Below are 126,540 nucleotides of genomic sequence, written 5' to 3' on the forward strand. Positions count from 1 at the left end.
TGATGACGCATCCAAGTCCTTGGCAACAGCAGGGCTGAGGCAGTGAATATTTTGGTTCTTGTTGAAAGGGCTGCAGCCTCTGGGATGCCTTACCTGCAGGGAGCGAGGCTGCAGAGCCCACCTCTGTGTTGCCCCCGCTGAGGGACCTGAGGTTGCCCTTGAAGCCCTGAACTAGGGGACCCTCCCACCTCAGCCTTTCAGTTCAGAAATGCAGCTAATGCTTCCTCCTCCTCCAGAGCTAATTTAGGGAAGCTGAGCCTCAGAGCATGGCAACTGTTCACTGCTGCAAATTGCTCCCTTGCTGGGCACCCATCCCCGGTGCCGTCACCTCCTCAGCTCCCAATGCTGGGTGATGCACTGTCATCAGCCCACAGCCCTGTTGTTGGGCTCCAGCCCTTAAGCCAAGTGAGTGTTTGGGCAATAGAGAAGATGCTCATTGGCTGTTTCCCAGAGCTGTGGGTGTGGACAGCCCAGGGAACATGACAATCTGGTGTCCCTGGCTCCAGCTGATGTATCTCCATCTCCCGGGGCCCCTGAGCTGGGCAGTGCAATGACAGGAGGCAAAGCACCAGAATTGGCAGAGGGCGGGAGATGGGGATGAGCACAAAGCATCCAGGCTGTAGGGCAGTGCGGATTCCACAGAGTGACAAGGGCCTGGTCTGCCCTGCTTGTGCTGGGCACCTCACCCCCTGTTACAGCTACACTTGCGGTCCCGGCTGGGATCTGACCCTAATTCCCCCTCCCCAGCGCGAGTGCATCTCCGTCCACGTCGGCCAGGCCGGCGTCCAGATGGGCAACACCTGCTGGGAGCTGTACTGCCTGGAGCACGGCATCCAGCCCGATGGGCAGATGCCCAGCGACAAAACCATCGGTGGAGGGGACGACTCCTTCACCACCTTCTTCTGTGAGACCGGGGCTGGGAAGCACGTCCCACGGGCCATCTTTGTGGACCTGGAGCCCACTGTGATTGGTGAGTGCACCTCAGCTGCTGGTGGTCACTGTCTCTGGGAACAATCCACTGCATGACAATCCCTAGAATAGCTCCTGCCACCTTTCCACAGAGCCAGTTCGAAAACCTCTGACATTGTGCTAACCTTTCCTAGATGAGGTACGGGGAGGAGTCTACCGCCAGCTCTTCCACCCTGAACAGATGATCACCGGCAAGGAAGATGCTGCCAACAACTACGCCCGTGGGCACTACACCATTGGCAAAGAGATCATCGACCAAGTGCTGGACAGGATCCGGAAGCTGGTAGGTGACTGCAGAGGGGGAACATGTGCCCCTGAGCTGGGGTCCAGCATCCTGCTGGGGGTGGGAACATGGGGTGAGCCCTGCTGTGCCCTGGGGGGTCTTTGGCTGCCCAAGCGAGAGTTTGAAACTTCTCTCCAGCAAAGTCAGTGCTTGGAGGAATCTCACTTGGCTCTCTCTGCAGGCTGACCAGTGCACAGGACTCCAGGGATTCCTCGTGTTTCGTAGTTTCGGAGGAGGAACTGGCTCTGGATTCACCTCGCTCTTGATGGAGCGGCTCTCCGTTGACTACGGCAAGAAGTCCAAGCTGGAGTTCTCCATCTACCCTGCGCCACAGGTCTCCACTGCCGTGGTGGAGCCCTACAACTCCATCCTCACAACACACAGCACCTTGGAGCATTCAGACTGTGCTTTCATGGTGGACAATGAGGCCATCTATGACATCTGCCGCAGAAACCTGGATATTGAGCGCCCAACTTACACCAACTTGAACAGACTCATCAGCCAGGTTGTCTCGTCCATCACAGCATCACTGCGGTTCGATGGGGCCCTGAATGTGGACCTGACTGAGTTCCAAACCAACCTGGTGCCCTACCCTCGCATCCACTTCCCCCTGGCCACCTATGCTCCTGTGGTTTCGGCCGAGAGAGCTTATCATGAGCAGCTGTCAGTGGCTGAGATCACCAACTCCTGCTTTGAGCCAGCCAACCAGATGGTAAAGTGTGACCCTCGCCATGGCAAGTACATGGCCTGCTGCCTGCTGTACCGCGGGGACGTGGTGCCCAAGGACGTCAATGCCGCCATTGCCACCATCAAGACCAAGCGCAGCATCCAGTTTGTGGACTGGTGCCCCACGGGCTTCAAGGTGGGCATCAACTACCAGCCACCCACGGTGGTGCCAGGGGGGGACCTGGCCAAAGTGCAGCGCGCCGTCTGCATGCTGAGCAACACCACGGCCATCGCCGAGGCCTGGGCTCGCCTGGACCACAAGTTTGACCTGATGTACGCCAAGCGAGCCTTCGTGCACTGGTACGTGGGTGAGGGCATGGAGGAAGGGGAGTTCTCCGAGGCGCGGGAAGACATGGCGGCTCTGGAGAAGGATTACGAGGAGGTGGGCCTGGACTCCTACGAGGATGAAGAGGAAGGCGAGGAGTAGAGAAGCCTCTGCCAAAAAGCACTGTGCTCCTTCCCTGTGTTACCTGCAGAAACCCTTTGTAATAAACAGTTTCAGAGCCTCTATGTATCCCACCGAACCCCTAGCTGTATTGGTTTGTTGCCAGGTCAGGTGTGTGGTGAGTGTTTCAGCTCTGCTGTCAGTGCTGTTGTACTTCCAGCACATGTGGGCACAGGGTCCACTGTCCAGGAACACCTCTGCCCGCTCCCTGCCTGGCTTTGTGGGTGCTCTGCCATCCCCCTGGGGCCATCTGCCTGCCCCATCTCATGTTCTCCCTTTGCTGTGTGCTGAGCCCTCTTCCTGCCCTGCCCAGTGGTCAGGAGTCCAAACATCAGCTCCTGCCTCCTACTGCAAACAGGAGATTTCTGTTACCCATTATCCAGCACGCTGGGTCCAGAGATTAATTTTCCCTGCTTAGCACTAATGCTCCAGCTATATCGACCCACAGAGGCTGTCCTCCACTGCCCTCCTCCTCCCGGCATGCACCCAAGTTAGCTGGAGGGGAAAGTGTGAGCCAGCAGTGGGCTGCACTGATTCCTGGAGCATGGCCAGGCACTCATGCCACTGTGCAGGGCTCCTGGTGCTGCTCCCTATGACCAGAGCCATGGGCTCAGGCTGAGTGGTACCTGCTGCCGCACCAGGGCAGGAGCTGCTGCCCCTCACTCCAGGCATTGCTCTGATCCCACTGCAGAGACCCTTTCTCTTCATGTCTTTGCAAGGACCTGACTGCTGCCAGAAGCACATAGCAGTTGGAATTGCATCCTGTTCCTTTTTTTTTTCCTTAAAGATTATCCTGCATCTCTGATCTGGACCCCACTCCAGAGGGTCACAGCAGTGTCTCCAGGCATGCTCCTGGGCAGCAGATTCCCTGTCCCCACAGGCAAAGATAGCTGTGTAAGCCCATGTCCTGCCAGCAAGGACAGAGCCCTCTCCCTGCTGCACACGACATGCAAGGCTGGGGCACTGGATTCTGCTTCTCCCTCAGCCAACAGCTGGGCTGGTGGTCCACAGACCCTCAGCAGCAGGACCAGTCCTGGCACCGAAGATGAAGGCTGTGCTAGTTGGGGCTCAAATGAAGGGGCTTCTCTGAGTGTAGTCACGAGTCATTAACAGCAAATGGGCTGCAATGACCCTTTTTTTGGCAGCTGGGCCAGCAGCCCAGATTTGTCATGCTGATATTCAGTCTCATGGAAGTGTGCGGCAGTGCCCACCTGTCCCCACCAGGAGGGAAGAGCAGCCCTCAGCCAGAGGTTCCTAAAATGCTGATGGCAAAGAGGGGTTTAGAGGCGCCCTGGTCTCCAGAGCCTGACCTGTATCTCTAATGTGTTTCTTCTCCTTTCCCCTGCTCTAGAGGCCCAGGTAATCTCGGGGTGTCTGTCACCAGATCCCAGAGAGCCTGCAGTGCAGAAAAGCTGGTGGCAGAGCAGAGTAGGGGCTGCTGTACCCGCTCCAGCCCACGGCCTGGTGGCTCAGCACCGCATGTCCCTGCTGAGGGCTGGAGCCCAGACCCCCTGCATGCGGCCTGGCAGGTCGCCCCCCGCTTCCCTTCCGACAGAGGGAGACCAGCCCCAGCCCCTGTACCTTGGGGTCCCTCTGGAGCCGAGAACGAGCCTGAAGAGGCTCCTGCTACCCTCGAAGTGCGTACTCCCGCCCTGCATGCAAATATACCCAAATGAAGGGGGGCGAGGCGGCAACAAGCCCCTCCCACATATAAGAGGGCGCTGCGGAGGGGATTGCAGCAGCCGCTGGTCCGCGCCGAGCCGAGCCCCGCCGCACCGAGCCGCCGGGAGAGCCCGGACCCCCAGCCGCAGCATGGTGAGTGCGGGCCGGGCGGCGCGGCAGCGGGCACGGCGGCGGGGAGGGCGCCCGGCAACACCCCCTGGAGCACTGGGCACGGCGGAGCCGCCGCGACGCCCCCCCTCCTTCCCCGCCGTGACCTTGGGCAGCCCCACCGGCCCCTGTCCGCGGACAGCCGTGTCCCCACCCTGCTTCTGCCCGGCTGCCCCCGCCGCCACCAGTCCCGGGGCTACCTGAGACCCCGCTCTGCCGCGGCAAGGGGTGCGCTAAGGGTGGAGGGGGGGTGACCCCTCCGGTGGGGAACGTGGCCGCGGACGGACGGGGACAGCTGCTGGGGGTGGAGGCGCCAGCCGGGTACCGGGGGCCGGAGTTGGGTGCTCGGCGGGGCTCCCCCCGGGGCAGCGGGCGCCCTGCCGGGGCAGCGAGGAGCGGGTGTCGGGGTCCCGTCCTTCCCGTCCCGCGGGGGCTCGGTCTGGCAGAGGCGGAGCTGCTCGGGTCCGCTGTCCAAACCAGGTGATCGTCGCTGTCCTCGCCTGGGGCCGAGGCTATATTTAGCGGCTCGGGAGGGGGACGGGGCCGTGCCAGGAGGCGCAGCGCAGCGCCCCGCCCGCCGCAGCACCGACCGGGCTCTGCCGGGGACCCTGCCCCGGGCAGTGCTTCCCCCGGCGGGCTGAGGCTTCCCCGGCCCTCCCGGAGAAGGCAAGAGTCCTTGTGCCCTTCCAGCACTGGACCAGGACATGGTCCCCATCACGGATCGGCGCCCTGTGTGGTCAGGGAACACGGGAGCAAGGAGCCCCGGGATCCCCAGGCTGAGTTGTGGTGCCCTGCCTGGGGGAGCAGGGATGCTAAGGGCATAGGAGAGGAGGGAGGGATGTCAAAGATAAGGGACCAAGAATGCCAGGGGTAGCAGAGGAAGGATGCTGGGGGTAGCGGAGCAGGCTTGCACCTGCAGGATGGAAGCGCGGGAAGCACATCTCCAGTTCAAAGCCTGCTCCCCAGCACTTCTGCCCACACGGTTTTCACAGCACGGGGTTGCGACTGCATAGCTCTGGGAGTCTCTGTGCTGCCTCAGAGATTGCTAGGCTTCACCACCAGCCCTCCCCTGGCTGTCCCCCTCTGCCCCTGTATCCCCAAGGCCCCTTGCCCCAGGAGACTGAGTGCTTACCTGGCTCTAGAACAGCAGGTGGAAGCATCTCCCATGGCTGGCTGCACCTCATGGGTTAAGTACATGATGGCATCAGCTCAGCACCTCACTGGGCTGCTGTAGCACAGAGAAGGGGCTGAGGCTACCAGGGAGCCTGGCTGGGAGGCTGGGGCAGGGGACCTGGGCCAGGCTCTGCTCCCCATGCTGCTGGAGGACAGCCCTGGCCAGAGTCCGTGGGGCTGGTGGCCCTCAGCAAGGGCTGGGCACGAAGGACACCAGAGCTGGCTCCTGACCCAGCACATTGCCTGTGTGTGGTTGAGGGCAATGACAACCATGCAGGGCCCCTCAGGGACACACAAGAGGTCACCCAAAGAAACATGTGCTCCCTGGAGCCACTGGCTGGAGCAGGTCCTGTGCAGGTGGCTGTGTGGCACTGACAGCAGGCAGAGCCCTCCCTGGGGCGGGCAGGACAGAGCTGTGCTGGGATCTGACCCTGCCTCCCCCTCCCCAGCGCGAGTGCATCTCCGTCCACGTCGGCCAGGCCGGCGTCCAGATGGGCAACACCTGCTGGGAGCTGTACTGCCTGGAGCACGGCATCCAGCCCGATGGGCAGATGCCCAGCGACAAAACCATCGGTGGAGGGGACGACTCCTTCACCACCTTCTTCTGTGAGACCGGGGCTGGGAAGCATGTCCCACGGGCCATCTTTGTGGACCTGGAGCCCACTGTGATTGGTGAGTGCTGGAGTATACATGGCCTGGGGTGCACCACTAGAGCAAGTGGCTGGTGCCCATGCTCTGCTGGCAGTATCCTGCACTGGGTTCAACCTGAGGGCCCTCCTTCACCCAGGAGAAGCCATAAACCTAAGCACCAGCTTTTGTTCCTGAAGTGTCCTAGAGGCAAGGGTGCTGGTAGTCTGTTGCTACCACATGTGTGTGGAGAGAAACCAGCCCAACCGGCATGGCAGCTCCTGCCGTGCTGCTGCGTGCTGTGGGCATGCAGCTCTGGATGGGTGGGAGAACCTAAGCTTTTGCGCAGGGAGGTGGCAGCCACCACCAGAGAAACCTGATGCTGGTGGTGTCCCTGCTGATGTGTGGATCCTTGGCTGTACATGCCAGAGCCAGGAGGAGGGCGAGGGATGGGTGCGCCCACCCACTCAGCTGCTTTTTGGCTGGCTCAAACCTACAGTCTGCACCAGGCTCAGCCCTCCCCTGCTCTCTACTAGATGAAGTGCGGGCTGGTATCTACCGCCAGCTCTTCCACCCTGAGCAGCTGATCACCGGCAAGGAGGATGCTGCCAACAACTACGCCCGTGGGCACTACACCATTGGTAAAGAGATCATCGACCAAGTGCTGGACAGGATCCGGAAGCTGGTAGGTGACTGCAGAGGGGGGATGTGTCCCACTGAGCGGGGGTCCAGCATCCTGCTGGAGGTCAGAGGACACTGCAAGCCCTGCTGTGCCCTGGGAGGGCTCTGCAGCTGCTCATGGCAGGGACGGACCAGGTCCTGAAGGACACCTGAGCAGTCAGATGCTCATGAAAAAGTATATCTTGGAGCAATCTCATGTGTATCTCTCCGCAGGCTGACCAGTGCACAGGACTCCAGGGATTCCTTGTATTTCACAGCTTTGGAGGTGGCACTGGCTCTGGATTCACCTCGCTCTTGATGGAGAGGCTCTCCGTTGACTACGGCAAGAAGTCCAAGCTGGAGTTCTCCATCTACCCTGCGCCACAGGTCTCCACTGCCGTGGTGGAGCCCTACAACTCCATCCTCACAACACACACCACCCTGGAGCACTCAGACTGTGCCTTTATGGTGGACAATGAGGCCATCTATGACATCTGCCGCAGAAACCTGGACATCGAGCGCCCAACCTACACCAACTTGAACAGACTCATCAGCCAGATCGTCTCGTCCATCACAGCATCACTGCGGTTCGATGGGGCCCTGAATGTGGACCTGACTGAGTTCCAAACCAACCTGGTGCCCTACCCTCGCATCCACTTCCCCCTGGCCACCTATGCTCCTGTCATCTCCGCAGAGAAGGCTTATCATGAGCAACTATCGGTGGCCGAGATCACCAACTCCTGCTTTGAGCCGTCCAACCAGATGGTAAAGTGTGACCCTCGCCATGGCAAGTACATGGCCTGCTGCCTGCTGTACCGCGGGGACGTGGTGCCCAAGGATGTCAATGCCGCCATTGCCACCATCAAGACCAAGCGCAGCATCCAGTTTGTGGACTGGTGCCCCACGGGCTTCAAGGTGGGCATCAACTACCAGCCACCCACGGTGGTGCCAGGGGGGGACCTGGCCAAGGTACAGCGCGCCGTCTGCATGCTGAGCAACACCACGGCCATCGCCGAGGCCTGGGCTCGCCTGGACCACAAGTTTGACCTGATGTACGCCAAGCGAGCCTTCGTGCACTGGTACGTGGGTGAGGGCATGGAGGAAGGGGAGTTCTCCGAGGCGCGGGAAGACATGGCGGCTCTGGAGAAGGATTACGAGGAGGTGGGCCTGGACTCCTACGAGGATGAAGAGGAAGGCGAGGAGTAGAGAAGCCTCTGCCAAAAAGCACTGTGCTCCTTCCCTGTGTTACCTGCAGAAGCCCTTTGCAATAAACCATTTCAGAGCCTCTGTGTATCCCACTAACCCCCCAGCTGTATTGGTTTGTTGCCAAGTCAGGTGTGTGATGAGTGCTTCAGCTCTGGTGCTGGTGCTGCTCTGCTTCTTCCCAGTGCTCCAGCTCCAGCTCGCTCCCTGTGCAGGTAAGAGCCCCTGGGTCCACTCCCTGTGGCAGACATCCCACCCTGCTCGCTGCTCCAGCCAGGGGTGGGTACCGCTTCCTCATGTGCTATATGGCCCTGCTGTGCATCCTGGAGCCCAGGGGAGCACATTTAGCCTGAGCAGGAATAAATCCACAGCTGCTGGGACTTCTCCCCATATGCAGCCAGAGGGTAGGTGGGCTCATCTTTAAGGAGCATGGTTAAAGCAGTAAGAGCAGACTGGCATCCCTGTCCCCATGGCCACAGCTTGGGTCAAGGGGCATGCCCAGCTCTGCAGTGCAGTGGGTGCACCCTGCAAGGGCATCCAGTGCAGCACAAACCCCCGTGGTTGCTTTTCTGCTGTGATGTGGCGAGAGGATTAAAGGAGGGGAATGCTTCCCTGTGAAACTGCTTGTCTGCATCTCTTTTTCTTTACCATCGTCCCTGCAGGCAGCCCAGCTGCTGCTGGTCCCAGTGAGCCTCTCCAGCCAAGGGTGGCTGTGCTGTCACAAGGCTCTGCTTGCCCCACCAGAGCAGGGCTCCTGCCCCTGCCTCCCAAGCTCTGGCAGCTCCCCAGCCTTGGCACCCACGTCCCTCTCCTTGGGCAGCCAAATTCTGCCTGTACCCCTGCTGCTGCCTGCGCTGTGCTGAGCCCCTTCCCGCAGTACCCAGCCCCAGAAGCTCAGAGTAGCTGCACCTGCCTCCAGCTGCAGAACTGTGTTAACTCCCATTAGGAGTGCGCTGGGGCCAGGGATTAACTTTCCCTGCTTACCGCTAATGCTCTGGCCATGCCGCCTTGCCAGGGCTGTCCTCTGCTGCCCTTCCCTGCCAGCAACGCTTTCTGCTCGACCCAGACAGCATGCTCCATTGTCCTTGTGCCCCAGTGGGACCCCCTCCCTGAGACAGGGACACGTCCACACCTCCACAAGAACATCTTTTACTCCAAACACAAGGCAACGTTGGCGCTGAGAGCAGTGGCGGAGCAGGCAACAGCAACCCGCCTCGCTCTAGGACCACAGCTCTGCCCTGGGCAGGAGAAATCCTCCTGGGGTGCAGAGCTGCAGGGCTGTGGCTGCCATCACCTGGGGAGGGGTTCCACAGCATCCTCTCCTGCAACCCCTGGGGGAGGCAGCAGCCAGAGAGGGCCTCATGTTTAGCAGCAGGTCACACGTCCACAGTCCTGGGGCATGGACTAAGTCCAGGGTACAGAACACTCCAAATCCAACACACCTCTGGCACAGAGCAGCAGCTCTCCACTGAGCACAGCAAATCCCCCTGCAACGGCTCTGTGGGGGAGCAGGGACAATGGCAGCTGCTTTTCCCCCGGTTCGTCCTCAGGGCCCAGCACCACCATGGGGTGGGACAAGTTCAGATCTCTCAGATCTGTGTGGTGTCCTGCCCCACCGGTGCTGGCTGCAGCCCCTCCAGCTGGTGGAGGATGTCATCTATACTGGGTCGCTCCTGGGGGTTCAGTGTCATCATGGAGAGGAGCAGGCGCTGCAAGGCAGCCGAGTATCTGGAGCAAGGACAGTGAGGGGGGGGTCTGCATGATGCATAGCACAGGAGGCTGCTTGGGAACAAAGTAACCCTCCTCAGCCCCTCACCTGGTCGTGGGAGGCACAGTGATGGGGTTCTGCACTGCCAGAGCCACGCTGTCACCCTTCTGGAAGATGGCATCGTAGGGGCCCTCCCCAAACATCATGCAGTACAGCACACAGCCTAGGGACTGGAGCATGGTGGGGTCAGGGCAGCCCCATGGCAGCGGGACAGGGACCAGGGGGATGGATCCTTACCCAGATGTCTGTGCGCTCGTCTATGACGCACTGGCTCGGCACCGTGAAGAGCTCAGGGGCGCGGTAGGAGATGGTGCAGCGCTGGGCAGCCCAGTCCTGCAGAAAGCAGGGTGAGGGCAGGGATGAAGGGCTCGGGGCAGGGATGGTCTGGTGGGATGATGTCTCAGGGCACCCACCTGCACGGCCACGGCCTCTCGAGAGCTGTTGACTTCAATGCGAGCTTGGTTCATGGAGCCCAGGTCCATCAGCACAGGCTGGTCATCCTCATCCAGCAGCACGTTGGTGGGCTTGAGATCCCTGTGGGGATGGATGTCACTGAACACCCGCTGGGGCCCCTGCCAACCCCCCCAGCCAGGGCTGTCAGCCCCCCACCTGTGTGCATAGCCCTTGCTGTGGATGGCTTGCAGTCCACGGCAGATGCCATGGAGGATGAGGAGGATCCGCTGCTCTGGCATGAAGGTCCCTTTCTTTCGCAGTGCTTCCACCTCACTCCAGAGGGTTCCCCCCTGGCAAACACAAGCAGCCTGTTGTCACTGCCGATCCCAGCAGCAAGGGCGTGGGGGCAGCCAGGGGAGCCCCCCTCACCTTCACATAGGGCAGGAGGAGCCAGGCTTCATGCTTGGTCCCCTTCTCCACGATGCAGTGGGCCACAAGGCGCAGGATGTTGGGGTGGTCAAAGAGGCCATGCATCTCCACCTCATGCAGGGCGGCCTGGCGGTCCTCCTTGTCATGGCACAGGATGCGCTTCAGGGCGTAGAAGCGCCCATCCCGCAGCCCCTCCACCAGGTCCACGTAGCTGAAGCCCCTGTGAAGAGCCCAGCATGGCATGGGCAGCATGTCACACTGCTGCAGTGCCCACACCAGGGCCCTGTGCCCAGCCTCAACTGTGAGCAACCAGGGGCAGGAGGCAGAGGGCAGTGGGTGCCTGCACCACCCTCCACGAGAAGCCCCCAGTTACACACATTCCTCCCACTTTGGGGGCACCTGCCAGGCATGCAAAGCATCCCCCCTCTGCATGAACAACCCTCACGAACAATTCCCCGTGTCCAAACACTGCCTGTGCTCAAGCATCTCCCCACCATACCCGAGCATCCCACACACACACAAGCATAACCCCCCTATACCCGAGCATCTCCCTGTGCCTGAACACCCTCTACACCTCAGCATCACCCCATGCCTGAGCATGCCCCCATGCCCAAGCACCCACTATGCCCGAGCATCCCCCTGTCTGAGCATCACCTCCATGCCGGAGCAGTCCCCCCAAGTCCAAACACCCATGCAAAAGCACCCTGATGCCTGAGCATCACCCCGTTCCCGAACATTCCCTATAACTCAGCATCACACCCGCACATCCCCCCATGCCTTAGCATCACCTCCATGCCCCATGCCCGAGCACCCCCCATGCACAAGCACCCCTGTGCCCGAGCACTCCTTATGCTCAAGCATCCCCCGTGCCCGTGGACCCCCTGGCCCGACCCCTCCGTGCCCCGGCCCCGCCGCGGACCCCTCTGCCAGGCGGTGCAGCAGGAGATACCGCACGCCCCCCAGGCTGACGGTGCCGCGGGAGCAGACGCACAGCGCCTGCCCCATCGCCCGCCCGCGTCATCGCCCGCTGCCGCGCGTCCCCCGCCGCGTCACCCGCTGGGCGGGGCGCCGCAGCCTTTCCGGTGCCCGCGGCCGCCGCGGTGGGGCTCCGGTGTCCTGCCTCCGGAGGGGGCGGGCTGCGGGCGGAGGGGAACGGGGCGGGGCGTCGGGGCAGCGCCGGGCCCCGGGCTGGGCGCTTATTGTGGCCGGGGTGGAACGCGGTGTCCCCAGCTGTGAGTGCTGGCAGCAGCCCGCCGCCCCGCCGCCCCCCGGTGCGGGTCCCGGTGAGCCAAGCTCCTCGCCCGGGCGGGCAGGTCGGCGGTGTAGGGGACAGAGATGGCGAGGCCACCCCAGCAGGGGTCTTCCTCGAGGGCATCAGCCCCTCACCCTGCCCCGCGGCAGCTCCCCGGCGCCCGTGTCAACAGCTTTGTCACCGGGCTGCAGCTCTCGGTCCGGGGACGTTTTCCTTCAGGCAGCGGCAGTATCCGCGCTTCCCGGAGCTGTAACCGGGGTGTCCCGGCACCACCGCTCTGATCTAACAAGTGGGCTGAGCTCCCTCAAAGACGTTTTGTCTGGTCGTGACATTTTTATGAGGCTCCTTGTCCCTCCACGTGTGTCACCCACTGCCCTGAGGGGCACGGGGGATGTGCCCGCTGGCCGGAGCTGCCCACGTCCCGTGTTGCTTTGAGGGGGGGATGCGTGGCTGGGCCAGGCGCGGGGAGCCAGAGTCACCCACCCCCTTGTTCCATGCTCTTCCCCCCAGCTGTGCTGCTGTTCCAGCTTGCTGCTGTTCCAGCTTTCTGCACTTAGGACCTGGAGGAAGCACCCGGTGCTGCTGGAGAAGGATCATGTGATGGCGTTGTCCACGTCCTCCTTCGTCCCCCATCCTGGGCCCGCCGAGCGTCCAGCAAGGATGGGGCTGCCAGCTCTCGCCCTGCTGCTGGCGGTGGGGCTCCTGCACACACAGGTTAGCAAGCACGGGTGGAAAATTTAGGAGAAGCATGCAGGGCTGAGCTGCAAAGGATCTGGGGGGACAGCTCTGGGATCTGCCTTGCTTTCGTCCCCATGTCCCTGCTCTTCCTGCTATGGCTCCCTCCTGCTGCAACCCCTGCGTCCCACCACAGCATCCTGCTTGTGCTCCCAGCTCCTCCCTGCCCTCCCAGCACCCGTCCTCAGCAGCACCCGTCCCCCATAATGCCACCAGCTCAGCTGCAGGGTGTTTGATTAACTGGGGGAGTGCGAGGGCGGCATCAGGTGGTGCAAATGGCTCTTCTGCTTGTCCTTCCTGCTCTCCCAGGACAGCGTGGTACTGGCCTTGTTCCTGCACCAGGGATGGGGAAGGTACCCCCAGGAACCAGCCCCTGTCAGTCCCTGTCCCAGGGAGTGTGGGAGGGGGCAGCTGGGCTTGGGGAGGGTCTGCAGCCCCCCAGCACTGCCCCTCTCCTGCAGGCCTCACCCCCGGCAGGCTCCTTCCAGCTGGATTACGAGAACGACTGCTTCCGCAAGGACGGGGCCCCATTCCGCTACATCTCGGGCAGCATCCACTACGCCCGCGTCCCACGCCCTGCCTGGAGGGACCGGCTCCTCAAGATGTACATGAGCGGGCTCAGTGCTGTGCAGGTGTAAGTGACAGGGACAGCCCCGACGGTGCACAGCCCACAGCCACCACAGCCCCTTGGGGTCTCTGGAGTAGGGACAGAGGCAAGGGTGTTGTCTGATCACAGGGAGTGGGGACCAGCCCTTGTGCTGGGCTGACTGGGACCTCCCTGTCAGTCCCAGTTCAGCCCTAGTTGCCATCCCCAGCCTAGGCTGGAGGCCACTTCCCAGGAGCAGAGGGACCAGCCTGCGCTGGGGTGCCCTTAGCCTCCATGTGCTGATGTCCCTTCTTGCCCCAGCTACGTCCCCTGGAACTACCATGAGCCACTGCCGGGGGTTTATGACTTTGCTGGGGACCGGGATATGGAAGCTTTCCTGGACCTGACTGCTGAGCTAGGGCTTCTGGTGATCCTACGTCCAGGGCCCTACATCTGTGCAGAGTGGGAGATGGTGAGTCCCAGCCCCCAGACCTGGGATGGAGGGGCTGTGGGTAGCCTGGAAAGGGCATAGCAGGTTTGGCACTTCTGGCTGGCATGCCAACCCCAGCACCATGCCAGCCACAACAAGGTCACTGCCTTATGGGAACACAAGCCGCTTTGATGCCGAGCATCAGCATTTTGCTGGCTGGGTTTTGGCTGTGCCAACCCAGGCTGCTGAGCGGTTCCTCTGCCTCCCTCTCGGCTGTGGGGGTTTCTCCAGGGTGGCCTGCCCGCCTGGCTGCTGTGGAAACCAGACATCGTCCTGCGCTCCTCTGACCCCGGTGAGCCTCAGCACGGGGCTCTGGTGTCTGTATCCTTACAGCCTGGTGCCCGTCCCAGCACACTGGTCTCTCTCCATGCACCTGCCAGCCCTGCTGCATGGTCTCTCCCATCCTCTTCTCTGTCTTTTGGGAGCCCCATAGTTTATTCTCTGCTTCCCCATCGTGCTCAGCTATGCCCTGTCTGCCCCATCCTCCTCCCGGCAGCGCTGGCTGTGGGTGGGCTGAGGTGGGTGCCGCAGCCAGGCTCAGCTGCCCTCCCTTCTCCCCAGCCTACCTGGCAGCCGTGGACTCCTGGCTCCATGTCCTGCTACCCAAGATCAAACCACGCCTGTACCAGCATGGGGGAAACATCATCAGCGTGCAGGTAGGGTGCTGTGGGACCCAGCCCCCTGCCCTGCTCTGGGTTATCTATGGATGTACCCCAAAAAGCCACCTATACCCCCGACACCATGCCCTCATCTGGCACACCTCTTAGATAAATCCCTCCTGACCTCTAGACCTGGGTTTAAATCCAAGGGCTGGGACTCCGGAGTACCTGCCACCACCCTGTTTGTGGTTGAAGGACACTGGGAGAGCTGGGGATCATGGTGGGAGGACATTTTTGGGATGCACGTGGGGGCTGTAATGAGGTCTAATGATGCAGGGAGGGAAGGAGGAGCTGGATGCTCATCCCAGTGCATAGCAGGACCCAGGTGCAGCCCCTGCCCTGCTTGCAGGTGGAGAACGAATACGGGAGCTACTATGCCTGCGATTACGGGTACCTGTGGCACCTGCTGGGCTCATTCCGGGTGCTGCTGGGGAGCGAGGTGGTGCTCTTCACCACCGATGACTCACGTGTGGAGGAGCTGCGCTGTGGCACGCTGCCGGGGCTCTACGCCACTGTCGACTTTGGGCCAGGTACCACTGTGGGGGAGGAGGAAGAAAGGGGATGGAGGTCTCAGCTCCATCCTGTTCCAGCCTCCTCCCTCCACCTCTGCAGGCTTCAACGTGACAGAGGCATTTGGTGCCCAGCGCCAGGTTGAGCCGAAGGGGCCTCTGGTGAGCTTGACATGGGTGCTGTGGGGGAAATGGCTTGTCATGGCTTTGAGGGGGGCAAGGCAAAAAGGGGTGCTGGGGCCAGGCTGCAGGTGAGCAGAAGGGATGTGGCTGACAGAGGGTTGCCAGGAGCCCCAGCTCCAGGCAGGTGACAGCACTTTGCTCCCTCAGGTGAACTCTGAGTACTACACGGGCTGGCTGGACTACTGGGGGGAGGCACATGCCAGCACCAGCTCGGTGCGGGTGGCCCGGGGGCTGGAGGACATGCTGCAGCTGGGAGCCAACGTCAACATGCAAGTAGTCAGCTGGCAGGGGCACAGCCTGGGGGGACGGTGCCCTCCCATCTGCCAGCACTGGAGTGGGCATTGCTGCTCGCTTTCATCCCGCAGAGCTCGGGCAGGGGGAGGCAAGCAGGGCTGGGACTGTGGGTGCAGCACGGAGGGGCAGCGCCTGGTGAGCCCCGGCCGGGTCTGTGGGGGTGCTGACGGGGCTCTCTGGGGTGTCCCCTAGGTACATGTTCCATGGGGGGACGAACTTTGCCTACTGGAGCGGTGAGTAGGGACCTGCCTTGGAGAGGGGGGCACACTGCGGGGCTTGGAGCTTTCCTTGGCCATCCCCAAGGAGCCCACTTCAGGTTCCTCTTCTATCCCATGGGGCAGGTTGACACATACCCACGGGTCCCTGAAACCGAGCTTGTCCCCCCGCAGAACGCCTTTTGTCCCCAGGCAACTGGCTTCCAGTTCTGGGTCACATCCCTGCCATCACATTGTGGCCAGCCTGAGGCTGGGTTCTGTGCCCTGGGCTCTGCCAGAGCTCCTTCCTCCAGCTCCCGTTGCTTCCCCACCAGGTGCTGACTTCAAGAACCAGTACAAACCGGTGACCACCAGCTATGACTATGATGCCCCTCTCTCAGAGGCAGGAGACCCCACTGAGAAGCTGTTTGCCATCCGCACAGTCATCAGCAAGGTGCTGATCCTGGCAGGAGGAGGGGGACAGTACTGGGCACTGCTGCCTATGCCAGGGAAGATGGGGACACAGAGGGACCTGGCAGGGCAGGGGACATCTCCCTGCCTGCCCTCAGGGGCAGCTGATAGTTTGCTGTTCAGTTCCAGCCCCTGCCAGTGGGTCCGATGCCACCTGCCACCCCCAAGTATGCCTACGGCCAGGTGGCCCTGCGGAAGGTGAGTACCTGCCCCGGGGGCTGTGCTGCCCCTGCCCGGCACTGCCTGGCTGCCCCACGCCTGTCCCTCTCTTTGCAGTATGCCAACCTCCTGGATGTCTTGGATGTCCTGTGCCCCTCCGGGCCCATCCACAGCCAGTTCCCCCTCACCTTTGAGGCCATAAAGCAGGTTAGGGGCTGGGCGCAGTGAGGGACACTGGGGAGATGCTCCTAAGCTTGTCTGCCCTGCCCTGGTTCTGGGGCAGAGGAACAGAGTGTATCTCCAGCCGTTCCCTTTTCTGTGCTGCTTTGCTGTGTCCTGCAGGCCCATGGCTTTGTGCTGTACCGCACACAGCTGCCCCGGGACCTCCTGGACCCAGCCACGCTGAGCGCTCCTCCCCACAGCATCTGCGACCGTGGCTACCTGATGCTGCAGCAGGTGAGGCTGTGGGAGCACCCCCGTCCCTGCACAGTGCTTGGGAGGGCTGTGGGACCTGCTGGCAGCGGGGCTGTGCCATGCCATTGTGCTGGGAGCCACACTGAGCCCTTGTGGGGTAGCTCTCGGGCCTGAATTTGCCCCTTTTGGGGGCAGAGGGCAGCCCTGGCTGGCTCACGGGGGCAGGCAGCAGGATGCTATGCTGGCAGGCTGCCGGCAGTGTTTGGGGTGGTGCGATCTGGGGATGGGGCGGCAGCACTGACCCTGTGGCTGTAGGAGTACCAAGGGACGCTGGAGAGGGATGGACAGACAGTGCTGCGTGTGACAGGCAGGGCAGGGGACACCGTCGATGTGCTGCTGGAGAACATGGGCAGGATCAGCTTTGGGGCCAACATCAGTGACTTCAAGGTGAGGGGTGAGGGCCCTGGGGATGCGGAGGGGATGGACTGGCCACCACTGTGGCCAAACACCCTCTCTCCTGCCACTTGTGACAGACCCCAGCCATGGCAGGGCCACCCCTCGACCTGCTCCCTGGTTAATCTCCTGGCAAACCAGGACTGGGATAAGGCTGTGAGATGCGCACCCCTCTCTTCCCTTTACATTGCCATGGCAGTGCAGCCCATCAGAGGGGATCACATCCCATGTTCACTACTGTGACAGGGACGTGCCCTGGGGAAGCCAAGCATCCTTCTGCCTGTGGCCAGACGCTGCTGCCTCATTTTCCCTCTTGCTCCATCTCAGGGCTTGCTGGGAAACCTCTCCTTGGACTCCAACCCTCTCAGCAACTGGCTGATCTACCCCCTGGCCATAGACACTGCCATTGAGCAGGGCTGGCCCCACACTGCCCTGCCAAAATCAGGCAGCAGGACCAGAGCAGGGCCAGCCTTCTACACTGGGACCTTTGAGACCCCTGGCATCACCTGGGACACCTTTGTGAAGTTCCCGGGTTGGAGCAAGGTAAGGTGGTACATAACCAGGAGAGGGGATGAGGGTGGACAGGGGCACAGCTCAGACCCGTCTCCATCTTCCAGGGCCAGCTGTGGATAAATGGCTGCAATCTGGGCCGGTACTGGCCCCGCCGTGGGCCCCAGCAGACCCTCTTTGTGCCTGGCTCAGTGCTGCATGTTGGCTGCCCCAACAACATCACAGTGCTGGAGCTGGAGGGGGCACCCCCTGACCCCTTCCTGCTCTTCCTTGACCAACCCCTTTTTAACAGGACCCTCAGCCGTAGGATTGCGGCCACAGAATAAATGCAGGGCTGTGGGCACCAGCATTGCCTCTTGCTGGGGCTGCAGAGGGCTGGTGAAGCACAGGGGACAATGGAGGGGCTGCAGAGCCTTAGGAAAGGGGCACAGGCCCTGGCACGGACATCCAGGACTCGCACCCTCCTCTGGGGCCAGGCAGGGTATGGGCTAAAGAAAAAGAGGGTCAGAATCGAGCTTGTTTTGCATGTTAATCCTAAATAGTTCCAGTACTCATGCTGATACCTCCACACCTAGGGGACCAAGGCACCTCTTTATTGACAATGCAGGCAGAGGAGGTGGTTGCTGACATGGCATGGCTGAGACCCCAATGGCATCCAGGAGAGAGAGGAGAGGACAAAGCACAGCCCACAGGGTGCCACAGGCACAGCTGCAGGCAGCTCAGGGTTGCAGGGTCTGGATATGTCAAGATCGGTCCCACCACCACAGGCAGGAGCCTGAATGGCAGACATGGGAAAAGCCAGCAGCAAGACCCTCCAGCTGGAGCTGCACCATGGAGCAGTCCTGGCCCCTCACACTAGTACACAGGGACTTCCCAGTTGTAATGTCCCTGGAATCACCACTCACAGTGACATTCTTGCCCTGAGCCTTGTCAGAGTTGCCCCCAAAAGTGACAATTCCAGCTCAGTTGCTCTGACCAGTGCTGCTCCACAAGCTCTCTCTCACTGCACAGCCAGTGTTCAGCCGTGTCTCCACCACAGCGGTCCCTATCAGGTGGCAGCAGGCCCCAGCCTCACATGTGGCCAGCCCGGGTCCGGCGGTGGGTTTGCAGACAGGCCGTGGAGCAGAAGGAGAAGTCGAGGTAATGGAAAGGGATCCGGCCCAGCAGGGACTCTCCACAATGCCAGCAGCGGCTGCAGGAACGAGCAGAGGTGGCCCTGAGTGAAGGGGACACTTGCAAGAGTGTCAGAGGAGCATGGGGATTCGCTGCCTGGGCTGTGACATGGGACAGTGGCAGCATGAAGGAGCTGGAGCTCCCCTGGTCCTACAGGGCTCACCCAGCAGCCCAGCCAGGAGGTAATGCTGCAGGGGACAAGGCACTTTGAGGCAGGCGGTACAGGGGGGAATTTGGCACATTACAGAGCTGTAAAGCCCCTGCCCAGATTAGCACAGGCAAGGCTGGCTGCCCACAAACCTGTGGGGTGGTGTAGGGAAGGGACATGTGATGCAGGGTCAGAGGCAGAGGAGTGGCTGTGGGATTAGCATGCCACAGCTCTGGCTGCAAGTGGACCAAGTTGTCCTTTCTAAAATATTTCAGGGGGCCAGGGAAAGAGCGAGAGAAAGCTTTTAGACAGGCACTGCTGGGAATTGAATGGCCAGGAATAGATTTTGGCTGGAAATGAGAACTGGAGCAAGAAGGGCAGGGAACAGCTGTGCTGACATGGGAGTTGGTGGCACCATGCTGCCAGGGCTGTTACCTGATGTTGGCAAGGGTTGTGCCGGCGTCCTGCAGCTGCGCAGCCAGCCTCCGCTCGGCAGCCAGGGCCCGCTGGGGAGGAGAGACAGCTCAGTCCTCCCAACCCTGCGAGCTGCTGTGCCCAGAGCCCACCAAACCAGCACTGCCGCAGCCAGGCTGGATCTGCTTCCCTACACACGGCCTCACCTTCTCCCTGTCCGACAGGGCTGCGAAGCGCTGCTTCTCTTCCTGTTCCTGCTCCCAGCGCTGCCGCTCCTCCCGCTGCGCCTGCTCCCGCTGCTTCCGCTGGACTTTCTGTGCCCGCTTCTTCTCCAGCTTCTTGGCCTCCATCTCCTGCGTCAGGGGCCCTGGCACCTGGGGGCAGAGGGCAGTCAGCACCTCCTGCTGACCCAGGGGCAATGCCACGAGTGGGCAACTGGGCCTTTGTTCTGGGGTCCCCCAGCCCCAGCAGGTGAGGGCAGAGGGCAGACACCCACCTTGGCACGGCTGTAGTCGTACTTGTCTGGATAGTCCACCATGAACTTGCGGAAGGCGTTGCGGGTCGGTTTGTCAGCAGAGACACAGTAGGGGGTCCTATCCTGCCCGTCTCTGCGAAACAAGGAAGACCAGCTCATGCTGCCATCTTACCACCTGTCTACCACTGGGCTGTGAGCCCAGAGATGTGCAATGGGTACTGCAGGCCAGGGTATTGCACCCAAGGAGGGGAACATTGCTTATCCCTACACCAGAATCCCCCAAATCCTCCCTTTTTTGCATCTCAAATGCCCTGCAAAGGGTGGTCTCATCCCTATGTTCTGAACCACCAACGAATAAACCTGGGAGCACTTTGAGGCAGTGACTGCCTGCCACTGTGCCAGACCAGGTGAGAGAGCGGTGGTTCAGCTCTTGGGCCTCCCATAACCAACCCAGATGCCCCAGCTGGGAGAGACCAACCCCGGCTGTCCAGGACAACGCTGGCGGTAGTTGCTCGGCTCCCATATCAGGGCTGGCATCGTCAACCACTGGGCGCCTGGGCTGTACCTGAGGGCAGGATCCGCCCCTGCCTGCAGCAGCAGGCACACGGCCTCGGCCTTCCCTGCCCGCGCCGCCACGTGAAGCAGGGTACAGCCACGCTCATCCACGGGCTGGTTGAGCAGGGAGCGAGGAAGATCCAGGGGCTGCGCGTCCTCCCCATCCTTGCTGTCCCTGAGCAGGCCCCCGCTCTCTGACACACCCAGGAGGTGCCGCAGCATCCCCACATCCCCTGTTTTGCAGGCGGTGAACAGGGCATTGCAGAGCTGGGTCTGAGGGTCTCCTGTGAGGGGAGAGAACAGGAGGGGAATCTGATGGCTCCCTAGGCAGAGTGGTGCTCTAGCCTGACTAGGAAACACAGAGAGTGCAGTTAAAGCATCATCTGCTAGCTGGATTTGGGCACTGCAGGATCTCCAGCACCTTCAGGGTCTGTGACAATGTACCATGGCATTGCTGGGCACTGTTGGCAGCAGTCAAGCCCTCTCCCAAGATGAGGCCTGCTCCAACCCCCTCCCAACACGCCTGGCTTAGCCAGGTGCTGCCTGGTTCAGAGCTATGGCTCCAGACACACGGCTCTTCCGAAGGCATGTGGTTGCACTGGAGCCATCCCACATGCAGCTGCTCTGGGCACCTGTGTGACAACGTGCTCTTCACCCCACTGCAAAGCCACCAGCAAATGGGGCAGGCATCCACCAAGCCCAGCTCCCGACACCACTTACCTCCATCACCCCAGGGAAGGGGCTCAGCCCCAGCCTCCTCCTGCAGCTCCGTCACCAGCTCCAGGCTGGGCTGCCCGCACTGGGTGTCAGGGCATCCTGTCTCTTCAGCATGGGGCCCTGTGCAGGGAGAATGTGCTGAGGACAAGGGCCAGCCTGCACCCCAGCCATGGTAGTCACTTCTCCAATGCCTTCCTACAGTGCCCCCAGCCAGTTCTTCACCCTCACCTTTCCCCACCTTCTTGTCCCTCTTCTTCCTCCTTTTGCGGTTTCGCTTGGGCACCACTTCGAACTCCCGGAGGTCCAAGGTCCCCAGTGTCACTTCTACAGTCTCCAGTTCACCTGCAGGGCTTTCCTCTTCCTCTTCCTCCTCTGGGGCTGAGTGGGCTGATAAGGCAGGGGCTGAGGCCCCCCACACAGCATGAATCACTCGAGGCTCTCAGCCAAGCTCACCCTGCCCTTCTCCTGCCCAGCACGAGGCCACATTCTGCAGATCCCTGCTGTGGTGCCAGGCCCTGTCACAGGGCTGCAAACCTTGTTCTGTGCCACAACACCAGACTCCACTGCTTGCTCAGCCACGTCTCCCTCCATGGCTCAACTCACCACTTGCATCCTCTTGTGTGGAATCCATGTCTGCTTTCCACTGCCTCTTCTGCCAACCCTTCCGGGGGGACCCAGTGATGTCCTCCAGTTGTGTGTCTTTCCCTGGGCAGCAAGGGTGCTCCTGTCATTGCCTGGGGACAGGGAGCACCCCAGGTCTCCAGGGACTGAGGGTTGGAGAGCTAGCATCCCCACCCCATAGCACAGCATCCACTGATGCACAACAGACCACATCACCCCACCTGCTCTGATTCACAGGCACCAGGACAGGTCCGACTCACCATACACCTGCAGGCTGGCCAGTGTGGCGTGGACTCGCAGCACCTCTCGCAGGGTGGCCCTGCGGGTGCTGAGGGGGATGTGGCAGACACGAGGGTCACCCTGGGTGAGGGGTGGGTTCCTGCCACTGAAGAGCAGTGCACGGTTGTGGCGTGGGGCCCGGAGGAATATGCGCTGAGCTTCTTTCAGGTGCTGTGCCCAGGCTGCCAGCAGGTCCTGAACTTCCTGGGGAGGAAGGGGAGGCATTATGGGGTCCTGAGAACGCTGAGGGGCACAGGCAGCTCTGGAACAGGGACAGACCCAGGACAGAGCAGCCTCAACTGGGCCCTGAGCCCCTTCCAGAGCTCACTCCCCGCTATGCCTTCCCGCAGCGGTGTGGTGCCACCCCACAGAGCCAGCCACGGCACAACCCCCTGCTGAGAGCCCAGGACTGTGGCGCAGCCTCACCTTGAACAGCGCCGCCTCGTTGTAACGCCGCAGGGAGGCTCCGGCCGATCTGGGTGCTGAGCCTGGGGTTTGAGAATCCCGGAGGCCCTGGGCTGTGCCCCGCCGTGCTCGCACTGTGTAGCGGTGGAAGGTCTTGTGCTCCTGCACCTGGGGGCTGTGGAGAGGGACAAGCATGAGCAACAGGGCCCCGGACATGGAGAGGAGGTGAGATGGTGCTCCTGGGACCTCAGAGGGCTTGTGGCTGCCCCTGGGGCTCTAAAGATTAACATTTCTCTTGCAGAGCAACTGGGCTTAGCCAGCTCTCAAGCAAAGACTAGAAGGTGTGGGAGCCCAGGGGTGGTAAGTGCTGTGATGGAGGAGCGGGGAGAGGATGGCCACCTAAGGCCTAGCCTCACTTGACTGTGCCCAGAGGGGCAACCACAGTTCTGTGCCACTCACTCACCCGCGGAACACAGCTCCTGCGAAGTGCCCGCCACCCATCATCAGCACAACCCAGCATGTGCTCACACTGAGGCTCTGCAGTGACGCTGTAAGTTCCGCTGGCTCCTCGATGCCACCCTGAGACACAGACACACTTGCTAGCACTCATGGGATCATCTCATTACCTCCTGCTGTCCCCCAGGACAGAGATCAGTCCCTCTGCTGGCACCAGAAGCAGGTTTCTGGGACCACCCCAGAGACAAACACCAGGCCACCAGCAAGCCTGGGGCTCTCACCTGGCACCAGAGACCACCCTTCCCATCACAGGAGGTAAAGGACTGTTGGACAGATGTCTACACCTCAGTGCCACCCACTTTCTCTGCGGTCCCCCTCCCGAGAAGCTGGGCTGTGACTTGCCTTCCCAGTGCCCAGCACGCAGCGGTAGGCAGAGATGAGCTGGCCCTTCGCATTGCGGAGCAGCACCTTGTGGGAGCTGGGGGCTAGGGGGGTCTCGGGGCTGCAGCTGGCAGAGGGCAGCAACTCTGACTCACTGCTCGCATTGGAGCATTCTGAGTCAGACCCTGAGATGCTAGAAACTTCACCTGCAAGGGAAAGAAACTGATGCAGTGGAGCAGAGCAAATATTAACCAACATCCTCCCCAAAACTTTGCAGGTGACTCCAAGCGCTAGCCCAAGACCCCAGAACTGTCCTGTCCAATATCCTACATATCACACAGGGCCTGTGGGCTGGGGAGACAGGTGTCTGTGGCTCTGGATCCCAGGCATGCACAGGCAGGGGCTCGGGTAGAACACCCTCTTCTCCCCACAAGTCAGCAAGGCTCAGGAACAGTACTGGACCCGTAGAAAACTCCACAGGGGCAAAACAAAGGGACCCTGAGCTGGCAGAGGTAGCCAGGGGCTTCATTCCTGCACAGAACACTCACAGCAAGGCTGCTGACAGGTTCTGGGCTCTGCTGGAGGCAGCCCTGCTCCTCACCTGCGCGTGTCTTCTCCTCAAACACCTCTACTGGCAGCGTCCGGCGCCCCAGGAGTCGCTGCTTCAGGTTGAAGCGGTGCCAGTCGAGACGGTAGTGTTCAGTCTGTGAAGGAAAGAGGTGTGAGCCGGTAGGGTCTTGGTGGTGCATGGAAACCAACCCCCACCAAAGGGCCTCATGTGGCAGATGCCCAGGGCTAAACTGATTCTGGGACCCTGCAGTGATCCTGACTGGAAGATCACGGTACATTAAAGAGTCAGCCATGTAACAGCTAATCTGAAGAGGTGCAGGTCAGTGCTGCATGTACCATTTCCCTCCAGTAAAGGACGTTTTAAGCAATAATATGCAGGGTCTGAGTGACAGATCCCAACAGGACTTGGGCAGCAGAGCTCTGGGGAGCAGGAGCGCTGGGCTGTCTCGGCAGCAGGACCCCCGCAGCCACGCCAGCCACACTCCCACCTCCCGCTGGCCACCCGGCCCCGCTCACCTGCTCCTCCCGGCTGCCAAACACCTGCCCACAGGTAGAGCAGCACATCCGCTCTGGCACCTCAGGGACCCCGGGGGCCTTCTCTTTGTTGCTGGCAGACGCGGGTTTCTCTGGAAGAGGCAGCAAGGGCTGTGCACAGGCAGCTCCCCAGGCTGCACTGCAAGCAGCGGGGCCTCCTGCATCTCTCTTCAGCCACCCAAAGAGCCCCACGGCTGCATAAAGAGTTGTAGGGACCTCGGGGTGACACCGAGCAAAGCCCATTGACTCACCCGCCAGGCAGCACCCACAGCCACGCTGCGGGCCGGCCCGGGGGACACGCACTCGGCCACCCCCCAGCCCCACGCACCGCGGCTCCGTGCTGCCGGCTCGGGCGCATCCGCTGCGACTCCGGTGACGAGGGTCAGCCCGTGCAGGAGAACGGGGTCCTGGGCGGCCTCGAAAACCGACCTGCTCTCCGGGGCCGGCATCGCTCCTGCGCCCAGCGGAGGGGACCGCGCCTGAGACGGGCCCCCGCCGCTTCCCGAGGTCCCTCTCCCCGCCTGCCCCGGGTCCCCGCCCCACGGGCCCAGCCCTCTCCCGCCGCCCAAGCCCCCCGTGCGGCTGCTGCCCGCGGGCTCCCCCCGCCGGTAACGGGGGCGCGCGCCCCGGCACTCACGTGCGGCCGCTGCCGGCCCGGAAGCGCCACTCAGCTGCCGCGCCACACATCCTGCCCGCTACGGGCCGCCGCTGGGCTCAGTCCGGCCTCCCGCCCTCCCGCCTTCTCATTGGTCTCTCCCCGTCCCGCCCCGCGGCTGCCATTGGGCGCCTCTGCCGCCAGTCGCGGGGCGGGGGCCGAGCGGGCCGGGCCGGGCCGGGGCCGGTGGCGGCGGGGGCCCCGCTATGGCCCACTTCGAGACGCAGTACCAGCGCCTGGAGAGCTCTTCCACCGAGTCCCCTCCCGGCGGCGGCGACCTGCTCGTCCACGTCCCCGAGGGCGCCAAGTGTGAGCGGCGGCACCGGCATGGGCACCGGGGGTTGGGGCCTGGCCGCCGGCGGCTGGAGCCTGCGGGGGCCCGGGGAGCGGGGTGGGCCTTGGGCACCGGCGGTGTCCGGGCTGCGGGGGGCGGAGCCGGGCTGGTCCGGGCGGCTGGGGATGGGGGAGCAGCCAGGGACCGAGAGGAGCCGGGGGTGGGGGCGGTGGGGCCGGTTTGGGGCTCCGGGGGTCTCGGGGGTGGGGGCAAGGGGCGGGTCGTGCGCCACCCGCCGCCAGGCCGGGTGTGCCAGGGGCCCCTCACCCCGGGGTTCTCTTCCTTCAGCTCCCTGGCATCACATCGAGAACCTGGACCTCTTCTTCTCTCGCATATCCTTTTGCAGGACGGGGTGCAGGTGGGACGCCCCCACACCCCCGCCTCCTGGGCGCTCAGTGCTGGTGGAAACACCTGGTTCGGTGTAACTCGGAGCTGGGGCAGCATCTGCCCCTTCCCGGGGGGCACCACATGGCTCCGGAGGGGCTGGGGGTGGCAGAACCCCCTGTCTGTGGGGTGCTGTCACCCGACACTGAGGGCACACACGGGTTCTTTTAGGGATCCTTGGCAGTGATGACAGTACTAAGTTGCAGTTACAATTAAAGCTTTATTTTTTAAATATGGTTTTATTATTAGTGTTTGTGATCAAAGTAGCACAGGGTTTTCTGTAAGCAGAGTCAGCATAGTACACATTTGTAAGTAGCATGGTACAGAATTTTACAGCACCACTTAGCGTATGGTTTCTAATCATTCAGACCCTCTGCAGATTGGGTCATATCTTAAGACGTGGTTTGTTGTATCAGTATAACAATCATAATATAGACTTGAAAATCATATAAAAGAATACGAGTTGCTCATTCAGTCCTTGGAGAAAGGAGATGACAATGGAGGCATCCCTGGCTACTGAGGGGCCCCGGGTCTCACTGTCCAGCAGTGGTTCTGGTCCAAATTTCCCACTTAGGACTTGTAACTCCCTGATTTTATGGACAGTACGCTGTGTGCTGTTACACTTCCCTGTTCTGTGGTAGGGTCATCAACAACACCGGGGCTGGCCGGGTGCCTGGGACTTTCAAGGCCAGTAGGGAAGGGAGTGATCAGCCTGCTGCCCAGGAATCTTGAGGCTGGCAGGAAGGAGAAGAAGAAATCTGGTTGATTTGTCTACGTAGTTCACAGGGCCTTCAGGCTCTGATAACAAGGGGAAACTGAACTAATACGTGAGACACTTGGTCACGGAGAATGGCTGTTTGCCTTATAAAATGGCAGCAGTTATGCCAACCACAGTGCCAGGGGTTGGGAGTAGGGGGTACCAGTCACAGGTGCTGGGAGTATTAAGTGCATTTTTGCCTGTCTCTGTGCTATCCTGCCCTGCCCACCCTTGTGTGGCCTGAGGACAGGCTGAGCTTCTGCTCTGTGCTGGGACAGAACCCCCTCTGGGTGTTGGGTGGGGGAAGAAAGGATCTTGGATGGAGCCAAGTCCTCTTATCCCAGTTGTGCTTTACCTGGGCAGAGTGTGTTTCCCTGCAGTGGAGAACCACTTGCTGATAAGCCCGGGAGGGATGGGAGGGGGTTTCTTTTGGTGGTGGAGGGAGACTTGGCTGGGGAGCTGCAGATGCCAGCAGGACAGGAGCTGCTCCATCCTTTGCCAGAGGGAAGGAGTCTGCAGACCGTTCTCCTTGACTGTAGCTTTCACATCTATAACCTGCATCAGAAGAATGGCTTCACCTGCATGCTTATCGGAGAGATCTTTGAGCTCATGTAAGTGCAGGTTCTCCCTCCCTTGTGGCTGTGACAGCTGCTGGGGAACAGCCACAGGAATCCGCCGAGCTCCTGCAGCTGAGTGGGCGGGAGGGTTCCCTTTGTAGCTGTCCTGTCTCCCCCTCGTTAGTGTTTTCCATGTCCCGGACCTGCATGCCACTTCGAGGAACTGGTGCCCCTGAGCTTTCCTGCCACCGTGACTGCGGGAATGCATCTCCATGATGCGACCCTGCCCGCTTCACGTTTTGGGGGTCAGAAGGGCGATTCCTTCAAGCCTGCTACCTTTTTTTCACAGGCAGTTCATCTTTGTGGTGGCGTTCACCACCTTTCTTATCAGCTGTGTTGATTATGACATCCTTTTTGCCAACAAAGCTGTAAATCACAGCCAGCATCCCAGTGAGCCCATTAAGGTGACTCTGCCAGATGCCTTCCTGCCTCCAAATGTCTGCAGTGCAAGGTAGGGGCAGTGGAGGGCACGTTAACCACTGCTCTTGCTTTTTTGGGTGATCAGGGTGCCTGCCCAGGCCTGTCTCCTACTACTTGCCTCTTCTTGCTTGCAGAATCCAGGCAAACAGCTTCCTCATCTGTATCCTGGTGATAGCTGGGGTTTTCTGGATCCACCGACTTGTGAAATTTATCTACAATGTTTGCTGCTACTGGGAGATTCACTCTTTCTACATCAATGCTCTCAAAATCCCCATGGTAAGTAGCTGGGCCAAGGGCTTGCTGCGGGGCTGCTAAGGGATGCGGGTGGCATTTGCTGGGTGGTGAGGAGCAGCTCACCTTTACTCCTCTCCAAGAGACTTGGACTGAGCGCTCTTCCCTCTGCTCCACAACCACACAGGTCTCCTTTCAGCCTCTTCTCCCACAGCCAACTTATTTCGTGTTAACCTCTCCCTGCCTAGCCTGCCTCTCTCCCTGTTGGCACACGCCTCTGCCATCTGCCACCCAATATGTGTATTTTTCTGTGATGGCCTTTTCTATGATGCCTTACAACAGAGAAGGCATAAGCAAGGATATCCTTGTACCTCCCTGGGTTGTGGACAATGTCATCTTCCTTGTTTACTGGGAGGGAAGCTGGGGCATGGAGCTATTTGGTGAAGATCACACTGGTGATCGGTGTATCAAGGGTGGGCTTTGAGGCTTGCACATATATCCTAGTCCAGAGTTCTTGCTCTGATGGAAAACATCAAAAGGTGTGTGCGCATTCTTTGAGGAGAGACTGTGTCTTGAGAAAGGTGGGGTGAGCCAAGAGGCTTGGTTTGTCTCCAGCTTCCCTACAGGCTCCCTCTGGGACACTGCTGAAGTCCCCTCCCCTGTTTATGTCTCCCTGCTGACTCCGAATGGCAGCTCTGGGAGGACCCATGGAGCTGTGTTCCTGCCTCCAAGGCAGCTGGTGTGTGAGTGCCTGGGAAACTGTCACCTGTGCTAACCTCAGAGCAGAGGGAACCAGGAAAGGTGTGGGGTTTGCTCACTGCAGGGAGGTGCCTCGTGTTGCGCAGGGTCCCGCTGTTTGGGTGGGCTCAGCCCGGCCCCCATCCCTGGACACGTTCTGCCCCTAACTTTGCCGCTTGTCACCTTCCAGTCCACCCTGCCATACTACACCTGGCAGGAGGTGCAGGCCCGCATTGTGCAGATCCAGAAAGAGCATCAGATCTGCATCCACAAGAAAGAGCTGACGGAGCTGGACATCTACCACCGCATCCTCCGCTTCAAGAACTACATGGTGGCTATGGTGAACAAGTCGCTGCTGCCCATCCGCTTCCGCCTGCCCCTCCTGGGAGACACCGTCTTCTACACACGTGGACTCAAGTACAACTTTGAGCTCATCTTCTTCTGGGGGCCTGGCTCCCTCTTTGAGAATGAGTGGAGCCTGAAGGCCGAGTACAAGCGGGCTGGGAACCGCCTGGAGCTGGCTGAGAAGCTCAGCACTCGCATCCTTTGGATTGGCATTGCTAACTTCCTCCTCTGCCCCCTCATCCTCATCTGGCAGATCCTCTATGCCTTCTTCAGCTACACGGAGATCCTGAAGCGGGAGCCGGGCAGCCTGGGTGCCCGCTGCTGGTCTCTCTATGGCCGCTGTTACCTCCGTCACTTCAACGAGCTGGACCATGAACTGCACTCACGCCTCAGCAAGGGCTACAAGCCAGCTTCCAAGTACATGAACTGCTTTATCTCCCCCCTCCTCACCATCGTGGCCAAGAACGTGGCCTTTTTTGCTGGCTCCATCCTGGCTGTGCTCATCGCTCTCACCATCTATGATGAGGACGTGCTGGCAGTCGAGCACGTCCTGACCACAGTCACCCTGCTCGGGGTGGGCATCACGGTGTGCAGGTGAGGTGGGTCTGTGCTGCACCTCTGCTCCGCCAGCGTTGTGGGGAGCAGTGGGGCTGACAACCATCCATGCAAACGTGCTCTTTGGTTGCAAGTGGACGTGAATCTGCCCGAGCGAAGGGCATGTCTGGGGAGTCAGGGGCAGACAGGAGAGAGGGGTAGCAGTGATCTTGGGTGCAGTGGTTGTATGATATGAGGACTGTTGCTAGAGCTGTACAGCAACACCCAGGGCTGGACTGGCAAGATGATTTGGGTTGGGTATGAAGGCTACAGGCGGAGCTGTGATACGGGCCAGTCACCCCTGCCTCCCTGGATGAGATCTCCCAGGAACTGAGATGTGATGCTGTGATGTTTCCCTGTCCTGTCCTACAGGTCTTTCATTCCTGACCAGCACCTGGTGTTTTGCCCAGAGCAGCTGCTGCGAGTCATCCTGGCGCACATCCACTACATGCCTGACCACTGGCAGGGCAATGCCCACCGTTATGAGACCAGGGACGAGTTTGCCCAGCTCTTCCAGTACAAAGCGGTGAGTTTGGCTTGTAAGGGGCTGGGATGGGGACTCGCCCCCATCCCTGCAGGAGCGAGAAGCTGTGAGAAAGCCGAGGAACAAGGCTGCTCTCTCAGTGACACCCTGCCCCCAAAAATGGAGGGCTGGAGCTGAGGGCTGGCTTTAGGCTGGCGGGTTTCTTGATACCCTCAAGCTCGTGCTGAGCCCATCATCTCTGTGCTCAGGTCTTCATCCTGGAGGAGCTCCTGAGTCCCATCATAACCCCCCTGATCCTCATCGTCTGCCTGCGGCCCAAGTCCTTAGACATCGTTGACTTCTTCCGCAACTTCACCGTGGAGGTAGTGGGTGTGGGTGACACCTGCTCCTTTGCCCAGATGGATGTGCGCCAGCACGGCCATCCAGCGGTAGGTCCCCTGGGTGGCAGAAGAGCAGCCTGGGCTCCCCACCAGCGTGTCTGGTCCTTCAGATCCATGAGAGGACATAACTCACCACTCCTGGCAGCCCACAGCCCAGCCCAGCCACCTGCCTCTCTCTTGGGTGTCCGGGGCTGCCAGTGCAGGTCACCGGCCCCAGGAGGCTTTTGTGGCCCAGCCGTGATTATTAACCTGATATTTTGTGAACCAGGCTTTGTGATTTCTTTTATTTGATATCCTTGCCTGTCTTCACAACCAAGAGTTCTTTGTCCTCAGGAGAGAGGAACAGGGATATTTGGACATTTAGAAAGTATGACCACTGAGATCTGACCTAAAGAAGCTGGGCTGCTTGTGCCCAGGAGAGAAGCTGCCTCTGGGAGATGAGAAGCTTTTTCTATTATGTAAAATGTAGTGTGGAGGGAAAGGTGATCCATCTGTTCCCTGTGCCTGAGAATTTATGTTACGTGTCAGGAAAGACTCCCTACTGAGAAGGGCATGAACTAGGGAGGGGATGGATTCACTGTAGCAGGAAGCTTTTAAGAACAGTCATTTGTTGGCTGTAGTTGCTCCTCCTGCAAGCTTTCAGCTCTGTATTTTGTGACTAGTCCCTGTCTCTCTGATTCCCTTGCAGCGATGTATGTTCTGGGGTGGAAGTGGAAGATACTGTGCTTGCTGGTTCCTCCCCAGGCTGCGAGGGCTGCACTATCATGGGGCTTTTGGTGTAGTGCCTGCTGGAGCCGTGGCCTAGCTTGCGCTGGGTGTTATGTGCTTTGCCTGACTGACTGCAGGTTGCCAAGGCCTGGTGGGTGTGTAAAGCAGATCCTGTCCCTCATTACCTGTCTGTGCTCTGCAGTGGATGTCAGCGGGAAAGACGGAAGCCTCCATTTACCAGCAGGCCGAGGACGGCAAGACGGAGCTGTCCCTCATGCACTTTGCCATCACCAACCCCAAGTGGCAGCCGCCCCGCGAGAGCACGGCCTTTATCGGCTATCTGAAGGAGCGGGTGCACCGGGACAGCAGCATAGCGCTGGCTCAGCAGGCTGTGCTCCCTGAAAACGCCCTCTTCAGCTCCATCCAGTCCCTGCAGTCGGAGTCAGAGGTGCCCAGGCTAGGAGGGATGCGGGATGTTCTTGGGGTGCTTGCTGGGTGCTGGCAAACTGATAATCAGGCCCTCTGAGCAGTTTTGCCCTTGCCTGGGCTGTATCTGGGGATGCTTCTGGGTTTCTAGAGAAGGCAGCAGGCTGTCCTGGGGTCCTGTGAGGTGGGAGAGGGGCTGAGAGAGCTGAGGTGCCTCAGTTCTGTGTCACTGGTGGGGATCAGGTCTCCGAGTCTGCACAGGGCAGTGATTCTCTCCCTTTAACTCTGCAGCCTCACAGCCTGATTGCCAATGTGATAGCGGGCTCCTCGGCACTGGGCTTCCACATGGGCCGGGATGGACAGGCCTCCCGCCATCTCTCCGAAGTGGCCTCAGCCCTGCGTTCCTTCTCCCCACTCCAGTCTGCCCAGCAGCCTCCCAGTGGCTTCCAGGCGGCGGGAAGGGATGGAGAGGGAGCCCAGCCTCGTGGTGCCAGTGCCATGACAGCCTCCGGGTAAGCTGTAGGCTGGAGAGGGGTGGTCAGACACCTCGCAGATTCCTTTACCCTTTGCCCAATGGCCATCCTATTGTCCTAGGTGTATGGTGGCATTTGTCTCTGCAGCCTGGGACAGCAAAGGACATATTCACAAGCAGAGTTAGACCCAAGTGCTTAGGCTGGCTCCAAAGGACAGTGTTGGGGTCCTGGTATTCCCCTGTAGGTACCACAGTGGTGAGAAACCCTGGTAGGGAAGAGGCAGTGCCATAGAAGGGCTGATCTGGGGAGATTCTACAGAGAGCCTGTTCCTACCCGGCCAGGAGCGGGTCTCTGCACGCCTGACATTAGAGTAGAGAGGGGCTGGGTGGTGCAGGGGGGCACCCGGACAGCAAACGCCACTTGTGTGTCCCATGGCAGTGCTGATGCAAGGACCGTGAGCTCAGGGAGCAGCGCCTGGGAGGGTCAGCTGCAGAGCATGATCCTGTCGGAGTATGCCTCCACTGAGATGAGTCTCCATGCGCTCTACATGCACGAGGTGAGCAGTCTGGATCTGGGCCAGCCAGAGGGTTGTGGGGCCAGGGCAGGCAGGACTGGGGTGCCCTGTCTGGAGCGGCTGGGATACCAGTGTGAGAGCTGAAACCAGTGTGTGTACAGTGCTGGCAAGAGGGTGTGTTCGGGCATCCAGGCTCTCCCACACAGCTGACTCACTCATATTTTGGCCTGCAGTTGCACAAGCAGCATGCCCAGCTGGAGCCTGAGCGGCACACTTGGCACCGACGTGAGAGTGACGAGAGTGGGGAGAGTGCCCACGAGGAGCTGGACGCCCAGCGGGGTGCCCCCGTCCCCATCCCTCGCTCTGCCAGCTACCCCTTCTCCTCGCCGCGGCAGCCTGCCGAGGAGACGGCCACGCTGCAGACCGGCTTCCAGCGGCGATATGGTGGCATCACAGGTACGGGAGCCAGGGCAGAGGTCTGAGCTCCAGGTCAAAGCCCCATATCTGATGCCTTGTATGGACTGGCACAAGCAGCTTGCCTGCCCCTGAAGAGTGGCAGTCCCTCCGGTAGCTAATCTTCCTCCTTGCGTCTCCTGCAGACCCAGGCACAGTACACAGAGCCCCATCACACTTCTCCCGCCTCCCTCTGGGAGGCTGGGCTGAGGACGGGCAGTCAGCGAGACACCCAGAGCCTGTGCCAGAGGAGAGCTCAGAGGATGAGCTTCCACCACAGATCCACAAGGTAGGGGTGAGGCTGTGGCTGAGAGGGGAAGCGTGTACTTAGGATGGTCGTGACAGGTGCTCCATCCCCTCTCTGTTTTGCAGGTATAGCCTTGTAGACTGGGGATCTCATGGGGGTTGCAGACTGGGAGTTGCCTGGGCAGCAGCATGTGGCATCTCATCCTGAGTGGACAGGATAGTCCCAGGCTCTGTTTTGTTGCCATCAATTGCCGAAGAGACAAAACTGCCAGGCTGGCGGCTTTGCAGTGGCACCACGTGTCCAGCCGTGTGTCAAGTCAACACCACTCTGACTCTTGTGGGGTGAATGCGTGTGTGAGTACATACATGTGTCTGTGTTCACATCTGTGTCGTCCATGTCGGAGGATTGCTGCAGAGCCTGCAAAAGCTGACATGACAGCACTAGCAGTGAGGAGCTGCGGACTGGCTTGGAGATGGTGGTGGCAGCTGCTATTTGAAGGGATGTGAGATGGTGCCAGGTCCAGATGTCTGCCTGGAGCTGGGACCTGCCTCCAAAATGAAGGCAGGAGCTGTTGAGTGGGGTCTAGCTCAGCCTGTGGCACCCCACCTGTCCTGCCTGCAGCCCTGAGGAGGTGCCCAGGACCGTTTCGCCCTCCCGCAGAGGACCAATGTTGTGCCCCTCAGCCCAGAGCAGGACAGCAGAGGGGCAGTCAGTCACCCCTCTGCCCCAGCACCCTGCAGAGGGAGGGGCCCTGGCTGCTTTCCCAGGTAGGGGTGGGGTCTGGAGCTGGTGGGAGCAGCTCTGGCCAGGATCCAGGGATGCTGCAGCTCTTCCCTGATTCATGACAGTTGGCCTGTCCCCTGCACGCAAGGAAGGGTCAGTGGAGTGAACGTCCTGGGTCCCTGACGTGCCTCCCAGCTGGCAGCCTCTGTGCTGTACCTCTAGGCTGGGGCAGCATTCCCCTGCTGTGCAGCACTGGTGGGGTGCAGGCTGCTAGTGGGCCCTCCTGCAGTGCCAAAGGGACCCTCGGCTGGGGCAGCGCGGTGTCTCCCGGGAGTGCTTGCAGCCCCCTTGGAGCCCGCCCTGAAGATCTTGTGTTCTGTTTGTTGGTTCCCTTCCCCCAGGCATGATAAAGGTCTTTGCACCACAGAAGCAGGTGTGTCCTCCAGATGCGGTCATTTCTCTGGGATCGGGCCTTTCCTCTTGCCCAAGCAAATACTTCAGTGTGTCTTGCATCCAAGATGGGGGCTCCCAGCTCCTCCTTTTTTCCTGAAACCATCCTTTTGCTTGCAACATGACTTTGGCTGCTGTGGAGACCATGTACCAGGCAGCTAGCTCATGCCTGGTGGGGCAAGGAGGGGTGCCTTGAACCCAGAAGGGAGGGGCAAACCCCAGCCCAGCTTTGGGGTGGTGGTGTGGGATTGGGATGCCAGCTGTGCAGTGTGGCCTCAGACAGGACCTTCCCACCATCGTTCTGGTTTCCCTCTCTTCTTTTCCAGTGGCAGCTTGTGAGGATCTGCATCCTGGCTAACGCCTCCTAGGCTTTGCTTTCCCCTCCTTTCCCTTGCCTCTGGCAGGGGCTGCTTGCTTTTGCTGTGCCCCCCCGTGAGCACCACAGGCCTCCTCTGCTCTCCCTGGAGGCCAGGGCCACCTCTCTTCCCCTGCCAGCGTTGTCACCCTCTGCCCTTTGAGCCTGGGCTGCGTGTGTGCTGCCGAGCCAGCTGCTCCCAGTGCTGCAGGGGTGTGTCCACCCAGGTACACAGGGCAGGAGCAGGGCTGGGGTGCTCACGCTGGGGCAGACTCTTTGGCAGTGGTGGGCTCCCTGCTGCAACTGGGGAGGATGGGCTGGAGCTCTGACTGCTCTGGGGTCTGTAAAAGGCCAGAGCATGCTAAAGTAGAACGTGGGATGGGGATCAGCTCCTCAGTGGTGGGGTCAGGACTGAGCTGGGCAGGGGCTCCGCAGACCTGGGTGCTGCTGGGGTCCTCCCATGGAGGAGCAGCAGCAGCAACACTGCAGCAGCTCTGCCTTGGGGCTGTCGAGGCATGGTGAAAGGAAATGAAAAGGAAATCTCCCAGGAGCCCAAGCTTTCCTGTGGCTTCCCCTCAGCCCAGGTGGCAGCCCTGCACAGAGGTGAGCCTCCCCAGGGCTGCGGGACAACGTGCCTGGGCTTCCCAGCAGAGTTGCTGATCTGTAAGCTGGACAGCTGAAGGCTGGCTGTGCCCTGGGGCCGGGTGGAAAGTCTGGGCCTTACCCTGTGCTGGCAGGAGCAGGCAGGAGTCCTTGCCGTATGTTTTGCTTGTGTCGTCAGTGTCCCATGTGCATGGCCAGCCGCTCCTCCTCATCTCCCGGGGTGTGCGGATGTGGGGGTCCTGGGGGAGTGCAGTGTTGCACCCCCATGCCCTCACTGTACAGCTGTATAGCCGTCTAATAAAGATGGACTGAATCATCCCCGCCTGCTTCCGAGTCTCCCTTCGCCCTGCAGCATTGTGCAGCGCACCTGGACCAGGCCACAGCGCGGGGTACCGAGTAAGGTGGACGAGCTGGTGCCTGCGGTGGCTGCAGGGCTGCGAGGTGCCAGCCGGCTGCTGCGGCTGGGCTGGGAGCTCCCTGGAGCCCGGCCCCGCCCGGCCGGGGGCCGCGGGGGGGAGGCAGAGGCTATATTTATCCCCGGAGCGCAGCGGGCCGACCTGCCTGACCTCTGCGGCAGGCGAGGCCCTCGCCGGGCCGGGCGGGGGCTATCTGCGCACCGCAGGGCTGGGCTGGCGGCGGCGATAAGCGGGAGCGGGGCGCCTCGCCTCGGCTTCGGGGACCCCCGTTGGCTCCGGCCCAAGAGGTCATCCCGCACCACCGACACCACCCTGGCTGCATCTCTGCAGGGAGGCGGTTGTGGGGCAGGGTGCCGCGGGGAGCGGCGCAGGTCCGTGCAGCCTGGGGCTGGGCACCGAGGCCCCGGGGAGGGACGCACCGGGGGAATGCAGCACCGGGGGAACGCAGCCCCAGGGTGCGGGCGGAGGGGACGGGGCGGACGCGGCTGCAGCCCCGGCGCCGGGGAGGGCGCACAGGAGACGGCAGTGCCGGCGGCGGGGCGGGGAGCGGGGCGGAGCGGGGTGGAGCCGAGCGGAGCCGAGCGGCGCCGGGGCCCGGCTGGCGGCGGCGCGGGGTCTCGGAGCGGACTGGGGCCGGCGGGCCCAGGGCAGGTGAGCGGGCGGCGGGGCCCGGGCGGGGCGGCGGGGCCGGCACGGCGGCTGCGCGGGCAACGGGGCCGGGGCCGCCTGTCCTGAGGTCGAGCGGCGCCGGCAGCGCCCGGGCATTGCCCCGGCACGGCCCCGCCTCGCCCCTGGGTGTCCCTCGCCCTGCACCTGTGTTTCCCCGTGCGTGCCCCGACGCGTCGCGCCCGCATGTTCCCTGCGCGTCCCCTGCCTTTGCCCTTGCATTTCCCCTGCATTTCCCCTGCGTTGCCCGCTGTTTCCTGGTGCATCCTCCTGCATTACCTCTCCACACCGCGCTGCCGCTGGGTTGCCCCCATTGCTCCCCTCACTCCCGGTTCAAGACTGGTCCCAGCACGCTGCTGCCTTCCGGTCCCTGTGGCTGTCACTGCCCCCCATGTCCGAGTGCATCCCCAAGGGCCCAGCTGGCACGGAGGGGACCAGGGCAGTGTTACCCCCTCATCCAGGGCATTGCCAGGGCCCACGAGCAGATCTTGGCGTGATGCTCATGTCCATCCCCATGCAAAGCTGGCCCTGCTTGCATGCGTGGCTGTTCATGCAGCATGTCCTGTGTGTTTGTGTCCAGCCGTGGTTGCGCCTGTCCCAGTGAGTGTTTCCCTCTGCTTGGCTGTGCTGCCCCACTGTGAGTCCCTCGTTACCCAGCAGCCCATCCTGAGGCCTTGCTCCAGCCCCTCTTCTCTCTGCAGCCAGTGACCTGCCAGGATGGCGGTGCTTGGGGGCTACTGTGAGGGTAACAGCTCCATCGCCCAGGCCTGGGTACAGCAGGGCTTCCAGCCCTGCTTCTTCTTCACACTGGTACCAGCCATGCTGCTGAGCGTCTGCCTGCTGCTGGGCGCCCTGCAGTACGCCTGCTACGTCCGGTTCGGCCGCACCATGGAGCCCAAGTACATCCCCCGCTCCCACCTCTACCGCGGCCAGGTCCTGCTGTCCCTGCTTCTGGCCCTGCAGCCCTTTGGTGGGCTGCTGTGGCAAGCAGCAGGAACGGGACGGCTCTACGGGTACATGTTGCTGCACGCCTGCCTCTGGGCCCTCAGCTGGGGCTGTGCCGTTGCCCTTCTGCAGCTGGAGCATACACGGGTGCTGGCACACGACCGGACACGGGGCCATGGCACCGTCCTCCTTCTCTTCTGGGCGCTGGCCTTTGCCACTGAGAACCTGACCCTGGTGTGCTGGAGGAGCCCACTCTGGTGGTGGGGCCTGGAGGATACCAACCAGAAGGTGGGCTGGACGCCTGTGGGCAGGGAAGCGGGACAGGGTACTTCGCGAGGAGGGGGTCTGCAGCATTGTGGTGCTGGGTTGGGGTGTGCGTACCATGCCCTGCCATGCCCAGGGTGTGCACACTCACAGATTGCACCCACGCATCTGCTGCATGTCTGGGCCCCTAGCTCAGCTATTGCACATCTGTCCGTGCCCCTATCTAGCTCAGCTCCTGCTTCTGCCTGGCCTAGTCCCAGGTGCAGAGGCAGGAGGTGTCTGGCTGCTCTCCACTGCCCTTTACCCCCCTGCTCCCCCCAGGGTAGGGGCACCCCAAGCTGGAGAGCACAAAGCTGGATGCGTCAGGGAGGAAGGAAAGGGTCGGGGTGCTGCCTAGGGTGGTGTGCTCAGCCAGGGGGTCCTGCTGAACTGTGTGGGGTGTTCCCTTTCCCCTGGCTGCACTGCACCCCATTCCTCTTTGCCTCTCTCAGCTCATGCCCATCTCATGCCTGTCTGGGCTGTGCTGAGGGCTGGCTGTGGTGCTGACCCCCTGCCTTCTGTCCAGGTGCAGTTTGGTTTCTGGCTGCTGCGCTACATCTGCACACTCATGCTCTTCATCCTGGGCATGAAGGCCCCAGGGCTGCCACACAAGCCCTACATGCTGCTGGTCAATGAGGAGGAGCGGGATGTGGAGAACTGCCAGGTGAGTCCTGGGGCTAGAGCGGTTTGGAGACATGGCCAGGGAGGAGCTGGGGACAAAATGGAGGTACAGCCGCCCTGATATCAGCATCTTCAGGAAACTGGGGAGGAGTGAGGTTTAGGGCTGCTCAAGCTCCCTGTCCACTGTCAGCAGGATGCAGCTCTGCTGGGAGGATGGAGTGAGGACCCGGCTGTTTTTTTGGTGGGGTATTCCCTGGGGCTGTTGCCAGCTGGGCTGGGGTGCCAGGGCGGTGACCTCTCACTCTGCTCCCTGCCAGCCGCTCCTGCCCAATGCTGGCAGGACCAGCTCCACCTGGAAGGATTTCCGGAGGAAGCTGCGGCTGCTGGTGCCGTACATGTGGCCGAGGGGCAACCACCTGCTGCAGGGGCTGGTGCTGTTCTGCATGGCGCTCATGGGGCTGGAGCGGGCCATCAACGTCTTCGTCCCTATCTACTACAAGAACATCGGTGAGGTGCCTAGAGCTTGGTGTGTGAAGCTGCCCATGGCCTCGCCAAGTGTTGGGGGGTGGCAGGAGCAGGGGCCAGGGGGTTGGGGACCAGTGCTGGGTGCTGGGACTGTTTCCTATGGAGCACCCAGCAATGCTCCCTGCCCCTCTGCCCTGACCTTTGCCACCCTCTCCTCAGTGAACGAGTTGACAGAGGGTGTTCCGTGGCACACCCTGGCCTGGACTGTCTGCATCTACGTGGGGCTGAAGTTCCTACAGGGTGGAGGTGCTGGTAAGGACCACCGGGAAGGATGGGGAGAGACTGTGTGGGGCACATCATGCTGGGGCTGGCGTGCTCAGGGATGCCCTTATGCCTCATCACTACTGCTCTCTCTTGGGAACTGCAACCAGGGCTGGTGCCAGGTTTGAGACAATGCAGGGGGCCCATCCCAAATCCCTCTTTCCCAGCTGGGCTTTCTGAGCTGGCTGCATGCCCCAGTGGCACCAGTCCCTGCTGACCATCCTGTGGCACCCTGCAGGCTCCACCGGCTTCGTGAGCAACCTGCGCACGTTCCTGTGGGTGTGGGTGCAGCAGTTCACCAACCGGCAGGTGCAGGTGCAGCTCTTTGCCCACCTGCACGGGCTGTCCCTGCGCTGGCACCTGGGCCGTCGCACCGGAGAGGTCCTGCGCAGCGTGGACCGGGGCACCAGCAGCATCAACAGCCTGCTCAGGTCAGAGCGTGCCCGTGGCAGGTGGGGGGCAGCTGGGCAGCCCCACCAGGCCGGGCTGATGTGCCAGCCCCCTTCCTGCTCCCCAGCTACATCGTCTTCAGCATCATCCCCACCATTGCGGACATCATCATTGGCATCGTTTACTTCACCTCAGTTTTCAGCGCCTGGTTTGGCCTCATCATCTTTGTGTGTATGACCCTCTACCTGAGTGAGTGAGGGGTTGGGGTGCAGGGGTCCCATGCTGGGCTGTGGGGAAGTGGGCACCTGCCAACACAATCCTCTTCTGCCCGCAGCTCTGACCATCTTCATCACTGAGTGGAGGACCAAATACCGGCGCGACATGAACACGCGGGACAATGAGGCCAAGTCCCGGGCTGTGGACTCGCTCCTCAATTTCGAGACGGTACCGTAGGCGGTGGGTGGGATCACTGAGTACTGCCTGGTGCTGAGGGGGCTGATCTGGGTGCTGACTCTGGCTCTGCATCCTGCAGGTGAAGTACTACAACGCAGAGAGTTACGAGGTGAACCGCTTTAATGACGCCATCATCAAATACCAGGTACCGGGAGTTCGGCAGCAGTGGGAGGTCAGGGGGAAGGAGCTGAGCCCCACGGGCACCTGCGGGGAGAATGGAGCTCGCCGTGGATCTGGTGTGGAGGCTGCAGCGTCCCGGAGGACCCTGCCTCTTTCAGGTCTCGGAGTGGAAGGTCAGTGCCTCGCTGGGCCTCCTCAACCAGACTCAGAACCTGGTCATTGGCCTGGGGCTGCTGGTGGGGTCCCTCCTCTGCGCCTACTTCGTCACCGAAAACAAGCTGCAGGTACGGCTGGTGCCAGCCTGGGCAGCCCCTGCTCCAGGCAGAGCCATGGGGCTGGCTGTGACAGACACCTCTCCCCTGTCACCTCCAGGTGGGGGACTTTGTCCTCTTCGGCACCTACATCATCCAGCTCTACACGCCGCTCAACTGGTTTGGGACTTACTACAGGTAACACTGGGACTTGCGAGGGTGCGTGGAGTCCCCCTCCCCATGGGTGCCTGGGTTGGGATGTGCTCCCCCAAACACTTCCCTGTGATCTTCACTCTCAGGATGATCCAGAACTCCTTTGTGGACATGGAGAACATGTTCGAGCTCTTCAATGAGGAGCAAGAGGTAGGTGTTGCCTTCTGAGGCCCCATTCCCTGGCACGGCCCCATGGTCCTGCCCTGGGGACAGGCTGGCTCTGAGGCCATGTCTCCCCCCGGCAGGTGAAGGATGCTGTGAACGCTGGCGACCTGCGCTTGGTGGCCGGGCAGATCGAGTTTGAGAACGTGCACTTCAGCTATGTGGATGGGTATGGGGTGGAAGGTGCAGGCTTGCACCAATTGAGCTATGGGTCAGGCACAGGGATGTGGGGCGGTGGAGGTGGCCCTGAGCCCCTCTCCATCTCCCTCTCCCAGGAAAGAAATCCTGCAGGACGTCTCCTTCTCTGTGATGCCTGGGCAGACCCTGGCCCTGGTGAGAGTGGGACCTTGGGTGTGGGTTCACTGCTGGAAGGTGGGCTGGGGGAAGAGGGGCTTGGAAGTACAGGGGTGGGAAGGACAGACCCACGGCGGGGCTGGCCCTTCCCTGCCCAGCCCCTGGCAGCGAGGAGTCTGGTGTCTTTACCTTCGTGTGCAGGTGGGACCTTCGGGCTCGGGGAAGAGCACCATCATCCGCCTGCTCTTCCGCTTCTACGACGTGCGGGGTGGCTGTATCCGCATCGACGGGCAGGACATCTCCCAGGTGAGGGTGGGAGAGCTACCAGGACCAGGGTGGGACAGACACCGGCTCCTCTGGGCCTCACAGCATCACTGGCTGCGGGCATTGGCATCTCCCCGGGGCAGGGGTGAGCACACAGCCCCCGCAGTCCCTTCAGTGGCTGATGTACGTGCTGGGAGTGGGATGAGTGGGATGACTGTGGGACCCATGGGCTGAAATGCTGGAGGCTGCCCAGGGCTCCCTGGGGAGGGCTGCGGTCTCCGCACCACAGGATGGAGATGCAGCTGAGCCTGTGGTCCAGGGAGGACCCTGGAGCAGACAACCTATGGATGAGTAGTGTGTTGGGTTCATGGCTGAGGGGTAGGATTTGGTTTGGGGGGCATTTTAGGGGGGAGGTCTGGCTGAGCCCCCTCCCCTTGTCTCCCCAGGTGAAGCAGGCGTCGCTGCGCGCTCACATCGGGGTGGTGCCCCAGGACACGGTGCTCTTCAACGACACCATCGCCAACAACATCCGCTACGGACGGATCCCGGCTACCGACCAGGAGGTGCAGGAGGCAGCACGGGCTGCTGACATCCATGACCGCATCCTTTCCTTCCCTGATGGTGAGACCCCCACAGTACCCTCCTTGCCCTCCCTTGCTGTCCCAGGGTCCCCCATGACCTTGTAGCTGCCCTCACAGATGTCTTTGCGTGACATTCCCCATGGGGACAACTGCACGACCCTGCGCCTCACTTTGCCTCTCCCTGCTGTCTCTCCAGGGCTAAATCAGCCCCTGGGCAGGGATGAGCTGAGGCTGCGCCAGGTGGCTGCGTGGTCCCAGCAGCAGAGCCCTGGTCCCCATCCCTGTCTCGGAGGGCACCAGTGCAGCACGTTCCTGCCCTTGTTGCTGCAGGATACAACACCCAGGTGGGAGAGCGTGGGCTGAAGCTGAGCGGGGGGGAGAAGCAGCGCGTCGCCATCGCACGCACCATCCTGAAGGGTCCCCGCATCATCCTGCTAGATGAGGTAATGGTAGCAACCCCCAGCCCTGCTCTGCAGCAGCCCCTGCCCCAGCAGCTGCCCGTATCCCTTCCCCATGCCCTGCCTCTTCTGCAGGCCACATCTGCACTTGACACAGAGACCGAGAGGAACATCCAGGCCTCCCTGGCCAAGGTCTGCGCCCACCGCACCACCGTTGTTGTTGCACATAGGTAGGGACGAGGAAAAGGGCTGATCTGGGAAGTGCTGAGGGACTCACAGACTTGTCCTCCTGCTCAGGAGTGACAGCCCTGTGACTGCAGCTCCTTGCACTGTGTAACCTCCCCCAAGCCAGGATAACACCCTGCCTTTCCCTGCAGGCTCTCCACTGTGGTGGGTGCAGACCAGATCCTGGTGCTCAAGGATGGGCGCATTGCAGAGCGAGGCAGGTGAGCACAGGGGAGGGCTTGGTGCTGTCTGCCCATGGAACCCCTTCCCTGGCTCTGGGGCCATAATGAGACCGTGAACCCCTCTGCTCTCCCCGCAGGCATGAAGAGCTGCTGCAGAAGGGTGGTGTGTATGCCAGCATGTGGCTGCAGCAGCAGGCAGGGGACGAGGGTCATAGCAAGGAGCACCGCACCGAGAAGCCCCCCAGCAGCAAGAAGGGGCCATGAGCATGGCCAGGGATTCTGCTGTGACACTGACTGGGGGCCCAGGCCCCCCCTCCACCAGGGAGCCCTTTGGGGCTGCGGGCCAGGGCCCTGTGCACCCCAGGAGCTGCAGGGGCTGTGTTCGACACTCCACTATGTTTGTACCTGTTTGTTTTGCTGTTGTGTAGTTTCTTAAAACAGGTCCTTCCCAGCTCTGTGTGTGTGTGTGCTCTGGGCACGGTATGTGCCTGCAGGACCCCTGCCAGGGGGGCTGTGCTGCAGGCAGGGGCAGGCAGAGGTACCAGCAGCTTTGCCACAGGGTTGAACTCTCTGGGCTCAGGCAGGTGAGGAGCAGAGCAGGCTGTCAGCACCTGCCCCATCCCTGCACAAAGGGCTGAATATAGCAGGGGGCTGCACTCCCAACAGCAAAGGAAGGAAGATACAGCACAGCTGTGCCCCCTTCACCCCCATATACCCTCCCCTCACACCCCTAAGTGACCACTCCCCCAAAACACCCCTGCCCCGTGTGCTATGCTTTTATTTTGTCCCAAGCAGCACTCTGACAAGGCTCAGCATTCCCTCAGCCCAGACTGATCCCACATTCTGCCCAGGTAGGCACTGCCAGCAGAACCTCCCCCTGGCCATACACTGCTCCCCAGGCAGGAGCAGTTCTGGCAGAGAAGCTCAAGAGAGTAGGTAGGAAAGCAGCACTGCTCACATGGCTGCAGGCCCCCCCTGGAAGAGCTCAGCCAGTGTTCCTCCCCACCCCACTGTCAGCTCCTGCCTCCAACTAGCAGTAAGGAAGGGCTGGCTCCAGGCTCAGGGCTGCATTTGCAAGAAGGGGTTCCGTGCTGCTGCCCAGGAGGGGATCCCACACAGCACAACTGGGAGGAGGGAAGTGTTCCGGCTCCAGCAGCATTAAACCAGGGCCATTGGATAGTTTAAGGCAGCAGAGAGCAGCCAGGTGCAGTCCCCCCGTGCGAGCAACGCTGGCACAGTCAAGTTACTGTCGAGGTTACTTTGCAGTTAATGGCCCTTGTTAAATTAAACCAGAAAGGAAATGCAGCTCCATTCATTCTCAGAGGGGTCCTGGGCCCCAGCCAAGTGGAGTAAGGCCCAACATGCTGTTGTGCATGCAAACAGCAGGGGAGGCACCGAGAGCAGGGAAGCAGCTGCCTTCACGCTGCCAGGAGGTCATACATTCAGCCGAGCCATGCCCGTGCGAGAGACCATCCCAGCCACAGCCCTTCCCAAAGGGCAAAATCCAGCCCCTGCTACTGCAGCAGACAGCTGCATCCTGGCAGATGTCCCCATGTGGCACTTCCCCTCCAGGCCAGCTCTGCCCTCACCCCACAGTCCCAGGAGTGGTGGGACACAGCTGTGGCAGCTGTGGCTACATGCTCCTTGCTTTGGTCAGCCCATGCTCAGCCTCATCCCACAGAGTCTTCACCTCCCCAGGAGCATCGGCAATTTGCTGCACTAGTTTTATGCAGGTACTAGGGTGGAGGTGTCAGTGTGTGTCTGGTGGCTCGCTTACAGACCCCAGGGAGACCAGTTGTCCCTGGCGAGAGGCTCTTATCATCAGTGTCCAGGCCAGAACCCCGCAGAGTCCACATGGGAGGCCAGAGCTGCTCCTCAGGTCACAAATGGGATCCCGCATCCGCTGGCAGACTCTACCTCGCCCGCCTAGGACATGCTGCAGTTTGATGGCTTTGAACTGTGTGCCTGCAAGGGGAAAAACCACACAGTGAGCAAGAGAGGATGGGCAGCTTCCTCTGTCCTTCAAGGGGGCATATCCACTGCTCGAGTCCTCTGCACTGTGTGCTCAGCAGTCATGCCACCACTGCCCCAGGCCAGGCTGCCTTCCTGCTGAGAAAAGCGACCCTAGACAGAGCCCACAGGAAGGAGAACCCAGGGAAGACCCCACCATGACACAGGCAGGCAGGGATCAACCCCATGAGGGCACAGAGCCTAGAGCCAGCCTCACTCACCTGCCGCTGCGACTGCTGGTACTCGGCTTCACTCGCTGACAGCGCCTGGGCCAGGGCCAGATCCTCCTCCTCCTGTGTGCTGCTGGGGACAGCGGTGCAATATGTGCATTGGCCTCCCCAGGCTCAGGGTCCATCCCTCAGAGCCCTGCTCCTGTCACTGCCACCCTCTAGGACTACTATGGACAGGGAGCAACTGAGGATCACCCTGAACAGGGTGAACAGGGGCTAGGGAGGGACCAGAAGATCCAGCTCGGGCCAGCAGCCAGCACCCCGGACCAAGCACAATTTGTTAACTCCAGGCTGTAAGATGCTGCTTTTAGCAGTGCCAGGCAATGAACTGGAGGACATAGGCTCCCAGGTGTCCTCTGTGAACACTCCCACTCCACCCCTGTCATGCTCTAGCCATGCTCATTAGCTGACAAGTGATCCGACAATGGTTTGCCCTACTCTGTGCTGTCAGTTGCTGCCCCCTCCCAGCACCCCAGAGCGCTTCCCGCTGAACAGAGGTCCATGATGGCTCTGGACTCTTCCTGTTTTTCACTGTCAGCCACACAGAGGCATCATCTGGAGCCGCGTGCTGAGAGGAATGTCATCCCGGAGCCACATGACTCTGCCCCAGGCATCTCTCACATGGAGGCTTGGGGCATGACACCACGTGTCCCCAGACAGTACCTGGGTGGATGTGCCAAGCTGGGTGCTGACTCTGCCAGGGACATCTCCAGAGCTCGCTGCAGTGCCTCTTCTTCACTCTGAAACAAAACATCTTGTCACCAGCTTGGCTAAGGTGGCAGGAGGCAGCCCTGAGGGACGCACAGCAGGCACAGCCTTGCCTGGCCAAGGGTGGGTGCACCTCTCCTCTCCAAGGCCAAGGTGAAGGCCTTGGGCTCAGCACAGATCTGCAGCTCTCTCCCGGTGCCCCAGGGAGTGCAGCCCTGCCTGCCAGTGCAGGGAACATGCTAAGAATACCAATGGGAAGCAGCTTCCAGCCTCCTCCTCTGCCCTTGCCTTGCAGAACAGAAAGAGAATACCCAGGGAAAACAGTCAGCACACTTTGTCCCTTTGGGGAAAGCTGAGCACCAAGCACAGCCGAGAGCTGCAATTTGCAGGCACCAGAGCAAACTCCAACACCCCACTGAGCATTCAGGAACCCCATTTGCCAGAGAAAGCCCAGCTGGGGAGCACCACAGTCACCTACAGAGCATGCATTATAAAGCAGTAGCTCTCCAGTGTAAAGGAACCACACAAATCTACCCCAAATGCCCAGGACAGGCCACTCACCAGCCCGTTCTGCAGCATGACAACTGGAGGGGAGGTGCTGGGAGCCTGTGACACACCTGCTGTGCCTCCTCTGTGAACAGGAGAGAAGCTGAGTTATTGTCAAGGCAGGGAGCCCTGGTATGAGCAGGCAGCCTTGCCACTCCACAAGGAGGGACCTGTTGCTCCTGTGTCACACAGGCAGCCAAGCTGAACCTGGTTGTGCCCACCTCAGAATTACGAGTCAGGCTGTCATCATACCTGGTAGAGGCTGGAGAAGAGGGGCTGCCTGCTGGCCGGGCAGCTCCACTGCTTGATGCTGTAACTGCTTTAGAGGAAGATGCCTGCGCTCTCGCAACCGCAGCGTGCCTAGGACAGACAGGACACCTGTGAGTGATTGCTTTACCATCACGGGTAACCCTAATGCTGCTGGAGGACTCCCTGGCACACAGGGCAGGGAGTGTGAGAATGCAGTAGCAGTCCCAGACAAGGGGCCAGGAGGAGCTTGGCCTCTTCCCTGTCACCCACCTGGCAAGCACAGCCCCATCCCTGCCAGCCCTCCTGTCCCCAGGCCCTCACCCCGCCTTGGAGAGAGGACGTCCTGCCCCGCTGCAGTTGTGGTCCAGGGGATGCCGGTGCTTGAGGCAGTAGTTCTGGTGGCACTGGTCGCAGATCACCTTCATCATCTCCTTCTGCTTGCAGCCTGGCTTCAGACACTTGTTGGTGAAGATCTGAAAGACAATGTGGAAGTGGTGAAAAAGAACATTCCTGGCAGGGCAGGGGCTGTCCCTTCCCTCCATGCCAGGCCCTGAGCATTGACCAACATCCTCTCCCAGTGCCACTTCTGTGGGGCTCTGGAGTTTGTCTCCAAATACTAGTTTTCTGTAGATAGTTCATTAGTAATTCACTAGTGCTTCAGCCCTCACAGACAGTAGTCCCTATGACCACAGAACACACACCAGGAGAGAGAATGCCTCGCCCAGGGCCTCCTGCCTGCCCCACCATGGCAGCAGAGACAGCCCAGAGCCCTCCAGCTGCTGCTGGGCTGGATTCCTGCAGGGCCAGCTCCCTGCAGCAATCTTCCCTCCTGGCAAGAAGGGGCAGTTAATTGCTGATTGCATTTTCCTAATGGCAGCATGTCATTTCCCATCCTCACATCCCAGGTGGCTGCCCAGCCCCACTCCATCGCTACCTCAGCCCTGGACTCATACCACAAAGCCCCACAGATGCATACACCTACAGCTCTCCAACCCATCCTGCCCTCAGCCTGTGCAAACAGAAGCTGCACCGGGCAGGGCTGGGTCATGTGTTGTTTTCATCCCACCCCAGGCTTCAGCGGGGACCCAACAGAGCTCAGCACTGAGGTGGAGAGTGCTGGGTTCCTACCTTGCGCTTGCGCTGTGCAGGGTCGGACTTGCAGTCACGGTCAATGTGCTCACCCACCACGACATCGGGCATCTGCCCCCGCCTCACGGGGACTGGGGTGTTGCAGAGGGGACATACAGGGACCTGCACATCCTGTAGAGACAAGAAAAGGGGGCTGGGAGCACATAGCTGGGCAACCTCAAGTGCTGTGCAGCCATCTCTCCCCCTTTCAAGATCTGCCTGTCACAGCTTCCACAGTGTCACCCGTGGTTTGAGATCCTGCTCAGCATCCTCCAAAGAGGCTGTTTCTGACCAAGCACAGGCACAAACTCTGGGAAGGGGAGACAGGAGGGATAGCAGATACCCAAACCACTTCACTCAGTGGCAGAGAGCAAGCTGGAAGTTTGCAGCACAGAGATACAAACCCAGGCTTTCGGGGAACCCCCAGACTTGGCGCATATGCCCGAGTGACAAAAGACGACATGCCCAGGCGCAGGCTCAACAAATTATTCTGATCGCTGGCTGGGAATGTCCAGCAGCTCTGTGCGTGAGGCTGGATTAGACCCGCCTACTCAGAAAACCTCTTCTTACCTTCTTGTAGGCAGAGGTGCAGTCGTGCTGGGCATAAGCAATGTGGTCGGTGCAGAAGATCTGCTCGCAGGCATCGCACTTCAGGGGGAGGAAGTCTGGGAGCAGAGAGACGCCACATGCAGAGGGTGTTGAGAGGTCAGCGCTGCCCGCCTGCACCCTGGGGCCCTCCCTGGCTTCCCGAAAGCACAGCCCTGACCCACCGCGAAGCCGCGGCCGCTCCTCTCTTCTCCCAGCACGGACAAAAGGGGCTGTGGGTCCATGGCTACGTCTTCAGAAAGACCTCGGGCTCCTCCCCAAAACGCACCCTCCCGGGCCACCGGAGCAGCATCCTTACATCATACCGACCTCCCCGGGGGCTGCCGGCCGCAAGCCAGAGGCGAGCGATGCTGCCGCACCCGCCCCGCGGTTCACCCGCCCGGGGAAACCGCTGCCGTGTGCCCCGGGGGAAGGACGGGACCCCGGAGAGGCCCCTCGGCACCGCCGTGCCCGCCTGCGGCACCCAGGGCCGGCCCCCGCGGCGATGCCCGGCCCCCGCCCCACTGCCCCCGGCCAGGAGCCGCCGTCTCGCTGCTCCGCCGGGCAGAGCCAGCCGGCAGCAGCCCCGGGCTACCGGCACCCGGCTCCGCCCCGGCGGGGCACCCGCGGGCAGAAGGACACACCAGAAACCGCGGCCGCCCCGCGCCCCTCCGCCCTTCACCTCCCGCCGCACCAAGGGGGCGCCCGGCCCCCGCCCCGCCGCGCCGGCCGGTCCGCGCCGCACAGGCCCGGGCCCGCGGCTGCCGCGCCCGGGCGGGAGCAGAGCCCGGCCGCCCGGTACCGCGGCTGCCTGGCAGCCCCGTCCCGCCGGGCTCACCCAGGCGCTGGCAGGCGGGCCAGGAGCAGTGCGCGCCCAGGTCCGGGAACTCCATGGCGGCGGCCGCACCGGCGCTGACTTGTGCGGCGCCCGCTTCCGCTATAGCGTCACGTGGGGCGGGGCCAGCCCAAGCCCCGCCCCCTGGCGAGTCCCCGCCCCGCGGGCCCGGCCCCTGCGCTCCCCACTCCTGCCGCGGGCACCGCGCTCCGCGCCCCCCGTACCCGGGGACAGCGCTTCCCCACGGCCGGCTCCAGAGAGACCCACCCCGGCGCGGAGAGGCCGAGGGCCAGGGGGATCCGGGAGCGAACAGCGCAGCCCCGGCGGGACGGCTGAAACTCGGGAAGCTTCCCTCCAGCCTCCTCCTCCCATCCCCTCCCCTGCCCCAAAAGAGACACGAAACACGGCTCCTCTGCTGTGCAGCAGAGCTCCCGGCCCTCTTCAAGCCACTTCAAAGTGTCCAGGTGCCATGCTGCGGTGCCCAGCCCAGCAAGGAGGGGTGTGGAGAGAAGGGGTGCTAGTAGCGCCTGGCGAGAGGTGCCCGGGAGAGGCCACGGCAGGAGGAAACCAGAGCACTGAGCAGGGCCAGGAGCGGCTTCATCGATTGCGAAACGACTCCACAGCAACCCAGCAGCAGAACTCCAATCAGACAGGGAAAAACCCAGTATTGCCCGAACCCCTGTTCCAGCAGTGACGTGAACAATGGTGACAGTTCACAGAAGGGGTCTGCTTGTGTCCCCTTACTGCTGTCCTCCCCTCCAAAGACACCTTTACCCTCCCCTAGCCCCCAAGAACCACATTTGACTGTGCACCCCATCCCTTCCCCCAAACAAAACCAATGAAAGTTAAAATTATTTACACTCTTAGCCATTTAAAAACCCAATAAAATAAGATTGCATATGTCCTACTGGGGATGTGGGTATTAGCAGCAGCTACAGCTAGCTCGGTACTCTGCGTGCAAAACGAAAGACAAACAGAAGACAGACCAAAATACTGCACCATTACTAGGAAGCGTTTGCTGGGGTTGGTGTTTCGATTGTGGCATAAGGCTTCTAGGAGCCGGCTCCTCCCCAGCCGCAGGGGAGGGGTGTCTCACGCACAGCCGGGCTCTAGAAGGATGGAAAGGACTCGTTATTCCAGACACAGCACATTAACACTGACGCGTTTCCATCCCAGTCAACACAAACATCTAAAAACCCACTGCACGTTCACCATGTGAGTTCTTCCTTCTTTCGAGTGATGATGGAGGAAAAGGGGGAGAGTGAAGAAGACCTAAGACATAGATGCTGCTGTCATCACTGCCTCCTCCTCCTCATCTCCTTGCTTTGGCAGCTCAGCAAGTGTGGGAGAGGGGGGAGCTGGAGCAGCAGGAGACTCTTGCGCCTCCTGCTCCTCTCCAAGCCCCAGCTCTACATCCATTTGCTCCAGCTCCCCCTGATCCAGTAGCTCAAAGTCATCTGCTTCCTCCTCATCCTCTGGTGAAGCTGCTGTCTCTGTCTCCACCGCTTCGGTCTCTGACAGCTGTGCTTGGAAGCTCAGTTTCTCTTCGGGCTCGGTGGGGAGGAATTCGGAGAGAGTGGGCCCCTCGCTGGCCTCCGAGGACCGCAGCAGGGCAGAGAGGGTGTTCTGCACTGCCGTGGTGATGGCAGTGGTGACGATCTCCTCGCTCAATGTGTCAATGCAGATGCCCAGGCCCGGGGCAGGGACAGTCTCTGGCTCTGCGTTGCCTCCTGCCGCTTGCCCGCTCCCATTGAAGTGCGTATTTACAAAATGGAGAGGAGACGCTAGGCGAAGGATGGAGAGGTCAGAGTCCACAGCCTCCTTCTCTGCTGAGTCCAGCTCACGGGCAGCGTGGGCAAGCTCAGGACCCAGAGGCACACCAAACGCGTCTTCATCGCCCTGTGGTCCCAGGTCTCTGGAATGATATTCTTCCACGGAGGGAAACTCTGCCAGGTCCTTGGAAAACGACTCCTCTGGCTCACTGTGCAGGCTCTGCCGATCTAGGTCTGAAAGGCATCAGCATTAAGGCACAAGTCCCCTCACCCTGACCCAGGGAACTGACACCTCCCATCCACCCCCCAAGCTGACACGCCAGGGCTCACTTTTGTGCACGTTCCCAGCTCTGGGAGCACAGCAGGAAGGGATATGCAGTTAGTCCTTCTCCTGGTGGCACAACTGGCGTGGAATGTCTGTGTGCTCTGTGCTCAGAGAGGACTTCCTTCTCCAGGTCATGCTCTCTGCATCTAGAGCCCTTCACTAAAACCCACAGGGTCAGGGAAATTGTGTTCACAGCACATCACCTGCCTGTTCCACCCCAGACACTCAAGTGACCACATCTGAGGGGTGACCTTCACATTCCTCACCACTGACCAGTCTTTCTCTGAGCCTGTAAGTCTGACAAGGTGGGGTGTCTGACCTGTTTCACTCAGTATCATATATGGGCATGTGACTACACTGTGCAATTATTTCTGTGAGACTTTGTGGATGGCTTTGCTGCTTTGTTGGAAGGACAAGAGAACATTGTCTTGTGAAGCAGTAATCAGGGGCAAATGTCCAATCAGTACCAGCTCATGATCAGCCATGAAGCCAAGGCATGCTGCGCTGCTACTACTGCTTCCTCTTTTTGATGCTCTTCACCCTGTCAATAGGCAGGTTCTCTCCCTGTGTTTGGAAGGACAGTTGTTCTGGGACAAACCACTCAGGGTCAGGAAGACAGTGAAGCATCGCATCACGTACCTTCAGAAACATCAGTCAGCTGTGGGGTGGTAGCCCTTGAGACAGAAAAGCCTCCACTCTCCAGGATGGAAGCCTCCTCATCAGAGAGCTCAGAATCTGTGATTGAGAGTGCCAGGGCAGTCTTCTTCACATCCACCTGCATGGGATGAAGGCAGAGGGACAAATTCCTGGGTGTCTGGCTATTAATGCTGCCTACAGGCACCTCTGCACAAACCAGATCTTCCAGGCAGAAGTCCTTTGCTGGAGAGACCCTGCACAGAGACCATATGAAAGCAGGAGGGGCCTGGGCAAGCCACTCATTGCACTGTCAGAGAAGGACAGTCTCAGTTCACTGCCTTTCCTGCAATAATTCACCACCTGAGGCTTTGTCTGCCCTCAGTGAAGAACCCAAAAGAGCCAACCCAAGATGGCATCAGCCTGTAGGAGTCTTAGAAGGCTCTGATTCTTCTGCCTCTCCTTGAATCACCAAAGAGTAAAACAGCCCTTCCCCTTTGCATTCGCTGGGCCAAATGAATCCTTCTACAACTAGCAGTGGTTCAAGTATCTGCGTTCCTTTGGAAGCTGAAGCCTCCCATCTCACAGCCCAGCAAATGCCCAGAGCTCCTGTGAAGGAAGGCACTCGGTCCATTTCTGTGATGCACATATACAAAGGTCACACCTAGTCCAACTGAGAGCAGGGAACTGTGTGAGTGACACCAGTGCTGCTCATCTCCCTTTTCTAGTGGTGAGGAGCTTCTACACATTACACCAGGACAGTTGATTTCTTTAGGAGACTTTGTGCTCTTACCACTGGGGAGAAGCCTGACAGCTCTGCCTCACTCTCACTCTCTGTCTCTGCTGTTGGCTCATCACCGGCTGCAGGCTCACTCCTCCCTTGTCGCTCTACAAGAAAGAGAAGAAAGGCTCTACATGAGACTGAAGGAATTCTATGCCTTTATACATCACTTTCCTGCTACTGCTACTACTGTGTGAAGTTGCACAGGCTTCCCAGAAGCCCAAGTTTCCCAGAGACAACTGTAATCTCTTGCTCTGATTTGCTGTTCCCAGGATCACCCGCCTAGTTGCTCTCCCCCTAACCCTCAAGTTTCAGTCTGTTTTCCCCCACTCCACTGCAGCCCTTCACCACAGGGTGCTGGCAGACCTGCTCTCCCATCGTCCCTTTGCCAGGGCCCCACTCTGGCAGTACAGCACCAGAAAATTCAGGCCAAAGGTGGGTCCTTACTCTTCTTCTCATGCTTGTGGTGCAGCGTCTCTGCCTTCATACTGTAGTCCAGTTTCATCAGGATGGGCTCCAGACGTGTGTACATCCTCTGGATCAGCTCATGGTAGACCACCAGAGGCCAGAGCAGAATGCTGAGCACTGCGAACACAGCATGGGGGAGTGTGAGAGACAGACCAAACACAACCCAGCCCTTCACAGGGCACCAGCAAGAAACTCTGCATGAAGGGAAGTGCAGTTGAATGGCATTTGCTTTCCCATCTGACTGTCTAAAATCCCCATCCATGGCTATTCTTACTCATTCCAAAGCTGCTTGATTAGCCCATTTTTTCTAACAGATCTCCATTAAGATACGGATTTATGTTAAGGTGAAGCATAAGCCCTCCACTTCAGCCACTGCGTCCCAGCCCAAACATGCAATAGAGGCTCTGAAATGAGGTTATTAAAACTATAAATCACCAAAACGTTTATAAGGGTAGCAGCATAGAGCTCACAGGTAGATGTGCTAGCAGCAGACCACCAACAGTCTTCAGAGTTAGCATGGACTCACGATGCAGTGAAAAAGTCTCATTTGCTAAACATGCAGCTTCTTTAACAACTCTTTCCACATGGATTTGCCTGCTCTAGGAACTGAGAGACTGCAGCTTTCTGCTTCCCTGGGGCTTCACCAGCACAGCCCCAGCCGTGGATGGGTGGATGTTTTAGCCACGGCTCCCTCTCCTGCTCTGCAGCTGTACTGCATGCACTCACGTAAAGCAAGAGACTTGCCAGAGCGCATTGCCCTGTATCGATTCGTCATCTAGCATAGATCCCCTCAAGAAAACCACAAATATGCTTCTACCAGCGCATCAACAGCACAGTCAGGTCACGTTTCAGCTTAAGTCAGACAAGAGAGCTGCTTATACTCACAAATGATGTAGGAGATCATTATGCCCGGAACATAGTGTCCAACTACAGCCAGAATCAGGCAGCCTGAACAGACACTCATGCAGAACTGAAGGAAGAGAGAGGAATAAACAGAAATGACAAGAGGCAGAGATAAATCTATGCAGGAATCCCAGTTAGAGCAAAATGAGGGATGCTCCTAACAGTCAGTACACCAGCTTTGCACTGAGTACATTCAGATGCTGATGATCACAACTCAAGACAGCTTGGTTGGGTTAAGCTGTAAGCATTAGAGGTTCAAGCGCAGGAAGACCAAGGTAACCCAAGACCCCAATAAAATGAATCAAAACTTTATTAGACAGCTCTTCATAAAGTAAATGATGCTCCCCAAGGCTAGGGTAGGACACTACAAACCGCTGTTTTAGAGTATATCTTCCCTGAGGAGCTCAGCACTTTCAGAGAAGCCCATCATGTCCTGAGACAGGAATCTGTTATATAGTCAGCAGATGCTGCACCACGGCTACACCATAAACCAGCTGGGAGAAGCATTAGTGGAACCCACGCTCCCACCAGACCAGGACCTTCCTCTTCTGCAAAAAGTGAGAGTGTAACAGTGCAGCCCTGAGGGCTTGTTCTTCATCCCCCTGGGAAGGGGGAGAAGTGAGGACACCCTGCAAGCCAGGCCATGGGTTCAGACATCGACTAAATCCAGCAACGAAGAGTTTCAGTCATAATGGGAAGGGTCTACAAAAGCGAGGTCCATCTAAGGGCTTTGCTCCCAACAAATTCATGCTTTACGGGCATCTTGGTCCTGGTCTCCTACTCCCTGTAGCTGGGACAGTGTTTTAACAGAAAAGGAACAATTAGCAACAACAGAAACCCACTCCTTTTGGCATGCTGGACCCCAGCAAGCCTGATACAATCCCAGTGGTTGGTCTGCTCTATTTTTTTGTGATGCTAAGGCAACTCCTTTCTACAAACCCTTTCCAAACAACACAAGTTGCCATGCACTCAGAAACATCACTGCATTTGGACTTGGCTAGCTACAATCTCGACTAGCAAAATAGGTAGGACCATCTTAAATGGTTGAATGGAGCCTGTGAAAGGGGGAGCAACTGTAGGCTCCCCTTTTTTCTCCCCACTTCCAATGTAAGAGCTTCCTTTGCAGGCTAAGAAATAAAACTAAGCATAGCCAGGCATTCACAGAAGGGGTTAAGTTCAGCTTCAGTTTACAAATACCGGAAGCCAATTACTCATTATTTAAGCTTCCCATGGCATAGAGTCTGAAAGGAATGAACAGCAAATGTTAAACAGGGACAGCAATTGTAAAAATATTGATTTGACATTCTTCCATCTCCTAGGCCACTAGTAATGGAAAGAAAAGCCCCTGCACAGAAGAGTAGGTATCTCCAGCTTACCTTGGCAGGATTTTGCCTCTTGTACTGTAGCAGTTCCTGCAGGTACAGCCTGAAGGTGACCCAGCTCTCTGCCAGGCAGTGGCACAGCTCAGGGACACTGAGCAGGTGAGGTTGTGCCCCTGAAGTCACCCCCTCACTAGAGACAGACAAGAGCAAGAAGACAATCTTTGAACATGGTCTGTTTTGCTGGGAAGGGGAACAGCTGCACTGGGAAGTGGAGATCCCTTCCAAAGGCTTGACAATACTGACTGCATCTTCAGTCAAGCTACAGAAGAAACTTGATTTGGAGATACTTTTTTCCTTTAATCAGGACGAGAGCCAAGAGACACCTGAGCCAAGCAGCGGCAGCAGACACCATGCCACAGCATCCCCATGCCACAGGCCCAAGAAGCAAAGCGGTTTACTCAAAGCCAAGCAGACAGAAGCGCTGGAGGTGGAACTAGTTAAGTGGCCTCCTCTGGAACCAAATCCAAAGTAACCAGAGTGTGGTGCTCAGACCTATACCCACAGCCAAGCACAGGATGCAAGCTACGCCACCACAGACAGCACATATGGCCTGCAGAAGTCAGTCTTGGGGATTTCCTTCTCTCTGGAGGATTCTTAAAATAGTCCAGGATAGATCCAGGGAAGAAACCTGTGAATTCCTAACATCAGAAGCACCTGAGCTTTATTGCTCTTTAAAGAACATTAGCTTTCCCCAGAGTATCAAACTGTGGCTCCTGAGCTGATAAGCAGCTCCTAGAGATGGCTACCACTGTTTCACAGCAGGAGCCATGCAGGCTATTGACAACAGCAAAAAGGGCAGGTGAGATCACCACACTAAATTAAGGCATCCCCACTCTCCCCTCTCACCAAGAAACACATCAGTGTGCTTACCTCTCCCCTGCTGCCTCCTCTGATGGCTGTGCTGTAGAGAGAACAGAGCAGATTAGTCAGCCAAGTGAAAAATCCAACCCGTCATTTTTACCACTTGAACAGAGCAGAGCTGGAGATGTATCATCCTTAGCAAGGGATGCACCCTGGAGACCTTCTTCTTCATGCTCTCACGCAAGCAGGAATCACTGGCTTGGAGTTTGAGCTGCGCGGGCTTCAGTGAAGCATGCCTGGAGACCCGGAGTGGCCAGAGCTCAGATCTCAGGGTGCCCAGCACACCTTGCAACCTGTGTTGACAAACATGTGGCACGACACTTGTACCCGAGGTGCACCCTGCCACCGGCACATGGGCTCGGCCACAGGGATCGTACAGCTTGCCCCAGTGTCCCACGAATCTGGGTAGTGCCATCCGCAGTGCAGCTGCCTGGCTCTCGTCGTTCACAGAGGGCTGCCAGCACGGTCCCTGAGCCGGGCAAAGCTTCAGCTCCCACCTCAGAGCTCAGCATGGCACAAGCAGGTCTGAGCTGCATTTCCCACCGACCAGTCCAGACCACAGTCCCTGGCAGGATGCTCTGTGCAAATACCAGAGATCTCCCTGCTGTCTCTATTCTTTCCCATGGAATTAAGTAACAAATAGAAGTCTTGTGCATACTTATCTAATTTTAGGGCTCTTTCATGTCCCCTGACAGCCCTTTGTGCCAGGGACAGGTATAACTACACTCTTGAGGTCTAGCAGTCTGGATAAGAGCGAGGAAAAGCTTTTCCCATTCCTCTCTGCACCCAACCCAGTGATGATCAAACAGGGACTTACTCCACGCAGTACTGAAGGCAGGAGCGGTGTTTCAACGGCAGAGGTCACACATGGTTATGCTCTGCCTTCAGAGATACAGAGGAGAAAAATCCAAATATTTCTATGAAAACTGGAACTCATGAGCCTGGCTGCCCGTGGATTTGGGTGTCCTGGCTAGCTGACTAGTGTCTGAGGATGTACAAGGCTCAACCAAAGCTCTTTCAGCAACACAGTCTTGATACGTCTCCTGTTTAACAAGGGCCTGTACATGCTGTGAAGGCCCCTCAAGGTCAACCCTCCCCTACCAGTCAACCTACTGTCCTAAAGCTGGTAAGGACAGATACATCTTTGATGCTGCCTGGTCAGCAGCAAACTTGGTCGAAGATGTTCTAAAAATCAGTGAGACCCTATCCCCCACACTACACGTCACCACGTAAACAGTACTAAAATAGAGAAGTTGTGTCCAAAGTACAGGCTAATTGTTAGAAACAGGCTCAAAAATGCAATGCGAGCAAAAAGGGGTTTGAATCCTTCCTGGAGTCATCAGCCAGATGCAAAGCACAAGAGCAGCAACGACTTCCCCAGGGAAACACACAGAAGAGATGAACATCCATCACTGTCAACACCTCAGACCCGGTTCAAGCCGCAGAAGAGAGTGACTGCTTGTAGCAGCCTTGTCACCGCTGTCCCCAGACACAGGATGATGCTGGGCCAAGCCTGTCCGACTCCTCCTCCCGCTGCGGGCGCTGCCCCAGCTGCCTGGCAGGGTGCGCGGAGCGGGAGGCGTCCGCCTGGGGAGGAGGCGATTCTTTGAGAGCGTGACCCAGATTTCCAGTAATCGGTTCTGACAAGAGGAGTCAACTGCTTTCAGACTGGGCTGCCTGTCCGCTCCTCTGCCCACGACCATCAGGCACGGCGGCCCAGGCAGCCAGCAAGCGCTGCTCACAAAGGCAGCTTGGGCTGAAAAAGGAGTATTATGGACACTGCTCCACCCCCATGGGCTGGCTGGTTGCTTCTCTCGCACAACTGCTGTTGCTGTATTTTGTTATTGTGCTCAGGAATCTAAAGCTGCTTACTCACAGCATGCAGAAATCCAGCTCTATCTCAAAGCCTCATCTATTACCTGCACTAAAGCGCCAAATAAGTTACGTTTGGCACTGGTTGGTCTGTGGTGGCTCACTATACTGGTTGTACCAGTTACCAAACGAGGTGCTGGGTTACTTGCTGTTCTCTGCTGGACAGAAGTGCCAGCAACACAGGGCACAGGAACCCCACTGCTCTCTGACCAGCTACAGCAATCTGAGCAATCCAAAATAGCCAGCAGAGGGAGTGAAGCAGCTCTCCTCAGCTGCTGCTGAAGGTTTGGGAGACACTTTGGGGAGCTGCAGAACATTTCAGCAGGCTGCAGAGTGCTCACGTGGTTTCAACTATCTGGCAAAACACAAGCTGTCTTTAAAATCAAGAGTATCTTGCTTCCTGTAGTAGCGCAGTCTGCCTGCTAGCCACCCCAAAGCACTGGAGTCTTACACCAGCTGGAGGAACAGCCCAACTACAAAAAAACCTAGAGCATTTCTGACAGGACACATTCATTTAGATAAGGCTTAACTCCAACCTGTGCTGCAATGCTGTCTAGCACTGGTACAACTGAGCCAGCAAGCAGGACACCCACAGCTGGCCTCAGATCATCAATAACTGGCTCAAATCTTGCTGTCGGCATTTCACACCGGATTGTGGGTTAATACAAACCACTTGACATACACCAGACTCTTCTGGGAGACCAGGCAGCCAAAGTTTAGGTTACATGTTGGTACTGACAAACTACCGCTGATGGATTCCTTGGCTCTTACAGGTTTTCAACGCTTCCTCAAGAGGCATTCTTCATCTGTGTGTACACTTAATCTGGAAAGCAGGGGCCCTTTTTAAGAAGCACCAGCATTCAACTGCAATGCAGGTTTTGCTAAAGCTCTTCCATGCTACACTCTCCTAAGCTGACCAAAACACAGCTGCCAAACAGCGGTACAGAAAACATCCCTACTTGATACCCATTCCAGGAGAAAGTGGAGGTGCTTCCTAAGTCCTTAAAGTATATTTAAGTGGAACCCCAGGTAGAGGTTGTTACATATGGAGAAAATACCTTGCGTGGGAGCTGAAAATATGCAGCCCCTTCTGACAGGACCAAAAAAGGTTGTGCATCTTGCTGCTGTTAGTGCATCCTTGATCACAGAATGTGAGTAACTGCAAAATACACGCTGAGGTTTTAGCATTCCTTCAGGAGTGATGTTATAAGCAGTCACCCGAGACACGCAGAACTGCCACAAGCTGAGGTTTGTGTATATACGTGCAGACTCTTGAAGGTGTGGTACTGACCTACTTCCAAAAGCTCCTGGAAAGGCTCACAGGAAGCACTGAGGAGGAAAGCCACAAAGCTACAGCTCTGCTGCACTGGGAAGCGAGAGCCACACAAGAACCCCTAAGTGTTCAGCAGTGCCAGTTCAATGAGAGGCCCCTCAGGAACGCAGAGCACCGCTCCTTCCTCGCGGAGGCTGAGGAAATACAGTCCAGCAGACCATGTTGAAAGCAGGGCTGTGACCTAACCAGGCACATCAGAAAGGTGTCCCTGATCTTTGCTGTCAGCAGCAGAAAAGGCAGCAGGGAGTGAAATATGGCTTAGTAGGATGAGCACTGACTTCTTGCAGAGCTGATTACACGGGATGAGCCTAACCCCTGGTGTGTGGTTGGTTTTTGTTTTTGTTTGGTTGGTTGGTTTTTTATTCCTTACTGCTCTGCATCATAGAAATTTATTTCAGCCCGAATTTCCTATTTATTCTTTGGTAACACAACTTTCACAGGCCTGGTACTTGCTGGAGCGATTCTACCCCCACCTGTCTCAATGACACCATTCTGTATTGGACACTAGGCTTTTGCATTTCTGGACATGTTTCAAGTGAGATGTTTTGGGTTGGCTTTAAACTATTCCCTTAAAAATCCAACGAGAATAAGCAGGAAATTAAATTGGCCAGTCCAGTTTGGCTGCCTAGTTACCTGAACCACACAAAGCAAACAGTTTCAAGACTACAGCTGAAACGTATCTAATCTTATCAGGACTTCTGTGAAAGCACCCTTTAAGTCAGTACCCTTTTAGGTCAAATACAGGGCACCTTACAAACACGCATATAGAGGGGCTTTCATTCAGAAACCCTCCCTAGAGTAGGGGGGGCAGGGATGGAGGGCCCCAAGCTGCCTTTGAACAGCAGCAGTAGATGCAGTGGGCAGGTCTGGGTCCAGTCATTTAATAAATTCCAATGAAGGAGGCACCCAAAGCAGACAGCAGCCAAACCATGCCCATCATCGTTATGAGGCTACTCCTCTTGTTGCTTTTGTGTTTAACGTTGGCAAAGACCCTTTGAAAAATGAGAAAGATAAGCCAAGTGAGCAGACTCACCAATTAGCTGGAGATCAGATGCTGTTCAGTACAGGTACAATACCCTACCTGTCCCTGCTGTCAGACCTCATCATCCACTCCGCTACCTGCCGCAAGGAGAAGTGGCTTTCATCTGCTCTGCCTCTTCCAGGGCATAAGCCCATGCTGCACTTAACTAAAACCAGTACACTTCAACCTCCCCATTTCCTTCCCCCAGCTCAACTGGCCAGATATGTTCAGACCTGGAACGATCTTTTTGCCACAACATTTGCAGGAGAGAAAAGACATAGTAGAAACATAGCGTCATCCCTGTCACCACCTCCCCTGACAAGCTAGCTGGGCCCCCTTAGTCACACTCAAAATGAGCTACTTCCAGAACTTCTCAGCACTGGGAACAATTCTCCCCATGCCAAGAGTATTAGGATACATCCTAATACTCTGACACAAATAGGGAAGAAGCAGCACCAGCACCAAAGCCTGCAGTTACAGTAGGAACAGGGCTTACACGACCTATGAGAAAGCCAAGAAAGGCCTGGCTGTGGCCACGGCCCAGCAGCTGGTAACACCAGAACTGTGTCACTAGCTACAGTGCTATTCATCACATACCTGAGAAATCAAACAGGAACCTGGGCTTCCACCTCTCCAGCAAGAGGATGCCAAGAAGGGACATGCTGAGGAGAAAGAGGGGTCTCAGTGAGGTGGAGGAGAACAACCTAGAAATCAAACGAGAAATTGTTAGGCCGGAAAAAAGCAGCAAGTTAACTGTTCTTGATGAGCAAACAGATACAGCTCAGCGCAGGACAGAGCAGAAACATCTGACTGCTACCTGCCACTGCAGCAAGCACTGTACCCCACAGACACCCACCCCTGCCAGAATGTTCTCAAATGTTGCCTTTGCCCCACAGCAGACAGCTGACTACCTGCCACCTCCCAGTGCTCTGCTCCCCAGCTCCAGAGCTGCTCCTCCGCTTGTAAAACAAGGCTAGTGCTCCCTTGTACAAGTCCCTCTGAATCCTCAAGGTGGAGGCTCTAGACAACGTAAATACAGATTGTTGTAGCAGAAGACTGGTTGATAATCAGCCCGTTTGCTGAAAACTTATGTCCTATTTGTTATCAAAAGGTCCAGCATTACCTGCAGGTAGCACCAAAACACATCCTGCACGTGCTTCCAGGTGCCCGTTCTTTCATCACAAACCTCTCCCCATTTAATCAGACCCTAGCACTTACATGGTTTAGTTGCTCACTTAACTCTATCGTAAAACCTGTCGTGTCCCTCATCAACACACCAGCTTGAGCCAAACACCAGCTCACACAATACTACTCACACGTAGTCACACAATCCCACCATCAAAGAGTTTATCTCCCCACTCCACATAGACAGAAAAGCGCAGGTCCCAGGGCGGTGCCTGTGCCAGCCGTGGCTGTCTGCATTCTCCTGTCCTCCAAGCAAGAGCATCAGCACTTTCCTTCCAGCTCAGAGGAGCTGTTTTTAAGTCACTCCAGAAACAGATGCTGGGGAAATGTATATACCTTCTCTCCTTTAATGAAAACTCCTTTCCAGAGAAGAAGAACTGCTCCGCTGTTTTATCTTGCTCCTCTACAGTGAATATTTGCCAATAACTAATCTCAAATCCACCAAACAATAATTGGAGTCTGAGAGCATCTTGCCGTGCAGCACAGAAAAGGGCTGTGATTCCCACCCAGCCACAGCCACGGGCAGAGGACTCGGAAAAGTGACATCTGTCTCACTGGGCAGCACAGAACAAAAGCCGCACACTTTCCAAGGGCTTGCAGGACCTATAATGACCTAAACAACAATGTTTTTACTCCTTCTCATGGGACGACAAGTCTGTGCTTAACATGTCGGCTCAGGAAGAATTCCTCCTATTCTGTCTCATTTATGGACTGCAGTTGAAGGATGCTGGCTGAATCCTCCATGGGACTGTAAATAATTCCTTCCCCTCCATGATATTTAAATCTCTCTCTGCTGTCCCATTTTCTGGGCATTTTTCATTCTTCTTGACCTTTTTATGCACAGAACCTTAGCCATCATCATCTAGCACCCCTGCCACCTCATGGCATGTCTCTCCCCTTCCCACTAACTTCAAAGCTCCGCTTTCAGACTTTTCCAGCTGGTAGAGTAGTCCAAAACCATTTCAATACCCAGCTACCACGTATGACTCTGATAACCATTCGGATGAGGGAGCAGAACATAAGCAGCCTCTTCAGAATGACTTCAAAGGCTGTTTGGTCACATACTTTCCCCTTCTTTGACTTCAGAGTCTATCCCTTCCTATTTCATCTGCGATCAACATTTAACTCTTTCCTTGAACGATCTTGCCCTTTCCTGCTGGGAAAGCTGCTGGCAGAGAGTGTTTTTGCCAGCGAAACTGACTCACTGTTTATCCAAACAAACAGGATGTTTTTCATTCCCATCCACAGCTGGGCTCTGCCACTCACCCTCCCCACGCTGCTGCCCTGCCCGGGGGGCAGAGGGGACGGGATGGCCGGGCCGGGGGAACGCGCTGGTGCCCAAACCGAACAGCCTCGGCCTTGGTGAAAAATCAGCACCCTCCGGAAAAAAAGATCAACGAGGAGAAGGGCTTAAATAACACACACACGGCCGCCTGCTGCTGCGGGCGATCCCGGGGCTCGCCGACCGCGGTTACGGGGTGAAGCGAACCGATAAAGCACAGACGCAAAAATTAACCAGAAACGCGCCCGGGCGAGCGTCCAGTTGGGCCCAGCTGCGTTTTATTATCGCAGGGCAAATCCTGCCCGAGCTCTTGGCACCTTCTCCCCTCAGGGAGGGGCCTGTTGTGCTTGTGCGAGGCCGAGCAGCCCGGTCGCTCCCGGCCGTGCGCATCCCCCGGCGCCGCGGGCCGCCTCGCTCCGCTGCAGCACCGACCGCAGCCCCGCGAGGGGATCGCCGGCCACCCCGGGGGCTCGCAAGCGGCCCCCGCCTCGGGCTGCACCGCCACAGCCGCCCGGCTGCTGCCAGAGCCGCCCGCCGGTGCAGGCCCCGCCGCCCGCCCGCCCCGGCTCACCAGAGGGCCCCGCCGAGCGCGGCGGCGGTGACCAGGCTGTGCAGCGGCCTCTCCCACACCAGCAGCCGCTGCGCCGCCGCCAGCGCCGCCTCCCAGCCCCGCAGCCGCTGCCGCAGCGCCGCCGCCAGCCGTGCCGCCGCTGCCGCCGCCTCCTCCTCCTCCTCCTCGGCCGTCGCCGCCGCCGCCGCCGCTGCCTCCTCGGCCCGGCCGCTCGCCATGGCTGCGGGGGGAGGCGGGAAGGGGGAGGGCGGAGCCGCTGTCACCGCGGGCGGGGAGGGGCGGCGAGCGCTGCACCGGCCCGGGCGGGCGGCACCGCCTGACAGGCACCGGCGGCCGCTGCGCCGCGCGCATGCGCAGCCCGACCCGCGGCGGGAGGGACCGGTCGCCAGAGCGCTCGGGGGGGCCGGGGCGGCGGAGCGCGCTGCGCAGGCGCGCCTGTGGCCACGCCCCCTGCACCGGAACAGGAAGAGGAAGGCGGGCGGCGGGGCTCGGCCTGACAGCGGCTTCGCGGCCTTGGCGCGGCGCTCCGGAGGGCACCGGCTCCGCGCCCTCGGAACGGGCACAGCACCTGTCGGCCACCGGAGGGGACCCGGTCTCTGAGCCCGGCCGGCACCCCCGGAGGGGGCGGGCGGGATGGAGCTGGACGGGCTGCTGCTGGACGAGGAGGGCACCTTCTCCCTCAGCGGCTTCCAGGACTTCACGGTGAGTGTCCCCCGGGGCACCCCTGCTGGTGTCCCCGGCCCAGCCTGTGCTCAGCCCCTCGCCTCCGCAGGCCCCTGGGGCGTTCGCTCCTTGGTGCTCCGACGGACCCCGTGTGGCCGCGCCCCTGAGGGCCTTCCCAGGCCCTTCGCGCCCCGAGGCTGGATTGAGGTGAACAGCCCGGTGTGGGGAGCACTTGAGGCTCTTCTCATCTTCCCCCTGTCTGCCCGCAGTTCCTGCCCAGGCACCAGCAGCTGAGCGAGAGGGTGCGGAAACGGCTTTATTATGGCTGGGATAAAGACTGCAGCCTGGATAATCTCTCCAGCCCCGTGGCAGGTGGGTTGTTGAGTGTCCCCAGATGGGAATGCTGAGTCAGGGGGGTTGGAAGTAGCCCAGAGCCTGAGAACAAAAAGTCATCTGCTCCCTTCCCCGCGCCAAATCCCACCCCTTCCCAGCTTTCCCCGCTCTGTGCAGCACAGCAGGCAAGGCGCCAGAGCCTCATGGCTCCTGCTCTCTGTTTTATTGCCCTGTCTGGCCCACTGCTGCATTTTTGGCACCTTGTTGGCTGTGCAGAGGCCTTTAGGTTGCTTGTGAGTTCTTTGGCAGTGAAGGCTGTGCCCATGTCCCTGATGAGAGGTATCTTGGACAACTTGTGCACTGCAAAGTACTGGAGAGTTCATTTAACTTCTAGTTGCAAGCACCGAAGGGACAAGTTGCTGCTGTTTGTTTGTCTGGATTGCATCCCTTTTTTTCCTGTTGATTCAGCAGTGCTTGGGGAGCCGAAGGACACAGCTGGGTTGAGACAGAGGAGTTGGTGCAGGTGGTGGCAGAGAGGAGCAGTGAAGGGCAAGCAGTGGTTTGCTGGGTGGCCTTTGTAGCAGGATCCCATGCTCACACAGCTTGCAGGGGACATCGAGCAGGTGGGGAAGTGTGCTTGCGTTCAAATCTCTTGCGATAGTTTTGGGGAAATAGCCTGAAGTCACCAAGAGGCTCAACGTGACATACCTTGGCGAGGAGGGGGGTGCTGGGCATGGGGTGATGAGGCAGGGCCGGGCAGGTCTGCCGGCTGCCTGGGCACTGCTTAGAGTCACGAGTTCTGACACAGGTGGTGCGAGGGAGGCACGTGGCTCATCGTTGAGGCTGGTGTCACACCCAGCTGTGAGATGGGACTGTTCCACAGGGCACTGCCAGTGTTGAAAGTTCAAAGGGCACATTCATGGAAGAAGACTCTGTTGAGGGTTATTAACTATAAAGACAGCCTTGCACCCAGGAAATTCCTCTACTCCAGCAGCTGGGGCTGGGAGTGGTGCACAGAGAATACCTCTGCAGGCTTATCTGCCCTTACAGCCTTCTTTCGCCAGCTGCTATCAGATGCTGTCAAAAAATGAGACCTCGGGTTATGGCATCTGTCTTGGTACAGCTGGGCTGTTGCTTCATGATGAGTTTATGGCAGTGCTCTTCAGATGAGATAGAGGCAGTTTTGGGGAGAGTCCAGGGTAGCAGGAGGAGCTGGAAGAGGTCTCTGGCACTGGGGGGCATTTGCAGGAGTCAGTGTGGGGCTGGCCAAGGAGAGAGGTTGAAAAGTGTATTTGTTCCTTCTGGAAAGGAAAGACCATAACCACTTTAGTGTGCCCTGCCTGTGAGATGGGGACAGCGATCGGTTGTTCTCCATGTCCTCTGGGGCAGGGTACACTGTCATAGGTTGGATTTGTAGGCTGAATAAATAAGTTTCATGTCGGGACAGAGCCTGGGGGGACACAGGTGGTGGCTGGCGTGGTGGCACAAGAGTGGCTGAGCAGAGAGCACAGCAGCAGTGCCAGAGCCTGGAAGCTGCCAAGGGGTGGCTGAAGCTGTGTCTGCCCGGCTGTGGATCCCAGCAGTGGTGTGGCTAGAAGGGCCTGGGGAAGTACCACAGAGCAGTGTGCTTCTGAGCTTGGTGGCTGCTGTCAGGCAAGTAATTCTTGTGGGACAGCAGCTGTTCTCTTTGTTGCTGGAGAGACATGGAAAGGAGGGATGTGGAGAGAAGAGGTGGTGTGGCGATGCTTCCCCTGGGAGCTGGAAATGTGAGGCTGCTGGGACAAACTCTGCTTTTGACTCTGTCAGCCAAGGGCTCAGCAGCAAAACGGAGCTGGAGTTGCCTGTTGAACGCTTTTTGCCAAGCTGTGGTGCTGTTTGGGATGCTCCCAGCTGGTCCTGTCACACTGAGAAGTGACACAGAGCTGCTGAAGCATCTGTCAGCACCCGTCAGTCTCTGGCCTTTTCAGTGCCTGAATGCTGAGGCACATCTGCAGGTGGGGGCAAGTGGGCTGAGGTGAGGAGCTGCCGTTTTACCATGTTGCTGCTTCCCTGCCCTTTTAGTGCTTTCAGGCTCCTCCTCATGTGAATACATCGTCCATCATCATCTTGGGGGCACTGGGGCTGTGGTGGGGAGGAAGCTATGTCAGTGCAGACCAGCTCTGTAGGCAGAGGAGGATGCTGTTTGGAGGGGAGCAAAGGACTGGGCAGACCTGGTATTGACATCAGGTCCTCGAAAGCCTCCAGAAGGACTGCCTGAGGTCCTGCAGGGTGAGGGGAGGGTGCTAACCTCTTTGTGCAGCTGACTGCAGGTAACTCCCCATGACGCAGATGTGCTAATCTGGATCTGGCACTGCTGCTGGGCCTTGGACACTCACATCCTCTTCCTGCTTTGGTCTGATTCTCCTGCCTATTTGTTTGTTCCTCTCTCATCCCTGACTTCTGATAAGGCCTGTCCTGTGTTCATAGTTTAAATTAATCGTGAGAGGCCAAGTAAATATAAAGACTCAATGGGCTTCTGGGGAAAAGGGGAAGGGTGGGGCTGGACTGTGCTATATGGGGCTAAGCCCTTTTGCGGCTTTTCTCTCCTAGATATTGCTGTGGAGTTGCTGCAGAAAGTGGCTCCCAGCCCTATTCGCAGACTCCAGAAGAAATATGTGTCTCATGTATCTAGGTAAGAAGCAAAACTTGTCCTTTTGTGTCCCATGTCAGAACTGGGAGCTCTGCTCTCACCTATGACTTGCTGTTGTCCCCTGGGCCAGCATTGGCTTTATGCTTAGGCTTGATTAGTGTCAAAGAGGAGCTGGGGGCAGGTCCAAGGCCAGCAGGCGCAGTGGCTTCCTGACACAGCCAGGCCTGCTTCAGGCTGGCCCTGCTCTCTGGGGTACCCAGGTGCTCTTGTTACTGGGAGTCTGTACTGCCTGGATCTGCAGCTCACTGGGGCAGCATGATGTGGAGCAGAGCTGCTTGGTTCAGAGCTGGCTGTGCCTGGGAACAGGAGCCAGGACTTTTCTGCTTTCCATCCTGCATCCCTCGTGCTCTCTCTTGCGGCTCCTCAAAACAGCCGACGCAGAGCTGGCAAGGCTGGGATGTATCTAGCTAACTATTTACTAAACTCCCCACTACTTACACGGAGAGGGAGCAGCCAAGTTGCGCTGTGGTGACTGGGATGTTTGTAGCACACAAATGACCTTTGGGTTGGCTCATGCCTTGTCCCCCAGGGAAGCCTGCATCTCGCCCTGCTCCATGATGCTGGCACTAGTTTACATTGAGAGACTTCGGCACCGGAACCCCGAATATCTCCAGCAGATCTCATCTTCGGACCTCTTCCTGATCTCCATGGTGAGCAGTGTGGGCTCGGGAGTCACTGGGTTGGAGGGAGGCCTGGAGGAGTGCAGGGGGTACTGAGATCCTGTCCTTTGTGCTGCTTTTAGATGGTTGCTAGTAAGTACCTGTATGATGAGGGTGAGGAAGAGGAGGTGTTCAATGACGAGTGGGGAGCAGCAGGGAAGGTGGATGTCCAGACCATGAACACACTGGAGATGAACTTCCTGAGCGCCATTGTAAGTGGAGCTGTCACGGTGACCAGTTATTTCACAGAGCAGGGGAAAGGCGGTGTTAAGGGGAGTCTGGGTTTCTGTTTTTCTCCCACGTACTCCCATGAAGGAATAGAGAAGGATGCGTCCGGGTGATGGGTGGCCTGTGCTGACCTTTCACTGCTTTTCCCTCAGGACTGGAGTCTCTACACAGACCCCCGGGAGCTGTTTGAAGTGCTGAGCTGGCTGGAAGGACGGTAGGTGTGTGGGGTGGGAGTGACCCTTTCGTCCATCCTGCAGCTCTGGCTTTGCACCTGCTTGGGGCTGGTTCTGCTGCAGTGAAATAAGAGGTTGGGTCCCTATGAGCCTCTGCCAGGCTCTGCAGCTCCCTTCCATAGGCCTTGAGCAGAGTCTTCTCCAAGCCTGCCTGGGCTGAAGCTTCTTCAATGGAGAACGTCCATGCTACATCCACCGTTCCCTTTTTGTTCCTGCAGTGTGGCAGAAAAGCAGGGCATGTGGCGTGGCTGGTTCACCTACACGGATCTGTGTGTCCTCATGGAGCAGACTGTGTGGCAGCATGTGCTGGGCCAGTTCTACCAACAAGTGGTGAAGGTAAGGGCATGGGGCAGCAGCTGCTTGGAAGATTGCAGGGCCCAGCATGGGTTTGGGGCAGGACCCTTTTTTCACTGGGAGCTTCTCCTTGGTTTATTCCCTTTTGAAAAGGGAAGGTGTCAGAAACCAGAAGAGGCTGGTTTTGCAGCTGTGCTGGCTGAGGCACTGCAGCCTGGTGCTGGGTTAGTCTGTGCCCTGCACTGGACCACAGCACCACAAGCCATGGTGCAAGGTCGTGGTGGTGGCGTGGAGGGAACTGGGTGCTGGCTGGGGATTTAAACAGGAACTGTTAGATTTTTATCTGGTGTATATTGGTTTGTGGCATTTAGGCCCTGCTTTGAATGAGCTATGTGTCACCCACTGTTAGCAGCATGGCTGCCTGCTCCTGGCATCCAGCCCCAGTGCTGGTGGGACTGTTTGCCATCACGGCTGCTGGGTGGATACATGGCCATGCTGGGTCATGGCGGGCTGCAGGGGTTCTGGGCTAACCATCAGCTTTTCTGCAGCTGGCCTGTCTCCTGGGCGTGGTGTACCTGACCGGCTTCGCTGCTGTCTTTGCCTCCGTCACTGTGGTGCACCGGTCCATGTGCATGAGGAGCATCAGCCCCACAGCCCCCCGGCCTGCACTGTTCCCTGAGGAGGGCAGCTGCCAGCTGGATGCCCAGCCAGCCCCTGAGCAGCCCCAGCCCGAGCTGCCTGACATCTCCCCGGCCAGCAGCACCCACTGCCTGGGTGAGAACAAGACGACCGAGGAGCTGCGTCGTGGGGGTGTCACGGCAACTGCGCTCTACCTGTGGGGCAGCATGATGACGGCTCTGTCCTACCCGAAGGCGCCTGATCTAGCCCCACACAGGAGCCCGTTGCAAAGCCCCTTCCAGAGAGTTCCCCCTGCCTGTGAGAGATCTAACCGTACCGCACTTGGCCAGCCTGGCCATTTCAGACTTGCCATGCTCCCCGCTCCTCTTGCGCTCCACTGCCCTGCCTGCTCTGCCAGTGCAGGCCCCATGTGGGATGCAGCCCCCAGCCGCAAGGACTGGCTGGATCCACTGGGGCTGAGGCAGTGCTCCTTGCACACTGCCATGGGTCTCAGCAGAATCAAGAGCTTCATTTTCCCCAGCTAGGAGCATGGGGCAGCAGCCTCTTTCCCCTTTCCTTCTGTTGTGGCACAACTCACTTCCTTGCACTTCTGGGATCTCGATCCCTGGGACTGCGTGGGGCTGGAGGCTCCTATATTACTTTGAAACCAGCATTTGTGTCTCCCCACCCAGGGCAGGGTTGTCCCTTAATTTGGGGGCTGCTGAGACAAGTTGGGGCAGAGTTGACTTGCTGTTGGGGTGCTGGGGTGGGAACCTACTAGCTGGAGGGTAGAAGTAGGGTGCCCTTGGGCTGGGGTGCTGGGGCAAGGGGGTTGTTGTACCTCTTCCTACAGTGGGTGGGTGGCCCTTGGTGGTGCTGGGCAGAGGTGGTGTGTGGGATGTAGGATGCTGGGGCTGTGTGTACAGGGTGGACAGTGGGGCAGTGACCCCATTTGGAGGGGCAGGGTGCTCCAGGAGGAGGTGGGGTGCCTGGGTGAGGGGACAGAAGGTTGAAGGAGCGGGGTGTGAGCAGCCTGAGCTGATTTGCCATAGCTGCAATTTCCCTTGAGGGCTGCCAGGCCGCTTCTCAGGAGGCACAAGGGCCACACCAAAAGGAGAACCCAGAGTGGCTGTGTCCCAGGGAAAGGTGGTACCCCGCTGGGCTTGGAGGTGGTGAGGTGTGATTAAGGCTGAGCTTCCTTATCCTGCTTGTGTTGGGTGCTTTGGAACTGGGGTGCTCTGTGACCTCATCCCAAACTCCAGCAAACAGTGTCTGACTGCTCCTTGGGGTGGGGAGAAGGCACGTTGTCTTGCTGACCAGCCCAGCTCATCGTGCCCCTTCTTTTTACTGTGGATTTTACACCTGTTTTTCACTCTTTTGTAGGTGCAAATCTCTTCCAATAAAAGTAGTTCTTGTTGTGCACCTGCCATGTCCTGCTGAGCTGTTCTGTTCTGGCAGCATGCCTAGCCAGTGTGAAGCCCCATTGATGGAGCTGCACTTGCTCTCCTCTCTGAGCAAGGGGGCAAGACAGACCCTAGTGCTGGCAAGTGAGCCCAGGAGCAGTGACGCCTGTCCTGTAGGGCTCAAGAGGGACCAGGCTCTTTGGTGACAGGGGATAGGAAAGACATTTGGTCTGGTGCCTGGGGAAGGCAGAGAGAGGAGGTTCCCCATCCTGGGGAATGTATGGTCTCCAGGGTTCTTTGCTATCCAAAGTCTGTCCAGTTAATGAGTGAGCCCTGAGCAGCAAAGGCATGGCAGGGTCAATGCTGTGGTTGCTGGCACAGCCACCTCTGCCCTGTGACGAAAACATGAGCATCTCCTGCCTCTGCTCCCTTGGGAGCCTTCCCAACCAAGTGAGCAACTCTTGTCCAGGGTGGGATTTGATGCCCTCCTCCTGGGAGCGTGGGGGATGTGGAAGACCCCATCAGAGACCCTCCTGCTGTGGGTACAGTGCCCGCAGATGGGTATGGCAGGACTTGGCAGGGAACTGTGCAGCTTTTAACAGGCTCCTCAGAGCCTGATGGTGAGGAAGGGCTGGGCCAAGAGGGCAAGGGGATGCTGCGCTGGGGAGGAACAAGCATGGGCAGGGCCTGCTGGAGCTGGAGGATGCTGTTGGTAGGGGTGCTCCAAGCACATGAAGGAAGAGGTGTTTGTGCTGTTGACTAGTCGCTGCCCTGTGTACCGCAAGAGGCAAGGACTGTACCTGGGCAGCTGGCACTGGAACAGAGCTGGTGTCCTGGCCATGGGTGGCTCTCACTTGGCCCTTGTGGTGACAACCCAGGGTGACACTTGCATTCCTGGCCACAAGGGCAGGTTACTCACCAACTCAAGTTAATGGCTAACCCTGGGGCAGCTCCTGCAGAAGGTGGAAGTTCAGCTGTGCATGGGCTGTGAGGAGCCCTTGTGGGGGTGGGAGCCTGCTCACCCCCTCTGCACCACACACCAGGAACAGTGTGGGGAGATACCAGCATGAATGGGGACTACCATGGAGCGGCTGGTGCCAGGAGCCCTGCACTGGAATCTTGCTCCCTGCAGAATATGTGCTCCTGGCTGCTGAGCTGTTGCTTAGTACTTCAGGTAAGTGGGGACCACAGTGAGTGGACAGAGAGCGATGGGGAGAGGGCTGGGATGGATCCCCATGGGTGGCAGGGCAGAGGCTGCCTCCTGCCAGGCAAAGGGTGTGTGGGGCTCTGGCTAGGGTGTGCTGGGAGGGGAGTGGGCAGGATGGTTGGGCACTGCCTGGGGGATGTCCATGACCAGCCCCTCTTTTACCCCCGCAGCACCTGGCCGTGCAGGCCTCCTTGCTCTGCATCTTCCACCTCTTCCTGCTGCCCACCCTGCCTGAGGAGCCACCCCATGCACAGGCCACCAGCGAGCTCCTGGCACGCAGCTTCTTTGCCTGTGGCATCTCCACAGTGCTGCAGACCACCCTAGGGAGCCGGTGAGGAAGGAGGATGAAGGGGAGATGCAGCTTTCGCCAGGAGGAGGGTGATGCCATGGCAGGGCATGTGTCTGCTCCCTCCTAGGCTGAGGGAGGACAGGCTTTGCTGGAGATGGGAAGGGGCATAAGGACAACCCCTTGCCCTGCATCTCTGCATGGCTGTTCCCTCCCTGCTGTCACTGCATCTTCCTCTCACTTGTCTCTCTAGCAAAACTGCTTGTGCTTTCTCCGCACTGCCTTGCTCCAGCATCACATGCAGATCCTCCAGGTCATCCAGAGCCTGCACTGCCCTCACCCATGTGCTTTGGCAAAGCCCATGACCTCTGTGCACACCCAATGTGCTGCTGCTTTGGGTGTTTTAGGGTACATTTGGGACACAGGGTGCCCTCTTGCCGCTTTGGGTTTCCCACCTCCTCCACTTCCCATCCCTCACTCCTCAAGCAGCCCTGTCCCCTCTTTCCTCCCTAATGTGTCCTTGCTGTCCCCTTCCCCAGGCTGCCACTGGTTCAAATCCCCTCCTTCGAGTACCTGGTCCCTGCCATGGTGCTGAGCTCCCACCTGTCCCTCAGTGCCAGCACAGACAGAAACGGTGAGCACAGCCCTGGAGCCTTCATTCCACAGAGCCTGAGCCATGCTGGTGCCAGGGGAACAGAGATGAGCAGGTGCCCAGCACACGGGGTAGGGATGAGGGGTAGCATGGGATCCTGCCTGCTGGCCCCTCTAGTGATGGTGTGCAGCACCCTGCTCACCCCTGAGTGCAGCTGCAATGCATCTGGTCACCTCCCCAGGGTTGGGGCTTATGGGGACGCTGGCACACTGGCCCTTCTACAGCCAGCAGCCTCCACACTGTGTACTCTTGGACCCAGCTTCAGGATCCCAGTGTATACACGCACCACATCCCTCCAAAATTCCCCTCCAGGCACGGCTGTGGCCAGCGCCTGCCCTGCACCACACTGCACCGCTGCAGGGAGCCGGGCTGCCTTGCTGCAAGAGGTGGGTGCTCCTGTGCTGGGCTGGGGCTCCCCATCCTCCTGCTCCACCAACACTCCAGTTGCTACCTGCGTCCCTGCACCCCCCAGCCCCTCTTCCAGCCCTCCTGGGGATTGCCATGAGTATGGGACACACAAGGGGGTGCACGAAGGCTATGGGCATTGTGGTGCATGTGGGTGGATGTGTTCTCCCTGGCTTGGGGTGAGTGGAACAGGGGAACAAGTGATGCTACTGGGGCAGTGGGAGTGTGGTTGAGGGAAGGTGTTGGGCTGCTCGCTGTGTATCCTGCCCCATGGGTCCTGTCCTTTTCTCCTGCAGGTCTCTGGAGCTGTGCTGGTCTCCGGGCTGGTTCAGCTGCTGCTGGGAGTGTTGGGTGTGTGTGGGTGGACAGCGCGGCGCTGCGGGCCCATGGTCCTGGCCCCCAGCCTCTCCATCATCGGGCTGTCTGCATACAAGGAGGCTGCTTTCTTCTGCTCCACTAACTGGGGGGTAGCACTGCTGTATGTGAGCCTGGGGGCCACGCTGGTGTGCAGATCCCAGGGCTTTACTTTGTTATGGGGAGAGGAATGAGAGGCATTCCTGCTGTGCATGGCATGCCTATGGAGACCCATTTCTGTGATGCTGTGTGGTGACCTGTGCTCCCTCTCCTAGGCTCATGCTCCTCGCTGTCATCTTCTCCCAGCACCTGGGATCCTGCCGCCTGCCCTTCTGTGCCTGGCCTCAGGCTCAGGGTGGCCCCACGGAGCCATCCATCCCCACCCTGCGCATGTTCTCGGTACTGTAGCTTGTCTGCTCCTGCTTCCTTCACTGTGCCCAGGCTTCTCTCTGAGCCCGGATCTTAGTTGTGAGGTTAGGGTGGACCTGGTGGCCCTCAAGCAGAGCTGGGTGCTGGGAGCAGAGGCAGGGGTGAGAAGTTCTGGTGTGAAGGGCATGGGTGCTGCTGGGGCAGTGCAGGGAACCTGTGCTCAAGTGTGTTGGAGCAGCAGAGCCTGGGATGCTCCTGCAGGGGCAAGGGGAGATGTGGCATTGCTCCTTGGGAAAGGTGACAGGACAAGGACCTGTTGTTTGGGGCACAGCAGTCAAGGGAGGAAGGTCCCCTGTTGAGACTCCCCTTGCTGCCTTGCAGGTACTGCTCCCATTTGCTGGTGTCTGCATTGTCTGTGCCATCCTCAGCCACTTCCACGTGCCATGGGAATCACTGGACCCGGCCATAGCACAGCTGTCCTGGGCCAACAGCACCTCCCATGCCCCTTGGCTTCGCATCCCCTACGCAGGTGGGGGTCAGCAGGGCTGGGTGCAGCCATCCATCCTCAACCAGAGCCCCCATCACCCATCCCCTCTCTTTCCACTGCAGGTGAGTGGGGGTGGCCTCTGCTGACCTCCCGGGCGCTGGCAGCAGGCATTGCCATGGCCATCAGTTGCAGCATGAACTCAGTGGGCTGCTATGTGCTGTGTGGGAGGCTGCTGCGAGCCCCCCGACTGCCCCCCCATGCCTGCAACCGGGGTCTCTGCGTGGAGGGTCTGGGCAGCCTCCTAGCAGGGCTGCTGGGCGCCCTGGGGGGCACAGCTGCCAGCATCGCCAACGCCTGCACCACCGGCCTCACACAAGTACGCCCAGGTCGGGGGAGGAAGGTTGGCAAGGGATGGGGAGGCAGTGGAGCAGGGGGTGCAGGGGACCTGTAGTACCCAGGCTGTCACTGAGCCAGCGCTGGGAGAGGCAGGTCTGTATGGCACTATGGGGGGGACAGAGTGGGGGTGATGGTCCCCATCCTCACTTTTCCATCCTCCTTTCCACCAGGCTGGCTCTCGCCGCTCGGTGCAAGTAAGTGCGCTGGTGTGCGTAGTGCTGGGCATGTCCCCGAGACTGGCAGGGCTCTTCACCCACATCCCACTGGCAGTTCATGGTGGGTGCCCTGCCCTTCTCCTCCACTGTGGTGCCTGCAGCCTGCCTGGCACTGCCTGACTCTTGCCCCTTGCAGGGGGGGTGCTGTGTATCACCTATGCTGTGGCCGTGGGCACGGGGATCTCCTACTTCCAGTACGCAGACATTGACTCAGGGAGGAACATCTTCATTGTCGGCTTCACCATGTTCATGGCTCTGCTGGTGCCGCGGTGGCTCAGCGCAGCTCCGGCTCACCTGGCCACAGGTAGTAGGGATATTCCCCAGGCAAGGCAAAGCCTCAGGCCCCATGGCATGGCGACCACACATCTCCGATGTCCTGGGAGGTTGAGGCAGCTCACAGCAGCAGGCAGCTCTCTCTCCAAGCCCTGGATCTGCTGCGGCAGCTCATATCCCTTCTCCAGTGTTGGGCTGGGATGTCCTGGATGATTCTGGCACTGTCCCTGCAGGTTGGGTGCCCCTGGACCTCCTCTTCCTCTCCCTGCTCATGGTGCCTGTCTTCTTAACTGGCTTCTTGTCATTTTTCATGGAGAACACAGTCTCAGGTGAGGGGCTGCTCTATGTGTTCTGTGTGACCCCATGCTCTGAGGGCTGGATCTGGCCATGGGACTGTCCCTGAGCCACCGGCTTTACCTCCAGGCAGCTCTGCTGGGGGTCCTGGGGCTGGTGTGGGCCAGGAGGGTGCAGCTGGAGGAAGGGGCTCCCATCTCACTGTCCACCACCCTGCCCGCAGGAACCCTGGAGGAGCGAGGACTGCTCTCTGAGCTGGTGCCATGGAAAGCCGAGGCAGGTGATTGCCACTCCCATGGAGAGAGGGGTGCAGGTGGCCAGACGTATGGGCTCCCCACCAGGCTGAGGCAGATGCTGCCGTCCTCCTGCAAAGCCTTCCCCTGCTGCTTCCTCTGCCCAAGGAGTGAGGAAGAGAAGGAGGAGGAAGAGGAGGAGGGCAGCCGTGCCCCTGAGGAGGGGACTGTTGCCCCAGGTGAAGGGACACACCTGCTCCCCAAACCGGGCTCAGGGGAGCTGCAGCCGCCTGGGAGGCCAACTGAGATGGAGATGCCCTCATGGCACACTGTGGCCTGACCCCATGGCATAGTAATATCTTAAGGAGGACTGGGGCTGTGCCCCCAAGGCAGCTTGGAGCCACTTTGTTCCTTGTTTCTGAAGCCCCCATGGACTGGAAGGACCTGTGCTTCCACAGTCCCAGCATGAACCTCATTTCCCTGCTTGGGAGTAAGCTATAAAAACCTTCAACCAACTTTGCTCTTTCCAGGGGTTTCCTTTCCAACCAGCATTTGCCAAGGAGCTGCCAGCCCACTTTCCCCTGGTGCCCTGAGGACTGTGACTGCTGAGGGCATGGCCACCTGAAGCCACTGCAGCTGGGGATGTGGGCGCCCCTATAGCCCACCATCCACCCTGTAGATGCAGCTGGGGTCCAGTGCTTTGCCCAGACTCAAAGGGCTGGTGCCCAGGGTTCTGCTCACGTGCTGGCACCATGTCCAGAAAGGGCTGGCTCTCCCCCTCCCCACGGCCATATCCTGGCTGTGCCCATGGCTTCTTCAGGGGCAGGGTGGTCCCAGGGCTGTTCACCGCTCAGCTGCCTCCCAGGTATTGCTATTGCTGCTAAACAATTCAGCAGCAGATTTCTCTGGGGAAAAAAACAACCAAACAAAAAAACCCACAAAAACCAAACAAAACCAAAAACATTGTCTTTGACCCCTGTGCTTAAGGTCAGTGCCTGGGCTGGTTTCCCGCTGCCGGCTGGTTACACTGCCTGCAGCAGAGTCTGCACCAGCCGTGCTCACTGCTCCAGCATTTACCGCAGATCAGAGTCCGCAGGCAGGGCTGGGTGCTCCCAGTGTTGCCTCCACCGGTCTGAACTGCCCGCCTGTGCCCGAAGTCCAAGTGGGTCCCACATCCCAAATACTTCTGCACCCTAATCTGGCCATGCAACCCAATCTGCCCTGTACTCTCTCTGGGTCCTGCACCCCGAAGTCCCTGCCTGCTCCTCCTTCCCTGGCATCCCCTCCGGATGCACTCCCCCCGGGCCCCGCCCCGGGGGCGGCTGCAGCCTGCACGGCTGGGAGAGCAGTGGGTGAGCAGGGAGCGTGAACAGGGTGCAAGTGGGGCTCAGGGGCGGTGCATGGGTGCGAGAGGGGTAAGTTTGTGGGTGCAGGGTGGATGGCCTCAATGCATGGGATGCAGGTGAGGGATCACAGTCAGCACACGCGTGCTGGGGGCTGGGAGAGGTCATTGCCCAGGGCAAGGATGAGGCTGCGCTCAGTTTGGAGGCTGGGGGCTGTGCGGTGCCCATGGCCCCTGCCAGGCTGACGCAGCCCTGCTCTGTGGTGTCTTGTGAGCCCATCCCCAGGCATGGGGGACGCAGGAACCTGCAGCCCCAGCTACGCGAGGCTTGCTGGGATGCAGCAACTGAATCCTGGCACAAGCCTGGGAGAGCAGCACTTGCAGGTGCCTGCCCTGTGCCATGCCTGTGCAAGCACCCTGTGGCTTGCTGGGGCAGAGTGATAAACCCAGGGGCAAGGGGCAGCAGCCCCTGCCTTCTGCTGCCTCTCCAGGCTGTACCATGCCTGCAGCCAGAGGTCTGTCCCCAGCTGGGCACTTGTACCAGGACATTTCACAACAAGAGCAAGCACAAAACAACATCTTAAGGCATTTCAGTCCTAATTGCTTGGCACAGCATCTTGGCAATGACGCTTCTTGTGACAATGGAGGATGCTGGGGAGGGACACATCAGCTTGGTTCCCCGTCTTTGTCAGCAGGTAAGGGAGCAGGAGCAGTTGCTCCCTGGGCCCTGAGGAAGCGAGAGCCGAGGCCGTTTCCCCGCACTGGTGAGCCATGGCGTGCGGTGCTGCGCATCCCGGCATGCCTGGGCCCCTCGCACGCCACGGAAGCGAGCAGCATGCTGGGAGCCGTAGTCTGGCCTTCGCCGCCGGCCGGCATCGCTCACCTCCGCGCAGCCTCTGGCCTGCCTGCTCCTCTTGTCCTCGGGTAACTCCACGGCTCCGCAGAGCCCCAGCCCTGCAGGGACACCAGGTCTGCGAGTGTTTTGGCAGGCACAGAGCCTGTCACAGGGAGGAGCGGGAGGCAGCATGGGCTGCTGCTGACACTCTGCTGGTGTCAGTGCAGGGAGGGAATGGTGTGTGGCTCGCAGGGAGCGCAAGGACTGGTTGTCCATGCAGGAGGAGGGCTGCAGTGTCCTGCTGTCCATTCTGGTGCAAGCAGGGCAGCTTAAATATTAATTTGGATGTAGAGGTCTTGCCATATTAATGTCAGCAAGCCTGAGATAACACTGGGGAGACAGCAGCTACATTGCCGTGTGTCTGCTGGTGCATTTGTGGTCCTTATTGTGGGCTGGAGTAGGAACTATCCTGCACAGAGCTCCCCAAAATGCCTGCCCCAGCAGAGCTTCATGCATCTGCAGGAGTGTATGTGACCAGAGCTGTCTGAGCACCCTCACCTCTGAGCTACAGGGTGGGGCTGACATCGTGGCAGGGCACGCAGGGACCAAGGGTCTCTGTGAGGCCACTGCAGGAGCTGGGGTCTTCCTCAGTGGGGTGTGAGGCAGAGACCTGATTGCTCTTTTGCAGATGGAGGGCTCTGAAGAGCTGGAGAGCAGCCTCCTGACACAGCCCTGGGCTTCCGTTTGCTTTGGTGAGACTGCTTTTCTTGCCAAAATGTGCTTCAGGGATACTGGCTACGTCCTGCTGATCTCTGACCTCAGCAGCGTCTGGTATGAGATTGCAGACACTGAGGCTGTAGGACAAAGGTCCAAGGTGAGCATCTGGAAAGTGCAGGGACCTGATTTTCTCCTCACAGCAGCTGATGTCCCAGCATAAACTGCTTGCTGAAACAATGGATGTTCTATCTGACAGGGCTGGGATGCAAATGCCTGGCCTGGGAAGTCCCTGGCCGGCTGAGCACAAGCTCTGTCACCCTGGTTGGAGACTGGGCCAGGCTATTTAGCACACCCAGGGCAGCCAGGTGTTCACTGTGGCTGCAGGCTGAGGCTGGCACACTCATTTCACTTGTGGGCTGAATAAGCAGCTGGTTTTCCCAGGGCCAGTGTACTAAGGAGGAGCTTGAAACAATGCTGCCTTCCCACCAGTGATGGAGAGAGTCCTGTTCACATTCATAGCCAGGAACAGACTCCCATGGGGTACCCTGTCAGCATGGCCCCCAAAACACATGGTCCACAACTCATCCCATCACCCAAGCCCCTGTGTCCAGACCTCAATGTGCCACCCCTGTCTGCCATGTCCACCTGTCACAGAGTGGCTGTGCTGAGCAGCTGGTGGCAGGAGGGGGGACATGCGGTGGCAGCCATCCCCCAGCTCGGGCAGGTTAGCTGAGCTGTGACAGCTCTCAGACAGCTTGTAACACTTGTGGTGGCATGTGGAGCAGATGTGCTAGTGGAGACCGTTGCACCCTGCCCATCACCTGCACCCCACCATGGGCTGACAGGACAGGGAAGCCTTCCTAGCTCGTCTGGCCTGGGAGAACCCTGGGGAAAGTCCTGTCATGGGGCTGGAAGCCAAGGCCTAGGGATGGCTTTTTGCAGTGCTCGGACAAACAGAAGTACTTTGGCTTCTACTGTGCTGCAGTTTCTGCTGCTTTTTCCCAGTGCTGAGCTCCCTGGGGCATTGCTGTACCCCTAACCTTGCCTTTCCCCAGGAGCTGAACAAGCGGCTGACCGTCCACGTGTCCTCTTTCCTGCACTGCTTGCGCAACTTGATGTGCCCCTTGCTGGCAGGGAAGCCGGACGCTGCCACCTCCTTCTCCTGCCACCGTGCTGCCAGTGGGCTCAGCCTGCATGTGAAGAGCGAGCTCTCAGGACTGCCATTCTACTGGGACTTCCACTGCTGCCCTGCTCCTGTGGAGATGGTGAGCAAAGCTGTGGAGAGTTTGGGGAGGGAGACGGCCAAAATTAAGAACTGTCTTCTCAATGTTTGGAGGCTTTTGGGTGGTCTTGTGCTGTGCTGGTGGCTCTGCCTGCTGCCCCTCACAAGGTTCACTATCCCTATTTATTCCCATTGAGGCTTTGGCACCGTGGTTGGTGCCTTGCAGTGAGGCAGGAACAGCCCAGCACTGCTGCTACCAGGGCTGCAGGGAGATGTCCAGTTTGGGATGATGCCCTGCCAGCACCCGCATAGCAGAACGATGCTGTTCTCCTTTGATGCATGCTGTGAAGTGGGGCACAGAGCAGCCGGTACCCCCAGAGAAACTGCAGGTGATCTGTCACGACGGAGGGAACTAAAGCGGGGTCTCCCAGCTTTTAAGGGATTGCTTTTATCATGGGGCTGCCTAACATTTTGGGTTTCGGGAAGCAGCCCCTGTCGCAAACTCAGCACCCAGCGGCAGCATCACCACTGGACCCGCGGCAGCCGGGGTGGGCTCTGCGGGGCCGGGGCGGGCTCTGCGGGGCCGGGGCTGCCCGGGCCGGCCCCCCCATCCCCGGCACCCAGGGGCCCTGCGGCCCGGTGCGCACAAGAGGGCGCCCGGCACCCGCTAACGGCCTCGGCGGCAGCCCCGGCCCCGGCCCTGCGGCTCCGCTGCCGGCGGGTGGCAGCGAGACGCATCGCCCTAAATCCCCGACACAGCCCTCCCGCCGGGTCGTGCTGGGGGGCACCTCCCTTTGCCCCCCAAATGGCTGTGCTTAGGCATCACAGGGAGGAGAGCTGGGCTCGCCAGCTGCTGTGGGGCTGTCTGTCCCTGCTTGCAAGGTTGAATTGGGGAAGAAATAAACTCGGGGTCCTGGCTTGGCTCACCCTAGTGACTTGTTGTCCTTCCCTGGGCAAGAAGCAGAGAGGCTGAGCTGAAAAGTTGCAAAGCCCAAACTCTCCCTTTGCTTGGAAACATGCTGTCTGCAAGGCACCTACGAGGTGGGGAGCAGTTGGGGTGCTGAGCGTGGCTGATGTGGATGTGGGAATGGGGAGCAGCTCTACCCTGCTAAGCTCTACTCAGCAGCCAGCCAGGGGCTAGATGCAGGCATGGAGCCCACCTGGCAAAGTTTTCCTTGCCCTGTCCCAGCTCTGCAGCGGATGGTGCCCCCTGAGCGCTTGGGCAGCTGATGATCATCACCTCTGTGGCTTGTGCCTGGGGGTGAGCAGAGCACAGAACCCACCGTGGGCTTGCCGCAGGAGCAAGAATGCTTCATGAGTGATGCGGGGTTTGCTGCCCTTTCACCCGTGGGCTCAGCCTGGCCACAAAGACAAGGAGTGTCTCAGGGTGGGGGCATCCCAAATGGCCTCACAGGGGCTGCGGGAGGTGGTGGGCAGGAGGCTGCTACATGCACTTGCTGGGCCAGGGCAGCCCAGCCTGGCTCTGGGGCAGGGGACATGCCCAGGGCTCCGCATGGGGCTTGTGCAGCTGTGAGCTAAGGGTGGGCTGCAATGGGGACTTGCAGCACGCGTGAGTCCTGCACACAGGGATCCCTGCTGCTTTTGGTCTCGCTTCCCTGGGAAAGTCTCTCCTTTTCCTCAGGCTGCAGTTTGACACCTCAGGTCCTCCTGTTGTTTCACTCAGCTGTGGCTGTTGCCTGTGTAGGATCATGCCCTGGGTTGTGCAGAGCCATGGAGAAGGTCTGTGTGGCACATTGCAGGCTCTCAGCCTCCTGCTGCACCCCAAATGGTGGGTGGAACATTGCCCACCCCTCCACCGTGTCCCCATCTGGCTCTCCCACCCGAACTCTCTCCTGCTGTGGCCCCCAGATGTGAAAGGATGGGGCTGGAATGGAAGAACATGTCCCACAGAATCCTGCCTCCCTTCTCCCTGCTCATGTCTTTTGACCACTTTCCACTGGAATTGGGTGAGATGTGAGGTACCTAGGGGAGCCCTGTGTGACCTGGGGTGCAGCTCTTGCTGGCAGCCCTGCTTTAACTGTTCCATGGACAGCTATGCGCATCCCTGGTCCTTCTCTAGAGCATCCCTCCTCCCTCCTAGGTGTCCCGTCACCTCGTGCGACCCCTGATTCGGATGAGCCTGGCACTGCAGCACCAGGTGCAAGAGCTGACCTCCCTGCTGCTCCAGAAGGATGCTGAGATCGAAGACTACAGGGAAAGTGGGGCTGCTCTCAGCAGAGGTGAGGGGGGATGCCCAGAGCCAAGAGAGGAGCAAGCAGGGAATGAGTTTCCTCTGTAGCGTGGGGCTGGCGTGCTCTGCTCCCTCTGGCTATTACCCAGCCAGGCTTGTGTTTCATGTTCAGCCACGCCAGCAGCAAGACGGTAGCCAGAAGGCTGGGGAGCAGCCCCTGGGGAGAGATGGGGAGGAATGGCTCTTGACCGGTAGCCGGAGGAGTTGGGGAGTTGCCAAGGGGCTATCCGCTTTGCTGAGAGCACCTGGCCGCTCCCCAGGAGCCGGCAGGGATGCCAGCGAGGGCCGGCCCTGGAGCGGTGTCAGGCTCCCTTCCCGCCCGTGGCTGCTCGTTGAGCACTTGGAGAAAAACCAGGGGCTCCTGGCTCTCCCTGCCACAGAAAGTGCAGCCGTGCATGTGGGACCCCTCCAGTGCCCAGCCTGCCTTGCCATCAGAGGGCACAGCTGGGAGGAAGCCCCCTTGGGTAGGACATGAGTCAGGGTCAGCCTGGGGGAGCCACCCAGGGGGTGGTTGTCCTCTGCTCATGAAGGTTGGCTGGTTTTTGGGTCATCCCTTGCTAGCGCTGTGCTCTGTCCTGCTGCCAGAGGTGATACTTGCCCTTCCATGGGAACCTTGCCCCCCCCACCCCAGGGATGTGGGGTCTGATGGGGGCCAGCCCTGGACTTGCAGTATCATAGTCAGGAAGATGATGTGGTCCAGACCCTGTCCCATGGCAGATACCCCACTGCAGGAGCCTGGATCTGCCCTGCAGCTGCACTAGAACTGTGCGAGCTGCATGCTTTCCTCTCTCCTGCTGTGTGCCAGCTGTGCAGGGCTCAGAGCAGCCAGGACAAGCCGGTTTGGGTCCAGAGACTGATGCCGGTGGGCAGGTGGCCCCTCTTGTCCCTTGCATGGGCAGGAAGCTGGGAGGAAGCTTTGCAGCAGCTCTGCTGAGCAAAGCCGGCCAGGGGCTGCTCCAGACAACATCTTGGCAATGATGGGAAAAAATTAGTGCTTTGAAGGAGGAAGCAGAGAAGAATGAGTGATAACAGGGGTTTGTCCCTGTCCTGCAAGAGGACGACATAGGCTGGCTCATCTCTCCAGAAAAGCAGCTGGAGGCAAGCAGTCCCCTGTCCCATGGAGCATGGCTGTGCGGTGCTCAGACCCAGGGAGCTTTTTCAAGCTGGGAATGGTGCTGACCATGTCCTGCCACTGCTCCCTGCTCCTCTGTGTGGGAGAGTGCTGGGACAAGTGTGGATGGGCTCTGGGCTCTGCTCCCTGGCTGCTGTGTGCATCAACAGGCTCAACCTTATTTCCTCACTTCCCTGTAGTCCTTGCACCTTCTGCTAACTAGGTGAGGTGCCCCTAGCCCAGGGGGCCTGCTGACCTCTCCTGTGGGCTCTGGGATGAGTATGCTGGAGCAGTTCCCCTGCAGCCCCCTCACCCCATGGGCAGGGGAAGGGGAAGCCGGGGTGGGATGTCTGGCCTGATCTGCCCAGGCTGATCCAGATCTCCCTTGCAGACCGTCTGCGGACAGAACCCTTCCAGGTGGAGATGTTTCAGCAGAACTTCATGGCTGAGGTAAGGAGTGCTTCAAGTCCTCCCTCTATCAGCACAGGGGTGGTGGGGAGCTGGAGCTAGCAGCCCCAATGTGAGCTGTGCCCGGCTGGATGGGGACGGCTGGACTTGCCTGGAGAGGGGTAATTAATGCCCACTGGCTCTCCCATAGCCCTCCTTGCATCTTTGCAACTGGTCTGCTGGGCAAGCAGAGCTGGAGGCACACCTGGTATGGCTGCATGGGGACGTTGGCACCATGTTTTGTCACCCTCTCACCACTGCCTGGCTGCTGGCAGTTGCCAGGGGTGGGAGCTGCGCTGGCTGCTCCACGGGAGATGCCATCACTGGGGCATCCTCACCTGCCTCCCACGCTTGCTGTGAACCTGACACACTGATGCTGATGGCAGGCAGGGAGCAGGTGAATGAGGAGAAGCCATCTGCTCTGTTTCACTCATCTGCTGCTTCTAGGTGTGGCTTTGCAGTGGTACATTGCAGGGACAAGTGCCTTTCAGCCTATTATCTGTGCTGTGCCCACCGAACTCCCTTTGGCATGCTCAGCTCTGAAATCAGACACGTGCTTTGGAGAAACTCGGGCTGGAAGGAGAAAGTCTTTCCTCTGATCCTTTTTCATTACTGGAAATAATCACAGAAGCACTAAAATGATTCAAACCAATGTGGCAAGATCAGAAACTATTGATGCTTATTGAGGCAAAAAGACTCAGGATGCATCTGAGTGTTCCTGTGCTTGTTGTGAAGGTGCAGGAGTGGGGGACAGTGGTGTCTGCTGGGGACCAGGGAGTCAGCCAGGGTGTCCATGGTGTCACATGGGCTTTGAGAGGACATCGCTTTGTGAGACACAGGCTCGTGCTCCTGCACGGCCAGCAATAAACCATCTGCAGAGCTTCTAAAAATTAGAGGTGATCTCTCTTTTATGAGAGAGGCATTGCATCCAGCACAGGCAACTTTTGTTTCCCGACAGTTATGACGGATAGAGATGAATTCACTGCTGGACTGCAACTTGGAGGTTGCCTAGGGACCAATGATCATGACCAGATTACATTCACCCTGGGCAAAGAAAGGACATTCCTAAACAGTAATTTATATCCTTCATGCTTTGAAAGGGCTAATTTCCCAAAGCAGGGGGAAAATTATGAGTGAAATCAGCTTGGAGGAAACGTTTAGATAGAAAAATGTGAATGAAAATGGTCAGCTCTTTCAGAAGAATTTCAGAAGCCACAAAAAGCCACAATTCCACAATCAAGAAAGAGGGCAGCGCTGGCCGACAGCCTGTTCTGGTTCAGCGGCAAAGTGAAGGCAGCAATTAGAAATAAAAGAGCAGTTTATAACAAATGGGAGAGAGGGAGTAGATAGCAATCAATATAAATTAGAAATTATGAAGTGTAGAAAATGGATAACAGAAGCTAAAGACATCAGGGAAAAATCATGGAGGAGGACAGAAGGAAAGGCTTTTGTTTAGTGCAGTAGGAGAAAATCCCAAGCTCCTAGCAATGGGATAAGCTTATTTGTAGACGGAGGTGGTAAAATGATTGATACTGGAGCAGACATGGCAGGAGCTGTCGGTAAATATTTTGGTACTGTCGCTGGAAGGATGCAGGCAGATGTACCAGGATCGGGGGATGATAAAGTGTGTCGTTGTCCAAAGGATGGCTGAACATCATCTTCTAAAGATGAATGTCAGGCTTGAAACTCAGACTTGTCTGAGAGCTGGTAGGATGTGGGGCATGGGGGAAGGTGCTCGGTGTGCAGCATGGGCAGGTGGGGAGCAACTCCCTGCACAACGCCATGCAAAAGGAGCTGGTGGGGAGCTCATCTGGCAGAAGCTTAAAAGACGGGAGGGCAGCTGGTGCTGTGTGTCCCGGGAGCAGCCCGGGAGCAGTGTTTTGGGGCCTGAGCACCAGACGGGAAATGGGAGGGTTTGGGAGGTGGTCCCTCTCTGCATCCCCTGGCAGCCAGGTCTGTGCATCAGCTGCAGGGAAGAGGCTGGTGGAGGGATGCAGCTGTGTGTTCAGTCTGCCTGGGAGGATCTGTTCTCTCTGCATTCATCCCGTTGCTTTATAAACCTGCTGGTGATGCTTTTGGCCTGTGTACCATCCCGCGGCAATGAGCCATGAGATACAAGCAGCTGCTGCCTCTGGTTTCAATGCGGCACCCCATCGTTCCTCCTGATGCCTCCTAGGTCTTGTGTTAGTGAGGAACACCAAACATGGCTTTGCAGCTCTGCACCACCAAATCTGGCTGTTCACCCCAGTCTCCTCTCTTTTCCTGCAGCAGAAGGGTGGGCTGGATTATCTTGTTGTCTCTGGGCAGGTATTTTGGAGCCCTCAGGTAACTTTGTACTCCATTTGCCATCTCCAAAAAGCAGCAGCATGAGGGGCTGAGGTCCCTCAGGAACATGCTGCAGGGAGCTGGGAATGCTGGGACCAACTCTTCTGTCTAGGTTTTCAAAAAGATGCCGGACAATCAGCGCAGAGTCGCAGGAGTGAATTGAGGGCTGGGGAGAGACCCCGGCATTGAGAGACTTGGAAGGGGAGAGCTCCGTCTAACTGATCAGGGAGAAAATTGAGAGGCGCCTTGATTACAGCACATGAGGCTCTTTACAAGGAGAAAATGCTGGTTAGTGAAGGCCTCTCTTTAATCTCGCGGAGAGCAGCAGAACACAAGCCAGGGAGCAGAAGCTGGAGCCAGGCAATTTGGAGCTAGGACAGAGTCACTTGGGTTTGCTCCTGTGGGCGATTAGTGATTGGGGCATGTTCCCAAGGGCAGTGGTTGATTCTCCATCTCTTGATGTCTTCAAAAGTGGGCTGGGAGCCCACCTGGAAGAAAACCAAGTCTCTTGGATCAGTCCAGGGATGTGAGTGGTTGAATGTCAGTGGGCAGGAGGTCAGGAGGAGAGGTCTGATGGTCCTTCCAGCCTCTCCTTCTGGGAAATGGGGCTTCAGGTTGTGATGTTTGATAGCTAGTGGGAAAGGGGCTGTGGTGGTGTGGCACGGGGCTCGTGGGATGCATGAAAGCACTTCATAGCTTTGCTTACATCCCAAAACTTTCCTATATCCTCCACTGAGAGGAAAGAACCTGACAGTCCCCCAGGGGCAAATCTGCACAGGGATGCTCCCTCCTTGGCTTAAATGTGTCCTTTCCCTGGGCTTGCATGCACTCAGCTGTCCATGGCATTCTAACTAATTGTGGGGAGTTTTCCAGCAAAGCCCTGGGAATATTTATATGTTTAGGAATCAACGCTTTCACACACACAGGTTTTGGCAAGGGTTCACTGCTGAGCAGCTGCCTGGGCTTAAGCAGAGCTGGAGGGAGAGCAGCATCCATGCACGAGCCAAGGCAAAGCCGGCACCTTTCATTGGCAGTCCCCAGGATTTGCGCCATGAGGGGAAAGAGCAGGCAGACAGAGAGTGCTCAGCACCCGGTGCTACCCTGACACCCTTCCCAGCAGCCTAGGCCCTAGCGGGTTGGGGTTATTTCATCCCTGGGTGTCCCTGTGGGTTGCAGAGATGACTCTGGGGGGCAGTGTGGGTTGCCCACTCGTGGGTTTTGAGAGCTTGCCCCAGCCTGGATACAGTCGGCATTTCATGATACAGCTTCTGCCAGAGCCCGTGGTCCTCCTCCCCAAGGAGGAGAGGCAGGGGCACCATGCAGAGCCATGCCCCCCGCCTTGAGGGGAGGGCAGGGACAGGTATGCCAGGGACAAACTGGCTGATAGCATCAGTACAAATATAGCTCCGCGCCCCAGGATGCTTCACCCTGCGTATTTTTATCTGCTGTGGCTGACGCGCGGGGGTGGCTGCTCCGCACCTCCGCAAGCCCAGCGCAGGACCTCGGCAAACAGGACGCGACGGGTTCATGGCTCGACCCTGGGGCCCGACGAGGAGGAGGAGGATGTGCCATCAAAACAAGCAATGCCGGAGAGGAAGATAAACAAACAGGCGGCTTCCAGCACAGCCCTGGCTGAGGGTGAGCGGGAGGGAGCCCTGGGGCCGGGGCTGGCGGTGATGCTGGTGGCAGTGCTGGCTGACGTCAGGGTGCCTGGGGGTCAGTCCCTCTTATTGTTCCCCACCGGGGCTGGGACAGGGGCCAGGCGCCCGTCCCCCTCCTGTGAGGGGACATGGACCAGCGGGGCAGGTGGAGGGCAGCTGGGGTACCTGCCGGAGCCGCTGACCATTGCTACCCAGGGGTCCAGCCTGGCACCTGCTTGCAAACTGCCTGCCTCCAGTGCTCTGCCTCTCCTTTTTAACAGGCAGTAAAAATAAGCCTCGGGGAGTGGAGCTGCCACAGTCTGGCCAAGGGCAAAGGCAGCGGTGGGCTATGCGTTTTGCAGGGCGGGGATGACATCCCTCAAACCTGCGCCAGCCCGTGGCACCAGGGAGGAAGTGGCCCTTTTGCTCCTTCCAAAGGGGGATGTTTTTAATTAGCACAAGGTGGCTGTGGCTTTGCAGCTGTGATGAGGCCAGAGCAGGGCTTGTGGCATGGGTGCCATGAGGACTACTTGCACATGGTACATGGCCCAGGGGAGAAGATGGCACATGCTCTTGGCTGGGCTGGACTCCCTCGGTGTGGGACCAGAGGAGGAGCTGGTGGCCGTGGCACTGTCACTAGCATGGCTGAACGGTGCAAAAGTTGCAAGGTCCTCGGCAGGTTGGGCTTGGGGCAGAGGTGGCAGCATGAGGCTGGCTTTTGGGGATACTTGAATGAGCGGAGCAAGCCCACATCTGCAGCCAAGCCTTCGTGCTGTGCTCGTACAGCATGACCCATGGGTGCCTGTGTCTTGATTGATGCTGGTAGTAATCTCTGCTTTCTTCATGAACAAGCCTTGATCACCCCATTCATTGCTGCTCTGGAAACCCAGTGGGCTATGGCAGTGCTGGAGTGAGTGGGACACACACTGGCCAGCACACACCTGCACTCAAGGACCTGCACACTGCTGCAATCAGGAGCAGAGAGTCGCTTGTGCTCAGCATGTGTCTGCAAGAGCACGAGTGTGCGTACAAAAGCAGGACTGTTCATGCCAGTGCTGATGGGCACAAGGTGCACAGTGCCACATATGATAGCTGAAGGTGCCAGGGGCCAGTGCTTTGTGCACACCGTGGGGCATTTGCAGAGGAGCATGGGTGCTCATCACTTTGTGGAGTCTGACACCGCGTGGGCACCGGCCCCCCACAGTGTTCGCCATGGAGGCGCATGGCGGGCAGCCGTGCGGCATTATTTACTTATTTGCTGAGGCTCGATCAGATGAAGGAGGCCCAGCCAAGATGAACTTTCTGGGCTGCCACCGGCAGCCACAGGCCGTTTGCACAAGCAGTGAGTCAGTGGAGCTGCACACTGCTAAAACCAGACTTGGCATGGGCACCTCAGGGCAGCAGCCTGCCCAAAATAGTGCTCAGACCACGGGCAAGGAGCAAGCCCCCAGCAGCCAGGCTGGGGCTTGGCTGACCATGGTTGCTCCAGCTCTTGCATCTGCCAGGGATGGGGATGTGCAGCAGCAGCTGCTGTCCTGGAAGCCCCACAGGAATACTCCTGCTGGGGATGTGGGGAGGTTCACAGCCTGACCCCCTGTGCTGCAGCTGTGCCTGGACACAGCTGTGGTGCCTGGGCCAGGTACAGGCAGCTGCCTGCTTGGTCCCAGCTCCACTTCAACCCAGAATCACCTGGTGACTCGTTTGGGGATGGAGGGATGGGCAAATGCCATCACAGCCAGCCTCCCTGGGGCACCACACAGCTCTTGGCTCTGCAGTGGCAAGTGGTCTGGCATGTGCAGAAAACCCTCCTTTGCAGTCTGCGTCTTCCTCATCCTCTCCATGCCGTGCCGTGCCGTGCCATGCCATGCCGCACTGGATGCCACTGCAAGCAGGCAGAGGGGTGTCACAGGCTGTCTGGCAGAAGGGGCCAGACCCTGCTCCTGCGGGAGGGGCCCCAGCCCGTGCATGGGCACCGGCCATGCGGTGCTGCCGAGGAGCAGCTCAGCTCGGGGGATGATTGATCTCGTGTCAGCAAGCGGTGGTTTGAGCCAGTGCCAGGCCTCAGCTCAAATGGCAGCATTGAAGGGGGAGAGCCCCTTCCCCCTCCGGAAAGCGGACCGGCAATCCCCCCACCGCCGCCCCCGCTCCCACATCTTGGGCATCACTGGCCCTGTGGCCGCAGGCAGCTGCCTAGGCCCCGGGGAGCCTGGAGGGGGGCGGTGGGGAGCATGCAAGCATCTGGGGTCCCAGCCTCGCTGGGGCTGTGTTTGAGTAGAACGGAGCAAAGCAGGGATGCAGGGACAGCTGGCGAGGCAAAGTTGCGGGGCACAGTCTGCCCCTCACTGCTGTGCCCTGCAGCTGCCTGTCCCAGCCCTTTGGGTCAGGATGTGGCAGCGGCTCCTACAGGCAAAGGTCCTTTTGGGGAGGAGAGCAAGGTAGACTTTGAGGAGGCTCTAAAGGCACTGCACTGTGTCAGCAAGGGACATGGTGGCTTCTGTCTCCCTGTCTGATGGATGATGGCATTGCCATCCCTGCCGGCTCTGCTGGCCATGGGCAGGGCAGAGGAGCTGCCTGCACCCCCTGTGCTGCCTTGCCCAGCTCCCTGCACTCCTGCTGTGCCCAAAACAGGCTGCCAGGTTTATTCACCATGTCCCTGCGTGTCCTGAGCCCTTACCCACATCCCCCCATACCCCTTTCTGTGCTTTTTTCAGTGTTTCTAAGAGCTGCTCCCTCTCTATTCCTCAGGCCAATGCCCAGCTGTGCCAGCCCATGCAGAGGCGTTACCAAACAGCTGGACACATTTGGGCAGGCAGCAGCACCCAGGGAGGGGTTCCTCTGCATCCCAGGGGGCACAGCCATCAGATTCCTGAGGCTGCCTGCTCCCACTCTGCTTGGACCTTTGTGTCCTATGTATCTGAGTAAGGAAACAGGGCCATTCATGTATTTCTCTCTCTATTTATACCTCTCTCTTTCCGTATTTAGTGTGTGCACAGGCAGAGGGTGCAGCGAACGCCGGGGCCACTGATGTTCTTGGCTCCAGCGCCGGCTGGAATTTCGTCCTGGAATGTATCCTGAACCACTCTGAAAACACGAATAAATCTCTGTGTGTTGTGTGTGTGTGTGTGTACACAAATATATAGACAATGTATAGACACAGAGCCGTATAGGGCATTTGTGAGCTTTGCTATTTAAAGGAAGGAGTAGTTAAAGGGCTCTCAGTGAGGCAAACACCTCCGGATCAAAGGGATGCAGGGTGCTCTGCTAGCGACCAGGTACCTTGGGAGAGAGATGGCCCTTGCTTTGTCCTCTCCAGGGAGCTGAAGTCACTCTGTTGGTGACGTACCCAAGGTAGCAGAGCCAGCCAGCCCCAAGCAGTGCTCTGATCTCCCGGTGGCTGCATTTCGTGGAGGTGTCTGCTCTCTGGTTACCAGTTTCCCAGTGAGAGCCCCAGAGAGTCCGCTCCTGTGCTGCAGACACAGGCTGCAGAGCCTGGTGTGCAGCTGGGTGGAACAGGGCAAGGACATCAGCTCCTGTGGGGCATGAGGTGGTCCAGGGCTTCTGGAGTGCCAGGGGTTGCCTCCTGAATATCAGCTGGTGCTCATGACTACTGAGAAAAGATGACAATGTAGAAACAGAGAAAACAGATGTTGGGTAGCAGGTCCCAAGCTGGTGCTCGTCTGAGAATCTCCTTGGGATGGGGGAGCACCTGGTGCTTATGGCTCTCTGGGAAACATGATGAAAAGGGCAAAAGAGAAATTCGGTCCCAGATCCTAAACAGGATGCTTGGCCATGCCAGGAGGGCAGCTCCTCAGGAAGCGCTGGTAGCTGCCTTGCTGGGGATGCTGGATGAGGGCCCGGTGGGAGTACTGCTGGGTCTCTCAGCACCCTTTGACTGGGGAGTGGGTGCCTTATTTAGCCCAGCTCAGGGTTACACCAGCTTTTTGCCTTCTGGGTGCTGAAAAAACTGATATTTTGGGCTGAAAATGCCCACATTTGGTCTCTGGCCAAAGGCGATGTGTTTGTGGGTGGGGGAAATTGGAGCAAATTCCTGCTGCGAGTCCTGCACGTGTGCGCGGGCGTGTGGATAGGGGAAATACAGTTTTCCTTTTGAAAAAAAAAAAAGCCCCGCTTATTTTTATACAGAACTCCAGAAAGGCTGAAGGTGGAAACTTGGCCTGTCAGCAGCTGTCGCAGGGGAGCGGGTCCCTGCCTGAGTTTGGGGGGAAACCACAGCTGGGTGTTAATGGGACTGTTAATGAATTAATGTTGGCTGCTGGGGGCCGGGGAGGGAACCCGACTCAGCGGGATGTGTGTGCGCAGAGCCCTGGCCAGTACACGGGCTCCAGCTCCCGGCACGGCTGCAGAAAGCCCCAGCCCTGTGAGCCATGTGCTTGGGGAGGTGCGAGTCTTCCCTTCCAGTTGTGTCTTGCCCTCTGGGTTGTGGAAATGCTTGGAGATGTGGCCCTGTTGTTGGGGAGAGGGTCCCAAACCGTGGAGCATGTGTGCAGCCGGTGTGGATGTGTTATCTTTTTACTGTGGGCATCTGCTGCCTGAGCTGGTGGTATTGCTTAATGCTGGGTCTCCTCGGCTGCTGAAACCAAATCTTTAAAGAAATTTAAAGGAAACAGCGGGGAAGTGAAATCCCCCAGGTTTATTTATGGGCTGGAGAGCTTGTGCTGCTCAGTCAGTGCAACATCTGCAGCAGTGCTGGTCTTAGCACGACACTGCCTGTCTGTAGCCCTTCTTGGGGTTATTTCTCTTGCTGTCTCCCCCAAGATGTGCAGGAGCACCCATGTGAATGTGGTGAGCACAGCCGTACCCTGTGCTGCGAGCTCGGCAGTGCATTTGCACAGCTGTCACACCTGGCTTGCTGGGGACAGCTTTGGAGACGGAGGAGGTCATGCTCACCCAATGCCAGCATGGTGGGGGTGCGGTGGGGCCGAGGACCTGGTTGGACTAGAAATGAGAGGGAAAATGCAGAGACGATCTGGGAAAGAGAGAGCAAATACTTCTCCATGGACCTCTGCTGCTGTGTTTGGCTTCAGGCTCTCTGGTTGAGATCTCAGCCACGAGGAAGCCTATGGCATCTCCTGGGGTTTCACCCTCTGGTGCCAGACAGCTGTTGAACCAAGAGGAAAGAGTGACCATCCTTGAGGGAAGGATGACCATGCCAAGGAAGGGATGGCAATGTTAAAGAAGGGATGCCCAGGCTGAGGAACGAAAGATCATACCAAGTAAGGGATCGCCGTGCTGGGGAAGGGAAGACCATGCTGAAGTAGGGATGACCATGTCTAGCATGGGACTGTGGATGGACAGTTTCCCCAAAAGAAGATGCTGCTATGGATGGAGACAGAGCCTCCTCCTCTGTTAGGAGAAGGGCTGGAAGAGCCTGAGCTCTCAGGAGCTCTGCTTGCTTCCCAAGGATGCTGTGCTTGTAGCCGGGCTGCAGATACTCTGCCAGCTCTGGTGTTGGGTGTCTGTAGGCAGGTGCAGGCAGACCCTCAACCCAGTAAGGAAACCCCCCTGGGCTGTCAGACCCAGTGCCTTTCCCAAGGCCCTGTGCTGACCCTTTGGGGACAAGCTCCGAGTGTGCAGCCAACGTCTGCTGCCCAGTGCTGGACCTGGCTGCTGGGGCTGAGGACCTGGAGAGGGCAGTACCTGGGCTCCTGGCACAGGTGGGCTCTATACAACTAGCCCATGCTGGAGAAGGTCCTTCATAGGATCCCAAACTCCAGCTTGGAGGGGCTCTGAGGCTCCTCTGTGCCCAGCTGCCAGCTCTTGGGGACCAGCTGTGGCTCCACTGGGTCTAGAACCCTTCCCAACCCATCCCAGACAGATATCCCAAAACCCACTGGTCCCAGGAGGCCCCACTCTGGGTCCCTCTGGCTGAATGAGGTGGTGTGCGTGTGCCCAGACTGTCCCCTCCTGTGACTGTACAGTACACACGGCTAAATATATGTCTGTGCAGATACAGGAACTCAGAGGGGCTGAGTGATGCTCCCTTTCTGTACCTCTTTTCATGGGGAGAGCTAATGAGATTCATGTCATTAAAGGGCTGATGTTTTGTGGGATGGGAGCCTTTTAAACGGGATGTGTCCTGGCTTAGTCATGGCAAATATTTACCAAAAAAAAGAAAAAAAAAAAAGAAAAAAAAGGAACATAACGTATAAAATTAGAGTTCTGAAAATAGTATTTAGAGCAAGTGAGAGAGAGGAACCTAAAACAGAAAATACAGCCCAGTCTGTTCAGGAGTCAGGGGAAAAAGAGAGACCGAGGGAAAAAAAAAAAAAAAAAAAGCCAAAGATAAAACGAGAGAAACCTCGGCAGTAAAAACAGCATCTTGGTAAATAGACTATTAAAAAATTCTGACCTGCTTTATGGCTTTCTTGGCTGCCGTTCAGCTGTGCTGCCCTGGCCGGCATGGAGGGAAGGTAGCAGGAGCCGGAGTCTGTGTGGATGCTCAGAGCCCCGGGATGCAGCTCCCCCCCGCCGAGCAGCCACGCGGGGCGTTAAATTTAGCCACATAATGATGGCCCTGAGGAGGCAGCCTTTTGTAGCCACACTGTAATTACTGCCTCGCTTATAAATTTTATTTTTCTTATTATATTTCCTCCTCCACTGGGGAAGGGGTGGGGGGGTCTCCCACACCCCCATCAAACCCACAGCTCCCTGGAGAGCAGGGGGTACCGCTGCGGGGATGGAGCAGGTCCATGGGATGGAGGGGAAGATGGGAATGGCTGCCTGAGCCCTGTGCTACCCTGTGCTGCTCCCATGCCCCAATACAGGGCTCAGCCCTGCATCTGGAAATTGGGAGAGGCGTTGAGCTAACCCTACCATGATATGGTCCTCAAAGCCCAAAGCATGGGTGTCTTGGTCCCCTCAAGCCTTAGCATCACCCTCTCAGGGTGCTTGGGAGATGGGCTCGTGCAGGCAGGACCAGGAAGTTTCCAGCAGGGCTGCAAGCCCGTGGGACAGCCAGGCTGGGGAGGCAGCCGGGACCCTCACTAGATGCAAGAACTGTCTGTCTGTACCCACTTGATGGGTCACCAGCTCCAGCCCTGCTCATCGCAGAGGTGGGAAAGGCGAAAAGGGCGAGAGGACGACTCTTCTCCGAGCTGGTGCAAGTGGGGGACAGCTTCAAACCAGGCAAGAACGTGCCAGAAAAGGTCTTGTTCCCCTCTTGTTTTCCCAAAACAAAGGAAGTAGCCTTGCATTGCTGGAAGTCGCGTGCTCGGGCTGTGCTGGCTTGTTATCATCCGATAACCCGGCGACCCAGGAGCTGCCCTGCTCCTCACCCGTCAAGCCCACACTACGGGATGCGAACAGCTTCCGCATGAGCTGCCCTTTGCACAGATCCGTTTTCCGCTCCCCAAGCTGGGAGAGACAGTGACGGGGGCTGCAGTGGTGGCCCTGGCTGGCCCCAGGCTCACAGTGTGCTGTGCACCACGTGCTGGGAGGGTAACCTGCTCATGCAGGTGATGGTGGATGGTGAGGGCAGCAGAAATGCAGAGGTGTCAGGTGCCTTGGCATGGCCTGGTTACTGCCATTCTGTGCAGGGCATGGAAGGAGATTTGGGGCTCTGCTGTATCTCACTTTGCCCCATGCAATTTCCCTGAGACCACTGTGGTAAGGCTCTGCTGTGGACCGGGATGGGCAGTATATGGGGCTGGGGTCCCTTGGTGCACATGGAGACACCTTCAGGGAAGAGACCCTTGCAAACTGCTGAGGAAGGCTGTGCAGCACCATGGCTGCCTGCTTTCCCTTCCAGCTCTGCCCCTTCTCCCAAACTCATGCCCTGAGGAGGGTGCAGTGGTGCTGAGGCACCGTAGGGACTTTGGTGGGGCTGGTGGTCAGGATGATGTTCATTCATCACTGTGGGGAGGTGTTTGGGGGAGCGTCTCCTTGGCGGAGGTGTGCATGGGGGACATGTGGGACCACAGCAGTCCCACCCAGCTGTGCCCAGGGGAGCCAGCTCATCCCAAAGCAGCCCCTTTCTCCTGCCCTGCGCTATAAGGGCTCTGTTCAGCACTATGATGACCTGAGGCAACCTCCATCCCTTGGTAAAGTGCTGATTTCAGGGCAGGTGGGACAATACTAAATCAACTCCTTTAAAGCCTCCTGACCCGCAGCCCCACAGACGTGCTGGTCTCCATCCCTCCCTCATCTCCCGTGGGCACACCAGGGGCTGGCATGCTGGCCAGCTGCCTGGGCACAGGGCTGCCTCGGCTGCTGGCCAGGAGGCTCCTGGCCCGCCTGAGTCTGTGCCCTGACCCTCCACCCCACCGTGGGGTCTGTGGCTTGTGCTGGGTGCCAGGGATTCAGCATCGAGGTCGTCATGGGAGCCCTCGGGGACAGTGGCCACCACCTCAGCAGAGGTGGCTTGGAAGCCCAGGTGTAGAGAGCGCTGGGGACCAGGAGACAAAGTGCCCTTTCAGCCGAGGCCCTGGAAAGCTGTGTGTGTCTGTGAGAGGAGGTTAAAGACCTCAGCCCCAGGCAGAGAGTGCGGGCTGGCTCCATCCCCGCCGGGAGCCGGAGCCGGGAGCCGGGAGCCAGCCCCGCACGTGTGCCTCTGCGTGTGCCTGCGTGTGCCTCTGTGTACTGGAGACTTATGCATTTCCGTCTCGGTGTATTTATGTACGTCATGTGCGTGTCTTACTCATCGCTGTGTTTTTCTTTCCTTGTTCTTGGGTCTTTCCCCCACCTCCACCACGGATCTATAATTCTTATGGCATTTTATTATTTCCTTTTTTTTTCTTTCTTTTTTTTTTGTTTTGTTTAAATCTCCAGTTTTGGAAGTTGTTGGCTCCTTAGGAAAATAAACTGTATTTTTAGTGCTTGCCTACAAGGCTGCTGATCCTGCCTCCCCTGCTCATCGCTTACTCACTATTTGTTTAAGCTTTTATTTTCCCCTTCGCCCCGTGCTGGGCTGTGGGGGCAGCCAGCAGTACACTGGAGCTGAGCAGCACGGCGGGAGCATGACAAAGTTGTCAATGAGCAAAAGGCAGCTCCAATCTGGCCTTTATTGAGGTCTGGGCTTGTGTAGCGCTGGAGCAGCCTTCCCTGTAATCAGCCAACCACCAGAGCTGGCCAGCCTTGTAATAAAGCAGCTCTATATTTATTTGCTCTGTTTATACCCTGCTCTGTAATAAGTTGGGAGCCCTCCCCATTCCCCCCATTTTCTTTGGGAAGCTCCTCCAGGTCTCCAAAGGGATCTGCTATCCCACATGCAGCGGATGCTCAGGGCCCCGCATCCTGTGAGCACCTCTGGCCACATCTGGGCCAGGCGCTTCTTGCTCCATGTGCCCCACACACACCCTGTGCCCACCATCCCCATCCTCTCCCCAGCACCCCAGCCCTGTCCCCCCAGCCAGAGACCCCCCGCAGCTCTCCTGGTACTCCACATCCCCTCAGGGCCCCCTCTCCCCATCTCTGCCACCCCCAGTGCTGTCTCTGCCAGCCCTGCTCCTCCCCCTCTCTATTTCAACCTTGGGTCTTTTTAAAATACGTTCATTAAATGGAGTTCAGTGGCCCTTTTCCCGGCGAGGCTGGAACACTGACAGCCTGTTCGCCCGTGTGTCTGTAATTAAACTCAATCTCTGGGTGAATACAACAATGTGACTGCACAGAATAATTCCTGGAGATCCTGACGCCGAGGAGGAGTGTGGCCTGTGAGCAGCCCATTCACGCCTGGCTTTCTATAAATACTTTACTATGTGGCACTAAGAAAACTTCAAGCTTTTTTTTCACCCCCCCCCCTTTTTTTTTTTATTAGTGCTACATAATATAGTAATTGTGTGACTAGAAGGTCCCCTGTGCCTGCCTGGGTTCACAGGCTTGGGTGTGACCTCAGGCTGCACCGGCTGAGTGCAGGAGCCTGCCGCCGTACCCAGGGACCGCCGTACCCAGGGACCGCCGTACCCAGGGACTGCCATACCCGGGGACCACTGTGCCCAGTGATCACTGTGCCCAGGGATCACTCTTCGCAGGGACTGCTGTGCTCAGGGACTGCTGCACCAGCCCTGGGGCTGCCAGCCTTGCCGAGGGGATGCTGGTGGCCCAGGGCATACTCCAGCTCAGAGCTGGGAGGATGCGGTGGGATGCTCTGCCAAACCAAAGGGCTTACACCCCTAAAATCCTTCCTGGTTGTGTCCCTGCTGGCAGCAGTGCTGTCCTGGGAGATGTGGGGACATGCAGATGGATATCAGGGCAGAGGGAGGGAGGATGGATCTGGGGGAGCATCCCTAGATACCCATACCCTTCAGCATGGCTGCTCCTCAGGTACCAGCCTGGGAGCTCTCTACCCCGGGGTCCTTAGCTGCTTCTCATCCTGCCCAAGGACAGGGAGGAGCTGTGTGTCCCAAGTTCGGTCACATCCCACCTGCCATGCTTGCGCCTTCTTGTGGCCCTGCCTGCCCTTCCTTCCCCTGGAGTCCACTCCTGGCATGGTTGGAAGGATGCTCAGGCACCCCCAGCTCCCTGGGCAATCCTCCCTCCAGCTCTGTCAGTTCATCAACTGCCCCTTGCCCAGAGGGGCTAGAGCCAGTCAGTACAATTTTCCCCAGCTGTGGGGTGTGCCAGCCCCACACATCCCCCTGCTCCCCATGCAGCATCTCTCAGCTCGCTCACAGGGCACCACAGCCACACGTGCCTGGCACCGTGAAGGTGCCACAATCGCAGAGCGGTCACCTCCCTGCCTGCCTGGCTCTTGTTCCTTGTTTCAGGACCTCAGGGTTGCAGAGAGAGCAGGGCTCCCATCCCACTGTCCTGGGCTGCTGGAGCGCTGGGGCACAGAGCCTGGGGACGTGGGCTGGGGATGGGCATGCCACCCCAGGCCTGTCAGCTGGGGCATGCCTGGCACGTTACTGGCAGGGTTGACATGAGGATATTGCTGTGTTTGCATGGCCAAGAGTAATATTTGGTCTTTGCACCGCGTTAGTGTTTCTGAAAGCCACAATGAGTGTTAATATTCATGAACCCACTCAGCCTCATACATATTCATATTGCATCCCTTGACTGCATGGTCCCTGCCTGTTGATTTTCACCTGCTTGGCAGTGTAGTCCCCAGGATGGTGGCACCATGCAGAGCTGGAGGTGTCAACCTGCCACCAGCCGGGGCTGAGCATGTGGTGCTGGGAGTGATGGCCCTGGGTGCTGGCAGAGGCTGAGCTTTGTAGTGCTTCTGCCATGGGGATTTGGGGACTGTCTCTCCCTGGGTGCTGCCCTACTTTGTGGCTACCCAGTTGAGCTTGGAGCTGGGCAGACCCATGCGTAGTGCCTGGCAACAGGGACCCTCTAGTGCCCCTGCTATCTCCTGCAGGCTGGCATGGTCTCCAGCCCCTGCAGTCCTGTCCCTGCCTGGCACCCCTGCCTTGGTGAGGTACTCCCGAAACTGTCAAAGCTGCCTGGTGCCTCTAGGGGTCCTTTGTCAGGGTCTGAGCCTGGTGATGCAGAGCAGAGTGCTGGGAGGGTCTCAGGTACCTCTGTCCCTTGTAATGCTCCATCCTGTCATCTCCATTCCTTGCCTTCTTTCTGTCCCTCTCTGACAGTTTTGCTGATGGTGTCCCCTTTGCATGGCCACCTAACTGCCGTGCTTCCCAGATTTATTTTGTAGGACAACCCAAACTCCCCCGAGCCCTCAGCACCAGGAGCTTGGAGCCCAAAGGAGACAAACTGGAGGCATGTGCATCCTTGTCACCTCCATGCTGCTGGGAAATGGGTGTCCTGGGTGTTGGAGCTGCGGGTGGCTGAAACTCTCCAAGCTGTCGCTGCAGCCCCGTGGGACAACTCAATGCTGTCACTCCCCCATGCAATGCTGTGGGCTGCTCTTGCAACCCAGAAGCACCAAACCTTGCACTGCACCCATGCTGTGCCGGGCTGTGAACTCTCCTGGTTGTCACACCTGCAGGTAGAAGGGGACAGGGATGAGCAGAGCAGGCAGCATGCACCCCCCTGGCTGGGTACTGCTGCTGGCTCTGTGCTGACTGGTCTGGGGGCAGGCCATGCACTGGTGTGTGACAGCGACGCAGCAGATGGCGCCCCATCTCCAGTCCAGAATCCACCTGATGGCCCCGCTGCTGCCCTGCGTGGGGCCGCAGCTCCAGCCCTGCATCTCTGCAACCCCAGCACTGCATCACTGCGGCCCCAGCACTGCTTCTCTGCAACCCCAGCACTGCACCTCTGCAGCTCTGGCATTGCATTTCCACATTGCCTTGCCTGCAGTTCCAGTGACAGTGATGCTCTGAGCAGCGGGGCTGGAACCAGCATTGTGCTCTCGCCCTGGTTAGCAGTGCAGATGGGAGCCGTGTAGGGGCTGTAACAGGAGGGATGCCAGGTGGAGTGGCCAAGGAGCTTTCCCCCATCGCCACAGCTTCAGCCTCATGTGGATTTGGAGCACTGATATTCCTGGGGCTGGATCCTGCCCTGGGTTTTCCTGCTGCACGGGTATCTCCATGCTCGCCACTCTCATGGCAATGGATCAGTGGGGTTAAGCCCCAAATTTGGGGGTTCTGGGCCTGTTTTCTGCTTTAGGAAGGTGACAAGGAGGGTAAAGGTTTCAGTGGGAGCAGTGGAGGGCTGGGTGCAAGGTCCCAGCTCCTCAGCCCCTGCTGGGGCAAGGCAGGAAAGACTGGAACTACTTGAGTGCTGCCTAGTGCAGTGCGGGGAGCAAACAGCATCAGTGGTGATGGCAAACTGCCACAGCTCACCTCCTCTCTCATCGTTTATTGCTTACTCCTTGGCAAGGACCCTCTGTTTGCCTATTCGTTTATGATCTTGCTGCAAAACTTGTTGATATTAGAGATTTTCCTAAAATCCTAGCTCTCAAAGTGATGGGATTATAAGAAGAGGTGAGTCTGCTGCGTAGGATCACAGGGGCTCAGCTGGCTGATGGCAGGAATATGATGGGATGCCTGTGTCAGCAAGGCTCTGCTTGCTGCTTAGAGTGTCCCTTTGCCCATGTCCTTGTGTCACCAGCCCTGCAGAGGAGGGCGTGAAGCCCAGCAGGCAAGTAGAGACTGCCTCAAGAGCCCCTTGTGCTGGGGGCCCACCTCATGGGCGCTGCATGTTTGGGTTTGCACATGTGCTTTGCATTTGGTGTGTGCCCTCGGAGCACAAATAGATGCTGCTTGCTCTAGTCAGTGCCATGCTGTCTTCTTGTGCTGGCACTCACCCTCGGAGATGGGTCATCCCCAGAGGGACACACAGGTTGTTGCATGTCCAGGGCTGCCATCGGCTACTCTGCTGCGCTCAGCTGGTGCTGACTCTTTTTCCCAACTGGGAACAGTGGTTATTTTCCCATTGTCCCTGCGCTTCTCTCCTGTCCTCCTCTCGTCCCTCACTTTAGGCTCCCAATGGCTCTCAGACATTGATACTGCAGTGGGCTGCTGTCCGTCTGCAGCTTTGTGTGTCCCCTCTCTCCAGCCTCATGCTCATTTTGGCAGCTCATCTTCAAGCTGTCTCTGGTTCTGGGGCACCAGTGTGGTCTCCCTGCAGCCAAACCTCCCTGACTCAGCCCCACAGAGACTGGGCAGCTGGGGAGCCCTGGCGAGGCATCCCCAGCCCTGCACAGCGGTCTGTCCCATGCGGCCCCATGGACAGGTCCCTCTGTCCTGGTGGCTTTCCGTGGGCACAGTTCTCAGCAGAGACATGCAGCATGGAGCCGGGGTGCCCTGCCCTTGGCTCCTGGCCGTGCCGGCCTGTCTGCGCGGCTCCCGGCGCTGCTGCCTCCCCTGCCTTTCACTTGTGTGTTTTTACAGCTCGGAGGGAGCCGTCCTGCCCCAATTCCCTGCATGCTCCTAATTTCATAGTTCTCTCCATATATCCATATATATCCATATAGCATTTGATACAGGTTTTATGGGCATTTCCATACATTTTACAGACACAGCCATTACAGAGCCAGGTTTCACCCGAGAAACCTCAGGGGAGCAAAGCACTGAATCGCCTTAGTCTTGGCCCCAGAACAAGGCTCTCTTCTCTCCCTTGCCGGGGCTGCCGCTATCAGTGCTGCAGAGGGCAGGGGGATGGGGGGCCTGGCGGTGCCTGCCCCAAGAGCTGAGATGCTGCCCGCAGCCTTGTCCGTCCCGCTCCTTGCGGCCCCATCTTACAAATCCCAGGGCTGTCACTGCTGTCCCTTGCTCCCTTCCCAGCTGTCTGCCACTGGCAGGGGGCTGCTTTGAGCTGGGCTGCTCAGTGCAGTTCAGGACCACAATCTTTACGGCCAGGTTGCCAGGATCCAGCTCATTCGCCCACCTGTTGGGCTGTGCATCTGGCTGGCTGTGGGGACTAAAAGCCATTGGTGGTGGTGCAAAGGGTGATGCCCTCCTGGCTGGCAGCACAGTGACACTGCCACACAAGGGTCTGGTGCATTTCGGCTGCCCTGGTGCACGCAGAGCATCTGAGCTACGGCAAGGCAGGCCCTGGCTGGCGAAGGGGCAGAAAATGGATCCAGGTGCATACAGCTCTCCATACATTTTGGCACATTGTGGCAGCTGCTGGCACTGCAGTAATTAATGCCCAGCACTGCTCAATGGCTGCTCCTGTTCCTAGCACAGGGGGAGAAGCCTCAGACCTTTTCTAAAACAGATCCACTGAGCCAGGTGACACACACTTTCATCACCACCATGGTCAGACCCTGGAGCAGCCTGAAGTGCAAAGATAGGGCATCCTCATGACATTGCTCCCTGGTGCTGGCTGCCCAGTGCTGTCTGCAGAAGGGAACGGAGTGGGGCAAGTGGGTACAGGGATGAGCCCTCTCTCGGCATCCCCTGTCTGGTACTGCTTGGTAGGGGCAAACATAGCAACACCTGGCCCCATTTTGGGTTCCCAGTTCTCTTGGCCTCACACTGGGCTGATGAGTTAAATAATTTTCCACCCTGTGTGTGAATTCCCATTTGCAGGGGAAAAGATCACTCCCACTCAGCACTGCCGATGACACAGGGACCAGTCGTTGCTGCTTGGCCATCCCCAGCATGGCTGTGGCATCGTTCAACCCAGCCCTGCATGCGAGCAGCGCCCTGGCTCAGTTATTAATAGCAGCTCCCCTCTCCTCTTTGAAGGCTGTTGGGAGCCCAAGGTCCATCCCACTCTGTTTTCTTCAACAGGTCCTGAAAGCAGGAACCATTTGTGGCTTCCCCAGCCGGTGCGTCTCTCCTTGGCCTCCAGCATGTGCTATTTTCTGTGCTGTTTACTGTTCTTCTGCGGGCTGTCAGGTTTCCGCGCTGGGGAAAGACTTGTAAATGGGGCGGGGGGGGGCAGTGAGTCCGCACAGAGGGGCTACGGGAAGGAGGGGGATGGAGAAGCACAGACATGGCCTTTATCACAGCCTAGGGGATGTGTTGCTCATAAATCTGACCCAGGCGGATAGGGGATAAATCATCCCAGCTCGGGCACTGGTGGTTACCCATGGTTAGAAATTAACTTTGTGTTGGATGGGTCCCAGGCTGTGGGATGGGAAGGGGCGGCTGCTCCGGGCAGTGCGGCTCCCGCCCAGCCGGGCACGGAGCCGGGCTGCAGGCGGACAAGCGGGTGCCCAGTGCCCTGGCCTGGGCAGGCAGGGCTGGCGGGCACAATTAAAACCAGAGCTGATGAAGCAAATGACCTGGGGCGGATGCTGCGGCTGAACCTGTGCTGCAGGTGATGATGCCCTGACACTCATGCCAGCCTAGCCAGGCTCTGATGCTTTGGTGACCAGCTGTAGCCACTGCATGAGCTGTCCTTGGGCTGCAGGCACAGTAGGCACTGGAAGACACTGGTCTGCGTGGGATAGGACAAGGACCCAGGGTGCCAGGGAAGGTGGCAAGATGCGTGTGGGGCAGGAGGATGGATGCTCACACAGCAGGACTGTCCTCTCCCCCCACAGCTGCAACCCAAGGCTTGGCAGGGTCGACCCTGTGCAGACAGGAGCCCCATCCAGGCGTCACGGGAACAAGCAGGTTGAGGTCCCAGCTCTGTGCCTCTGAGGGTGGGAGAAGGCAGCGATGCTCACGGACACCTTTTTCACTTCCCCTCTCCAGCTGCAGCAGCCTTCTAGCCCCAGCTCCCCCTTCTCCCATTCCTGCGGCTCTGTGAGCATCCCCAAACCATGCCTTGTGTTGGGTGAGGTCTTCCCAGGGGAGTTTTAGGCACATGACTGCAACAACCTCTTCTCCATCTGCTCAGGCCGAGTGCCTGCAGCTGGGACCCTGCCACCCTTGGGGTCTCAGAGCACCCACCAAGCAGGAAAGAAGGGGCTGGTGGGGACACTCCTCCTGCAGTGGGTCTTCAGGCAGCTGGCTCGGCTCAGCTCAGCTCGTTCCTGGCCGCTCTCTAATAGCTCCCCAGCTTTCCTTTCTAACGAGGCTCTAATTGGAAGCTGGTTGTGCTTCCCTTCCCCTCTTCTCAGAGCTCTCCAGTCCCAGTGCTGCAGGGCGATTAAGCTGAGGTTTTGGGTTTTTTTTTAATATGACAGAATTATTTTGGAAGGGCCAGGATCGTTACATGACGGGCTTCTTGAAAAACCCCAGGCTTCGCCTTTCAGACGGGGCCTTTTCAAGTGGTTTTGCACAGTACACGTCTCTGGGCAGCGACCGTCTCGAACAGTTACTGTTAATTATAGATGCCTCTTTCCCGCTCGCCCATTACTCAAAGGATTTTTGTGTGTTTTAACAGTGTTTTACATCAGTCTGAATAAGACTCTATTCAGTATTTCCGAGAGCTGGAACTTGGGCATCCCCTGCTGTATGTCGCTCTCTCCTCCCTGCATCCCTGGGGCCAGGGACCAGGCAGCCAGCACAGGCACAAGCCTTCCTCCATCTGCCCGGCCAGTGCAGACACCGTTCTTGGTGCAGGAGTTGTGCCTGCTGCGTGCACACCCACTTTGCACCCATCTCCTGGCTGTGCATAGCCTCAAGTTTGCATGCTCAGCTCCACACGGCCACCTCCTAAATCCACCCTCCATCATCCCTCTTGCATGCTGAGCACCACTGCCCGCTGGTGCATGCATGGACGGACCCTGTGCCTGCTGCCTTGCCATCCTTTTCAGCCAAGGACTGAGGGGCAGTGACAGCCTCAGGCATGCTGGCCTCATCCTGGCCTCCTTGGGATGCGCAGGGTCCTCTTCTCTCTCGCTGAGCCCCGGGCTGGTGTGTTCCCCTGGCAGTGACACGAGGACATCTCCCCTGCGCTGCGCAGTGTGTCGCTGGGGTTGTTCCCCATGTCCTTTGCACTGTGATTATCAGCACTGGTTTCCTGGCTTGTTCGTTGCCTGGTTATTCAACAGCAACTTATGGCACTCAGCAGTTTGCCTGACTGCCCTGAAGAGTTTCATATCATTGGGAAATGGTGTTGCCTCCTGTGCTGCCCCATTTTTACCCTCTGCCTGCAAAAGCCCCCCTTTACTCCAACTTGCCACCTATGAATTACCATACATGTAGGCTGTGAGAGAGCTTGCCTCTTCTCCCACAACAGCCCAGCTGGTTTAGCCATCCTTGGGGAAACACCTTACCCTAAGTATTTTCCCTCTCCCACTGCAACCCCAGAATGCTCAGCTGGGCATGCCAGGCCCTTCTGAGAGCTCAGAGGGGTTTACAGGGGGTGACTTCCCACCACAGAGCAGTGCTGTGCCTTCTCTTCACATCATTTCTGTTGCCAGGTGCTTTTTGCCCCCTCGGCTACAGGCTGCTGGTGTTAGGGACATGGTTTAGTGCTAGAGCTAGGTTATGGTTGAACTCAATGATCCTGAGGGTCTCTTCCAACCAGAATGATTCTATGGTTATGCAGCTCCCAAAGCCTTCAGACAGAGGACAAAGCTCTGAGCTCTGGGTACCCCTTGAGAGATTAGAAGCCCCCAGGTTATGCCAGGCACTCTGCAGAGGGAGGATAGACTCACAGACAGAGCAGCCTGCCCAAACATTTGGCACCTGGGGCTCAGCAGTGGGTAGCCCTGCCAGATACCGAGGCTTTGGTCAGTGCAGAAGTTTGGAGAGGGTGGAAGATGAGAGGTATCTTTGGGACTGCTCTGCTGGACCAATTTCCTGAGCCTATATAGGACAAGAGCTTCCTCTGGGCCCTCCAGGGCTGTCCACGGGCTCCCGGCTGCCCCCCACCCACCCTCAAGAAATCACAAGTTGGGGATAAAAGTGGATCCAGCTTATCCTCGTGCTCACCATCCTCCAGGCTGGAGCAGGACTCTTGCCAGCCTAGTGCTGGGGAGGGTTGGGGACAGCTGGGGGCACAGCAGCATTTTCTAGGGAGAGCCCTATTTAGGAAGGGGGGGATGCACCTTGTTTGGGCACCTCTGCAGCCTCGTCTCCTCCAGCTCGACATATAGGGCACTGTGGTCAGGCCCATTTATAAAGCTGGTAAATATATCAGTAGAGTTTGTGTCCCCTCCAAAGGTCAATATTTGTGCAGAGTTTAATTTTAACTTAACAAGCAGTTGTTTGCAGAGGCTGCCCTGTTTGTGTGTGTGCGTATGTGTGTGTGCACATGTGCACCTCCCCATTGATTGATGCTCGCGGGGATGCGTGTGAGCAGCTCTGGTGCATGTACTGATTCAGCGGGGCACAGAGGGTGTCGGTGCAGCTCTCCGCTCCCAAAGATGCTCCGGATGCAGGGGCAGCACTGTGTGGTCCAGAGGACATGGACCAGGGTATACGGCCAAGGCTATAAATGCAACCCACAGACCTCTCCAGGAGGTGACAGCAGGCAAAATGTGCCCCGTGTGGCTCCAAACAGCAGCCGATGGGGATGGTGGCTTTTCCAGCCTGTTCTGACCGGTACCCTGGGCTTGCTGCAGGCAGCTCTGTGGCTGTGCAGCCCTTGGCCTTGCCCTTCCTGAACCCATGTGGCTTTTGTGGCTCTCACCGATTTTCTGGCAATGTATGTCTCCGAGCTGAGCACATCGTTCAGGCCCATCTCAGCAATCAGCGCTGGTTTGCACAGGGCTCTGAGGGCTCGGCACTGGCCACTGGCCACTCTCATGCGCAGCTGCTCCGAAAACAGCCGTGGTGTTTTTCCCAGGGCTCTTCCAGTACCAGTATTGCTGGGGGGTGGCATTGTCCCCCACTGTCTGCCCTCCCACCTCGCTCTGTCCCACATGCACCTGCAACCCCTCACTGAGGCTGGTGGCTCTTCTTTGAGAGATCCAGAGCCAAAGTGTTCCCGTGCTGGCAGGGGAGAGGAGAACGGTGCTGCCCTGGTCTGCGCCCAGGCACCCAAGGCTTCTGTTTCTGCCGCTCCCAAAGCTCTTCCAGGTGAAATCCCGTGTTGTGCTTCACCCTGGTGCTGGCCACATGTCCCCATCTGGGCTTGGGGACAGGCTGTGCATCTCACCCACCCCACAGCATCTCACCCCTTGAGATGGAGGCTGGGTCCTCTTGTGCACCCACAGTGCATCTCAGCATCCCGGGGCAGGACAGGACACCAGGTTGGGTCAAATCCCCTTCTCCATCCCATCTTGCTGAGGATACAGAGTGTGTTGTCTGTGGGAAAACAGGAGAATTACAGCAGGCACAGCCATGGCTGATGGAATTTTCCCAGTCTCCCACTCCATGGACAGCAGCTTGGTGGCAGGAAGGGGGGAACGTGGCTGGCAACAGGTGGGAGAGCTGGGACGGAGCCCACTGTCCCCGCAGTGTGGCTGCCAGGGCTCCATGTTTTGCAGCCCGCCTTGTGGGCACTGAGGTTTGGTTTCCTTCTCTCTGCTTTTTCCTCTTCCTCGCCAGGCCCCAGGGCTGCCGATTGACCTCAAAGGGAAAAGCGGGCGGTGAGGGATAGCGGAGGGGACGGGCAGGGGTAAACATGGGGCTGGGACTGGTCAGGCGGTGGGTGATGGAGGTGAAGTCATGCCGTGACGTCAGCCCTGTGGCTTTGGGGACAGCCGTGGTTAGGCTGCCCGAGGAGGGGCGGCTGTTTTCCTGCGGCTCCGCCACTCGCTCCCGGTGCCCGTCTAACTTATAAACTTTAATCGCCAGTTTAAAAGGTTCCTGCCATGGACACCTTGTTGCCCGTTTTAGGTTTTTAATTTGGAAACTTTCCCCTCTGTGGTTGGGGGAGGAAGGACTTGGGTCCGCTCAGAGCCAGTCATAGGGACACACGGGTGCCAAAGAGAGTCTAGAAGGGCTCTGTTCCCGTCACTGGTGTTGGGGCAGGGTCAGTCACACCAGCACCAAGGAGGGCAGTGGAACATGCACTGTGTATGAGGCAGACGGGATGGGGGAGCCCCCTGGTCCTCTCCCACTGCCCACATATTGGTGGAATAAATTTATCTCCCCGTCAGCCACTGGCCGGGGGACCACCAGCAGCAGCCACCTGCTCCCAATTGCTGTGGTCCTACCCCCGTCCCTGGGGTCACCACAGCTCTGGGCTGTGCATGCAGCATCCTCACCCCACAGCGTCTGGGAGATACCGGGGAGGCCTGGTGCTACAGCCATGTTTGCTCCCCAGGCGCCTGTGTCCTTGTCCTGGCTGTTACGATGTGACATGGTGGTATGGTGTTTGCCTGGCTTATCCCCCAGCTGCTGCCACCACTGCTGTGGTTGTCCTGCTCCACAGAGCTGCAAGCGGTGGGTGTCTGTGTCGCAGAGACCACCAGAGGGGTCTGCCCTGTCCCCTGCCCTGTGGTCTCTGATGGCTGTGACATGCCAGCCACATCATGGGATGCTGGCATCTCCTCCAGCTTGCTCTTGCCGTGCCACAGCCGGCAGAGCCAGGGTAGGGCACAGAGCCGTGCCTGGGTGTGCTGCTTGGCAGGAGGAGAGGATGTGGGGCCGGTGCTTTAGGAGATGCTGAAGGCACGGCACTGCTGCTCTGCCTTGCTGCCCACCTTCCCTGAAGCCCTCCAGCAGCCCCTGCGAGGTGTGGATTGGCAGAATCACGTTTCAGCAGGGCAAGCTCAGCTCTCCTCTGCCTGTGGTGACTCAAGAGGCCCCCACAAATGCCCAAGAGGTGCTGGGACACAGGGCTGAGGCCTGACACCCTCCCAAGCAAGAAGGAAACCAGAGTACAAGCTTGAGGGGAGCATCCCCACAACCTTCCCACCCAGCCCTCTCTTTGCAGCTGGAGGGAGCAAGGACATCTCTCCCCAACCCAGCTACAGCCACCTGGGGTTACTGCCGGTGGGGCTCCAAAGAGTGACCATGCTTCAGCTGGGTCTTTCCTTGTCTCCAGACCGGTGTGGTGGGGCTTGTCCATATGTTCCTGTTGTGCATGCTGGTTGTCCAAGGGTGCTGTGTGCAGGCTGGTCCCTCCAGTGCAGGCTGATGTGGCCATGCTGTGAGCCCCTGTGGGTGGCTGCTTCCTAGGACCGGCCGGGACAGCCCACCCTGGAGCATCTTAGCTATCAGGTGGGTCCAGGACCTTTTGCAGACCTTACTGGGGGTCCAGGGAGCTGCACAACAGAGAAGGGAGCTGGCTTGGCAGAAGTCAGCACCCCAGGGGTTGAACTCCCCCAGGGTGGGCACCGAGAGCACTATAAATTCCGCGGGGAGCCAGAAGTGCAGAGGAGTGGCCCTGGTTTACCAGCACTTTCATCCCATGGCTTTCAAGTGGTTCCCCTGCGTCTTCCCCATGAGGCAGTGGCACATCTGTGCTCAGTCCCGGTGAAGGGCCAGCCGCAGGCTGCCGCCGGTGCTGTGCCACGTGCTCCGCGGCCGCTGGAGCTGGTGCTGCTCACCAGCCCCGGGGCAGCCCTGCTGCTGCCAGCCCTGTAATTGATTCCTGCTCTCCTGCACGGGTGGAGGCTGCAGATGTGCAGCCTGGCAGGAGGCAGCGGGCTGCGGGTACCAGCTCCAGGAGCCAGCCCAGGGCAGGGCAAGGAGCAGCCTTGGCTCTGATGTCTACTTTGGGAGCTGCCTTTTGAGGAGAGGTTCTCTCCCAGCCTCGGCTCCTCTTTGGGATCTGCTGGAGGAGGTGGGTTTGTTGGGGAGCAAAGAGACAGCTCCCTGCGTGTCACTGTTGTGTCTGCCAGTGACAGGCTTTTGTTTTGAGATCATGGCAGCCGATAGCAGTGCGGCGGGGGGCTGTAGAGATCCCCCATTCCCCTGAGGCTGTGGTAAAACCTGTCTGGGGAGGGAGAAGGTCCTCCTGCATGGTGCCCCAGCAACTCTGGAAACTGGGGCCCCAAGCCAGGCAGCAGCCCCACCAAAGGCTGGGGTCTGGGATGGGGGAGCAGGGGCAGGAGTGAGCACTGTCCAGCTTGCCACCCCTCTGATGTCTTTAAGGCTGGCAAAGAACAAGGCCATAGGGATGCAGAGGTTTCAGTTATGGAAAAGGATTTTCAAGCCTGGCACCATATAGGAGACAATATATTGAAGCATGTTATTATGGATAGGGTTAATGATAAACCAACTTTTAGACTGGAAGGTGATGGTGATTCAGGAGAGAGTGACTTCAGACAGATGACGTTTGACATGAGCACAGGGCAGGTACAAGCAGTCGCCCTGGGTTCCTTGTTTTCCATTGCTGCTGATGACAGTGCTGTATGGAAGAAAATACCTAGAAAAATAGGGATTAAAATGGTGAGGCTTTTAAAAAACCCTATATTTAGCCAAAGGGCATGGTTTTGCTGTCTGGACATGGCAAGTGGTGGGTGAACCTTTTGGAGCAAGGCAAGCCTGAATGGAGAGACTGGCATGATGAGTGGGCAGGGTTTGGAAAAAGCAGCAGTTGCCAGAGCTGGGGGAGGTCTCTGCTCCTCGTCACCCGTGGGGGAGTGGTGTGGCAGGGAGCATCATGTTCCTGGTGGGCTGGGACCCCTGCCCTTGAAAACATGGATCCCCATGGCTGGGCAGAGATGGATGGGGCTGCAGCAGCAAGAGGAGGTCCTGTTGCCCAGGCGGATGGGCACAGCATGGGGCAGGGTCAGGGACACAGCTCCTGACTTCCCCAGCCCTCTGTATCCCCCCAGGCAGCACTGCAGGGACCCCATCCCTCTATCCAAGGACTGAGAGGGTGAAAGTGCCCTCACAGAGTGTTTTATTAGCAGCAGGTGCCTGAAATCCAACCCATCATCCAGCTATCTCTCCCCTTACCTGGAGATGAACCTGGTCTGGGGGACATGGCTGCACAGGGTCAGGCCCCGCCAGTGCCGGGATTGCCCCTGCTGTAACCAGAGCGGCTCTGGTGTCTTCACTCCTGGCTGGAGGCTGGAGCAATGATAGAGAGGGGAAAGCCCAGCCCATTGTCTGTGGAGATGGAGCTCCTGCCCTGCCCTCCAGGCCCTGTGTGGCAGCTCCCAGACCTCCCTCCAGAGATGGAGCAGGAGCATCTCAGCTCTGCGGCCAGCACCAGGGCCTTGCAAACCCCACAGCACTGCCATGGCTGGGAGCAAACCCCATGCAGAAGCAGAGAAAGGCAGAGACTCCCCCATCTCTCTGGCTCTAAGGTGGTCCATGAGATGGGCATGGGTCCCTGGGCCATCTGCAGCAAACCAAGGGGATGCTCCCAAAGGAGGGGAACAGGACTGGTCCATGCAGAAGGCCACAATTGTTTGCTGCCTGCAGCCTCCCTCCCAAAGTGCTCCATGCTGTGCCCAGGCAGCTTGTTCCAGCAAAGCCGTGGCTGAGAGGAGGAGCTGTGGAGCAGCACAATGTGGGGCAGATGCAGGCAGCATCCCCTGCCTTCTGCTCCTCTGAGTAAGCGGCTAGGGGTGGTTTGGCAGCAGATGAGCAGCAGTGCCCTGCGGGAAGGCTGGGGTTGGCACCTGGTGATTCAGTGCCAGGGGCAGGCAGAGCAGGAGCCGTGCAGTGGCCCAGGATGTCGTGGCTCCCTGGCAAGCACCAGCCCCAGACTTGCAGGAATGCCTTATCTGTGCCTTCCTATTGCATGGTGCTGTGCCAGGGCTGAGGATTCCCATCACCTCTTCGTGGGGTGCACAGCCCTGGCCAACCCTCTGTGTCCCCACAAGCTTGTACTCTCCCAGAGCGTCATTTCCTGCTCATCTCCCCGGACCCCAGCTTTGTTGGCTGAGCTCATTTAGTTTTGACAAAGTTGATAGTGTGCTGGAATGCAGAATGGCTGCTGGCCTCCCTCCAGCCTAAACATCCCCACCCCGTGGTGCAACGGGAGCTGATAAGGGTGAGTGCCGCAGCAGGCAGGTATCTCGTGCCCAGCCCATGACCTTACAGCCACACGACCTTGAACGTTTGTATTTATCTCACACGCGTGTGTGTGTGCACGAGCTGTCTACCATCCCCAAGAAATGTTCTCAGTGTCTCTGGTTTTTGCTTCTGGCCAAACCCACATGCACGTTGCCCAAGACCGACTCCGAACAGACTCCTTTGATGAGCAGGGCTTAAATATATATTTGGCATTCCAGCGGCAGCATGCTGAGCGTGGCCGAGGGTGTGAAAGTGTTTGCTTGACAAACTCTGGGGGCTCTTGCCTTTCTGCCGGCCCTGGGTACTCGCAGGAGAGAAATGTCAAGGAATTTTTCACCTCTCTGTTTTGTTTTGTGTTTTTATTTTGTTTTCCTTCTGAGAGTGCATTTTTAGCTCTGGTGAGAGGTTCCTGATTGACAGTCCCGGAGAATAAGTCCCCTCTCTTCACTGGGACAGGGGCAGTGGGGGCAAACATCCCATCCCAGTCCCTTCTGGGAGAGGGAACACCCTGCAAACCTTGTTCTGACCCTGGGGACTCCTGTCTCCTGCCCACTGGCCCTGTCTCCCCTGTCAGCCCAGCGCTGTCATGGGCAGATTTGGGTACCAGAAGGATGGCAATACCACACATCCTAGCTGGCCCAGGCTGTGGTCTGCTCGGAGCCAGCCCTTTTGCAAAGAGCCTCTCTCTGCTGAGGGCAGTGGGGTCCCAGTCACAGGATCTTTTGTCACTGCTCAGCTGGCCTGAAACAGCCCTGCAGGATCCATGGTGGGGCTGGGACGTGTAGGGTGGGGTGCAGAGCTGGGACTCTGGGCTCGGATGGGAGCCCAGGAGTGTTTCCTGCATGGAGAGGAGAGAGCAGAGCCTCCCCATCGCTCCAGCCACTGTGTCCTGCGCCCGTGGGAAATGGGGCGGGGAGACCCTGGGCAGCAGATTTGGTTTCAGAGCACGTGTCTGCAGTGCCCGCAGGTGCAGGGCAAGATCCCGGCTGGCTCTTGGGAAAGGAGATGGAGGGCTGTGTCTGTGTGTTCCCAGCTGTCCCCTGCATAATCTCTCACGAAAGAGAATCCCCTGCCCTGCTGCATCCCTGCTGTCTGTTGGAAGCACCACCTGGCCCTAAATCACCTGCCGCTCCCAGCCTGATGGATCACCATGGAAATGGGGGTTCTTCCCCCCAGGCCAATGAACAGAGAAGGTCTGGGATCTGTGGGGCAGGAGTCAGGACTCTGGAGGCTGCAGAGCAGGGATTAGGATACTAAAAGACCACAGGACGAGGCTTGGTGCCCTGGGGACCGCAGGGCAGGGGTTGGTAGCCAGTGGTACCAATCTGGGGGCAGGGACTGGGCTGCTGTGAACTGCTGGTGCTGAGACTGGGATACAGGGGGACTGCAGAGCAGAGCTGGAGACCCTGGGGTCTGTGGGGCTGGAAGCGGGCTCTGTCCCTGCGAAAAGGCCAGGCTTGGCTTGGGCTCCCTGAGGTTTCCTTCCTGGCCCACTGAAGAATCACTGGCTTGTCTGGCAGAGCATGGGCCAGTGGGTTTCCTGGGCAGTGAGTCCCTTTCATGTGGCCACTTGCAAACTCTCATGACATCACTGGGGACTGCTCCTCCCGGAGACAAACCCAGTGCTTTTTAGGGGTTTGCCATCCCCCCCACCCCAGCCTGTGTGTTTTGGCTGGGGGGGATCCAGGGAACCACGTCCAAGAGCGCTCTGGCAGGGAGGTGGTGCGCAGGGATGATGGGCAGGGGGAGGGCAGCGCGTCCCCCCTCCCTGTGCTGAATAAACATGGGCTGGCAAGGGCTGGAGGGGGCTTTTCCAGGCTGGACCACACCCCGGGGGGCTATTTTTTGCCATGAATGAAGGGGCTGTGTGCTCACAGGGCAGCCTCGCCTCCTGCTGCCGCAGTTGCCTGTGGAGAGCTCGCCTGACACTAAATCCTGCTGCCTGGCTGGGGACCAACATCTGCACAGAGCAGCTGAGCGCTGCCTGGGGACACCTGGGCACCTGGCACAGCTGGGCACTGCCCGGGGGACACCTGGGCACCCGGCACAGCTGGGCATTGCCTGCAGGACACCTGGGCACCCAGCACTGCCTGGGGGACACCTGGGCACCCAGCACATCTGGGCACTGCCTGGGGGACACCTGAGCACCTGGCACATCTGGGCACTGCCCGTCAGACACCAGCAAGCTGCTGGGGCTGGGAAACATGGGCTGTTGCAGAGCAAAGGGAAGTGACAGTGACGCAGTGGCTGTGCCAGCAGCGGTGTGAGGGCCACTGGGGCATGTTGGACCTGTGTGCCTGGGGAGCCGCCCGGGCCAGCCCTGGATAAGCCCTGCTACCCCCTTGCCCCACGCAGCAATGCTTCCTGCTGCAGTTTCGGGTGATGATGGGGCAGTGTCCCCAGGGGCTGCCCCTCCGGCTGCACCCATGCTTGGGAAGAACTGCAAAGCCGCCGGGGTGTAGAGGCTGCTGCCTTCTGCTCAGATCACTCCTGAACGCACCCAGATTCTCCCCAAAGCCCCTAATCCCACCTGGCTCAGCCCCAGCTTCCTCTCCAAGCCCTGTTAGCTTAGCTAATCCCTTGCGTGCTGGGTTTAGGGACATGCTGGGTGCAGCATCCTCATGCGTCTCCCCCTCTCACACCCAGATTTTCCTTCTCAAGGGTCTAGGGGCTGCTCTGCCAGTTCCCAGCCCAGACCCATGTTCCATGCTCTGACAGCCCCACTGCCCTGTGGGTTCCAAGGGAGCCAAGAGTGTTTGTGCCCATGAATGAGTGGCCTGTCCTCACTGGGTGGAGCCAGGGTGTCGGATCCCAGCCCTCGCTGTCCCTTATCGCTGCACAGCATCCTTGTGATTCACCAGGTGTGGCTCCCTTTCCGTCACCCCACTTTGCAGGAAGTTTCCTGGCCAGCCCCCCGTGAGCCCTGTGCAATAATAACAAGCTGGGATGAGCTGGCTGGCCTTCCTGAGCAACCCTACAATAACAAACCAGCACGATGTGTCCAGCTTTCCTGGACAGACAATAATAAACCCGCATGAGCTGGCATGCTTTGCGGAGGAACCCTACAATAATAAGTCTGGGTGATGTGTCCATATTCACTGAGCCACCCTACAATAACGAGGCAGTGTGAGCCACCCAGCTTCCTTGCAGAGAAGAGGGCTCTCTGAGCTGTGTCTGTGGGACAGGAGGGACCTTGGCCACCAGGTCTCCATGTCTTCTGCTTCTGGGCTTGCACAGACCCTCCCCTGCCTGCACTTCGCCCCTGGAGAAGGCGTCTTGTGTCAGTGGTGGGCCAGGTTGCCAGAGGTGATGCCTGTAGGTGCCATCAGCTTGTGGCTCTGCCTTCCTGGAAGCCAGCAGCAAGTCCTCACGAGTCCTGGCATGCTGAAACCTGCTGCTCTTCAGGGCATCCGCCTTGCCCAGCTCCCTTGCCAAAGTGGCACACAATGCTAGGCACCCTGGAGGCTCTCCTGCTGTGCCTGAAGCAAGGGCTGCTCTGCTGGACCCCACACTTCCAGAGAGTTTGTCGGCACTTGGGCAGCAGGAGGTCTCAGATGCCCGTGGGTTTGCTGGGCAGGGTGGAGGGATAGCCTCTCTCCAGGCATGGCTGTGCCCGCTGGGGGCTGGAGCTCCTCGCCCTCCACCAGCCCTGTGCCAAGCCCCAGACTGCTGCTGGTAGGCTGGTCCTTGCATGGCTGGGGAGGAGATGCTGCAACCTCCTGCCCTGCCTCTGCGCTGCTGCCAACCCTTCTTTCCCTGTTTTTTTCCTCTGGAAGCAGCAGCGGGTGGGCAGGGCAGAGGCAGGACCCCCCCAGCATCCCTGCACGGGGGGGACCTGCATCCACCCCAGCGCGGCAGTGGCACAATGCAGAGCCTCCGCTGCCGCCGCACCCTTACGCTCAGTGTCTGCGAGAAAGCTATAACCCAAGCCATGAAAACAGCACAAGGAGAAAAGAAAAGAGTATTGAGCGGCGGGGCTGCTGCGGTTGCCGGCCAGCATAGACTGCTGGTTGTTAAGCGGGTGCCTGGCTTGCAAAGGCTGCCTTGATGAAGTGTGAGACAGCACTTACGGAGGGACGCGGGCAGGCATTCTTGCTCCATCTTCCGCTCACAGTGCCGCTCTTTATGTGCCTGACATTTGCTTGCTGGAAAGGCCTCGCAAGTCGGGGGAAAGGAAAACATTGCCCGCAGCAGGGCTGGAGCAGCACTGGGAGGAGTGCCGGGCCTGGCCGGGCTGGGTCTGGCTTAGGATGCTCGGCCGCCCCGGTCTCACCGCCCGCTCTTCCCCGGGGTGACCCCTTCACCCCTCGGCAGCTCTCCGGCTGCCTTCCCCTGCCGGCACCGCCGCTTCCTGCCAGGTGTGCTGGGCCTGGCTCCCTGCCTGGGAAGCCCTGGCCATCCTGCCCCTGCCTGCTCCACAGGCGGGCTGGCAGCACCGGCAGCTCTCCTAGCTGCTGCTGCTGCATGTCCCCAGGGACACGCCTGGCAGGGGGTGTTGGGGACAGTGTGAGCTCAGGGCAGATCCCTTAGCTGTCTGCTGCTGGGGTGCACAGTGCCCCAGGGACTGCTGCAAGCTGAAGTGTCTGTGTGCAAGCAGTTCCAAGGGCTGGAGAAGCTGGGAAAGGGCAACAGCATTCAGTATGGGGCATCTGGGGGGGCTTTGGGGCAGCTTGGGGTGCTTTGAGATGGCTCTGCCCCAAGGGAAAAGGTTACTGCCCCACCAAGGAGATGGGGGTGGGAGGCCAGGCAGGTGTGTCCTGATCCATCCCAGAGGGATGATCTGCCCCTTTGCCTGCCCTTGACCCCAGCCAGGAGGGAGAAGTTCTTCTCCACCTCTGTCCTCCCACAGGCAGATCCTGGTGGGATCCCTTGGTCCAGCACTGTTGACAGAGGCTGAGTGAGCAGCCAGCACAGATCGGTGCTCATCTACCTGGATCCCAGAGTGGATCCCTCCCCAGCCTGACGGATGCTGGCACGACCATGGGCAGAGGCACCCAGTTCGCATCCAGTGAGCTACACCAGTCCTGTTCCCAGAAGCACACACAAAGCTCGTGGCAGGCGAGAGTGCTGAGGGCAGCCTGGCCACAGGGCACGGGAACGCCCTGGCCATGGAGCCCTTCCCCTGCCCACTATGGGCTGCCTGTGGCATCTCCACGCTTCACCCGTGCCAGCGCGGCAGCAGCTGTGCCCATCGCCGGAGATCCGGTGCACCGTTCCCGGGCTGCCGCTCCAGCACGCCGCTTCCATGGAGCCCGCTGGCAGAGGGAGCCCAGGGAAGCCATGCACCCCCCGGCCCACACCCCTTGGCTCCCGGCCCCGGCAGGAATTATTAAGTGTGCCCCTGTGGAGCATGTGCTGAGGCTGGCCACGGGAATGTGGGCAGATCTGACATACAAGCCACAGCAGCCAGGCTGTAATTTCCAAATGGGCCCCGTTCGCTCTGTTTTCCAGTTAAAAATATATTAAAAAATAGGAATGTGGGGTTTGTAGTTAAGAATGTTGGTAACCACTTTGAACGTCTGGTGTGATAATGAAAGGGTCAGTCCCCAGCTTTGAGCACGACCGATTTAGACTCTGGTGCTTGGCACCAGTGCGGGGGCCCAGCACGATCCAGCCTGCCTGCAGCCCCCGCCCGCTGGGCCAGGGCTAGGGAAAGGTGATGCTTCTGCATCAGTGGCACAGTGCCAGGCTGGGTGATGTGCCCCGCTGGCTCGCACTGTCAAAGGGACATCCAAATCGCCATCTCTTGTGGCCTCTTGAGAAGGGAGTTGGGTAGGGGTGGGTGAAGGTGGGATGCCTGAGAGATGGATGCTGTACCCTGCCCACCGCTGGCCCTGCTGCACCCCCATGCTGAGTACAGCCTCATAGCAGAGCCCTCTGGGATGGGGGACACTGAGTGAGGATGCAGATCAGCTCCTTGTGAGCTGCCCCCACCGCTGCGGCGCTGCCGGTGAGAATGGCTTGCTCCTGGCACAAGGTCAGGCGCCCGGCCCCTTCCGCCAGGCAGCCCCCCCGGCCAGGCTAATCGCAGTTCAGGGTGTGCTGCAGAGCCTCCCGTGCTGCTGCCACAGCCTTGAGTCTCTCCTGATACCGGGGCATCCCGTTTGGCCTTGTGGCCAGGTAGTCATAACACGTGGGGCAAGCCGTGCCAGCTCCCCAGGCATCACTCCCTGATGCCCGGTGAGTCGTGTGGGACAACCCGGCCAGCACTCCCTGGGGTGCCAGCTCGCTGCTCGTGCTGCTCCCTTAACTTTGGGCGTCGTGTTTATCCCAGAGATGGGTAATCAGAGAAAAACAAGCCACCAGAGTCCAGGGCTGACGTTGCAGTGGGGACAACAAGTTGTCTGCAGTAGGATTCAGCTCAGGGATGCGTTGGGGTCATGGGGCAAGGAGGGAGGGTAAGTCACCAGTGTCCAGGGCTTGTCCCCCCACCCGGCCTCTTCTGGGGACACCTCCTTGTCCCTCTCAGCCTCCGGGGCCATCAGGTGGCCAGTGGCTGGCACAGCACGTTCTGCTCCCTGCTGAGTCATGGCTCTGCAGGGAAACGCTATAAACCCATTTCCCTCGGGGGCTGTGGAGCACGGTCCTCCCATCCCAGTGCGGGCCAGCTCTGATGGCCCGATGGCTCTGAGCCCGTGGGCAGGAGGCTCCGGGAAGGGCAGCATCAGGAGACGGCTGGTGACTCCCAAATTCCACCCTGGGGTTGCCAGAGCTGGGCCCTTCTCAGAGGCCTGGGCAGTAGGTGCCCTGCACCTGCAGACCCCTATGCCACCCCAGATGCCCACCCCTCCCCAGGGGCTGGTGGCACTGGGCACCCTTCTCCCAGTGCCTCCCCAGGGTGCCATCCCAGCGGGTGTCTTTGTACTGGTCTCAGGAACACCGGGTGGTTGCAAGTGTGGAACTCCACAGCATTGCCCTGTTCCCGGGGACACCGTGGGGATGTGGTGCTGGCTCCAGGCATTTGGGGTGAGCACCAAGAGAGCAGCTGCTCTACGCAGATCTTCACTTGGACGCTGGGAATAGGAGCAGCCTGGGCAGCCTCGGGGCTCGAGACGTGTTCCAGGTGCCATCCTGCACCACAGCCTGCGTCCCATCTGGGCTGGAGCAGAGGGAGGTGTGCAGCACCCTGTGCCTGGGTGCACAGCCTGCCCCACTGCCTTTGTGCTCCCTGGGGACCCCTTGGTGGTGGTGAGAGGGGGTGGGCAGCAGGGTAGTGGCACCCAGGTCTGTGTGGCTCTGCAGGGGACTCTCCCGCCCTCCCAGGGCATTGACCCGCACAGTGCTATCTAGTACACTTTGCCCACTCCACCGCCGTTCTGAGCTTTCCTGGGAGCTGCTATTTGTTTTACTCTGAATTATGACTCCAGCTTGTGCCTTTGATCTGGGCTGTGTCGGACACCCGCTGCCAGTCCCTCTCCTGCCTTTGAAGTGCAGTTGCCTTCCTGGCCTCAGATGCTGCTTTTGCAACCTTGAGTGGAATCCTGGCCTCATGGGGCTGAGACATCCAGAGCAAGAGCATCCCTTGGGTGTCTGAGGTGCTCAGCATCTCTCCTTCTCCTCCTTCCTGGCACCTTGTGATGGGCCAACATAGCTCATGGCTCAGAGGCCAGGCAAGGAGGCACTGCGAGGTGTGTTTGCCCAGCAATTCCAGGGATGCTGGCAGGGCACTGGGACCAGAGCATCACTCCCTCCTGTGGCAGTGGGCAGGGACACAGGAGGTCCTGCACAGAAGCTGGCCAAAAAGCAGACCCCAGTGGCACGTGTGTCCTACAGCTAAGGAGCCTTTCATGTCTGTGGCTTCAGCAGGAGGGATGACACCTGTGGGGAAGGCGGCTTTCTGGGCACCAGCCAACCCATCCTGGCATCATCCCTGCCCTCCCTCCCGGTGCGGTGGGGAGCTGTGAGGGGGGCTCAGCCTGCCCTTTCTGCCACTGGGAAGTTGGATCCAGGCTTTGGACTCTGGCCTTGAGTGGGTCTGAGCGTCCCCATCCCCTCCCCGCTCCCATGGCCCAGAGAGGATCCAGCCTTATCTGTTACACTTTGTTCTCCTGCTGTCTGGGCATGGAGCGGAGCAGAGATTAGTGCACAGACCTTTGACACATACACACATGCATGCAGGTCCACTGCCACGCAACCAGCCACATACTCACCCAGAGCCACGCTCACCCACAGACGACTGTGCCCAGAGCCCTCGTGCACACACGCATACCCACACTCAAATGCACATGTGTGCCCGCACTGTGCCCCATGCACCCCCACACAGCCACCCCCTCCAAGGCACACAGATGTTGCCCTGTCCCTGCACGTGTTTGTCTGCTGGCTGGCTGCTGTATTAGGTTCCCAGTGGAGTGTGGAACTTGCCCAGCCTGCCAGCATCCCCATTGTGAGAGCCAAGGTCCCCCATGCACATCAGCATGGCCCGGAGGGTGAAGGTAGCATCCCGCAGCCCTGGCAGAAGGAGAGGGGCTTCCCTGCGTTGAGCCTGGATGGAGAAAAAATGTGTGCAGGCAGGCAGGAGCTGCTCTGGAAGCCTGGGAGCAAACCTGTGCATCCCCGTTCTCACTGCTGTATCACCCTCACTTGCCATGGGGCCACTGAGGATGTCTTGTGCTGCCCGCATAGACATCACTGGAGGCAGCTCTGGCAGGCAGGGACTCCTCATCCCCACCTTGTGCCAAGGTCCTGCCCCTGACCAAGGCTGGCTGTCCTTATCAGCCGGCCACGGCCCCTGTGGTGCTTCCATGGGGAAGCCGCAGCCCTTCCCCTGTGCGATCTTATCTCCAGCATTTCATGAATGACTCGCAAGCCTCTGTGGTCTGCCTCTGAATGGGGAGGCAGCCTGCTGGCCGGCGAGGTGTGCAGGTGTGTGCACACGCATGTGAGTGTGTGAGTGTGTGTGTGTGCACAGCTGGGGAGCAGAGGGATGCACGGCCACTTCTCTGCTGCCCAGCATCTGCTGTAGCACCATGGCTGGGTGTCCTGGCAGGTGATGGCCTGGCAGGGCGATGGTGCCTCTGCTCTCCCCTGCAGACCCTGCCGCAGATCTGCGGTGTGAGAGAGGAGCAGGCATTCCCCTCTGCTCTGCGGCAGCTCTACATGGCGGTGACGCAGCAGGAGGCCAAGCAGGCTCAGAAACGGCAGCGCTCAGGTGAGGAGCTCTGTGGCTGTGGGATGGGGAGTGTGGGAAACACCTAGCCCCCCTGCGTCTGAGTCCCCATCCTGGGGGAAGGGGAGTGGAGCTCTGGTTGCAACTCAGCCCATGCAACAGTGTCCCTCTGTGCTCTCCACCCATGGGCTGAGCTCCGCACCCAGGCACTGATCCTAGTGTGAGTTTGGGCAATACCCTGTGCTCCTTCATCTCAGTCCCAAATTGCATTTTTTGCTGCTGGTATCAGAGGATGCTGAGGACCCAGCACCCACCACAGAAACTGCAGGGCATCCCCAACTGCCGCTTCCATCCCAGGAGGATGAAACAGCATCTTCCAGCGAGGGAATCACGGTGAGTGCAGCTCTAGAAACAGCTTCTCCATACCAATGGCAGAATGGGGCCCACACCTCCCTTCCCTCCTTGCATCCCAGCCCTGTGTCACTCTAGCATGAGCTGGAGGTTCCAGCTTGGTTCCTAGCCTATCCTACCCCTTGCACCCTGGCTGGGCAGCATGTGGTTGCACACGTATGTGGTTTGCACTCCCCTATGGGGATGATGGGAGTGTCACTGCTTGCACACGTGCACCCATCCTGCATGACCCTTGGCGGGGACTGACACTGCCTCCCCTTTGCTTCCAGCCAGCTTCCTCCCCAGCTCAGAAGCCCCGTCTTCCTGCAGCCAAGGCCAAGCCAAAGAAGGCAAAGGGGCTCTTCAGCTGAAAGGTCACTGCCACCCACCCTGATGGTCTCTGCTTGCCCCAGCATCTGAGGCAGTGCAGAGCACCCACGCATCCTCTGCCTCCTCTCCTGCATCTCCTGGCAGACCCTGCACAGGTCATGGTCCCCTCAAAGGTGTCTCCAGACAGGGAGATGGGGCATCTCCTTTCTTCAACGGTGTCTCAGGAACCTCTTTTTTACCTCTTCGCTGGTGCAGAGCTTGCCCAGGCTGCCTTGTGGTGGAGCCAGCACTGGACCTGGGGGAAGAGGGAGGGATACTACTGGGTGGGTGTGGGACAGCCAGGGCTCTGGCAGGGCTGTGGGCTTTGGCTGCTCTCCTGTGGTTTTGCAATAAAGGACTGTGTCTGGGTGAGATTCCCTCTCCTGCTCTGTCCTTCCTAGGCTCACAGTGTCCAGGCAGAGATATAGCCCCTGATGCTGTGGGTCCCCCTCAGGCCAGTCCTGCTGTCACAGGGGCTTGTGGCAGTTCTGGATGGCGAGGAGGTGACAGGAGCTCATTGCCATGGGGCAGGACAGCAGATCCTAGCCCGTGCTGTGCCTCACTCCGAGCAGCAGCATGTGGGGTGGGGTGTGCATGAGGGACCCCCAGATCCTGGGGGCAGAGCATGCTGGGAGGCCTGGAGTCCACATTCTCCTTGTCCCAGACTGGGGACATGCCTCTGGCTGGTGCCTGGAGCCAGGAGAAGCCCTTAGAGCAGCCCGTTGGCAAAGGCAGTCTGGCTGTGCCAAGGACCACCCTCCATATGCAGGGAGCTCCCCCAGGGTTAGTGGGCAGGTGGTATAGGGTTAATCCATGCTCTGGCATCCACGGGGCAGGGGACAACCAAGCTACTAAGGAACTGAAAGCTCCCAGGCTTGAGAGCAGCCATGGAGCAAGTTATAGATGCTCCCCGGACACAAAAGCACCACCTCTGCGCTTCCACACCTCATCCATCCATCCATCCATCCATCCATCCATCCATCCATCCATCCATTAACCACTCTCTGCTTCTAGCCCTTGTGTCCACATGCATCCTTTGGGGCCAGGACCCAACTCCTGTGCCTGAGCCAGGTCCTAAAACAGCAGGCAGAGAGCCAGGCAGCACTGCTGCAGGCAGGCAGCCCATGGGCCACTCTCCTGGGGCAGGCACCCGTGCCCCCAGCTGCTCTGCTCCCCGGGGCTGGGCCAGCCGCAGTCACGCTGCCTGCTCTCCTGGGCAGCAAGGGGGAAACAAAAACATCCGGAGCAGCCCCTATGCCTGTGGAAGGGGAATGAAAGGGCCTTTGCTGGGCCACAGCCGGCCAGTCCCAGAGCGAGAGCAGCCGCTTGCTTTTTATATTTCCTCTCTGCATGTGGGGTAGGGTGAGTGGTGGGAAGGTGAAGCCATGGCATGGGGAACTTGTGCTGACACCCACAGCTGTCTTCTGTCCTGCCTTCTCCCATCTGTCAGGATCTGCCTGATGGACACTTGTCCCCAGGGACCATCCTGCTACCAGCTGGGTTAAACTGGGACAGCAGTTTAGCAGCTCTGTGTTCCATGTGTCTTCTGTCACCAGGATGTCCCCTGGTGCAACCCCTGCTCCATCTACATAGGCTCCATCTCCTGGCCTGGGAGCTGCTCCGTTCCAAGCGAGATCCCTTAGCTCCCTGCTTGAACCCAGTTTCATGCTGCTTCTCTGTGCATGCCAGGACCTGCAGGAGGAGAGTTTATCACCCCAGCAAGGGCATCCTACTCATCTGTCCCCTTTGGGGCTGAAGGGACAACACATGTCGGGGGAACAGATTCCCATCTCTCTGTGCCAGTGGCTGGTGGTCTCTACAGGGGACCGGGTGGTACAAAACAGCACCTGCACCCCTGAGTCATCCCGGCTACGTGCGGCACCTGGGCTGTGTCTCTGCTGCTCTCTGGGGTGCTCAACTCCGGAGACGCAGTCCCAGCCCCAGGGTTGCTGCAGGGGTGTTGCTCAAGAGCCATGTCCTGCTGCTGAATAAGCCCCCCTGGGTTGCCCTGCAGCCCTGTGCCTAAGGGGTGAGCAAGCACCCCAGCAGTATGGGCTGGGGCTAAAGACCTGCTGCAGGGATAGATCCTGCTCCACTCACCCTGCTCCCAAGGCAAGGGAAGGTGGGGCTGCAGGAGCATGGATGGGGGTAAATAAAACCAGGAGAATGAAGACCTCAGTGGGAAAAAGAGCTCTGCCGATGCCCTCCAGGCTACCACAGGGACCTCATCCCCCAGGATTCTAACGTGGGGCTGCTAGTGCCTCTCTGTCCCAGGCTGCTGCCAGCTCCGGGTAGTGTCACCACTCATTGTCCCATCCTGTCCCACTGGGGTCTCCTTCCCTGTCCCCAACCCCTCCCCCCTGGAGCCGGCTGGATTTGAGCTCCCGACACACATTAAAGGCCACAAGTTCGGCCTCGGCCTCCATAAATTTGATTCCATAAATATTAGTTTTCGCAGGGTTTAATGAAGCCGTTATGCCGGGCACGGCCCAGCACCCCGACCCGTGCCCTTAATAAGGGCTCTGTGGCCTCGATTAAAGGGACCTTTCAATCGCTGTCAAGTATTTTTAGAAAAGGAAAAGTAAAAAAAAAAAAAAGAAGAGAGAGAGAGGAGAAGAAGACGACCAAGGCAGCGAATAGGGAGAGGAAAATCTCAAACCCGTCCAGTGCAAAAATAGAGAAATAGCACCACCTAGACTGCATCGCCTGGCTCCACTGCCCGCTTGCCCGCTCACCCTGTGCAGCACCCGGCTCTGGCCAGCCCTGCGGGGCCTTGTGGCACTGCCGGGACCCCTGCCCTGGGCAGCCTTGGGAGCCCACTGAGGTGTCTGCAGGATGCTGCCCTCCCGCTCGGGACAGGGATACGGGGATGCGGTGATAAAGAAAGACGAGGTGCAGAGAAAGGAAGGACTTAGGCATGGTTGGGATGCAGGCAGGAGCAGTGCATGGTGGCCTGGCGTCCCAGTGTGGGAGATGCTGTACAATACAGCGATGGATACTGCATCTCTCCCACCTCCACTGGAAGGTAATTCCTCCCTGTGGCCTAGTGCTGCAGCAGCAAATGTCCCTTCCCACCAGCTTCCTGAGCAGAAATCTGCCCCCGCAGCAGAAATCTCCCCTCACTCCTTGGTTAGACAGACCCTGTTACAGCCTGCAGCCCCATCCTTGCGCACCCAGTTCTGCCTGCCCTATCGTGCCTGGGGTTCCTGTACCACTTGGTCCTATGTGCCACTGGGCTTTGCCTGGCAAGGACACAGGCTGGCGTTGGGAATGCTGATGCTGTGGGCAATGGTGCTCCCATAATCTGCCTCAGCCCCCCTGGAAGGGGTTGCTGAGAGCCGGGACGCATTCCCAGCTGCAGAGCCACTCCTGCCACCAGCACAGGGCAGTGGGGCTGGGGCAGGACCGGGGGTGTTTGGAGCTGGGACAGTTCCTAGGGGGCTGCTCTTCAGCACAGAGCTGTTAGTGAGCAAGTCATTCTCCTGTGTCCCATGTCCCATGCAGGATCCAGGCCAGCCCAGCAGGTCCCTGCTGCATGAGGAGGTGGTGGACACTGCACCCAGTGACAGGATACTGTCACTGTGGCCAGAGCTGATGCAGGATGCTGGGGCCCCTGCATGGATAGGAGCTGCTGTCACAGACAAACGCAGCTCCCTGTCTGCAGCCCTGGGCTTCCATGGGACATGAATGTTGTACCAATGAGGGCTGGGCAAGGCTGCTGTCAGCCTAGAGCCGCTGGGAGAAGGACAGACACATGTGACATGCATGCTGCATGTTGGCAGGCTGCAGACGTTCTTTGAAGGTCTGAGTTTAGTCATCAGCAGACATAGGGCACTTCTGCCTCCGGGTGCTCTGCATCCCACCAAACTCAGCACCACCACAGATGATCCTGTTCCCCACTCCCTCGTGTCAGTGATGAGCAAGGTGGGGACCTGAGCTTATTCCTTTGGTGGGAGTATAAACTGGCCTGGAGGACCCTGTTACTTAGCCCAGGCTCCAATTTTCCTGTGCCCGTGAGGCACAGAGAACTGTGCCCCTTCTGCAGCCCCTGGAAGCCAGGAGCAGGGATGGGCAGTGGTGCTATGACTTTTTCCATCTGTTCTCCCTGCTGACGATGCCCTTAAGGATGCTCCACTGGAAGGATCAGCTGAACAGATATGGAAGTGGGGTGGCCTGGGACTGCTGGCCAGACCCTCTTGCTGCATCATGTGCAGGAGTAGCGAGGCAGACTCACCATCCTGCACAGTGTCAGGACTTCATAGAGGCTCTGGATACTGGTTTTGAGTACGAAACAACAGTATGAAAAGCTGATGGAGACACCTCCGGCCAGCTGCACTTCCCTTGCAGCTCCTGCAAAGGAAAATGGTCCACTGGGGCCACTGGATGGTGGCATCCCAATCCTGTGGTTGTTGCTGGCTCTGCAACCTGCATCCCTCTTGTCCGAGTTTCTTGGTCCCACTGAGGTCAGCACAACCCTGCTGTCAGAGCCCAGCTGCTGGCTGGGCTGTTCCAGCCTGGCCTCTCTGTGTATCCCTAGGACTGACCCATGCCCTGTGCCCATCAAAGAGCTGGCAAGGGGACATCCCTGAGAGTTGTGTATGCAGGGGCATCCGAAGGCACTGCCTCACCTGGGAATGTCCTGGGCAGCCAGAGGGAGTGCAAGCAGAGCTGTGCTGAACCCCTCCCCGGCACACAGCTGGGGGAGAACCGAGGGGGCCCTGCAAGCCCTCGCTCCTGAAATCAGGGTGTTGTATTTACTTTCCCCTTTTGGCAGCTAGAAGGGGAAGCCCATCCCAGCCCCTCATTGTTGTCTCAGCGAGTTAATCAGATGCCATAATCCTGTTGTGGAAATATCGGGCCTCCCTGGAAACAATGGGGAGCGAGAATATTGTGGTTAAATTTCAACCAGCTGCCTCCCTGCTCTGTTTGATCCCCGCCCGCAGGCCCGGGCCCCTGGCGAGCAGGCGGCGCGGCAGGGGCCGGAGCCCCGGGGGTGCCACCCCGCGCCCACGCCGCCGCGGGGGAGCCCCCGCGGGACACCCCGGGGAGGGTGTGCGGCGGGCCAGGCGCGGCTCGGGGCGGCGGCGGGGCTGCCCCGGGGGGCAGGTGGCAGCGGGCACCCCCGGCGGGGTGGGCTGCGGGCCGTGGTGATCGGCCGGGGGGAGGAGGCTGCGGGCGGCCCGGGGCAGGTTCCGCGGGGAGGAGGCGAGGGAGGGAGGGCGCTGGGAGGCTGGGACACGGGCAGGGTGCGGTCCTGGCGGTTCCCGGTCCCGGATCTCTTCAATTTCCCCTCTCACTCCTGCCCGGGGAGCGGAGGCAGCGGCGGCTCCGGCTCCGGCTCCAGCCCCGCCGCGCTGACCGCCGAAGCGCAAACCGCGGGGGGCTCCGGCAGCGCCGAGCCCCGCGCCCCGCAAGCGGCCGCTCCCCTGCCAA

At 58.9% G+C, this 126,540-nt stretch overlaps 11 protein-coding genes across 14 annotated transcripts; 8 read left to right on the forward strand and 3 right to left on the reverse strand.

Moving 5' to 3' along the window:
- Positions 1-747: 747 nt before the first annotated feature.
- Positions 748-2,488, forward strand: LOC135990041 (tubulin alpha-5 chain-like). The gene is made up of 3 exons (XM_065637334.1): positions 748-970; positions 1,104-1,252; positions 1,434-2,488. The coding sequence occupies exons 1-3, from the start codon at positions 790-792 to the stop codon at positions 2,403-2,405; spliced, it is 1,302 nt and encodes a 433-aa protein (XP_065493406.1). The 5' UTR covers positions 748-789; the 3' UTR covers positions 2,406-2,488.
- Positions 2,489-4,137: 1,649 nt separating this feature from the next.
- On the forward strand, positions 4,138-8,536 carry LOC135990016 (tubulin alpha-5 chain). Its single transcript, XM_065637266.1, has 4 exons — positions 4,138-4,238; positions 5,876-6,098; positions 6,590-6,738; positions 6,948-8,536. Exons 1-4 carry the CDS (start codon positions 4,236-4,238, stop codon positions 7,917-7,919), a joined length of 1,347 nt encoding a protein of 448 aa, XP_065493338.1. The 5' UTR covers positions 4,138-4,235; the 3' UTR covers positions 7,920-8,536.
- A 523-nt stretch (positions 8,537-9,059) lies between these two features.
- STK16 (serine/threonine kinase 16) lies at positions 9,060-24,845 on the reverse strand. 2 transcript variants are annotated; one of them, XM_065637269.1, is made up of 21 exons: positions 24,781-24,845; positions 24,472-24,597; positions 24,126-24,235; positions 23,641-23,743; positions 23,061-23,245; positions 22,666-22,781; positions 22,224-22,377; positions 21,779-22,001; positions 21,501-21,602; positions 21,126-21,299; positions 20,901-21,017; positions 20,191-20,464; positions 19,647-19,758; positions 19,357-19,524; positions 19,172-19,242; positions 10,507-10,726; positions 10,294-10,427; positions 10,098-10,218; positions 9,922-10,017; positions 9,733-9,854; positions 9,060-9,644 (listed from the first exon to the last, which is right to left on the reverse strand). In XM_065637269.1, exons 2-21 carry the CDS (start codon positions 24,590-24,592, stop codon positions 9,506-9,508), a joined length of 2,862 nt encoding a protein of 953 aa, XP_065493341.1. In that variant the 5' UTR covers positions 24,593-24,597; positions 24,781-24,845; the 3' UTR covers positions 9,060-9,505. The 2 variants fall into 2 exon arrangements, with proteins under 2 accessions (XP_065493341.1, XP_065493340.1); XM_065637268.1 differs by lacking the exons at positions 19,172-19,242; positions 19,357-19,524; positions 19,647-19,758; ... (10 more) ...; positions 24,472-24,597; positions 24,781-24,845 and adding an exon at positions 11,426-11,527.
- GLB1L (galactosidase beta 1 like) lies at positions 12,095-17,749 on the forward strand. Its single transcript, XM_065637265.1, is given in 18 exon segments — positions 12,095-12,163; positions 12,166-12,273; positions 12,275-12,472; positions 12,955-13,127; positions 13,401-13,551; positions 13,801-13,861; positions 14,131-14,225; positions 14,578-14,758; positions 14,841-14,899; positions 15,068-15,189; positions 15,407-15,447; positions 15,744-15,862; positions 16,003-16,077; positions 16,156-16,245; positions 16,381-16,494; positions 16,768-16,899; positions 17,233-17,448; positions 17,523-17,749. Coding segments are annotated over 18 exon segments (2,223 nt in total). The 3' UTR covers positions 17,742-17,749.
- Positions 24,846-24,957: 112 nt separating the features above from the next.
- Positions 24,958-35,342, forward strand: ATG9A (autophagy related 9A). Its single transcript, XM_065637900.1, has 14 exons — positions 24,958-25,107; positions 25,421-25,463; positions 26,819-26,884; positions 27,180-27,341; positions 27,445-27,586; positions 28,470-29,218; positions 29,591-29,744; positions 29,951-30,130; positions 30,993-31,238; positions 31,508-31,728; positions 32,128-32,245; positions 32,437-32,659; positions 32,803-32,945; positions 33,029-35,342. Exons 1-14 carry the CDS (start codon positions 25,005-25,007, stop codon positions 33,032-33,034), a joined length of 2,556 nt encoding a protein of 851 aa, XP_065493972.1. The 5' UTR covers positions 24,958-25,004; the 3' UTR covers positions 33,035-35,342.
- A 247-nt stretch (positions 35,343-35,589) lies between these two features.
- On the forward strand, positions 35,590-42,750 carry ABCB6 (ATP binding cassette subfamily B member 6 (LAN blood group)). 2 transcript variants are annotated; one of them, XM_065638220.1, is made up of 20 exons: positions 35,590-35,821; positions 36,818-37,349; positions 37,891-38,028; positions 38,303-38,492; positions 38,670-38,762; positions 39,010-39,202; positions 39,289-39,410; positions 39,496-39,605; positions 39,694-39,759; positions 39,893-40,018; positions 40,107-40,183; positions 40,285-40,348; positions 40,444-40,529; positions 40,636-40,693; positions 40,856-40,960; positions 41,365-41,539; positions 41,830-41,942; positions 42,033-42,127; positions 42,275-42,343; positions 42,442-42,750. In XM_065638220.1, exons 2-20 carry the CDS (start codon positions 36,834-36,836, stop codon positions 42,566-42,568), a joined length of 2,523 nt encoding a protein of 840 aa, XP_065494292.1. In that variant the 5' UTR covers positions 35,590-35,821; positions 36,818-36,833; the 3' UTR covers positions 42,569-42,750. The 2 variants fall into 2 exon arrangements, with proteins under 2 accessions (XP_065494292.1, XP_065494293.1); XM_065638221.1 differs by lacking the exon at positions 35,590-35,821 and adding an exon at positions 36,011-36,101.
- Positions 42,751-43,071: 321 nt separating this feature from the next.
- Positions 43,072-48,725, reverse strand: ZFAND2B (zinc finger AN1-type containing 2B). Of its 2 annotated transcripts, none has more exons than XM_065637752.1 (9): positions 48,599-48,725; positions 47,746-47,840; positions 47,176-47,307; positions 46,369-46,520; positions 46,051-46,158; positions 45,814-45,883; positions 45,208-45,284; positions 44,536-44,614; positions 43,072-44,269 (listed from the first exon to the last, which is right to left on the reverse strand). In XM_065637752.1, the coding sequence occupies exons 1-9, from the start codon at positions 48,651-48,653 to the stop codon at positions 44,231-44,233; spliced, it is 807 nt and encodes a 268-aa protein (XP_065493824.1). In that variant the 5' UTR covers positions 48,654-48,725; the 3' UTR covers positions 43,072-44,230. The 2 variants fall into 2 exon arrangements, with proteins under 2 accessions (XP_065493824.1, XP_065493823.1); XM_065637751.1 differs by having other exon boundaries at positions 44,536-44,617.
- Positions 48,726-49,457: 732 nt separating this feature from the next.
- Positions 49,458-63,315, reverse strand: RETREG2 (reticulophagy regulator family member 2). Its single transcript, XM_065637992.1, has 9 exons — positions 62,985-63,315; positions 60,544-60,650; positions 55,730-55,760; positions 54,854-54,989; positions 53,460-53,544; positions 52,554-52,691; positions 52,119-52,213; positions 51,332-51,467; positions 49,458-50,601 (listed from the first exon to the last, which is right to left on the reverse strand). The coding sequence occupies exons 1-9, from the start codon at positions 63,200-63,202 to the stop codon at positions 49,868-49,870; spliced, it is 1,680 nt and encodes a 559-aa protein (XP_065494064.1). The 5' UTR covers positions 63,203-63,315; the 3' UTR covers positions 49,458-49,867.
- A 75-nt stretch (positions 63,316-63,390) lies between these two features.
- On the forward strand, positions 63,391-70,123 carry CNPPD1 (cyclin Pas1/PHO80 domain containing 1). Its single transcript, XM_065637713.1, has 8 exons — positions 63,391-63,686; positions 63,917-64,019; positions 66,570-66,651; positions 67,199-67,319; positions 67,412-67,540; positions 67,709-67,770; positions 68,008-68,125; positions 68,632-70,123. The coding sequence occupies exons 1-8, from the start codon at positions 63,618-63,620 to the stop codon at positions 69,244-69,246; spliced, it is 1,299 nt and encodes a 432-aa protein (XP_065493785.1). The 5' UTR covers positions 63,391-63,617; the 3' UTR covers positions 69,247-70,123.
- Positions 70,124-71,170: 1,047 nt separating this feature from the next.
- Positions 71,171-75,615, forward strand: SLC23A3 (solute carrier family 23 member 3). Its single transcript, XM_065638085.1, has 12 exons — positions 71,171-71,278; positions 71,482-71,642; positions 72,137-72,231; positions 72,562-72,635; positions 72,951-73,132; positions 73,284-73,407; positions 73,759-73,906; positions 73,987-74,240; positions 74,431-74,536; positions 74,612-74,779; positions 74,982-75,077; positions 75,266-75,615. The coding sequence occupies exons 1-12, from the start codon at positions 71,171-71,173 to the stop codon at positions 75,613-75,615; spliced, it is 1,866 nt and encodes a 621-aa protein (XP_065494157.1).
- A 1,884-nt stretch (positions 75,616-77,499) lies between these two features.
- NHEJ1 (non-homologous end joining factor 1) lies at positions 77,500-121,362 on the forward strand. The gene is made up of 8 exons (XM_065638074.1): positions 77,500-77,586; positions 78,141-78,326; positions 79,225-79,434; positions 81,493-81,631; positions 83,145-83,203; positions 120,273-120,390; positions 120,638-120,741; positions 121,029-121,362. The coding sequence occupies exons 2-8, from the start codon at positions 78,141-78,143 to the stop codon at positions 121,107-121,109; spliced, it is 897 nt and encodes a 298-aa protein (XP_065494146.1). The 5' UTR covers positions 77,500-77,586; the 3' UTR covers positions 121,110-121,362.
- The last annotated feature ends 5,178 nt before the right edge of the window (positions 121,363-126,540 follow it).

Source organism: Caloenas nicobarica, chromosome 6 (assembly GCF_036013445.1).
Source record: "Caloenas nicobarica isolate bCalNic1 chromosome 6, bCalNic1.hap1, whole genome shotgun sequence".
NCBI lineage: Eukaryota > Metazoa > Chordata > Aves > Columbiformes > Columbidae > Caloenas > Caloenas nicobarica.

Bases quoted from the DNA above. Each gene is read 5' to 3' on its own strand.
- ZFAND2B (XM_065637751.1), bottom strand. From the start codon at position 48,653: ATGGAGTTCCCGGACCTGGGCGCGCACTGCTCCTGGCCCGCCTGCCAG. The intron at 47,841-48,598 runs GTGAGCCCGGCG...CTCTGCTCCCAG, and splicing joins GCCCGCCTGCCAGCGCCTGG to ACTTCCTCCCCCTGAAGTGC. The intron at 45,285-45,813 runs GTGAGTGGCCTG...GTTTTGTTTCAG, and splicing joins TCATGCTGCAGAACGGGCTG to AGTGAAGAAGAGGCACTGCA.
- CNPPD1 (XM_065637713.1), top strand. From the start codon at position 63,618: ATGGAGCTGGACGGGCTGCTGCTGGACGAGGAGGGCACCTTCTCCCTC. The intron at 67,320-67,411 runs GTGAGCAGTGTG...TGCTGCTTTTAG, and splicing joins ACCTCTTCCTGATCTCCATG to ATGGTTGCTAGTAAGTACCT. The intron at 67,541-67,708 runs GTAAGTGGAGCT...CTTTTCCCTCAG, and splicing joins TGAACTTCCTGAGCGCCATT to GACTGGAGTCTCTACACAGA.
- LOC135990041 (XM_065637334.1), top strand. From the start codon at position 790: ATGGGCAACACCTGCTGGGAGCTGTACTGCCTGGAGCACGGCATCCAG. The intron at 971-1,103 runs GTGAGTGCACCT...AACCTTTCCTAG, and splicing joins CCTGGAGCCCACTGTGATTG to ATGAGGTACGGGGAGGAGTC. The intron at 1,253-1,433 runs GTAGGTGACTGC...CTCTCTCTGCAG, and splicing joins TGGACAGGATCCGGAAGCTG to GCTGACCAGTGCACAGGACT.
- NHEJ1 (XM_065638074.1), top strand. From the start codon at position 78,141: ATGGAGGGCTCTGAAGAGCTGGAGAGCAGCCTCCTGACACAGCCCTGG. The intron at 78,327-79,224 runs GTGAGCATCTGG...GCCTTTCCCCAG, and splicing joins CTGTAGGACAAAGGTCCAAG to GAGCTGAACAAGCGGCTGAC. The intron at 81,632-83,144 runs GTGAGGGGGGAT...TCTCCCTTGCAG, and splicing joins TGGGGCTGCTCTCAGCAGAG to ACCGTCTGCGGACAGAACCC.
- ATG9A (XM_065637900.1), top strand. From the start codon at position 25,005: ATGGCCCACTTCGAGACGCAGTACCAGCGCCTGGAGAGCTCTTCCACC. The intron at 26,885-27,179 runs GTAAGTGCAGGT...TTTTTTTCACAG, and splicing joins GGAGAGATCTTTGAGCTCAT to GCAGTTCATCTTTGTGGTGG. The intron at 30,131-30,992 runs GTAGGTCCCCTG...TGTGCTCTGCAG, and splicing joins GCCAGCACGGCCATCCAGCG to TGGATGTCAGCGGGAAAGAC.
- LOC135990016 (XM_065637266.1), top strand. The intron at 6,099-6,589 runs GTGAGTGCTGGA...GCTCTCTACTAG, and splicing joins CCTGGAGCCCACTGTGATTG to ATGAAGTGCGGGCTGGTATC. The intron at 6,739-6,947 runs GTAGGTGACTGC...ATCTCTCCGCAG, and splicing joins TGGACAGGATCCGGAAGCTG to GCTGACCAGTGCACAGGACT.
- STK16 (XM_065637269.1), bottom strand. From the start codon at position 24,592: ATGCCGGCCCCGGAGAGCAGGTCGGTTTTCGAGGCCGCCCAGGACCCC. The intron at 22,002-22,223 runs GTGAGGCTGCGC...CTTCCTCCCCAG, and splicing joins ACGAGGCGGCGCTGTTCAAG to GAAGTTCAGGACCTGCTGGC. The intron at 10,727-19,171 runs GTAACAGCCCTG...GGCTCTTCACAG, and splicing joins ACAACCCTTGCCAACATCAG to GGGCTTCAGCTACGTGGACC.
- RETREG2 (XM_065637992.1), bottom strand. From the start codon at position 63,202: ATGGCGAGCGGCCGGGCCGAGGAGGCAGCGGCGGCGGCGGCGGCGACG. The intron at 60,651-62,984 runs GTGAGCCGGGGC...TTTGATTTCTAG, and splicing joins GCGCTCGGCGGGGCCCTCTG to GTTGTTCTCCTCCACCTCAC. The intron at 51,468-52,118 runs GTAAGAGCACAA...CATCCCATGCAG, and splicing joins TGTCAGGCTTCTCCCCAGTG to GTGGATGTGAAGAAGACTGC.
- ABCB6 (XM_065638220.1), top strand. From the start codon at position 36,834: ATGGCGGTGCTTGGGGGCTACTGTGAGGGTAACAGCTCCATCGCCCAG. The intron at 38,493-38,669 runs GTGAGGTGCCTA...CCCTCTCCTCAG, and splicing joins TATCTACTACAAGAACATCG to TGAACGAGTTGACAGAGGGT. The intron at 40,349-40,443 runs GTAGGTGTTGCC...TCCCCCCGGCAG, and splicing joins TCTTCAATGAGGAGCAAGAG to GTGAAGGATGCTGTGAACGC.
- SLC23A3 (XM_065638085.1), top strand. From the start codon at position 71,171: ATGAATGGGGACTACCATGGAGCGGCTGGTGCCAGGAGCCCTGCACTG. The intron at 71,643-72,136 runs GTGAGGAAGGAG...CCCCTTCCCCAG, and splicing joins CAGACCACCCTAGGGAGCCG to GCTGCCACTGGTTCAAATCC. The intron at 73,133-73,283 runs GTATGTGAGCCT...TCCCTCTCCTAG, and splicing joins AACTGGGGGGTAGCACTGCT to GCTCATGCTCCTCGCTGTCA.